Here is a 144,179-nt window from a genome sequence, read left to right as displayed (position 1 = left end):
AGTCCATCTATACTGACCTCCACCAGGTTGCACATTGAATATAATTTTTTTCTGCATCTAGCTCTGAAAAAATATTTGGGCTTCTAGCAGTGTGTGGGACTTGTTCTATTAGTCCATCTATACTGACCTCCATCAGGTTGCAAATTGAATATAATTTTTATCTGCATCTAGCTCTGAAAAAATATTTGGGCTTCTAGCAGTGTGTGGGACTTGTTCTATTAGTCCATCTATACTGACCTCCATCAGGTTGCAAATTGAATATAATTTTTTTCTGCATCTAACTCTGAAAAAATATTTGGGCTTCTAGCAGTGTGTGGGACTTGGTCTATTAGTCCATCTATACTGACCTCCATCAGGTTGCAAATTAAAAATAATTTTTATCTGCATCTAGCTCTGAAAAAATATTTGGGCTTCTAGCAGTGTGTGGTACTTGGTCTATTAGTCCATCTATACTGACCTCCATCAGGTTGCAAATTGAATATAATTTTTTTCTGCATCTAGCTCTGAAAAAATATATGGGCTTCTAGCAGTGTGTGGGACTTGGTCTATTAGTCCATCTATACTGACCTCCATCAGGTTGCAAATTAAAAATAATTTTTATCTGCATCTAGCTCTGAAAAAATATTTGGGCTTCTAACAGTGTGTGGGACTTGTTCTATTAGTCCATCTATACTGACCTCCACCAGGTTGCAAATTGAATATAATTTTTTTCTGCATCTAGCTCTGAAAAAATATTTGGGCTTCTAGCAGTGTGTGGGACTTGTTCTATTAGTCCATCTATACTGACCTCCATCAGGTTGCAAATTGAATAAAAAAATTTTTTGCATCTAGCTCTGAAAAAATATACGGGCTTCTAGCAGTGTGTGGGACTTGTTCTATTAGTCCATCTATACTGACCTCCATCAGATTGCAAATTAAAAATAAATTTTATCTGCATCTAGCTCTGAAAAAATATTTGGGCTTCTAGCAGTGTGTGGGACTTGTTCTATTAGTCCATCTATACTGACCTCCATCAGGTTGCAAATTGAATATAATTTTTTTCTGCATCTAGCTCTGAAAAATATTTGGGCTTCTAGCAGTGTGTGGGACTTGGTCTATTAGTCCATCTATACTGACCTCCATCAGGTTGCAAATTAAAAATAATTTTTATCTACATCTAGCTCTGAAAAAATATTTGGCCTTCTAGCAGTGTGTGGGACTTGGTCTATTAGTCCATCTATACTGACCTCCATCAGGTTGCAAATTGAATATAATTTTTTTCTGCATCTAACCCAGCCAATAGTTTTGGCCTAATACCACAGTTTGGCCACTCAGCTCTGCTCGGTTCCTATCCATTGTTTTTTTGTGCAAACAACTCCAGAGTTGTGAATTAGTTAACCACCAAAATGAGTGGAAAAAGGCCTGCTGCTGGTGGAAAGGGGAATAGGCCTGTTGGGAAGGGGAAAAAAGGTTGTGTCCGTGGGGTAGGTGTTAAAGCAACAGTAACATCTGCAGAAGAAAGACCATCTTCCAGCCAAACTAAAATGTCTACTTCTTTTAGCGGACAATGTGATAAGATCCCTTTCTTACGGCCACGCCAATCGCTACAAATTCCAGATGAGGCACAAAAACAGCAGGTGCTTCAACGGATATCAAGTGCTCCTTTAAGTGGGCTCTCCTCCACATCAACTTCAACATCACAAATACTCAAGTCCTCAGAGGTGTCACCCCAATCGCACTTGCTTCCTCACAGCTCCCAAATGTCCAGCTGCCCGTCTGAGTATGAGGTAGAACAGATGGTTGAGTCTGCAGAGCTGTTTCCTCATGCTATAGCCTGGGAATCAGAGGTCGGCTCCAGCGCTTCTGTGAATCCAGACGAGGAAATGATCTGCACTGATGCCCAGAATCTTTATGAGTCGGATCCAGGACCAGATGCAGAAGGTTCTGACCATAATGTAGACCCTCATTCCCAAACTGTAACTACTGTTGGTGGAGACAATGAGGAAGACGATGATGAAAATCAAATACCTGATTGGAGCGACAACTTTAGTTTTTTGTCAGGGCAGGAACAGGTTGGCTCTGAGGACGACGGGTGTGATAACACACAGGGTGATGATGATGAGGTTGGAGATCCCACTTACTGTCAACCCACAGTCAGCCAAGAGATGAGGTCAGCAGAGGAGGTGGAGGAGAATGCTAGTGACGACGAGGTCAGGTTGCGCCTTCCTGGACAGAGACGTAGTACTGGAAGCACGTCAACAACTGCATCCTCAAACACAACTCTGCCTCTCACCACAAGTCGTGGTGGCTCTTCAGGTCGCATGGGTGCTAAGCCTTGCATAGCCTGGGCATTTTTTCAGATCGATAAAGATGACCCAACTCGTGTTATCTGTAACATTTGTCAGCAAAAGCTAAGTAGAGGCCAAAAAATACATAGTTTGAGTACTTCATGCATGAACCGGCACATGGACATGAAGCATAAGTTGCAGTGGGAAGCTCACTGTGCAACAATGCGGCCTAGCCGGCCGGGCCAGCCACCGTCTGCCACATCTTGTGCATCCGCAGCCTCTTCATCCTCTGTGACTGGGGGGACAGTAGTCACACCTGTTTTGGGACGCAGACCTGCCACCTCTTTACCCGCAACAGCCAGCGTGATTGGCAGGTCATCATTTTCTTTGGAGGTGGTAACACCAGCTGGTGTTGAGCGCTGTCCGACTTCAATAGCACCACCTTTGGATCAAGGCAACCTAACATGTCCGCCTGCATCTTCCTCACAGACCGGCAGTTTGCGGGGGACACCCTTATCAACCCCGTCTAAGCACAACAGCCAGCCCTTGGTCCCTCAGATGTGGACAAGTAAAAGACCATTTCCTCCTAGCCATGAGAAAGCTAAGAGGTTGAATTTCACCATCTGCAAGCTCTTGGCTACAGAAATGCTGCCTTTCCGCCTGGTGGACACAGAGGATTTTCGAGACCTTATGTCCGTCGCAGTGCCCCAGTACCAGATGCCCAGTCGGCACTACTTCTCAAAGAAAGGTGTGCCTGCGCTCCACCAGCATGTCGCACACAACATCACCGCTTCTTTGAGAAACTCTGTGTGTGACAGGGTGCATTCCACCACAGACACTTGGATGAGTAGGCATGGACAGGGGCGTTATATGTCGCTGACTGGGCACTGGGTAACTATGGTGACAGCAGGACAAGGGGCTGCTGTCCAAGTCTTGCCGTCCCCACGAGTTGTGCGTCAATCCTCTTTATCTCAAAGTTCCTCCACTGCTTCTGCCTCATCAACCTCCTCTCGGTCCTCCACCTGCACCCAAAGCCTGTCTGGTCATGCCACAAGCTTTCTAACTGCGCAGAAGGGATCCTGCACACCTCCTTACTATGCTGGCAGTAGGGCTCAACGTCATCAGGCGGTTTTTACTTTGAAATGTCTGGGAAATGTGAGTCACACAGCTGAGGAGTTGTGGTCAGCTCTGGAGAACCAATTTCATGAATGGTTGTCTCCACTGGACCTGAAACCAGGGAAGGCCGTGTGCGACAATGCTGCAAACCTGGATGCGGCCCTTCGCCGGGGCAATGTCACACACGTGCCTTGTATGGCTCACGTGTTGAACCTGGTTGTCCAGCAATTTTTAGCCCACTATCCCGGACTAGATGGCCTTCTGCAGAGGGCACGGTCGCTGTGTGCTCACTTCCGCCTTTCGCATCCCGCAGCTCAGCGACTTACATCTCTACAGAAGTCGTTGGTTGGGCCTGCCACTTCACCGGCTAAAATGCGATGTGCCTACCCGGTGGAATTCAACTCTGCACATGTTGCAGCAACAGTGGCAGCACCAACAAGCCCTGGTGCAATACGTTCTGACGTATAGCCTGGGCCAACGAGATCCAGAGGTGGGGCAAATCACGCTGGAGGAGTGGTCTCAGATCAGGGACCTATGCACCCTTCTGCACAGTTTTGAAATGGCGACGAAGATGTTTAGTGCTGACGATGCCATAATCAGCATGACTATTCCGGTGATTTACATGCTGGAGCACATGTTAAACAGAATTTTGAGTCAGGTGGTGGCACAAGAGGAGGTGGAGGAAGTAGAGGAGGAGGAGTTGCATGCGGAAGGGCTAACATCTGCAAGGTCCAGACGGTCGGCAGCACCAAGGCGGCAGGCATGTGAGGGTGGGGGAGATGGTTTTACCAGGGCGCATGGTAGCAGCCAAACTAGTGAGGAAGGTGCAAAAGCCCAGGAAGAAGTGGAGGACGAACTGATGGAAGACTCATCAGATGAGGGAGACCTTGATCACATTTCTGTTGTGCGAGGTTGGGGGGAGAGGACAGAGGAAGGAAGCATGATTGTTACCTCGCCACCAACACAACAGGGACTTGGTGCTCCTGGATGTGCAAGACACATGAGTGCCTTCTTGCTGCATTACCTGCAACATGACCCTCGAATTGTGAGAATTAGAAATAATCCTGACTACTGGGTTGCCACACTGTTAGATCCCCGGTACAAAAGTAAATTTGCAGAAATTATTCCTGCCATAGAAAGGGATGCACGCATGCAGGAGTATCAGCAGAAACTGTTGCAGAATCTTACATGTCCTTTTCCACAAAACACCAGTGGTGCACGTAGTGAATCTCACAGTTCCAACTTGCCAACCGTGGGACCGTCGAGTGTTCAGCACTCAATCCGTAACAGAAACACAGTATCTGCTGGTAACATCAATTTTGCGGAATCATTTCACCACTTTTTTAGCCCATCCTTTGCAAGGCCACAGGAGACAAGAAGTCTGACACATAGTCAACGCCTAGAGACGATGGTACAGGAGTATCTCCAAGTAAACATTGAAGCCATGACTGTGTCACTGGACCCTTGCTCTTTTTGGGCTTCCAATCTGGATAAATGGCCGGAGCTAGCCACTTACGCCTTGGAGATCTTGTCATGCCCCGCAGCCAGCGTTCTGTCTGAACGTGTGTTCAGCGCTGCTGGTGGTGTGCTGACAGATAAGCGCACGCGGCTCTCCACTGATAATTTAGACAGACTCACGTTCATAAAGATGAACAAATCATGGATCCGAAATGACTTTTCTACCCCTGTGTCATCCTGGGGAGAGTAAAAGCTTGATGATTGGTTAAAATCACCTCACCAACCGTTTTAAGCTTTCAAATTACTAATCATGTTTATCTGTATCTTGGCTGGAAAATAATTTGGGCTTTGTAGCAGTGTGCAGTACTGATTCTATTAGGCCATCTATACTAAGCTCCACCACATTTAAAATTACTAATCATGTTTATCTGTATCTTGGCTGGAAAATAATTTGGGCTTTGTAGCAGTGTGCAGCACTGATTCTATTAGACCATCTATACTAAGCTCTACCAGATTTAAAATTACTAATAATGTTTATCTGTATCTTGGCTGGAAAATAATTTGGGCTTTGTAGCAGTGTGCAGTACTGATTCTATTAGGCCATCTATACTATGCTTCACCAGATTTAAAATTAATAATAATTTTTAGCTGCATCTAGCCTGGAAAATAATTTTGGGGCTCCGAGATGCGCAAGACACATAAGTGCCTTCTTGCTGCACTACGTGCAACATGACCCTCAGATTGTCAGAATTCGAAGTAATCCTGACTACTGGGTTGCCACACTCTTAGATCCCCCACACTCTTAGATCAACCTTTTCATTTTCATAAAGACCAAAAAAATGGTCATTTTTGAAATTATAAGCATTAGCAGGTTATTAGAAACTGAAATCAAACAGTTTTCAACTCAAAACTTTATTCTAGGTGATGTTACATTTGCACATAGGACCCCTTGTTCGAAAGGAGCTTCTGAACTCTCTCGTCCATTGAATTTGTCAGGTTTTGGATGGTTTCTGCTTCAATTGTTTTGCATGTGGACAGAATACCCTCCCAGAGCTGTTGCTTAGATGTGAACTGCCTCCCGCCATCATAGACACTCCTTTTGATGATGCTCCAGAGGTTCTGAATGGGGTAGAGGTCAGGGGAGCATGGGGGTCACACCATAAGTTTGTCCCCTTTTATGCCCATATCAGCCAGAGATGCAGATGTGTTATGTGCAGCATGAGACGGTGCATTATCATGCATGAAAATGATCTTGCTGTGGAATACACGGTTCTTCTTCTTGAACCATGGCAGGAAGTGCTGTTTGAGAAACTCCACATACATTATGGAGTTTATCTTTACCCCTTCAGGGATCCTAAAGGGGCCGACAATCTCTCTCCCCATGATTCCAGCCCAAAACATTACTCCACCTCCTCCTTGTTGGCGCTGTAGCCGTGTTTGCGTGGGGTGTCCATCAACCAGCCATCCTCCACTCCATCCATCTGGACCATCGAGCGTTGCACGGCACTCATCCGTGAACAAAACAGTTTTGAAATCAGTCTTCATGTATTGTTTGGCCCACTGGAGCCGTTTCTGCTTGTGTGCAGTGGATAGAGGAGGTCGACAGGATGGCGTACGCACAGCTGCAAACCTCTGAAGGACCCTGCATCTTGTTGTTCGGGGGACGTTGGAGGCACCAGCAGCTTCAAAAACTTGTCTGCTGCTATGACAAGGCTTTTTTGCCGCTGCTCTTTTAACCTGACGTAATTGCCTGTAGGAAAGAGTCCTCAATTTGCCCTTATCAGCACGCACACGTGTGTACTGTGAATCAGCTACATACTTCTTGATTGCCAAGACACTTCATCCTGATCATCGCACAATGTTGATTGTAGTCATGCCTTGACCTAAACACTCCACAATTTGTTGCTGCTCAGCAGCCGACACATCCTTTTTCTTTCCCATTTTGGCAGAAAATGTAGGCTGCTTAATAATGTGGGACAGCCTTCTTAAGTAGTCTTGCCTTTCATTGGACACACCTGCCAAACTAATTAGCACAGGTGTCTGCAATTGCTTACAGTGATATAAAGAGCCCTGACACGCATCACCATCAATGAGTTTAACTGACAAACAAACAAATTCTTCCCTTATCGCTCCTAAACACTTTTTGCATAATAATTTGGAACACAGTGTACATGTGCTTTTCCACAAAACACCAGTGGTTCACGTAGTGAATCTTACAGTTCTAACTTGCCAACCGTGGTCTGTATGGAGTTGTTCAATAAAGGGCCCAAAATTAAGATAACATAGACGGGAGAGGTCTCTATGAATAGGAATTCCTAAGTATTTGATACCCTGTGAGGGCCAGGCAAAGGGAAAGTTGGACTGGATGGAATCCTGTATGGATTTGGGGAGGGAGACATCGAGGGCCTCAGACTTCGCTGCATTGATTTTAAAATTTGACCATGTAACAAAGTGATCTATTTCAGCCATAACAGCAGGGATGGATATATGTGATTGAGTGATATATACTAGGACATCATCAGCAAATAGAGAGCACTTGTACTCGGTGCCTCCCACATCAATCCACCTAATATTGGGGTTATGGCGAATTGATGAGAGCAGGTGCTCCGTCACTAGGATGTATAAGAGAGGGGACAGAGGACATCCCTGCCTTGTCCCATTGGTGATTATGAAAGGTGATGAAAATGTTCTGACGCGCCCCCTGGGCCTTGGGACACCAGGAGCCGGACCCTTTTTGGTGGATGCTGGTGGTTGTAGTCTCCGTGGCGGCAACCCGGTTCCGTGGCTCAGGGCGGTCAAACCAGTGGCGGAACTATTTATGTGGTTTTGATGTTTAAACGTCCGACTACGCCACCCGTGGATTGCGGCCAGAGTGAACCGCCGCTGCAGGGCAGAACGCTGAGGCTGGTGTTGTGGGTGCAGCAGAGCGTAGCATAACTCCCCACGGGAGGAGTATAGCCTCAGGGCAGTGTATGCGGAGGATGGGGGTGATGGTGCAGGGCAGCAGCGGTAACGACACGGAGTCAGTGATGCAGTCCAGGGCCTTTACTCACAGTTCTTATTATCCAGACCACTTCTGCAGGTAACGGCTGCCCACGTCGTACTGTGCTCACCAGGTGAGGGGCTCAGACAACTCCCAGATAACTTTGGAGCGCTTCACAGGACCCTCTTTGTGTGTCCTTTGTCTGGCCTTTCTTACCAACCCTTCTGGCCGGCTGCCTCGGGCCTCCTCTTGGTAAGCTTGGTGCCAGTTTCCCTGACCCTATGTGGTGCCTTCCTAGCGGGTTTAGCGAGGGGCTGCGTCACATAAAATGTCACAGCCTCCGGTTTCTAGCTGACGGTCGTTTCCCGCCTCCACTAGTTTCGGGGACCGGTCTCCCCCTTTGGCCTGACCCCTCCATGCAGGTGGATTGGGGCGTGCGGTGGTGACTCGCCCGTCCGCATCCCTGGGATCCCTTCGTTCCTCGTTCCTGGAGCCTTCTCCGCTCCTCTTCCTTCCTTCTCCCTCTTCCAGGCCTGGGCCTCTGTTACTAGGCCCGGTTCCGGAGCAGAGCTCATGCAGAGCCCCTGCTCCCCTGTAACTTCTGCTCAGACTTCTCTGCACTGAACTAAGATGGTGCCCACCTTTTATACTCCCTTCTCAATGCACCCAGGAACTGCTTCCTCCCTGCTTCTGCACTACAGGGTTCCCCTTCCTCAGTGTTCCCTCCCCCCACTCCAGCCAGGGACAGGGACTGTCGTGCCCATCTCAGGGACATATTGGTCGCCCTGCCCCACGGCAATGTGGTGTAATGCATGCAGGTGTCGGGTCCTGATCCACACTCCATCCTTACCTGAGAGTGAGATATCACACCTCTGGGTGAGGTGCAATACCTCTGTAGCAACCGAGCCCTCAGGGTGCTACAGTTCCATTTATCTTCAGCCTAGGTGACGTATTGCGATACAGGGCCGTGATTTTGGCTATAAAAGGGTCCCCTAGACCCCTACCCCAAGCTTTTTAAGAGAATAATATATGGCGTGCCAGGAGACTCTATGGAATGCTTTCTCAGCATCCAACGAGAGTATCTAATTACAAATTTTTAACTGCATCTAGCGCAGGAAATACTTTGTGCCTAGTAGCAGTGTCTGCTAGTCAGCGGATTATCCCGGCTGTTAAGCAAGCTATACCACCTGTAGTTTGGACACTTAATTTTTTCAAAGGAAATGCTTCGGGACCACGGGATACTCAGTGAAGAGCATCAGGAGGCACCCCAAGGCATAGGGGCTGGGACTGGCGGTAGGATGCCTTGCGGTGGACAGCCGAGCTCAATCCTTATAAAAGCTTTTTAACTGCAGCAGCTTTAGTGGACGCTACTGGATCTGGAATTACGCGGCTGCTGGCATGAGACTTGCCCTCCAATAGATCCTTGTAAAAGGATTTAAAGTGTATTCATTCAAATTAGAGAGACAATTTAAATTAAAAAGCTTAGAGCTGCCTCCAGCACAGGGGGGCTCGCTCGACCCACCAGCAGACAGGCACCAGTATTGGGAGAGGGGGGCTGGCCGTCAGGGTCCACCGCGGCTCTGGCACAAACCCGGCGACACGGAGGTGGCACGGGCAGGAACGGACTGGCCGTGTCGGCTTCTCACTTTTTGGATTTTAGAAGGGCATGACATGCCTATATCTGTGTCTCCCCCTCCTTTTACTCCTCCACCTCTTTTCTTTTCGCATGACTATATGTACTTGTCACTTTTCCATGTGTTAGTTATGTCTTCTAAGCAGTTTGTCAGCTTTTGGACACCTTTGAAGGTGTTTTCTATGTGTTTCTATGTGTTTTTGTTTGCCTGCCATTGGTTTTAACGGTGTTCGAAGGTGTTCGACGAACAGTTCGACGAACAGTTCGGCGAACACACGGATGTTCGACGAACCGAACCGAACTCGAACACTACGGGGGTGGCTCAACACTAATTAAGAGTACCAAGGGCCCAGGGCAGTTTAGAAGGCGTGGCCCCCCCACACACACACAAACACACCTAATGTATCATGTGACATGTCACAACAATAACAGAAAATGTGCAATCTGCATTCAAACAAAATTTGACAGGTGCATAAGTATGGGCACCTCACCAGAAAAGTGACATTAATATTTAGTAGATCCTCCTTTTGCAAAAATAACAGCCTCTAGTCGCTTCCTGTAGCTTTTAATGAGTTCCTGGATCCTGGATGAAGGTATTTTTGACCATTCCTCTTTACAAAACATTTCCAGTTCAGTTAAATTTGATGGTCGCCGAGCATGGACAGCCCTCTTCAAATGATCCAACAGATGTTCAATGATATTCAGGTCTGGGGACTGGGATGGCCATCCCAGAACATTGTAATTGTTCCTCTGCAAGAATGCCTGAGTAGATTTGGAGTGGTGTTTTGGATCATTGTCTTGCTGAAAGATCCATCCCCTGCGTAACTTCAACTTTATCACTGATTCTTGAACATTATTGTCAAGAATCTGCTGATACTGAGTGGAATCCATGCGTCCCTCAACTTTAACAAGATTTCCGGTGCCGGCATTGGCCACACAGCCCCAAAGCATGATGGAACCTCCACCAAATTTTACTGTGGGTAGCAAGTGTTTTTCTTGGAATGTTGTGTTTTTTTTCCCGCCATGCATAACGCCTTTTTGTATGACCAAACAACTCAATCTTGGTTTCATCAGTCCACAGGACCTTCTTCCAAAAAGAAATTGGCTTCTCCAAATGTGCTTTTGCATACCTCAGCCGACTCTGTTTGTGGCGTGCTTGCAGAAACGGCTTCTTTCGCATCACTCTCCCATACAGCTTCTCCTTGTGCAAAGTGCATTGTATAGTTGACCGATGCACAGTGACACCATCTGCAGCAAGTTGATGCTGCAGCTCTCTGGAGGTGGTCTGATGATTGTCCTTGACTGATCTCACCATTCTTCTTCTCTGCCTTTCTGATGTTTTTCTTCGCCTAGCACTTTTGGCCTTAACAAGAACTGTCCCTGTGTTCTTCCATTTCCTTACTATGTTCCTCACAGTGGAAACTGACAGGTTAAATCTCTGAGACAGCTTTTTGTATCCTTCCCCTGAACAACTATGTTGAATAATCTTTGTTTTCAGATCATTTGACAGTTGTTTTGAGGAGCCCATGATGCCACTCTTCAGAGGAGATTCAAACAGGAGAACAACTTGCAAGTGGCCACTTTAAGTAGCTTTTCTCATGATTGCATACACCTGGCTATGAAGTTCAAAGCTCAATGAGGTTACAAAACCAAAAAAGTGCTTTAGTAAGTCAGTAAATACTTATGCACCTGTCAAATTTTGTTTGAATGCAGATTGCACATTTTCTGTTAGTACAATAAACCTCATTTCAAGGCAGAAACATTACTGTGTCCAACAGTTATTACATATATCAAACTGAAATAGCTGTTGCAAAAACACCAATTTTAAGAAAACATTAAGCTTAAGATTAATAGGGGTGCCCAAACTTTTTCATATAACTGTATTATAATTATTTTGTTACAATAATTGAATGACTTAATATTGAGCACAATTAAGTATGCTGACATCCCCTATATACAGTATGAGACCCTACACACAATATGAGCTGCCACATAATCCTCCTATACACAGCAGGAGGCCGCACATAGCCATCTCTACACAGCGGGAGGCCACACGTAGCCATCTATACACAGCGGGAGGCCGCACGTAGCCATCTATACACAGCGGGAGGCCGCACGGTGCCATCTATACACAGCAGGGGGTCCCACGGTGCCATCTATACACAGCAGGAGACCGAACGTAGCCATCTATACACAGCGGGAGGCTGCACGTAGCCATCTATACACAGCAGGGGGCCGCACGGAGCCATCTATACACAGCGGGATGAAGCACGTACCCATCTATACACAGCAGGAGGCCGCACGTAGCCATCTATACATAGCAGGAGGCCGCACGTAGCCATCTATACATAGCAGGAGGCCGCACGTAGCCATCTATACACAGCGGGAGGCCGCACGTAGCCTCCTATACACAGCAGGAGGCTGCACATAGCCTCCTATACACAACAGGAGACCGCATGTAGCCATCTATACACAGCGGGAGGCCGCACGTAGCCATCTATACACAGCAGGAGGCCGCACGTAGCCATCAATACACAGCGGGAGGCCACATGTAGCCATCTATACACAGCGGGAGGCCGCACGTTGCCATCTATACACAGCGGGAGGCCGCACGTAGCCATGTATACACAGCATGAGGCCGCACATAGCCATCTATGCACAGTGGGAGGCCGCACATAGCCAACTATACACAGCGGGAGGCCGCATGTAGCCATCTATACACAGCAGGAGGCCGAACGGCGCCATCTATACACAGCAGGAGGAGGCCGCACGGCACTCCCCAGATACAGTGGGAGGAGGCCGCACGGCGCCCCCCAGGTACAGCGGGAGGAGGCCGCACGGCACCCCCCAGATACAGCGGGAGGATGCCGCACGGCACCCCCTAGATGTAGCGGCAGGAGGCCGCACGGCGCCCCCCAGATGCAGCGGGAAGAGGCCGCACGCAGTCACGCACACACACACAAACATATGCAGACATATACATACACGCATAAACACATTTGAAACACAAAAATGCATATAAACAGACATCACACAATGATATCTGCACAGACAGACACACTGTGACACGCGCACACAGACACACACATCACTCACCATCCCCTGGCTCGGCTCCAGTCGTCCAGCTCCTCTCCGGTGCAACAGTTCAGGGCGCACACTGTGTGACGTCACACTAGCAGACACGGCCGCGTACAGGGCCGTGTCTCCTAGCTGTGACGGGGCCGGGCCAGCACAAGCACACAGGGAAGTTATCAGGTGCAGTGCTGGCCTGGTCGAAGAAGAAGCAGCGGCCCTGCGCCGCTGCTGGGGGAACGGTCCGGGGCCCCCCCCGCCTCTGCCTGCCGGTGTCTGCCGCATTGGCACCGCCGCGCCGCACATATTATAATGAGGGCAATCTGGCCAAGGTTCCCCTGGAGCCCCTGGCCCCGGGCGGTAGCCCAGATTGCCCTCATTATGATCCGCCTATGGTCACAACTGCTGCCAATGACTGGCCGCAGTGGTCACATGCATAAATGGAAGCGAAACCATGAAGACCGATGGGGAAGCAGAGCACCATTAGAAGAAGAGCAATGGTACCAGTAATCTGAGCATGCTTTTTTTTCTCAGAGCTGGCTATGTTGCCTTTTTTAAATATAGTTCAGGTCTGGAAACCCCTCTTATGGTGTTCATATATATGGTCTGAACCCACTGATTCCATTAGAATTGGCCAAGTATCTAATGTGCATGAAAATCTCCCTATTCCTCTGATGGCATAGGTTTGAATAAAGAAGGATCAGGCATCGGATGTCAACATGCTTGAACCTATGGTACCATGAGAAATTAACTGCAACCAAACAGGCCTGGAAGTGGGTTAATTACCCCATCCAACTGAAAAAAAATGCCAAAGATCACAAAGTCATAATTAAGTTTTCAGAACTCATTGATTAATACAAAGAGCAACTTATGGTAACTTTTTCTACAGTTAGGTCCATATATATTTGGACAGAGACAACATTTTTCTAATTTTGGTTCTAGACATTACCACAATGAATTTTAAACAAAACAATTCAGATGCAGTTGAAGTTCAGACTTTCAGCTTTCATTTGAGGGTATCCACATTAAAATTGGATGAACGGTTTAGGAGTTTCAGCTTCTTAACATGTGCCACCCTGTTTTTAAAGGGACCAAAAGTAATTGGACAATTGACTCCAAGGCTGTTTCATGGACAGGTGTGGGCAATTCCTTCGTTATGTCATTCTCAATTAAGCAGATAAAAGGCCTGGAGTTGATTTGAGGTGTGGTGCTTGCATTTGGAAGGTTTTGCTGTGAAGTAAACATGCGGTCAAAGGAGCTCTCCATGCAGGTGAAACAAGCCATCCTTAAGCTGCAAAAACAGAAAAAACATATCTGAGAAATTGCTACAATATTAGGAGTGGCAAAATCTACAGTTTGGTACATCCTGAGAAAGAAAGAAAGCACTGGTGAACTCATCAATGCAAAAAGACTTGGGCACCCACGGAAGACAACAGTGGTGGATGATGGCAGAATAATCTCCATGGTGAAGAGAAACCCCTTCACAACAGCCAACCAAGTGAACAACACTCTCCAGGAGGTAGGCGTATCAATATCCAAATCTACCATAAAGAGAAGACTGCATGAAAGTAAATACAGAGGGTTCACTGCACGGTGCAAGCCACTCATAAGCATCAAGAAGAAAAAGGCTAGACTGGACTTTGCTAAAAAAAAATCTAAAAAAGCCAGCACAGTTCTTTGGACAGATGAAACCAAGATCAACCTCTACCAGAATGATGGAAAGAGAAAAGTATGGTGAAGGCGTGGTACAGCTCATGATCCAAAGCATACCACATCATCTGTAAAACACGGCGGAGGCAGTGTGATGGCTTGGGCATGCATGGCTGCCAGTGGCACTGGGTCACTAGTGTTTATTGATGATGTGACACAGGACAGAAGCAGCCGAATGAATTCTGATGTATTCAGAGCCATACTGTGTGCTCAGATCCAGCCAAATGCAGCCAAACTGATTGGTCGTCGTTTCATACTACAGATGGACAATGACCCAAAACATAAAGCCAAAGTAACCCAGGAGTTATTAAAGCAAATAAGTGGAATATTCTTGAATGGCCAAGTCAGTCACCTGATCTCAACCCAATTGAGCATGCATTTCACTTGTTAAAGACTAAACTTCAGACAGAAAGGCCCACAAACAAACAGCAACTGAAAACCACTGCAGTGAAGGCCTGGCAGAGCATCAAAAAGGAGGAAACACAGCGTCTGGTGATGTCCATGAGTTCAAGACTTCAGGCAGTCATTGCCAACAAAGGGTTTTCAACCAAGTACTAGAAATGAACATTTTATTTACAATTATTTAATCTGTCCAATTACTTTTGGTCCCTTTAAAAACAGGGTGGCACATGTTAAGGAGCTGAAACTCCTAAACCCTTCATTCAATTTTAATGTGGATACACTCAAATGAAAGGACTGCAATACTGAGACAGGTTATTAAACTTATGGTTATTCAGTTTGGAAAAGCAAAGGCTTAGGGGCGATCTTATTACAATGTATACATACATGAGGGGGCAGTACAGAGATCATTCTAATGATCTTTTTACACCTAGGCCTGTGATGGGGACAAGGGGGCATCCTTTTCGTATGGAGGACGTGAGGATTGAAGGTTTAATCATAATCACAGACGCGGATTCTTTACTGTAAGAGCAGTGAGACTATGGAACTCTACCACATGATGTTGTAATGAGTGATTCATTACTAAAATTCAAGAAGGGACTGGATGTCTTTCTTGAAAAATATAATACTACAGGTTATGTACACTAGATTTTGATCCAGGGAACTAGTCGGATTGCCGGAAAGGAATTTTTCCCCTAATATGGAGCAATTAGTGTCTGCCTCTTTGGGTTTTTGCCTTCCTCTGGATCAAAATGTTAGGCTATAGGTTGAACTTGATGGACTTAAAGAGGTATTTTTTCATCTCTAAGATCCTATCCCAATATGTAGTAGGTTTAGTAATAATAATATTAGCAAATACCTCCAATTAGAAATTTAGAATAGTTTTAATATTCGCTGTGTCGCTTACCCCATGTGCAGGGTATTGCAGTAACTTAGGTATCCATGGTTTTATTCATTTATGTTGCTTCATGTATTTCCACCGATATATCACCAATAGATGCAGGTCTCACCATTGTCAAAAACAGAGCCCCAACTCACTCTCTCCATTCATTTCTTTTTGATCACCAAAAACTTTCAAGAGAACAGCTTTTAGGAGCAGTTTGGTGGTGAACTATGCTTTTTCCAGCATGATGGAGCACAATGTCACAAGGCAAAAGTGATAATTAAGTGACTCGGTGAACAAAACATTGAAAGTTTGTGTCCATGGCCAGAACTCCGCAGATCTCAATCCCATTGAGAACCTGTGGATAATCTTCAAAAAACAGATGTGATAAACTCCAAGCACTGATTAGACAAGAATGGATTGTCATCAGTGGATTGGCCCAGAAGCCGATATCCAGTATGTCAGAGTAAATTGCAGAAATCTTGTAAAATAATGGTCAACTCTGTAAGGCTATGTGCCCACGATGCAGAAATGCTCCGGATTTTTTCCTGAGCGTTTCTGCATCTCCCTGGCAGAAAAAACGCATGCGGATTGTACATGCGGATTGTACATGCGTTTTTCTGCCAGGGACAAGCGTATGTCCCGCGTTTTTCACATGCGATTTCTGCATGCGCGTTGTCAAGTGCTTTTCCAAGCGATTTTAGCATCACTTGATAAAGTGCTTGACAACTTGGTCACACTATATAAATTCATGCAACCGTCATGGATTTATATAGTGTGACCAAGTTAATAGTTAAAAAGAATGGTAAAAAATAAACATTATACTCACCTTCTGATGGTCCCCGGTCTCCTTCTCCGGTGCATCCAGTGTGTTGGGCGGCTCGCGGTGGTCTAAAAGGACCTTCCATGACGTCATATAGTCATGTGACAGGTCAGACCCATGCCGTATTAGTACGCACATTTGCTATCCCCCCGTTCAGTGAGGGCTGCTGCACTGAGCCCGCACTGAACCGAGCACATGTCAGCTGATTCTTACAGCTGACATGTGCCCGCAACAGCCCTGGGTGGAATCGCGATCCACCCGCGGCTGTTAACATGTTAAAAGCCGCTGTCAATCTCCGACTGCGGCATTTAACGCGCGCTTCCGGGTAGCGCATCATAAGCCCCGCCCATCGGCGACCCCGTCACGTGATCGCGGGTCACCAATGGGAGGGCATGACAACCCAGGGTCTGCAGCAGACGCCTGTGGTTGTCATGATCTGGTCACTATGAGCGCCACCTAGTGGTCGGTGCTCATAGCACAGGACCATTTCTGCTGCATGCAGGGGATCTGCTCGTCCCCTGTATGTAGCAGAGCCGATCAAACAAGTGCTGCTTCTAGTCTCCTATGGAGACTATTGAAGCAAGCAAAAAGTGAAGAAAAAAAGTTTTTAAAAATATAAAAAAAATTTAAAAAATATAAAAGTTTAAATCACCCCCCTTTCGCCCCATTCAAAATAAAATATATATATATAAAAAAAAAACCTACATAGACATATTTGGTATTGCCGCGTTCAGAATCGCCCGATCTATCAATATAAAAAATAATTAATCCGATCGGTAAACGGCGTAACAAGAAAAAAATTCTAAACGCCAGAATTACGTTTTTTGGTCGCCGCAAAATTGCAATAAAATGCAATAACGGGCGATCAAAACATCGGATCTACCCCAAAATGTTATCAATAAAAACGTCAGCCCGGCGCGGAAAAAATAAGCCCTCACCCAGCCCCAGATCACGAAAAATGGAGACGCTACACGTCTCGGAAAATGGCGCTATTTTTATTTTTTTACCAAATTTTGGATTTTTTTTTCACCACTTAAATATAAAAGAACCTATACATGTTTGGTGTCTATGAACTCGTAATGACCTGTAGAATAAGAATGGCAGGTCAGTTTTAGCATTCAGTGAACGTGGTAAAAAAAACAAAACAAAAAACAACTGTGGTATTGCACTTTTTTTGCAATTTTACCGCACTTGGAATTTTTTTCCCGTTTTCCCGTACATGATATGGTAAAACTAGTAATGGCGTTGAAAAGTACAACTCGTCCCGCAAAAAATAAGCCCTCACATGGCCATATTGACCAAAAAATAAAAACGCTATGGCTCTGGGAACAAGGGGAGCAAAAAACGAAAAAGCAAAAACGGAAAAAGCTCTGGTCCTTAAGGGGTTAATATCCGCATGTGCACATGTAGTGATGCGGATATTATGCAATTCAATGCAAGTTGCAAGTCAATGGCGGCAAAAATGCTGCGATTATGCAAAATTAATGGTAGTGCTGCGGATTTTTCCGCAATGATAATCCGCAGCGGAAATTTCCGTCCGCAGCATGTGCACAGCACATGCGGATTATCATTGGGGAACATTGCAGACCTTCTACCATGTGTTTTTAAGCGTTTCTGCAGCGGAATTGCCGCTGCGGAAACACTTAAAAAAAACGCATCGTGGGCACACAGCCTAAATATTAAGACTTTGTAAAAACTTGATATCTGTCAATAAAAGAATAAAAGCTTATGAAATGCTATAATTGCACTTCAGTAATCTGACTAAAAGATCTAAAAACACTGAAGTAGCAAACTTTGTGAAAACCAAAATTTGGGCCACGACTGTATATTGACAAAGGTATTGGGACACTAATGTGGGATAATCTTTTATGATATCTCATTTTAAATTCATAGTGTCTGGCAGCTGTTAATAGAGGGAGCCTCTCCATTTACCAGATCCCAGGGATTGCCCTCACCTTCACCCTTTAACCAATGTACAGGGATCTGGACTTACACGGGGCCCCTGGATTGGTGACACAGAGTCATCTGCTGATCAGTGGAGCAAGCTGAAGGCAAGAAGGGTCATCACATGGGGTCAATGGCAAGAGGTCACAACAGGGACCAAATCAGAAAGCAAGCTAGTGGTCAAAATACAAGCTGAGGTCAGAAAACAAGAGAAATCAGGAAGATAACACAAGAGCAAGGACTGACAGTGCAAGTCCGATACCCAGGGGCTTATATAGCAGACAGCCGCGCCCAGGGCTAATAGAAAGGAGTAATCAAAATCATACAATTGACCCCATAACTCCCTGATCTAGCGGCACCAAAAGTCCAAGGAATAAAATAGGACTGTAGCAGTCACGTGTTATCAGCAAAAAAAGGTCGGAAGCAGGAACAGAGGGGACAGGAACCATCATAGATGTTACGCATAGGCATTAATATAGAGTTGATCCCCAATTTTCTGCTATAACAGATTCCACTCTTCTGAGAAGACTTTCTACAATATTTTGGAGTGTCTCTGGAAATTTTGGCACTTTACAGATGGAAGAATACAGTCAGGCAGGTAACATTCTCTTGGAATTTGCTAAACCTGGACTCATCTATCTGACTGCCACATAGAGAAATTTGATTCATTGCTGTACAAAACAAACAATTCCACTGCTCTAAAGTTCAGTTATAGTGTGCAGTACACAACTCCCTTGGCATTGTGCTTTGTAATGTAAGGCATGCATGCAGCTGCCATGGAAATCTATGCCATGAAGCTCCTGGCACACAATTTTTGTATTGATGTTAAAGGGGTTGTCTGGTCTTAAACTACAAGTCTGCAGTCTCTCTATGTGACTGCAGACTTGTGAATATTCATATCACGTGCACTGTGCGCTATGAGGATTCTACGGTGTCAGCGCAAGGAACGGCGGTCATGTGACTGCAAATATGTGATATGCATACTCCCAGCCACATTCCAACTAGATGGCCACGGCATCGCTCAATGCAGGTGTATTTAGCGAGGCTGGAAACAATCTAGTCATATTCTGGCCAGGAGTATGCATATCGCACTGCAGACTTGTAGTTTAAGACCAGACAACCCTTTAATACTAGAGGAGGTTTGGACTCTGCAGTTATTGAGTCAGCAGAGCCGTGGTCACTAGTGATGAGCAAGCATGCTCGTTACTCGAGATTTACGAGCATGCTCGGGTGTTTTCCAAGTATCTTCAGCGTGCTCGGGTGTTATGTTTGAGTCACTCCGTGCGCATGATTTGCGACTGTTTGACAGATTTAATACATGTGAGGAATGTCTGTTTCTTAGGCATTCCTCACATGTATTAAAGCTGTCAAACAGTCACAAATCATGCACATGGAGTGACTCAAACATAACACCCGAGCACGCTGAAGATACTCGTCGAGCACCCAAGCAAGCTCACCGAAAGGGTTAACAGAACACACTCGCTCATCACTAGTGGTCACCTTTATACACTATGTGCCTCAGCACTTGGTGATCACATTCTGTAACTTTACATGATCTGCTACTTAGTAGCTGACTTAGCGTTGATAGTGGAATATTTAGAGGAGAAGACATTAAATGAACTGACTTAGTACAAGGGTGGCGTCCTATTACAGGACCACAGTCAAGTTAAATGAGCTCTTTAGAATGACTCCTTGTTTTACAAAGGTTAGTATAAGCAGATTGCATGGTGAGGGGCTGGATTTTATAGCCAGGCGCAAGATTTCGTACGGCAATGTGGATGACGTGAAGCGTCATCCACGTCAATTGAAGAAAGAGGACAGCAAGCAGCAGCAGGGGGGAGGGATGGAGAGGCATAAAACCATGCCCATCGGACCGGACAGAACCGATTTCCATACAGCGCCGGAGAACTTAAAAAGGTTTTTGGGGGGTATACAGTGGGATACAGGGGGTTATATAAGCATTTATGGAATGCAGCACTGGCGCTGAATAAGGTCATAGTTTTAGTTGTTATATGACAAAACTGGTGACTGGTTCCCTTTAAGCACACACTACAGGATTCACTATTACCAGTTACTTCATTGTCAAGTATGGTTGACGTCATACTGTGAATAACTACTGTATATGCATATTTAATTAGATTTGATTTATGTTGGATCATGTATGAATTTACAATTGTACAGGCGTGCCACATTTACAAAGACTCTGGATGCCATTTTTTACAGGTTACCGTCATGGCTGACATATTTTCATATTAGGGCCTAATATATGCAAATAAGACAGCTAGAAGGTAAAGACATGGCACATACATACAAGTTTTGGCACCCTTGAAATTGTTCCAAAAAATTAAGTATTTCTCCAATAAAATTATTACAATTATACATGTTTTGTTAAACACATGTTTATTTCCTTTGTGTACATTGGAACAACACAAAAAAAATTGTTGGCACACTCAACTTAATATTTGGTTGCACACCCTTTGGAATAAATACAATAACTGCAATCAATCGCTTCCTATAACCATCAACAAGCTTCCTACCCCTCTCAGCTGGAATTTTAGACCACTCTGCTTTTGCAAACTGCTCCAGGTTTCTCATATTTGAAGGGTGCCTTCCACCCAGGGCTGCCACCAGGAATTTCAGGGCCCTATACTGGCAAAATTTTCGGGCCCACTTGAGACTTCACCCAGGCTCCACCCCAACTCCGCCTCCACCTCAGCTCCGCCTCCACACTTAGAAACTTGCACAGTCCCACCCCTCACTCTTGGAAAAACTCAACTTCTGCACCACGTTCTCACAAATCACACATTAACAGTTCCCATCGAACAGCATATCACACACATAGCCAGCAACTTTTGTTTTGGCTAAAAGATTTTTTAAGCCGTCACCACGACAAGGAAACTCCCCCGACCAGGCCCTACTCTAACCTATTAAACATTTCTTAAAATACCCAATACTCTTTTTAGGTATATTTTTATTTATTTTTCTTTAAGGGAATGTGTCACGCACATTTTTTTAAATGACCAATAATATCACATACAAGAGAGAAATACCATCACACCATGGCCGGACCACATATTACCACCACATAGTGACCAAATAATACCACATACAAGGAACAAATACCACCACACCATGTCCAGATCACATATTACCACCACATAGCAACTAAATAATACCACGTATGTTACGGATCCGGGTGGTGGAACCTCTGTGCTGCGGTGCAAGGAGGGACCATAGGGGCGTGACTAAGTATCTACTCGGCCTGACCAAGGTCGCACGGCGGCTCAATCGACTCCGTGAACCAGGGAGGGACTGAGCAGGGGGACCAGGTGCCACTCTGGGACCAACCTTGTTTGACAGCAGGTGACTCCCACGGGTCAGATGGCAGGAACTGACCAGTACAGCGAATGAGCACGGCAGGCAGGCTGACGGGTGATCCGGGTAGACAAGCAGGCTGATTCAGCTGATAGCCAGACGGGTGTTCCGGGTAGGCAGGCTGGCGAGCACAACGGGTAACTGGCAGGTGCTTCCAGGTAAGCAGGCTGGTGGGCACGGCAGGTAACAGACAGGTGCTTCCTGGTAAGCAGGCTGGCGGGCACGGCAGGTAACAGGCAGGTGTTTCCAGGTAGGCAGGCTGGCGGGCACGGCAGGTAACAGGCAGGTGCTTCCAGGTAAGCAGGCGGGCAGAGCTCATAGACAGACTGGCGGACTGGAATATAGACAGACTGTCGGGCTGGATAGTAATCAAACTGGCGGGCTGAACTGAAGAACAGACTGGCGGACAGGACTGACTTGCAGAGGGACCTGAGGGCTGAAGCAACAGTAAGAATCACAGAGCAACAACCTTGCACGGGCACCTCCATATTGGAGGAGGTGCTTTAAATAGGGAAAGTCCTCCGGCCATTGGCCGGGGACTTTTTAGGACGGCGTGCGCAGCCACTTCAAGAGGCAGGGAGCGCGCGCGCGCCCTAAGCACAGTACCCGGGAAGCTGCATGCAGCAGCAGCAGCAGAGGGGCCGGAAGACGCCAGAGCTGGAGCGCGGCGGTAAGGAGGACGGTGTCTCTGCCTGACAGGGGGCAGAGACGCCGATGTTACAACGTACAAGGAAAAAATACAGCCACACCATGATCAGATCACATATTACCACCACATAGTAACCAAATAATACCACATACAACAAATACTCCCACACCATCATCGGACCACATATTAACACCACATAGTGACCGAATATTACAATACTGATCATTAATAGAAAAACACAATACTAATATTACCATAAGTGCCATTAAACACGGGAGCTTTGTATATTGTGTCAGTGTACAGGTAATACAGGTAATACAGGTGTAGCGCCCCGAGGTTTCGGTTGCTACAGGGGTATTGCACCTCAACCAGAGATGTGATATTCCACTCCCAGGTAAGGATGGAGTGTGGACCAGGGCTCAGTTAGCTGCATACATACACTTACACACACCCCATTTCCGGTGGACAGCTCGACGGTGCTCCCATATAATTGCAGGCACAACTGACCATGTCCCTGGCTGGAGGGGGGAGGGGGGAGAGAACCCAGTGATGTAGGAGCAGAAGGGGACGGTTTCTGGAGCATAGGAAGGAGCTCATTGGGTGCAGGTCACCTGAGCTCAGACACAGAGAAGCATATAAAAGGTGGGGGCCATCTTAGGAGGGAGTTCAGTCAGTTCAGAGAGAGAAGTAGTTCAGTCAGAGAGGGCTGACAGGGAGCAGGGGCTCTGTAGGAGCTCTGCTCAGAAGGCAGGCCTAGAGAAAAGGCCGGGGCCAGAGAGGAGAAGGAGAAGGAAGGAAAGAGGAGAGACAGAGGAGTAGAAAGGCTCCAGAAACAAGAAGGCAGAAGGGACCCTAAGAGAGCAGAACGGACAATAACCGTTGCAAGCCCGCGTGATATCGGGAGAAGGGTCAGGCCGCAGAAGGGTACCGGATTCCCAAGTTGGTGGAGGTAAATTATCCCTCAGCCAAAGACCGGAGGTTGTGATCATCTATTGGTGCGACCCCCTGCTACACCCACTAGGAAGGCACCACATAGGGTCAGGGAAACTGGCGCCAAGTTTCACCAGAGAAGGCCCGAGGCAGCTGGACAGAAGTGTGGTCACTGGTGGGGCACGAGAGGCCAGAGAAAGGACAGAAGGGAGTCCTGTGCCATACTCCTGAATTGCCTGGGGGTTGACCGAGCCCCTCACCTGGTGGACGCAGCATGGCTTGGGCAGTCATTGCTGACAGAAGTGACATGGATAACAACTGTGAGTAAAAACCCTGGACTGCATCATTGGACTCTGTGTGATTTCTGCTGCACCTGTACCACCACCCCCAGCATCCTCTTACACTGCCCTGAGGCTATACTCTTCCCGTAGGGAGTTATCCTATCCCTGTGCTGCACACTAACACCAGCCTCAGTGGTCTGCCTTGCAGCGGCGGTCATCCTTGACCGCAATCCACGGGTGGCGTAGTCGGACATTCCATAACTCTACAAATAGACTGCTACAGTATTTGGTCTGACCACCCTGAGCCACGGGATCGGGTTGCCACTACTACTCCCAGCATCGCACTGAAGTCCGGTTCCGGGTGCCCAACGGCCCAGGGGACGAGTCAGCTTTGGCGTAGTTGGCAGGATTGTGACCAACCCGCCACAAACGGGTATTGCATGCCTGAAAAGAGACTGTTTTACTGTATTGAAAATGGCGGACCACCCCCAACAGGGGCGGAAAGAGAAGAAAACTGAGGGGCAGGGTGTGGTTTGGATCAGTCTCGCCAGATCACACCCGGAGATGGAGAGGAGCGTCAACTCCAGCACCCTGGCAAGTGGCCTGCTGCAGGCCGAGGAGTCCCCGTACAGCCTCACAGAGCTGATGGCTCAGCTCCCCGCAGAAGACCCTGAGTTCCTGCGGACTGCGCTGGAGGAGCTGGACCGGAGGATGGTCCGAGCGCAGAGGGACGTCATCGCCGGGTGGAGAGAGGAGATGGCCCGGCGGGTCGCGACCCGGCCGCGCGAGACACTGCCAGCAACCGGCAGCGCGCCTGCCCCCGAGGACGGAGAGAGGAGACCGGAGGCCGAGGACGACACTGCAGAGGAAGCAAGTAAGGCGGACGCCCCTGCCCCGGGTCCTGACGCCGTAGCCTTACCCCTAGATCCCGCCGCGGAGCCAGAAGTCCCGGGAGCCGCTGCAGCTTCCACGCTCCCGCCGCCGGTACGTAGGCCCCAAGCCGCGAACACCACCTCTGAACCACGCCCCACGTCGTGCCCCCTGACCCCGGGTGCGGTCGGAAGCGGCCCGCTCCAGGCCCGGTCGCAAGGCCTGACCACCCCAGGCGCCTCCGAACCACGTGCGCCCCCAGTTCCGAAGCCACCACCCTTAGGGGCCGACCTGTACAGCCAGCTTACCGGGCCCGATGGGGAGCCGGTCCCTGTGCCAGAGGGATGGGTTCACCCCAGTCTGCGGAAAAACCTGCCCGCAAAGGCCGAGGCCCCGCTCGCTCCGCTCTTGCCCTTACCACCGCCAGTCGCCGTCTCTCAGCTCCCGGAGGAAGAGGTCCAGGTAAGATGGGACCAAACCGGGGAGGATGTGATGGGGTTTGCCGAGGAGACACGGACGGCCGCAGTCCGCAGGCGGGAGACCTGTGAGCAGCTGGCGAAGGAGGAGCGAGCACGGCGCCGGAAGAGGGAGCAGCTGCAGGCCCGAAGCGCGGAGGAGAAGACGTGCACCCGCCGAAACCCCCATGCAGCACGCGGTCCTAAAACAGCTGGGACCGTGGTGAAGTTCCACCAGGCGAAAGGGTGGGGGTTCATTCGGGACTCTGCCACCGCCACAGACATCCATGTTGACAGGAGGGATTTGGAGGGTCACCTGCCAGTGGGTCACCCGAAGCGGGAGTTGTTCTCGGGAGATCGGGTAATATACGCCCGGCATCGAGGCCTAAAAGGGTGGTATGCCCTCAACATCCAGAGGGTGGAGGAGGAGCAGCACCCCGAACCAGAACCCGAATATCAAGAGGACCCGGACGGGTCTGAAGATCAGTACGAGGAGGAAGGAGGAGCATCAGGAGGATACCGTTACTAATGAGCAAGTGTGTACAAGGAACTGTTTTTGTTGCCACGTTGGGACTGTTGCCCGTTCAAAATTAACCCCCAAATCACCTGGCTGAGGACTGAGAGCAGCCAACCCTCTTCCCCACCTGGCTGAGGACTGAGAGCAGCCATTCCCCTTTCCCATCCGGCCGAGGACTGGGAGCGGCCAATCCCTGTAAATAGTTGCGCTTCTTAAAGTGCCCCCTACTGGTTTTATAAAAGTACTGCAACGTCTACCTCTGGACAAAGCGTCCCTCATGTTTGAAAGTTTGCTGAAGTTTTGCACCTTATTGGAAAAAATGGACACCTGGTCGCAAGTTGCACAGTGGCCAGTGAAGAAGAGAATTTACTAAAATGTTTTATATGAAAAGTTTTATATGCTGCTAAAAGAGTTACATAGTATTGAAAATGTTTTATATGATATATGACAAAAGAGTTTGGGTATTATTAAAAATGCCTTACAATGTCATAGTAAAGAAAAGTGTTGGAAAAGAGAAGAGTTGCCTCCCATAAAGGGATGAATAATAATGGTTTATGGTTTTGTATATGAATACATAAAATTGCATGTTCTTGAATTGTCTTTTGCTTTGTTCCAGCCCGAGGACGTGCTGTGGTTTACCAGGGGGGAATGTAGCGCCCCGAGGGTTCGGTTGCTACAGGGGTATTGCACCTCAACCAGAGGTGTGATATTCCACTCCCAGGTAAGGATGGAGTGTGGACCAGGGCTCAGTTAGCTGCATACATACACTTACACACACCCCATTTCCGGGGGACAGCTCGACGGTGCTCCCATATAATTGCAGGCACAACTGACCATGTCCCTGGCTGGAGTGGGGAGGGGGGAGAGAACCCAGTGATGTAGGAGCAGAAGGGGACGGTTTCTGGAGCATAGGAAGGAGCTCATTGGGTGCAGGTCACCTGAGCTCAGACACAGAGAAGCATATAAAAGGTGGGGGCTATCTTAGGAGGGAGTTCAGTCAGTTCAGAGAGAGAAGTAGTTCAGCCAGAGAGGGCTGACAGGGAGCAGGGGCTCTGTAGGAGCTCTGCTCAGACGGCAGGCCTAGAGAAAAGGCCGGGGCCAGAGAGGAGAAGGAGAAGGAAGGAAAGAGGAGAGACAGAGGAGTAGAAAGGCTCCAAAAACAAGAAGGCAGAAGGGACCCTAAGAGAGCAGAACGGACAATAACCGTTGCAAGCCCGCGTGTTATCGGGAGAAGGGTCAGGCCGCAGAAGGGTACCGGATTCCCAAGTTGGTGGAGGTAAATTATCCCTCAGCCAAAGACCGGAGGTCGTGATCATCTATTGGTGCGACCCCCTGCTACACCCACTAGGAAGGCATCACATAGGGTCAGGGAAACTGGCGCCAAGTTTCACCAGAGAAGGCCCGAGGCAGCTGGACAGAAGTGTGGTCACTGGTGGGGCACGAGAGGCCAGAGAAAGGACAGAAGGGAGTCCTGTGCCATACTCCTGAATTGCCTTGGGATTGACCGAGCCTCTCACCTGGTGGACGCAGCATGGCTTGGGCAGTCATTGCTGACAGAAGTGACATGGATAACAACTGTGAGTAAAAACCCTGGACTGCATCATTGGACTCTGAGGCTATACTCTTCCCGTGCGGAGTTATCCTATCCCTGTGCTGCACACTAACACCAGCCTGAGCGGTCTGCCTTGCAACGGCGGTCATCCTTGACCGCAATCCACGGGTGGCGTAGTCGGACATTCCATAACTCTACAAATAGACTGCCACAGTATTTGGTCTGACCACCCTGAGCCACGAGATCGGGTTGCCACTACTCCCAGCATCGCACTGAAGCCCGGTTCTGGGTGCCCCACGGCCCAGGGGGCGAGTCACAGGGATCACCAGTGAGATTATACACAGGAGCTCTGTATATAGTGTCAGTGTACAGCTAATACAGAGATCACCAGTGACATTATACACAGGAGCTCTATATATAGTGTATAGTTTACATGTAACACACTGACTCACCAGTGACGTCTCTAGTTGAAGTCCTTCATCTTTGCTTTTCTTTTTCATCAAGCACAGACCGCCATCACTTCTTCCAGCCAGGTCTCATCTCTGTATAAAATAACACAGTTATCTATAGCAGCTTACAGAGCACATTCCCCACTTTTTCTCTTTCTACTCAACTGAATACAGACACGTACCCATCATCATTATATCATTAGTTATTATGCAACCCACCACTCCAGCCCCCTCCCCTCACTCCATTACTTGCAGCCCCCCTCACTCCATCACTTGCAGCCCCCCTCACTCCATCACTTGCAGCCCCCTCACTCCATTTGCAACCCCCTCACTCCATTTCCAGTCCCCCTCACTCCATTTGTAGACCCCCTCACTCCATTTGCAGCCCCCTCTCACTCCATTTGCAGCCCCCTTCACTCACTCCATCGCTTGCAGGCCCCCTTCACTCCATCACTTGCAGTCCCCCCCACTTCATCACATGCAGCCCCCCTCACTCCATAATTTACAGCCCCCCCTCACTCCATTATTTGCAGCCCTCTCACTCCATTACTTGTAGCCCCACCTCCCTACATCACTTGCAGCCCCCCCTCACTACATCATTTACAGCCCTCCTCATTCCATCATTTGCAGCCCCTTCACTCCATTTGCAGCCCCCCTCACTCCATTTGCAGCCCCCTCACTCCATTTGAAGCCTCCTCACTCCATTTGAAGCCCCCTTCTCTCTATTTGCAGCCCCCTTCACTCTATTATTTGCAGCCCCCTTCACTCTATTATTTTCAGCCCCCTTTACTCTATTATTTGCAGCCCCCTCCCCTCACTCCATCACTTGCAGTACCCTCACTCCATCACTTGCAGCCCCCCCTCACTCCAAATTTAAAGCCCCCCCCCCTTAACTCCATCACTTGCAGCCACCCTCCCCTCAACTATTTAATTCATTTTGGAAAGAAAAAGGGGGGAAAAAAAAGTTTGATCATACTTACCATCACCTGCAGCTCGGCTTCAGGTGTCCTGGCAACGGCGCTGGGTGCTTTCCCGGAGCTCTGAAGCTGCTCAGCTCCTGCTCCCTCATACTTCTCCGGACTTCTGGTCAGGTCATCGGGTACGCGCCATCACATGACCAAAAGTCCTGGAGAACTTAGTATGAGGAAGTTGGATCTGCGCGGCTGTGGAGCTCCGGGAACGCACCCAGCACCGAGGTGTGCGGCACTTTGTTACAGCATGGGGTCCGATGAGCAGAAGCACAAGACCTAGGAAGCAAACTCAGCTTTCTGACACTGGGCACTGTATTCCAACCCAAAATCCTTTGGTAATCTTCAAATTTCATGATGCCTTGCACACTGTCAAGGCACCCAGTGCCAGAGGCAGCAAAACAACCCCAAAACATCTTTGAACCTCCATCATATTTGACTGTAGGTACTGTGCTCTTTTCTTTGTAGGCTTCATTCCGTTTTTGATAAACAGTAGAATGATGTTCTTTACCTAAAAGCTCTATCTTAGTCTCATCTGTCCACAAGATGCTTTCCCAGAAGGATTTTGGCTTGGGCTAAGTCCCCACGATGCAGAAATGCTGCAGATTTTTTCCGCATCTCCCTGGCAGGAAAAATGCAAGCGGATTTTACATGCGTTTTTCCTGCCAGGTAGAAGTGTTTGTCAAGCGTTTTTGCATGCATTTCTGCATGCGGGTTATCAAGCGCTTTTCCAAGCGATTTTAGCATCACTTGGAAAAGTGCTTGACAACTTGGTCACACTATATAAATCCATGTAACCGGCATGGATTTATATAGTGTGACCAAGTTAATAGTTAAAGAAAAGAATAAAAATGGTAAAAAATAAAAAATAAAGATTATACTTACCTTCTGATGGCCCCCGGTCTTTTCTCCACTGCATCCGGTCTGTTGTACGGCTCACGGTGGTGTGAAAGGACCTTTCATGATGTCATTTAGTCATGTGACAGGTCACGTGACCGCCGACGTCAGCGGGCACACCAGTTACTGCACGGTGTGAACACTGCCGCCTTGCCTTGCGGGCATTGTGACTGAGGCATACCTCACCGGCAGCTGCATGACCACAATCCGGATGGCCACCTTTCAGCCCAACCCCGTGGACAAAATGGAGGAGCTGTTAAGGCAATTGGTCCTCACGCAGCGGCAGCAGCAGGCGCAGTTCAAGCAGCAGCAGGAGTAGCTCAAGCAGCAAGAGCACACCAATGACCTGATCATGCAGCAGCTCACAGCCCTGCGGGAGACGCCGATTGCACCAGCCCCGGAACGTAGAAAGGCTCGGGACAAGGTTCGCTCAGAATTGATGAAGATGGGACCGGAGGACGACGTGGAAGCCTTCCTTACCATCTATGAACGCACGGCAGAGCGGGAAAACCTACCAGCTGGCCAGTGGGCAGAAGTGGTGGCTCCGTATTTGGTAGTCCTCTGGTCCCATCTTCCTCAACGCTGAGTGAACCTTGTCCCGGGCCTCTCGACGTTTCGGTGCTGGTGCCGTCGGCATCTCCCGCAGGGCTGTGTGCTGCTGCATAATCAGGTCATTGGTGTGCTGCTGCTTGAGCAGCTCTTGCTGCTGCTTGAACTCTTCCTGCTGCTGCCACTGCGTTAGGACCAATTGCCTTAACAGCTCCTCCATTTTGTCCACGGAGTTGGGCTGAAAGGTGGCCATCCGGATTGTGGTCATGCAGCTGCCGGTGGGGTATGCCTCAGTCACAATGCCCGCATTGTCCACCAAGCTGTAAGGCAGCGGTGTTCACACCGTGCAGTAATTGAGGCAGAGACCCAAGTAAGTCCAACATAAGCAGCTTTTATTCAGCAAAACTTACAGGTAAACAGAAAGTCCTCCGGTATGCAGACGGGTTAACACAAGTCCATAACAACGGTTGCCAGGGGCAATGGCCGCGCCGGGCTGCTCAGAGCCTGACGGGTGCAGAGCCTTCCCAGGTGTGGGTTCAGCTGCTCACAGGCCCGCCGAGCTTTCCTGCTATGCTCCTTGCAGGTCCCAACACTGAACAACACTCACCCTTAATGCAGGGTTTTTAAAGGACCTGTGGCAAGAGCTACTGGAAAACCCGGGTTGGAGGGAGGAGGCCGCCCCACTACCTTCCTGTAGCCTCCCCCAGGAAATGAAGGCCCTGCCGGGTTTTACTTAATCTGCCTTAGCCATATAGCCTGACCAGGTCAATGCTCACCTTCATTCCTGCATTGCAGCCGCAGCTGTGTCTGTGACTGCAATGCACTCCAATGGATTTAATAGATCTCTGTACACATTCTGTGGGATATATAACGTCCCTCGTATACGATCCCAGACACTGCCTCACACAGTACACACAAAGGAAATAAACATGTGTATAACAAAACATAGTAACATAGTAACATAGTTCCAAGAAAAAAGGGGATTGTATGGGAAAAGTATCAACAAACCAGATGGTAAATACCCAATCCCAAGAAAAGACAGCCAGAGAAAAAAGCCATTGAATAATTATACAATTTATTGAATCTTAAATAGAACAAATATCAAAGTATAAAATTGCTACTAGTAAAAATTGGTTTCCGTGAGAAGCACAACTAGATAAGGCAGATGAAAAAAAGCAAAGGAAGGAGCCAATAACCCTATAAGCCGCCCCAAGCAACAACCGTATATGTATAAGGCATGTGCATTTAAACTGACTAAGATCAAATGATACAAATATCATACAACTCTAGTTCAAAAAATGGTCAATGCTGTAAAAGTCAGAACAGTAGTATCAAATGAGGCTGAAGTGAGACTCTAATGCCATCAATGGTAGCATCAAGTCACCTGGCATATATACACCACAAGTCAGTGGTATATACCAGAGCTCCTTGATATAGTTAGACAGCCAGAAGACTGATAACCCTTAAAGTAACACTATGTACATATGTAAGTGTCTTAAGGGCTATAGAAGATACAAGGTATTGGTACAAGCAACATTACCTAGAGACATGTTGAATGTGCGGTGTGCGGGCACAGCTGGCAGGGGACTGATAGCGCGCCTCGACGCGCGTTTCGCCCTGATGGCTTCGTCAGGAGGCGTGGCTTAGTGATGTGTAGGTGGGTCTATATATATGACTCAGCGTGAGAACCGACCAATGGACGTAAGGTAAGCCCCGATGCCACGCCTCCTCCGGCAGCCGGGCGGGCCCCGAGTACGCCGCACAATGCAGGGCGGAAGTAACAACAACCGGCTCGCTGCCACGGCAACCCAGGCCCGTCCCAGATGCCGGGGGTGCGCGGGATCGGATGCATCCAGAGGAGGGATTGAATACCGACCGTTGTGGCAATCAGGGGCATACAACCGGACAACAGGTGGGTGGCCAGTCCAGAGGCGCCTGGGACGCCCCTGAGTCACAAAAGCCAGCATCAGAAAAGAAAGTATCAGTGTATATGTGAAAAAGCCTGCTAGTGAATAATTATATATCCCTGTGATAATCTAGGGTATGCCCGGCTGGTATAAGATGGAATCATATAAATATAAATAACTAATACTGTTCATATGGATGAGTGACAAGTAAAGTTAACAGTAATAATAATAAGAGGAGTCAGTTAACCATATGAAGACATACTAGATAAAGAATAGAGGTGCTCAGTCACCAATATATATATATACACCTATAATCCTCAAGACAGTGTATACATGATATAATAATAATATACAAAGCATTTATGCACTAAATATATCACATCAGTTATACATAAATATCGACCGTGTACATAAATACACATACACATGCGTATAAATATTAACATACATATATGTACATATACACATACAGACATGGTATAGGTACTCAGTATATCACATAATACCACTGTTACAGTTCTTAATAGGAAATGTTATTTTCTTCATCCGGGATATTTTCTTAGGGCCAGAAAAATAAGGTCCAAATCAATAGATATAAGATGTAAGGTATAACGAATGAAGTCCATATTGGTTATTATGGAAATTAGGCGTGACATTCCACCATCGGTCAGTAAAAACAACATCACGTGAGTCATATACCTAAGACAAGGCAGACAAAACAGTTAAAAAGTGAACAGCTGTTAAAATATAAGCACTCAGCCTATCTAAGCCAGGAAGGACTTGAAGCTAACATATTCATTAAGACCCTTGGGAGCAAGTGTATCTAACACTGTGATCCAACGTGTTTCTCTTTGCAGCAGTTTCTGTTGCACATTGCCACCTCTGATACCGAGCGAAATGTGGTCAATACCGCAGACTACCGTGCCCTTGGGATTGCATTGGTGGGCTTCATAATAATGCTTAGGGATGGTTTTAAGTGACCCGGGTTCTTGACATGTAATCGCATTTTTGATATCGCGAATGTGTTCTTGAATGCGGGTTTTAAATAATCTTGTAGTCATACCCACGTAAATCAATCCACAGGGGCAAGTAAGGTGGTAAACCACTGCTACGGTATCGCATGATATATGATGTACGATTTTAAAAATCTTATCATGACTAGAGTTCTCAAATTCTAAGGTTTTTGGGATATATTTACAAATGGAACATCTGCTGCAAGGAAAACTACCCCATGGTGGACCTCTGCTGCCAAAAATGAAACGATTGCCTGGAGGTATATAATGACTCTTTGATAATAAATCTCCCAATGTTTGTGATCTGCGCCAGGTAATGAGTGGCTGAGATGTCAAATTGTTACATAAATCCCTATCTGTCAAGAGAATAGGCCAGTGTTTACATAGGATATCCTTGACTCCTCTCCAGTTTGCATTGAACGTTGAGATAAATCTCGGACTCACGTTAGATTGGTCAGATCTCTGTTTCTTGTAGGGTCTTTAAGATGCACTTAGAAGAGTATGTCTGGTAGTGTTCGTTGCTCTAGACAGTCCCCTATGAATATCGTACTGTCTGTAGCCTCTGTTATGAAATCTCCTAGTCAATTCATTAGCTTGTTTTATGAACCTGTCTTCACTCGAACAGATCCTTCGTGCCCTTAAGAACTGACCAATAGGTATGGAGCTCTTAAGCTTAGGATGGTGAGATGAGGAGAAGTGAAGTAACGAGTTGGTTGATGTGGTCTTACGAAAGATGTCTGTGCCTAGCGTACTGTCTGAATTTTTGGAAATAAGCAAGTCCAAAAAGTCGACTTGTTGTTGACTATATTTCCAAGTCAATTTGATATTGCATTCGTTATTATTAAGGCTATTAAGAAACATCTCCAACCGCGACGTGGAGCCCTGCCAAATAAATAGCAACATAGTAACATAGTTTTTAAGGTTGAAGGAAGACTAAGTCCATCTAATTCAACCCATAGCCTAACATGTTGATCCAGAGGAAGGCAAAAAAAACCCATGTGGCAACACTAAGCTCCACATTGGGAAAAAAATTCCTTCCTGACTGCAGGTACGGCAATCAGACTAGCTCCCTGGATGAATGCCCTATCAAGGAATCTAGTATATATAACCTGTAATATTATACTTTTCAAGAAAGGCATTCATGCGGCAGAGAGCTCCATAGTCTCACTGCTCTTACAGTAAAGAATCCGCATCTGTGATTATGATTAAACCTTCTTTCCTCCAGACATAGAAGATGCCCCCTTGTCGCCGTCTCAGGCCTCAGAGTAAAAAGATCAGTAGAAAGGTCATTGTACTGTCCCCTCATATACTTGTACATAGTAATAAGATCACCCCTAAGCCTTCTTTTTTCCAAACTAAATAACCCCAATTGTAATAACCTGTCTTGGTATTGCAGACCCCCCATTCCTCTAATAACCTTGGTCGTTCTTCTCTGCACCGTCTCTAGTTCAGCTATGTCTTTCTTATACACCGGAGACCAGAACTGTACACAGTATTCTAAGTGTGGTCACACTAGTGACTTGTATAGAGGTAAAATTATGTTCTCCTCATGAGCATCCATCCCTCTTTTAATGCATCCCATTGTTTTATTTGCCTTTGCAACAGCTGCCTGACACTGGCCACCAAAAGTGAGCTTGTCGTCCACCAATACACCCAGGTCTTTTACAGTTACAGTTTTGCCCAGTGTTTTACAATTAAGCATATAATTATACATTTTATTTCCTCTGCCCAAGTGCATTACCTTACATTTATCCCCATTAAAGCTCATTTGCCATTTATTAGCCCAAGCTTCTAGTTTACATAGATCCTCCTGTAATATAAAATTGTCCTCCTTTGTATTGATTACCCTGCAGAGTTTAGTGTCATCTGCAAATATTGAAATACTACTCTGTATGCCCCCTACAAGGTCATTAATAAATGTGTTAAAAAGAAGCGGGCCCAATACTAACCCCTGTGGTACCCCACTGTTAACTGTGACCCAGTCTAAGTGTTTTCCATTAATAACCACCCTTTGTTTCCTATCACTGAGCCAGTTCTTAACCCAATTACATATATTTTCCCCTATCCCCATTGTTCTCATTTTATGTATCAACTTTTTGTGTGGAACTGTATCAAAAGCTTTTGAAAAGTCCATATACACAACATCCACTGCATTTCCTTGGTCCAGTCCAGAACTTGCCTCCTCATAAAAACTGATCAGATTAGTTTGACAGGAACGGTCCCTCGTAAACCCATGTTGATATTGGTCATGAGGTTATTCTTCTTCAGATACTCTAGTATAGCATCTCTTAGGAAACCCTCCAGGATTTTACCCACAGTAGAGGTTAAGCTTACTGGCCTATAATTTCCAAGTTTGGTTTTTGTCCTCTTTTTGAATATTGGCACCACATTTGCTATATGCCAGTCCTGTAGTACAGACCCTGTTGTTATGTAATCTATGAAGGCTAAAAATAATGGTCTATCTATGACGTTACTTAATTCCTGCAGTACTCGCGGGTGTATCTCATCCGGGCCCCGGGGATTTGTCAACTTTAGTGATTTTTAGATGCCGCTTTACTTCCTGCTGGGTTAAGCAAGTGACATTTAATGGAGAATTTTTGTTATCACTAATCATGTTTTCTGTCATGCGATTTTCTTGTGTAAATACTGTTGAAAAAAAATGATTTAGCATATTGGCTTTTTCCTCATTCTCATCCACTATTTCACCCAGACTATTTTTAAGGGGACCAACACTATCATTTTTTAGTTTATTACTATTTATGTTAGCTAAAGAATATTTTGGGATTATTTTTACTTTCTCTGGCAATGAGTCTCTTTGTCTCAATCTTTGCTGCTGTACCATCGGCGCCTCTGCCTCCTGCCGGGCAGAGAAGCCGCTCCCCTCACCACCGCGGTACCGGTCCGGCGTCTTCCTGCTCCCCTCCTGCTGCTGCTGTGGCGCGCACCGACTGTGCTCAGGGCACGTGCGCGCGCTCCCTCCCTGTCAAAGGGGCCGTCCGCACCGTCCTAAAGAGTCCCCGACCAATGGCAGGAGGACTTCCCCTTCATAAGGCACCTCCTCCAAAATGGAGGTGCCTGTGCAAGGTTGTTGTTTTGTGTGCTAACACTTCCTTAAGCCCTCAGGTCCCGCTGCCTGTCAGTCCTGCCCGCCAGTCTGTCTAACAGTCCTGCACGCCAGTCTGTCTAACAGTCCTGCCCACCAGCCTGCTTACATGAAGCACCTGCCAGTTACCTGCCGTGCCCGCCAGCTTGCTTACCTGGAGCACCTGCCAGTTACCAGCCGTGTCCGCCAGCCTGCCTACCCGGAGCACCTGCTAGTTACCTGCCGTGCCCGCCAGCCTGCCTACACAGAGCACCTGACAGTTACCTGCCGTGTCTGCCAGCTTGCCTACCCGGAGCACCTGTCTGGCTATCAGCCGTACCTGCCTGCTTATCTACCCGGATCACCTGCCTTCCTGCCGTGCTCATCCGCTGTACCGGTCAGCTCCTGTTATCTGACCCATGGGAGTCACCTGCTCTCACACAAGGTCGGTCCCAGAGTGGCACCTGGTTCAACTGCCCGGTCCCTTCCTGGTTCATGGGTCGACTAAGCCGCCGTGTGACCTGGGTCAGTTCGAGTAGGCACTTAGTTACGCCCCTCTGGTCCCTCCTTGCACCAAAGCACAGAGGTTCTACCACCCGGACCTGTAACAGCTGCCTTGATTTGGTTTTTACAGAATTTATATAATTTTCTGTATTTATTTAATGCCTCATCACTACCTACTTGCTTTAGTTCTCTAAATGCTTTCTTTTTGTCACTTATTGCGCTCCTTACAGCTCTATTTAGCCATAGTGGTTTCCTCCTATTTCTAGCATGTTTATTCCCATAGGGTATATATTGTGCACAGGTCTTATTCAGGATGGTAATAAGTGTCTCCCATTTGCTTTGTGTAGTTTTGTCTCAGGAAATCGTCCCAGTTTATTGCACTAAGATCATCTCTCAACCGTTGGAAATTTGCCTTCCTGAAGTTTAGTGTCCTTGTAACCCCTCTACTACACATCTTATTAAAGGATACATGAAAGCTTATTATTTTGTGATCACTATTACCCAACTGACCCCCAACTCGTATATTTGATATGCGGTCTGGCCTGTTGGTTAATATTAGGTCTAGCAGTGTTCCCCTTCTTGTTGGGTCCTGAACCAGTTGTGAAAGGTAATTGTCTCTCATAGTTGTCAAAAACCTATTACCTTTGCTGGAACTACAGGTTTCTGTTCCCCAATGTATTTCAGGGTAGTTGAAGTCCCCCATAATAATGACTTCTCCTTGAGTCGCTTCTTCATCTATTTGCTTTATGAGGATATTCTCCGAATATGTGTAATTGCAATAAGTTTCTGGGAGAAATACTTCATTTTATGGAAAAAATTCAAGGGTGCCAACACTTTCAGCCATGACTGTATACCAGAAAATTGTATGTGACAGTCTTTAGAGATTTGTCCTATTATATTTGCTAAAAATACATTCTGGAAAAAGCTCTTATTTGTTAGTGTGCATTAGTCATGGGAACACCGTAGATTCAATGTTTTCCTATCTTGGTTCTCATCTATGCATAATCCAAACATCTGTTATTAAAATGCTAATTTTCTTGAACAATTTTATTCTATTCGCAAATGTAAAAGTTAAAGGATTAGCCCTGCTGATGGGGGTTGTGTTGATAGGTAATCACGTTTACTCTATTCTAGCTTTTTAAGAAGATTCACTTTGCGAATTTTGCACCAATAATAATGAGGTAGTAATTAGAGCGAAAAATATTGGCTAATATAAATAAAAAGAGAAAGCTTTGGAAACCTGGCACCTAGGTATCAGGATGAGCTCTCATTAAAATTCTCCCTACATTCAATGGTCAATATGCTTTAGCAGGTTTCTAGACAAGAGTGTCAAGTTTAAAATTCTTTTGCCCCAAATTTATGTATGAGTTGGCTATTTGGTAATAACTTGAAACACGTCATAAATGATGCTACTTTTCTTTCAAGAAGTGGCGCAGTATAATATTAAAAATTAACTTTTATTTGTCTATTTAAAAAGTTCAGTGAATGTATAGAATTAATATAAAAACGAGCGATAGCAAGTATTTCAAACGGTACTTAGCAGCCTTTAAAAATAGGTATATCTGTGGAACTGGTAGCACACCTGGTATAGTTCCTACTGACTAGGGAACTTAATGGACCACAGGTATATAGCACTGTAGACCACCACCTCAATTTTAACTAGGTGGTCTGGGTCTATACCCAAGGAAATCCTGTCATGCAATCAATGTTTTCTCTATATGTAAATTAGAGCATATTGAACACACAGGTATACATCAAAAATCTCCCATGTCCATAGTTTCAATTCAGGAATGGGTGGGGAAAAGAAAAAGATAGACCAACTGCAATGTAGAGTCTAGATGTGACATAAAATACCTGGTGAAAAATAATTAAGGTATGGAACAATCTCACCGTTAAAGTGTCAATATCATCTCTGTTGACTCGTATCTGTGCAGTTCTGTGCAGTTCTAAAGAGGACCCTTTGGAAGTGGCATTATCCAGTAGAGTGCAGGACTCATTTCTTCTGGAAGGACCCAGACCAACAGAGTGATAGGTGCCCTCCCGACGCGTTTCCTCATGCTAGTGATTCATCAGGGGAGAGAGCAGCTATGCGGGTAGGTCTATTGGCCAGCAATGAAAATGGCACGGCTCCAGTTTGTAATAACCTGCTAATGCTTATAATTTCAAAAATGACCATTTTTTTGTTCTTTATTAAAATGAAAAGGTTGAAAACTCTGCTGTGCATAATAATTTGGAAAATGCATTTTGAGTGCAGTTTGAGTGTTTTATTTTTTTAAAAATATACTGTTATCATAGGCAGTTTGTACAAAAACCTTTCAATTGTACTCTAATAGTTATTTGACTGGAAAATTACAATGACTGCAATTCATATAGGTAATTTGGGAAAATCTGAGAAAATATTATTTGCATAATAATTTGGAACACAATGTACATGACCCAGTGACCAGTTTTAGTCCCTTGTAAAGATTTATAATGGGCATGTGACACTTACAGAGGGATGCAGACAATGACAGAGACAGTCAAGCATAAAGCCAAGCATATTGTAATGTTTTAGGTGCACAGAGAAAAAAGTCAATAAAGCTGTTTAATAATGCACAATTTCCTACGCTATAACACGCAATACTGTAGGTGGCTATATTAGATGTTCTTGTATTCTGCTGCCATAGTCCGATCAGTGCAGTGCTGATATTTTAAGTTTCCAGCGTTACTTCACATCTGTCGTGTAAAAGTCGATAATTCAATAAATGCAAGTCTTGCTAGACTATTGACATTCATCTCATTTTTGGTGCCTGCCTATTTTCTGTTCTAGTACATAAATACTTACAAAATAAAATATAAATATGAATGTTGGCTTTTTATCTGTTTATTCTCCGCTCACCTAAAATTCTGCAGTTGATAAATTGTACAGTGATTCTGATATACTTAAATGGAAATTGTCACCTCCTAAAATGCTATTTACTTGCAGATATACATGCTTGGCTGCCTTACCGATAAAGCAGCTGCAGGGAGAAAATGAAGTTTTATTCTCTCTGCAGCCCTCACTTCCAATCATTGGGGCAGTGCAGGGGCTGTTTTAGTCACCGCTCACTACCCAGTGAAAGCGCTATAATCACTCCTCTGCACATTGATTGACAGCCTGCACTGCTACTTATGTGTGCAGCATGTATGTGCACAGCAGGCAGTCTTTTTCTCTCTCTAGCCATTGCTCCAGTAAGCTGGCTATACAGGATTTGCTATTTACCTGCAGATTACTATTATATCCACTATAGTAAATGGTTCTGGACACATAATTAAAACGCAAAGCATTCCATACACATTCAACTCATACATACATATGTAATGTTGTGCCAAATTCAGCTACCAAGTTGGCCAACTGACTCTCGTTCCCTCTGCCAGTCATAGATCTTGGCACTATGAAACTGCTTGCATGCCTCATTTTTCCACGTGCTAAAATAACATTAGATGAGTGTTTGGGTGAAACTTACAAAAAAGTTCATCCTGATCATTCTGGTTCTTAAAGGGAACCTGACAGCTTCATCATATTGCACAATCCAGCACCATATCTTTATCGCACTCTTTACTGCTTCCAACAAGCCCAATTATTTTGCTTTCTGTGTAATAAATTTCTGTAAAATTGTATTTTTAAATTAGCCAGAGCAATGCAAATTAGTGGGCGTCTGGTCGTGGGGGCGTCTTCTTCCCCCAGACTCATCATCTCACTAATCATTATCACGCCCTTGTGGGCGTAACATGATTTGAAAGACTGGCGTTAGTTACTGTAATGGCATCCATGCACTTGGGTAGAAGACTAAAGGTCCCATACACATTAAGCTGCTTTCAACAGGAAACGCCAACCTAACTTAATGCATGTAGATTTCATATAACTGATGCTTATTGCTCTGACATACACTACCATTCAAAAGTTTGGGGTCATTTAGAAATTTCATTATTTTTGAAAGAAAAGCACATTTTTTTTCAATGAAGCGAACACTAAATGAATCAGAAATACACTCTATACGTTGTTAATGTGGTAAATGACTATTCTAGCTGGAAACGTCTTGTTTTTATTGCAATATCTACATAGGTGTATAGTGGCCCATTTCCAACAACCACCACTCCAGTGTTTTAATGGCACATTGTGTTTGCTAACTGTGTAAGAAGCCTCATGGATGTTTAGAAAACCCTAGAAAACCCTTGCACAAGTATGTTAGCTCAGCTGAAAACGGTTTGGCTGATTTGAGAAGCTATAAAATTGACCTTCCTTTGAGCTAGTTGAGAATCTGGAGCATTACATTTGTTTGTTCTATGAAACTCTCAAAATGGCCAGAAATAGAGAATTTTCATGTGAAACTCGACAGTCTATTCTTGTTCTTAGAAATGAAGGCTATTCCATGCGAGAAATTGCCAAGAAACTGAAGATTTCCTACAACGGTGTGTACTACTCCCTGCAGAGGAGAGCACAAACAGGCTCTAACCAGAGTAGAAAGAGAAGTGGGAGGCCCCGCTGCACAACTGAGCAACAAGACAAGTACATTAGAGTCTCTAGTTTGAGAAATCGACGCCTCACAGCTCTTCAACTGGCAGCTTCATTAAATAGTACATGCAAAACGCCAGTGTCAACGTCTACAGTGAAGAGGCGACTCCGGGATGCTGGCCTTCAGGGCAAAGTGGCAAAGAAAAAGCTATATCTGAGACTGGCTAATAAAAGGAAAAGATTAATATGGGCAAAAGAAGACAGACATTGGACAGAGGAAGATTGGAAAAAAGTTTTATGGACAGACGAATCAAAGTTTGAGGTATTTGGATCACACAGAAGAACATTTGTGAGATGCAGAACAACTGAAAAGATGCTGGAAGAGTGCATGACGCCGTCTGTCATGCATGGAGGAGGTAATGTGATGGTCTGGGGTTGCTTTGGTGCTGGTAAAGTGGGATATTTGTACAAGGTAAATGGAATTTTGAATAAGGAAGGCTATCACTCCATTTTGCAACGCCATGCCATACCCTGTGGACAGCGCTTGATTGGAGCCAATTTCATCCTACAACGGGACAATGACCCAAAGCACACCTCCAAATTATGCATGAACTATTTAGGGAAGAAGCAGGCAGCTGGTATTCTATCTGTAATGGAGTGACCAGTGCAGTCACCAGATCTCAACCCCATTGAGCTGTTGTGGGAGCAGCTTGATCGTATGGAACGTAAAAAGTGCCCATCAAGCCAATCCAACTTGTGGGAGGGACTTCAGGAAGCATGGGGTGAAATTTCTCAAGATTACCTCAGCAAATTAACAGCTAGTATGCCAAAGGTCTGCAATGCTGTAATTGCTGGAAAGGGAGCATTCTTTGACGAAAGCAAAGTTTGAAGGAGAAAATTATTTCAAATAAAAATCATTATTTCTAACCTTGTCAATGTCTGGACTATATTTTCTATTCATTTTGCAACTCATTTGATAAATAAAAGTATGAGTTTTCATGGAAAGCACAAAATTATCTGGGTGACCCCAAACTTTTGAACGGTAGTGTAGGTGCTGGCAGGTACTTATTTCCATGCGACTGTAACAACATGCATGATTGGCCAATCTGAGCCAGTAGGACAGCTATTAAAAGTGTATGCCCAGCATAAGATGACTCAAAAACAGCTGAAAGAAGTATTAATAGACAAAGACAACTACTCAATACAGATTTATGCTTAATAAACAATCAACATACTTAGAAACAATACTATAAATTACATATTTTGTAGAGCCCTACTTCTGACCCCAGTCAGTCCTTTATATATACTTATTGTAGGGATTCACGCTCAGCAGTAGGTGCATATATTTATATAAACACAAATATATATGTACAGTACAGACCAAAAGTTTGGACACACATTCTCATTTAAAGATTTTTCTGTATTTTCTTGACTATGAAAATTGTACATTCACACTGAAGGCATCAAAACTATGAATTAACACATGTGGAAATATATACTTAACAAAAAAGTGTGAAACAACTGAAAATATGTCGTATATTCTAGGTTCTTCAACGTAGGCACCTTTTGCTTTGATGACTGCTTTGCACACTCTTGGCATTCTCTTGATGAGCTTCAAGAGGTAGTCACCGGAAATGGTCTCCCAACAATCTTGAAGGAGTTCCCAGAGATGCTTAGCACTTGTTGGCCCTTTTGCCTTCACTCTGCGGTCCAGCTCACCCCAAACCATCTCGATTGGGTTCAGGTCTGGTGACTATGGAGGCCAGGTCATCTGGCGTAGCACCCCATCACTCTCCTTCTTCGTCAAATAGCCCTTACACAGCCTGGAGGTGTGTTTGGCGTCATTGTCCTGTTGAAAAATAAATGATGGTCCAACTAAACACAAACCGGATGGAATAGCATGCCGCTGCAAGATGCTGTGGTAGCCATGCTGGTTCAGTATGCCTTCAATTTTGAATAAATCCCCAACAGTGTCACCAGCAAAGCACCCCACACCATCACACCTCCTCCTCCATGCTTCATGGTGGGAACCAGGCATGTAGAGTCCATCCGTTCACCTTTTTTGCGTCGTACAAAGACACGGTGGTTGGAACCAAAGATCTCAAATTTGGACTCATCAGACCAAAGCACAGATTTCCACTGGTCTAGTGTCCATTCCTTGTGTTCTTTAGCCCAAACAAGTCTCTTCTGCTTGTTGCTTGTCCTTAGCAGTGGTTTCCTAGCAGCTATTTTACCATGAAGGCCTGCTGCACAAAGTCACCTCTTAACAGTTGTTGAAGAGATGTGTCTGCTGCTAGAACTCTGTGTGGCATTGACCTGGTCTCTAATCTGAGCTGCTGTTAACCTGCGATTTCTGAGGCTGGTGACTGGGATAAACTTATCCTCAGAAGCAGAGGTGACTCTTGGTCTTCCTTTCCTGGGGCTGTCCTCATGTGAGCCAGTTTCTTTGTAGCGCTTGATGGTTTTTGCAACTGCACTTCGGGACACTTTCAAAGTTTTCTCAATTTTTCGCACTGACTGACCTTCATTTCTTAAAGTAATGATGGCCACTCGTTTTCCTTTACTTAGCTGCTTTTTTCTCGCCATAATACAAATTCTAACAGTCTGTTCAGTAGGACTATCAGCTGTGTATCCACCAGACTTCTGCACAACACAACCCCATTTATAAGGCAAGAAATCCCACTTATTAAACCTGGCAGGGTACACCTGTGAAGTGAAAACCAAACAGACCAAAAGTTTGGACACACCTTCTCATTTAAAGATTTTTCTGTATTTCTGTATTTTCATGACTATGAAAATTGTACATTCACACTGAAGGCATCAAAACTATGAATTATATAGTTAACAAAAAAGTGTGAAACAACTGAGAATATGTCTTATATTCTAGGTTCTTCAAAGTAGCCACCTTTTGCTTTGATGACTGCTTTGCACACTCTTGGCAATCTCTTGATGAGCTTCAAGAGGTGGTCACCAGAAATGGTCTTCCAATAATCTTGAAGGAGTTCCCAGAGATGCTTAGCACTCGTTGGCCCTTTTGCCTTCACTCTGCGGTCCAGCTCACCTCAGTGAAGCTCATATATTATATAGAGTCATTACAAACAGTGATCTATTTCAAGTGTTTATTTCTGTTAATGTTGATAATTATGGCTTACAGCCAATGAAAACACAAAAGTCATTATCTCAGTAAATTAGAATACTTTATAACAACAGCTTGAAAAATGTTTTTAAAATCCGAAATGTTGGCCTACTGTAATGTATGTTCAGTAAATGCACTCAATACTTGGTCGGGGCCCCTTTTGCATCAATTACTGCATCAATGCGGCGTGGCATGGAGGCGATCAGCCTGTGGCACTGCTGAGGTGTTATGGAAGCCCAGGTTGCTTTGATAGCAGCCTTCAGCTTGTCTGCATTGTTGGGTCTGGTGTCTCTCATCTTCCACTTGACAATTCCCAATAGATTCTCTGTGGGGTTAAGGTCAGGCGAGTTTGCTGGCCAATCAAGCACAGTGATACTGTTGTTTTTAAACCAGGTATTGGTACTTTTGGCAGTGTGGACAGGTGCCAAGTCCTGCTGTAGAATGAAATTTCCATCTCCATAAAGCTTGCCGGCAGAGGGAAGCATGAAGTGCTCTAAAATTTCCTGGTAGACGGCTGTGCTGACTTTGGTCTTGATAAAACACAGTGGACCTACACCAGCAGATGACAACGGCTCCTCAAACCATCACTGATTGTGGAAACTTCACACTAGACCTCAAGCAGCTTGGATTGTGTGCCTCTTCACTCTTCCTCCAGACTCTGGGACCTTGATTTTCAAATGAAATGTAAAATTTACTTTGCATTTACTTAGTGTCAACAACTGCCTTCTGGACATCTGTCAAGTCAGCAGTCTTCCCCATGATTGTGGAGCCTACTGAAACAGACTAAGGGACCTTTCTAAATGCTTAGGAAGCCTTTGCAGGTGTTTTTTGTTAATTATTCTGGTTTATTGAGATAATGACTTTTGTGTTTTCATTGGCTGTAAGCCATAATCATCAATATTAACAGAAATAAACACTTGAAATAGATCACTCTGTTTGTAATGACTCTATATAATATAGGAGTTTCACTTTTTGTATTGAAGAACTGAAATAAATTAACTTTTTGATGATATTTTAATTTTCTGAGATGCACCTGTATATATTTATATATAACTTTTTTCTAAACAGTAATTAGGAAATGCACAAAGTAGCAGCTAATACCGCTATGCTACAGAAGAAAGCTGTTCTTTATGGCACAGCGGGAGCACGCATGTCATTTCCAGCAATAGCGATGTGTAGGACGTGCTCTTCGTCAGGCACCACTGTGTACAGCGGCAGCCCCTTGGCTGCTTGTAACAATGTGCATACAAAGAGGCCCTGTCACCTTTCAATGGCCAATAGGGATACAGCCTTTCATTACTGTGCAGCCCTGTGTGAAAAGCCCAACCCTCACACAATGCTCTCCACACAAGCAGTCTGTCAACAGACAGCGCTATATATACAAACAGTCCTACACCATAGAAAGCCATTCACACAGCCCACTCTAATTATGCAAAAGTGTGCACATCATGTTACATGCCATGAAAATAGGCTTGGCCATAGTATTACTCTGCACAAAATATATAACCCTACAGGGAGGTGATGGCAGAGCAATGCTGACTAATGGCAGCGTTAATTATTTACAATGTATACAATAGCAGTCATTGTTAGATGAAATCTGTTCTTTTTGTCAGATGAGATTATATTCAAAGTGCTCTCATAATCACAATGTATCAAGTAGTCACAATGTTGACATAGCAACATCACCTTCTACCTGATCATTAGCTTGCACACGAGTCTTTTTATCCTCTATGACACTGTGTCTTAGTTGTATACATTCCAGGGTTTATGCACTGTGTGCCCACGATGCGTTTTTTAAGCGTTTCCGCAGCGGCAAAAAAGCGCAGAAACGCTTAGAAAAGGCATGGTAGAAGGTCTGCCATGTTCCCCAATGATAATCCGCATGTGCTGTTCACATGCTGCAGAAATTTCCGCTGCGGATTATCATTGCGGAAAAAAACGCAGCACTACCAATTATTTTGCGGAAGTGCTGCGTTTTCGCCGCCATTGACTTGCATTAGAACGCGCCAATTCCGCAAGACAGCATCTGTACTTGCGTAATTGGCGCGTTCTAATGTGCGGATGGTACCTGGGTGTGGAGGAGAGGAGAGTCTCATCCACACCTAGGTACCATTAAAAAAGCCGTAAAAAAAGAATAAAATAAAAAATAAATATATATTTACCTTCCGGCGGCCCGCGCTGCGCTCCTCCTCGCATGCCGGCAATTCGCGATGGACTGAAGGACCTGCGCTGACGTCAGAGTCATGTGACGGGTCACGCGATGCTGACGTCGGCAGGTCCTTCAGTTACCGCTGCCGGCAAGGGAGAACGGAGTGAAGCAGGACACCGGGGGGCCATCGGAGGGTAAGTATACATTTATTTTTTTATTTTTTGACATTCTCTCGGGTCACACTATATAAATCCATGCTGTTTGCACGGATTTATATAGTGTGACCAAGTTGTCAAGCACTTTCCAAGTGATGCTAAAATCGCCTGGAAAGCGCTTGTCAACCCACATGCGGAAATGCATGTGAAGAACGCTTCATTTCCGGATGTCCTTGGCAGGAAAAACGCATGTACAATCCGCATGTACAATCCACATGTACAATCCACATGCGTTTTTTTCTGCCAGGGAGATGCAGAAACGCTCAGGAAAAAATCCGGAGCATTCCTGCATCGTTGGCACACATTACACATCTTCTGAAACTCCATTGTGACATGTCAGATGTCATTAAGGGGCATTTAGGCTCAAGGACCTCAAAGGTAACATTTACTGACACGACTCCATGATATGTGCAAACCTGCTCTTACCCTTTACTATCAACACTTCACTTTGCTACTTTTGTGGCTACTGATGGTGGTATCTAAATCCAGTAGATGTTGAAAGAACCACATATAATTGCAGATGATGACCCATCTAAGCTAGAGCTGGTTTTGTAAATAGTCATTTTGAGACGATCCCTGTTAAAGTGAGAAGGTTATACCCAATTTTTAACTATCCATTTGACGAGCACCAATCTATGAAAGTAGGCAACTTTTTATGCCAAAGATTGACAGCATATTAGTATAAGGCTTCATACAGTTTAGATAGCAGTGTAAAGAGAAAAGCTTATCCAGCACTCGTCAGGAAATCCACATAAAAACATTCGTTTATTCAAAAAGATAAAAGTATTCCACCAGTGCTTATTCAAAAAACAAAAAAATATGTGAGGTTACGTGTTTCAAATACCTACTCCTGGGTTCTTAATCATAATTAGTGGTTCGATCCAGATATTGTGATATCGGGCAAGATGAGCTGAACCACCACATTTTTATACTGTTTTTTACATATAAGTCTACACAGCAGTGTATATAGGTGCATGACCCCCAGGCTCTTTTAGATGCTACATTTGGAGTCTGATGAAGCATAAATTGTTATTTTTATAGTCATATTCATGTGTCAACTTTGAAACTCAAACTGAGCCATATAAGAAAGCCGTCTTCTGGCTCAGCCGATAGCTATCATCCTCTAATCTGTCATAAGAATACTCCAAAGGCGTTCTTAGGGTTTTAATAGATCAAAGGCCCAAGCCACAGGGGATATGCCTCTCCACAAGCACTCTCCACATTTTATACATATATAGTTGCCATATAATACGTTGCTGCTATACCAGGACTAAATATTACATAAATGCTGTTTCAACCAAAGCACTCTATATAAATACCATTATTACCAATAATACCACTCCACTAAGCTGACATACCACCTCAACATGACCAGTAGTATTACCACAGAATTAAAAAACACCAAGATTACCGCCATACAGTGACCATTTAGTAGATCCCAGTCCTGCAGAACATTTAAATTATTACAGTACAGTTTATATATATACACAGTGTATAGTGACTTACAACTGATGTGCTTTCTGATTGGAATCTTTTACTTTTCCTATCTTTCCCATCTGGCCCAGGCCATCACGGCCACGTCTTGATGACTTTTGTCAGCAGCATTTGTAACTCAGACACATTCACAAATTTCCAACACTGTCCCCACCTATTCCCAATATACACAAACCCGACGTACGCCTGCGCTAATTCTGTGGCTGAAGAGATAAAGTTTCCTGAGTGACCCTTCAAGCAAAAATGTGTCCAGTATGCGTTTTAAAACCAAATTTGATCTGATCCGATGCAGTGATGTCATTGTGACGCTTGACATCTTGTAGGCTGCAGGCCTACAACAGCCTGTACTGATGCAACTGGGGTTAGACTACTTACTGCACTTTTACTGCAAATAGGGCTACAACCCATTAAGAAACAAATGATGTCTCACTGTAGACCGATATCTTCCTAGGAGGAGCACCTGGTACTGAAGCTCAGCTCCATTCAAGTAAATACCTGATACAACCTGAAAGCCTTGCTTTCATCTCTTACAACTTTTTATACATTTTCTTAAGCTAAGTTTTAGCTAAGGCAATAAATGGATAATGTGAACGTACAGCTACAAATCACTTTGCTACTACATTATTTAATTGTATAAATGATATAATATTTTGGACGAGTGACTGGAACTCTTTTACTTATGCCTCATTCAGGCGTTTGTGGTGCATGTACATGTCGTATCCGTTTTTTTTCACGGATACAGGTCGCACCCATTATAATCTATGCTGCTGTTCACATGTCTGTGTTTTATCACAGACCGTGTGTCCATGCAAAACACACGGAGACATTGTCTGTTTTTTTCCGGCAGCACGGATGAAAGGAGCCCAATACTATTCTATGGGTCCGTGAAAAGCACGCACAGCCCACAGATAGCATCCATGTGCCTTCCATGTGCTGTCTGTGTTTAACATTGCAGAGTATAGGAGAAGCTTTGTAATTTACATATTTCTTTATCCATCCATAAAAAACATGGGTGACACCCTGATGGTAAAAATGGACACATGAATGACACATGGATCCAAAACACTGATGACACATGGTACAATTGTTTCACATATATGTTTAAACACGAATGTGTGAATGAGGCTACTGTTTTCTTCCCCATTCCGGTAGAATGTAAGCATGCAAGAGCAGGGTCCTCTTCCCACTGTATCAGTCTATCATTCTTAGTTTTGTTTACTAAAAGTGATATCTGTATTTGGTATATAACCCTTTCTTATGTACAGCACCATGGAATCAATGGCGCTATGTAAATAAATAATAATAATAATAATATATAGAGCTTAGTTGCACCTTAGTCATAAACATAAAATGAGACTTGTGTATAGCTCTTTAAGTTATTAGTAACATAGTAACATAGTTTTTAAGGTTGAAGGAAGACTAAGTCCATCTAGTTCAACCCATAGCCTAACATGTTGATCCAGAGGAAGGCAAAAAAAAAACATGTGGCAAACACTAAGCTCAACATTGGGGAAAAAAATTCCTTCCTGACTCCATACGACAATCAGACTAGTTCCCTGGATCAACGCCCTATCAAGGAATCTAGTATTTATAACCTGTAATATTATACTTTTCAAGAAAGGCATCCATGCCCTTCTTAAATTTTAGTAGTGAATCACTCATTACAACATCATGCGGCAGAGAGTTCCATAGTCTCACTGCTCTTACAGTAAAGAATCCCCGTCTGTGATTATGATTAAACCTTCTTTCCTCCAGACGTAGAAGATGCCCCCTTGTCCCCGTCTCTGGCCTCAGAGTAAAAAGATAAGTAGAAAGGTCTTTGTACTGTCCCCTCATATACTTGTACATAGTAATAAGATCACCCCTAAGCTTTCGTTTCTCCAAACTATATAACCCCAAGTGTAATAACCTGTCTTGGTATTGCGGCTATGTCTTTCTTATACACCGGAGACCAGAACTGTACACAGTATTCTAAGTGTGGTCGCACTAATGACTTGTATAGAGGTAAAATTATGTTCTCTTCATCAGCATCTATGCCTCTTTTAATGCATTATTTTATTTGCCTTTGCAGCGGCTGCCTGACACTGGCCACCAAACGTGAGCTTGTCGTCCACCAATACACCCAGGTCTTTTTCAGTGACAGTTTTGCCCAGTGTTTTACAATTAAGCATATAATTATACATTTTATTTCCTCTGCCCAAGTGCATTACCTTACATTTATCCCCATTAAAGCTCATTTGCCATTTATCAGCCCAAGCTTCTAGTTTACATAGATCCTCCTGTAATATAAAATTGTCCTCCTCTGTATTGATTACCCTGCAGAGTTTAGTGTCATCTGCAAATATTGAAATACTACTCTGTATGCCCCCTACAAGGTCATTAATAAATATGTTAAAAAGAAGGGGGCCCAATACTGACCCCTGTGGTACCCCACTGTAAACTGAGATCCAGTCTGAGTGTGTTCCATTAATAACCACCCTTTGTTTCCTATCACTGAGCCAGTTCTTAACCCACATACATATATTTTCCCCTATCCCCATTGTTCTCATTTTATGTATCAACCTTTTGTGTGGAACCGTATCAAAAGCTTTTGAAAAGTCCATATACACAACATCCACTGCATTTCCTTGGTCCAGTCCGGAACTTGCCTCCTCATAAAAACTGATCAGATTAGTTTGACAGGAATGGTCCCTCGTAAACCCATGCTGATATTGGTCATGAGGTTATTCTTCTTCAGATACTCTAGTATAGCATCTCTTAGGAAACCCTCCAGGATTTTACCCACAGTAGAGGTTAAGCTTACTGGCCTATAACTTCCTTCAAGTTCAGTTTTTGTCCCCTTTTTGAATATTGGCACCACATTTGCTATACGCCAGTCCTGTGGTACAGACCCTGTTATTATGGAATCTTTAAAGATTAAAAATAATGGTCTATCTATGACGTTACTTAATTCCTGCAGTACTCGTGGGTATATCCCATCCGGGCCCGGGGATTTGTCAACTTTAGTGATTTTTAGACGCCGCCGTACTTCCTGCTGGGTTAAGCAAGTGACATTTAATGGAGAATTTTTGTTATCACTAATCATGTTTTCTGTCATGTGATTTTCTTGTGTAAATACTGTTGAAAAAAAATCATTTAGCATATTGGCTTTTTCCTCATCCTCATCCACCATTTCACCCAGACTATGGGTCAGAACACAAGAGTCGCCGGCATGTTCAGTATTGGTTGTGTACTACCCTATGTACTAATTGCACACGGTGCTTTCTTAGATACTGTATGTCTGGTGCTAGCCGTGTATGGACAGACAGCTGTTCAGATATTCTTTGAGAAGTTGAATAATGAAAATGTCCTAATGACACCATAAAAACAGTATCTTGAAATCTCTCAGCATTCTTACCTAGCTAAATATCTACTCTTGCCCTTTTTGTTGTGATTTACATTATGCTCGGATATAGGAGACATTATACAGTAACATGAAAAACTACAGCTGACCTTCAATAGTGGTGGGAGATAGCTATTCCTCCCATCTCCTCAATACACATGCACACTCAGTAAGGCCCCCTTCACATGTCAGTGTGTCCGGTACGTGTGGTGACAGTTTCCGCACGTACTGGAGACACTGACACATGTAGACCCATTCAAATCTATGGGTCTACGCACATGTTAGTGTGTCTGTATGCAAAACACAAACACGCCGACAAGTCTGTTTTTTGCCGGCAGCATGGTCCGCAATATGTCCCGCACACGTGCACACTGATGACATCCGTGTGACACATATTGGCACCTGGAAAAAAACCAGTACGCTTATCGCTGTTCCCAGGCACGGGGTCCTGAATCAAACTGTCATCATTGTCGCCTGATCGCAGGGAGACCAGGCGACAATGATGAGAGTTGGAGTCAGCACCCGGTGTCTGGGAACAGCTTTTTCCCAGGCTTCAGTACGTGTCACACAGATGTTGCACACGGACACATACTGGAAATATCAAGACATGTGAAAGAGGCCTTAGGCTGATAGCTATCCCCGGACCTCCGTATACTGATGCACGAGCATGCGATAGGAAGAACAATGAATTGGGCATGTTAATATTCAACATGCATAACCCCACTCTGACGTGTACACCCCCATAAGCATAGACGCCCAGTTCTGGTGACTTTGATCTTATGTGTATGGTTACCCTAAAGAGAATACTGATCATTTATATAGATTTTTTAATGGTAGGCACTACTTCAAATATTTTGTAGACTGGTAGCGGTCCGGGTCCTGAGACTCTCACCGATCGCTCAAAAAAGCCGCCATGAAAAACTCAGCTGCGCACGCTTCAAGCAGTGTACGTGCTCTATAGAGACTGATTCCTACACGTTCCGACAGAAGCGCTCAGGTGCTCGTTTCAGAGTGGCTTGTTAAGCGATTGGTGGGGTCTCAGGATCAGGACCCCCATGATCTGCAGGACATGTTGGTGTTTTTTATTCTGAAGTGTCTTTTTGTAGCAGCTTTTAGTCATTTTTAATGTTTTTGGCCACCGCTAGTCTTTTTGAGTGTTTTTTCAGCATTTTTGGATTATCTTTTTAATACAGTTTTCAGGTTGTTTTATTTTTTTCTCCATTTAACAAAGAAGAAACCGCTAGTGAAAACACTGGCAAAATGGTCCAAAAATTATTTTGAACCTTCCCATTTATTATAATCCCATTTACATGTATGATAAAGTATAGAGTGTCTTCAGAGCGGAAAACACCTGAGGAATGGTCAGCTCATCTCTTTAAATCGATCGGCGTCTTTTGAAACCTCAAGACGTTGAAAGGTGTGCAAAAGACGGAAAGTATGAACAGAAAGTCACAGAGACATATATGTTCATTCAGCCATGTTCACACGTTCAGTATTTGGTCAGTATTTTCCATCAGTATTGGTAAGCTAAAACCAGGAGTGGTGATAAATACAGAAGTGGTGACGTGTTTCTATTATACTTTTCCTCTGATTGTTCCTCTCCTGGTTTTGGCTTACAGATACTGATGTAAAATACTGACCGTGTGCATGTGGCCTTCTTTTGAGAGCTTAGTGTGGACGCGACTGAAAAGACGTCATATGGACATAACATAAGGGCATGTTCACACCTTGTGCATTTGCAGCCTCTTTTTTTCTGCATCAAAAACCAATGTGGTGGCAGGAAAACCGTTGTGTACAATATCCACATTTTTAGGTGAATTTTTAATTGCATCTTTCACCTATTTACTTGAATGGATGAAAAGCGCAGTAAAGAATTAACATGTTGCGTCTCGGCAAAAACGCAGCGGGGCTCAAAATATGTGAGGAAAAAAAAAGCAGCGTGTGCATGAGACTTCAGGGATGTCATTGATTATGTCGGTACCAAATACAGTGCTGAAACTATGCAGTATGACCCACATGTGAACTGTCCCAAAGCACAATAGTTCCGACAAACTCATGACAATATTGCTGTTTCCAATGGCAACCAGCAGAATTGTGAGTACAGCTCTGAGGTCTGTAACAGGTTAGGCTCAGTGTATGATCACACAAGCCACCAATACTGAGCAGCTGACATACAGTGGCCATGTTTGACCTTCCATGCTCATGGCTGGGGACTGACAGGAGCACACATGTGACATGAAGGACACCAGGAGGCAGACACTGTATAGCTCCCCTCCCCCATGACACATGTCACTCCCAGGCTGACAGCAGCCGCCGCCATGTGCTCGCCGCCCCTTCCCTCCCCCGTCAGGTGATGCACACACTCCTCTCATCCCCGGCCGGCACCAGTGCGGGCTGCACGTTTTCCCGGATCATGCAATCCACGGCCGAGCGGGATCACAGAGCCGTGCGGAGCGGATCCAGCAGTGTGCTCGGGGGCGCCGCCTGCCGCTCCACAGCCTCATCTTCACGCCAGCTGCCGCCGCTGTTATAAGGGAGCGTCTGTGCAGCCGCTGGGAAGCGCACGTCTCCTCTGCCGCCGCCCCCTGCCCGGCACTCCTGCACGTCAGCCCGGGGATCGGTGCTTGCTGCTGTCGGTAACCTGGTGCGGAGGAAAACGGGGGCAGCAATCTGCTCTCCGGGATTACAAAGAGAGGGTGGTGTTTCCCTGAGTGTCCTCCCCCTCCAGCTGGCTCTCTGGGGGGCCGCGGGGTGCCGCGACATGAACTCGTCCTGTCCGGGGGTTGTGCTGCTGCTACTGCTGGCTACATGCTGGGTCCATGGTGAGTGCTGCCTCCGGCCATTGCTCTGCTCTCAGGTGGGCATGCTGCTCATTGCTGCAGAGAGAGGGGGCACTGGTCCAGCTGCAGGAAGTCAGGGGTTAATGGAGCTGCCGGCTTGGTGATGCAGGGGTTAAGGCTCCCATGCATTGTGCCTGCTGTGTATTGTGCCATGTGTTCTCTGGTGTCTGGGTATATACTGTGCCCCTGTAGCCACCCTGTGGGGGTCCTCATTCATCATTAATAAGCCCCCAATCCCAGGAGCAGGCCCCAGTGGCCTGTTGGCTTATGGGTAAAAAGTAAGGGGCATCTGTGCTCAGTGGCACTACCATTCATTCTGCCAGTCATGGTGCTGGCTGTACTTCCATTATTCCTGTGGGTGACCCTCATCCTCTCGACCCCAATAACTAAGGAGTGCAAGGGTTTAAAGGCCTGATCCCAGAGCATTGGTGGGTGCTAGGAAGACCCCCTCCATAACCCTGATTCTTGTGGACTGTACACAAAGTTCTAGCAGTGGGTTAACACTCTGCCTCTTGGTTGGTCCCCAGCCACCTCCTTCCTTTGTGTCTTTAGTCTGCCACTGTGTGGAGAGGCGATACATGGACATGATTCCTCTTCCTTAATAGATCATTTGGCTAACAGGATTCCTCAATGAGCCGATCTCACTTAATCCGGTAGCCTTGGGTCAGGTGGCATCTTACATGCTCAGTTGCTCACTAATACTCCTGCCATCCCATTTTGTGGTGATGAGCTGCCATATGGAATCCCCTTACTCTTATTTCCAGCCTCTGGGCCTAACATTAAGCCACTATTGGTACAGGCTTAAAGGGGCTGTCTGGTTTAGAAAACCAATTCTCTAATACAGTATTAAGAACTACAAATTATGGTCACTTCACCCTTCTAAAGTCTCTTGTTCTGTCACATTCCATCCATGCATTGTGATCAACCCAATCATTTAACTGGCGACTAACCAGTTCCAAGCCAATGTAATGTGGTTGGATAATTTAACTCGTATGCTTGTATACCTGAAAAGTCCAAAGTAACGTACAGAATGGTGACTGGCCTAAATAAGGAAGAAATGGTTGCACGTCTTGCTCCCATTATGCCAGATCTAAGGCCACTCTTATGGATATGGATGTGATGCCATCAGGGACAAGGTTAGAAGCTAAATTAGAGATATTGTCCTGTCTTTAGGTTAGTTTCACAAGCAGAATCTGAAACAAGGTATTGAAATCGGGGATAAGTCAAGGAAGGTATGGTTAAGTGTCTGGTGTGGGGAGCAGCTGGTGGAGGGTGAGCCTTGGCTGTAGACTGCTAGCCACGTGTGGTAATTTATCTGAGATTCCATACATCTGAATGGTCTATGGCATGCACACTTCTGCAAACCCCACTTTGATATGAAACTGACCCAGAATTTCTGCAACTTGTGTGGACAGATCCTCTTGTTTTTTTTTTCAAGGCCGGAAGGTAAAGTGTAGCCTTAGGTGCCAGTAGAAGTTCTTGTAGTCTGTACAGTTTTTTTTCCTTGGCTATCTTAGGAGTGCATGATCAAATAAGGGGCTGTTCACACTGCATTTGTCAACACATTAATGATTTGATGAGTTCTTTCAATCCCCCCCCTGAAAATTCACAAGCCTCAGTCTGAGTTGAATGAGGCAAGATGGGTGTAAAGTATGAAACCTTGGATTCTCTTGGCCTCTTCTGACAGTGGGATGATGGACATGGCAAGAAAGGAGGACAAATGGTGTCCAAAGTTTCATACACTACTCTGTTTTCTTGTACAATAACTGGTTGCCAGGAACTTCAGTTTCCAGAAAGACCAGAGTCACAAATGTCAAATGCAGAGTGAGTGGCAAACAATGAGCCTAGAGGTAATTCTACACTAGTCAAAGATTTAGTCTATTTTTTTTTTTTTTTTTTTTTTTATAAAATCTACACTTTGCAGCCATATCTTCATTATGGCTAAGGTGCATTTATTAAAAAAAGTTAGGTTTAGGCTGCCGCCACATATAAATTATTGCTATAAGCACTTCTGGTTGAGCTGTGGCAGGGCATGCCCATTGTCATCCATCAGGGTGGTGGTTACATACTTGTAACCCCAAGGGCTCTCTCCTCATGGGAGTCCCTACTCCTATTTCTACCTATAAGAGCAGGGTAAAAAATTCTATTATAGGCTTGAAATCTGTCAGCTGGGATGACAAATCTCCAAGTACTCCAGGATTTCTGTTTGGGAAAGTTGCCATGTAGTCAGGTGGTGATGTGCTACTCGGGAGCACTTCCAGCCCTGTCCTTTACCAGAGTAAACACCCAGTGTCTGCAAAAAAGCAAAGCTGTGCCTTTCTGTCACTGACATATTTGAATATCATACATGCCAATAAATCCCTTTTTGGTAACTCAAAATGCATATTTTCTTAGACAACTGCTGTAAACATGAAGTGTAGCGGTGAAGGTCACCATAAAGCACTTCCCCCTCTGCAACAAGGACACTCAGTGCTATCACTCTTCATTGTTTTGATGTCATTCATATGGGGATACAGAACTTTAAAGTTGTCTGAGTGACGTGGTATAGTAAATGGACAGCTGACCTGTTCTGCAGAATGACTATAGCCTTTCATACCCAGGGTAAACTAAATGGTTGAAAAACATAGACACTGATGTAAATTGTGTACTAAAGGTTGTCTGCCCCACGAGGAAGTGTATAGATGTAGCTGCTCTGCACTTGTAGCTCCTGTCAATTACCATCAATCGTTGTCCTAGTTCAAGAAGCTGCTTGCTAGAGTTCTAGTGGAACACCATGAAATGTCTCAGAACTTTGACTATTGGTGGTCTTATGCCAGTTCCACCAGTGGTGCAACTGGGCAGTGGCAAAGCCCACCCAACATATTCACCATTTATACCACTAGTGGCTTAAATTTCAGCAGTGATGTAGGCCAGCCTGAGGCTGGAGTAACTCTTGTGGTGGATGCACATGCTGCTTATGCCAGCACTTGCTTCATTAAAGCACTCCACCAGCTTCCAGAGGCTTATCTTGTTTTGTGCTCCTATATATTGTCTGGCAGTGCTTGATATTTCTAGAATAACACCCAAATTAATAGTCAAATGCTTCTCCACTTTCCCAGTGACAAAAGGCTGAAGGATTAATTCATCTGAAAATGATCCACTTCTCTGTATACCCCTTTGGTACAGCCTTCTTGGAGTTGGATAAAGTACTAGCTGTTTTAGACTTGTTTGTAGGCGAAACTTTTTATCAAGTAGCTGCTTGACTGTCACTTATTCTGCTGACTGACATGTGCTAAATGTATCCTACAATTCACTAGAACTTGGCTGTAAACTCAGGGGAGGTTACGTAAAGCATGGGCTACTATACAGCACAATGCAGACAATTGTCCCTCCAAGAATAGCTGTAGTAGGATTAACATGCATTAATTTAACTGGTGACTGATGAGATTAGACCTATTTGCTGATTTACAGTGAGAGGGGGCTCTCCATATTGTGCTTCATGTTAAACCTCTAAGGGAGAATTCACATGCTGCAGAAGTTTCTGTAACTGAAAACCCGTTCCATCATCTGAAAGGTGTTTTGGATGACTTGCAGCACATTGCACTGGCCAATGATCCTTCAGATTCTAACCAACGACCAATCATTCACTATAATCGTGTAATGTGAATGGGTTGAGCGACTGTCCAAAAAAAATGCTCATTGTGTGCGAAATGCAAGCAAAAATTATTAATTCACACTTTTGCTAATCTCATTGAAAGATTAAGTCCTAAATGGGGTAGGTCTTCAGTGACTGGTTGTGTTCAATAGCAGTTGGAGCATTGGAACGAGACACTTAAGCTTTATGATTATTGCGAATGCTACTGTTAATAGTAATGTTTTAGCTTCATTATTTATGAATTTCTTTGTAGAGTAACAACTAATGTTTGTACAACACTATTTATTTTGAGTTAAAGTATCACTTATGGGATATGACCATTACATAAATTGAAAAAAGACCTGGGTCCATCAAGTGATCACACCTACACTTTAGATTATAATCTGTGTGAACACTGAACAATGTTCACTGTAACGATCACTATTCACCCTTTTAATTCACAATTCTTTCTATATAAAAACTTGTCTGACAGTTTGCTAGTCATAAATTATGATCACATCGTTCATCTGCTCATGTAACCAAATTCTTAAAGTTGCAGAATGGTGCCAACCCTACCCAAGTTAGAGGGCAAGAAATGCAGTGAATGTGCCTCTAGACCTTGTTCACACTGTCTGATTACCAGGTAAAAGGAGGGGGGGGGGGGGGCTGCAGCATTTGAGTTGAACATACCCAGCTGAGATCATACAGCCAGTGTCTGATGCATGCTGCCCAGTCCATAGGCAGCATGTATCAGCTGTCAGGCTCACTTTAAAGGGAGTCGGTCATCAGATTTTTTTACTATGTAATCCGAGAGCAGCATGCTGTAGTGGCTTCAACCCTGATGTCAGCAATGTGTCACTTACTGGGCTGCTTGGTGCTGTTTTGCTAGAATCAGTTTTCTGTGTATAACCTCACCCACACCCCTGCATAGTGTCGGCCAACTGCCTGTCAGTAGTGGGGATGGGGTTACATGTTTATGGCAGACCAGCTAGTCAGGTGGTTGTCTCCTTCTGATACAACACAGCCTAATAAGTGGCACATCCCTTGAATCAAGCTGTCTTGCCCTATATTATGCTGATCTCAGATTAAATGGCATAAGGCTGCTGACTCTCTAAAGGGTTAGTTTCCTAGGTTACCGCCATCAATGCAGTGGCCAAATGGGGAATACAGGCACTACTCTAAAGCTGAGCAGTATCACTGGAGAGCTGCTGAGGTCCAATCCCAGCCAGCTTCAATGCTCCTGCACTTTAGATGCTGCCTCATTAGATAGGTATTGGGAAACCATGCAGCTAGTCTGAACTGTCAACCAAGCAGGAACCCACCTCCCAGCAGTCTGGATGCAAGCATGCACTTCATAGAAGAGGAGCAACCCTCTTAATGTATAGAACTACAGTGACTGACTTGAGAAATGTGCTCTAAAGAATATAAACTGTAGAAATGATCCCTGAAAGTATAGTAGTCTTCAGCTCCTGGTTGCATACAGGAACATACTGGAGCTACACCTTACTACAGAGGAAAGGGCAGACCTTTTTTTCTGGACTTATTGGCTCCAATTAATCAAAGCTTTCTTGTATATAAAAGGTGTAAGTTTGCTGTAACTGAGCCAAAAATGTCTTGACTTGGTGTTTTTACCAGACCAGTTCCTCCCAGCTCTGCCAGAAGGGTGGAGTGTGGCACCACACATCATGTAATGCATGACAAGCTGCAGTGTCTTGTATGGCAGAAATATCACTGGAGTAAGACTTCTGGTGTGGGACACACCACTTGTCACACTCCAGATTCAGAGGTGTGCACCTCTATGAATCAGGATCCTCTCCACTATTCCTTCCCTCATGAAGACCTGCAATGCTTGTCTTGCTGAATCAGGGTAATGGTCTCTATGGTATTCTGAGCCCTCAAACACGGCTTCCAGGTACCAAAATGTGACCTTCAACTACACTGTAAAGGTGGCTATTAGGGCTCATGCAGATGTCCGATCAGAGGCCACAATGCATGGAGTGGCTACAGGTCTCCCAACTGGGCCATAGAAACAGTGACAGCCTCAGGAGACTGAGACCCACTAACTGTCTGTGATCGGACCAAGATCCATGGACCTCTGCATGAGCCTTTGGGGTTTTACATTAGTCACTACACTTAACATGTTACAGGTAAGGCTTTAGGTGTAATTGGGAGGAGGAGGTCAAACCCACACTGATAAATGGTGGCTTCTCCATATTCTGCTCTGTTGGCCAAAAACTTGGCAAAGCTGGGACAGGGTTATAAGTCACTGATCATACTACCATGAAGTCCAACTTCATTGAATGTAGGGATGCTAATACACCAGTTTAATTAGACACCCCCCCCCCCCCAACTAATCAGATCTAAGTGGGGTAAGTGATGTTTTACTTTCTTTCCTGCACGTTCTGTATTGGAAAACAAATTATTTAGGTGGAAACCTGCAGATTAGTTGTGTAGGCTAGATCTCCAGCTGTATAAACTGCAAAACCATGGCAGAAATCCAAATGCCAGCCTGAGATTCTAATGCAAATACACATGTTTCCTACATAGTCTGCCATGTAAAGGTACCTTGGTGTCCAACTTGCAGATTCTTTGCACCAGAGAAGGCTTATCTGGTAGCTGCTCTTTCCATCATCACACTAAAATTACCATAGGGTAAAGTCCATGTGTGTCAGTCATTTAACAGCCCTTTTAGGCTGATCAGTTGTCAGGCCGTCTAACACTGTACCGGTAGAATGTCATAGGCACTCTTGTGCTCCTGATTAGTTTTACACCAGCTTGATTACACACAACGGACAAGTGTACTTTGCTAGGTTCTTGAGAGCAGACTTATAATGACTAATAGAATTGACAGTAAAAGCATCATGCTTCTCATCAGTTTGTAACAGTGCATTGGTAGACGGCTATTCCAACGAACATCCCTATACCTTTCTGAACTGGGGTCTCCAACCCACCTGGAGATCAGGCAGTACATTATTGGAGAGGGGCTGCCCATGTGTTTCTTCAGAAGGAGATGCTGAGCAACTTGGCTGCAATATCCCTTAAGAGCCCTTGTACAATAAATGAGCAAGCCTTGTAATGGGTTTGCTGATCATGGCACGAGTCGGAACTTATTTTTCAAGAGTCAGTAAATTTGCATTTTCCTTATCACAAACCAATTGTCCATATAAAACTAATAAATATGCTCCAGGAGTTTCACTCCTTGCAGAGTAGGGGTGTATATTATTCTAAAGGGGTTTCCAGGCCTTCTGTGTCAAATAGAAAATCTCCACATTCCTGATGGGGGGGGGGGGGGTTAGTAACTCTTGGGTAGGGCACAGGAAGTGATCTATAGAGGGGATGCTCTGATAACTTGCCCAAAAATGTACAGCAGTAGGGGGATATACAGTCATGGCCAAAAGTATTGAGAATGACACCAAAATTATATTTTCACATGATCTGCTGGCCTCTGGTTTTTATTAGGGTTTGTCTGATGTTTATATCACATACAGAAATATAATTGCAATCATATTATGAGTACCAATAGGTTATATTGACAGTTAGAATGAGTTAATGCAGCAAGTCAATATTTGCAGTGTTGCCCCTTCTTCTTCAAGACCTCTGTAATTCTCCCTGGCATGCTCTCAATCAACTTTTGGACCAAATCCTGACTGATAGCAGTCCATTCTTGCATAATCAATGCTTGCATTTTGCCAGAATTTGTTGGTTTTTGTTTGTCCACCCGTCTCTTGATGATTGACCACAAGTTCTCAATGGGATTAAGATCTGGGGAGTTTCCAGGCCATGGACCCAAAATCTCTATGTTTTGTTCCTTGAGCCATTTAGTTATCACCTTTGCTTTATGGCAAGGTGCTCCATCATGCTGGAAAAGGCATTGTTGGGCGCCAAACTGCTCTTGGACGGTTGGGAGAAGTTGCTCTTGGAGGACATTCTGGTACCATTCTTTATTCATGGCTGTGTTTTTAGGCAAGACTGTGAGTGAGCCGATTCCCTTGGCTGAGAAGCAACCCCACACATGAATGGTTTCAGGATACTTTACAGTTGGCATGAGACAAGACTGGTGGTAGCGCTCACCTCTTCTTCTCCAAATAAGCTGTTTTCCAGATGTCCCAAACAATCGAAAAGGGGATTCATCAGAGAAAATGACTTTGCCCCAGTCCTCAGCAGTCCACTCCCTGTACCTTTTGCAGAATATCAGTCGGTCCCTGATGTTTTTTCTGGAGAGAAGTGGCTTCTTTGCTGCCCTCCTTGAAACCAGCCCTTGCTCAAAGAGTCTCCGCCTCACAGTGCGTGCAGAAGCACTCACACCAGCCTGCTGCCATTCCTGAGCAAGCTCGGCACTGCTGGTAGTCCGATTCCGCAGCTGAAACAGTTTTAAGATACGGTCCTGGCGCTTGCTCGTCTTTCTTGGGCGCCCTGGAGCCTTTTTGACAACAATGGAAGCTCTCTCCTTGAAGTTCTTGATGATGCGATAGATTGTTGACTGAGGTGCAATCTTTGTAGCTGCGATACTCTTCCCTGTTAGGCCATTTTTGTGCAGTGCAATGATGGCTGCACGTGTTTCTTTAGAGATAACCATGGTTAACTGAAGAGAAACAATGATACCAAGAACCAGCCTCCTTTTAAAGTGTCCAGTGATGTCATTCTTACTTAATCATGACTGATTGATGGCCAGCCCTGTCCTCATCAACACCCACACCTGTGTTAATGGATCAATCACTAAAACGATGTTAGCTGCTCCTTTTAAGGCAGGACTGCAATGATGTTGAAATGTGTTTTGGGGGTTAAAGTTCATTTTCTGGGCAAATATTGACTTTGCAAGTACAGTAATTGCTGTTAAGCTGATCACTCTTTGACATTCTGGAGTATATGCAAATTGCCATTACAAAAAATGAAGCAGTAAACTTTGGAAAAATTACTATTTGTCTCATTCTCAATACTTTTGGCCATGACTGTAGATAGATCTTAGTCACATACAACTGCAAACCTATCCAATCGATCTAATGGGTGCTATTAAGGTACCAGTGTAATCAGTCACTAGAGATCATGCTTTAAAAAATGTTGCATGATGCAGGTATTGGTTTGACAGTTCTGTCTACAAGTAGCCATTCTCATGTGACACTAATACTTGCCCATACAGTGCTGTTCCAAGAATGTAAAGCATCTGCTCTCCTGACTTAAGAGTTAGGAACTAGCTGGTTATTTGCTCCAGTGTTTCATAGATTGGGTAGCATGCTGCACTCACTATGCAGTTTGCTCTACAGTTCATTTAATTTTCCTTATCCTATAAAACTTGACTGAACATAAAGTCTATTTCAAAGCATCCTGACCTACCACAAGCAGCATAAAGGTACTTAAAGGGAACCTGTCAGGTTTTGCTTCTGCATCTCAGCAGCATAATGTATGGGCAGAGACCCTGATTCCCACAATGGATTACTTTAATGTGCTATGTACTATTATAAAATAACTACCACTCTTCTGAATGCAGAACTGTGTATAATCACATCCTATCACTGGCAGCTTTCTGCCCATGTAGTGTCCTCAGAGCTGCCAATCAGTGGTGGGGGTTATTCAGAGCTCATGAATGTACTTCACTACCTGGCAGCAGGTTTACTAGTCCTCTAATCTGCTGACAAGTGATTTTTATCAAAACTACACAAAGCAGCCCAGTAAGTGACCCATCACTGGGATCAGGGTCTCACTACATTATGCTGCTCTTGGATTAGGTGGTAAAAACCTGGTGACCCTCCCTTTTAAACAGTTCTGCTGTTGGCTTTTGTAGACTGGGATTGGTGCACACTACAGGAAACTCAGATTTTGTCTTGCATTGAAGGGTAGCAGTGTTTTTAATGATGCATGTTCACTACCTGTTCTGCAGGTAATGCCTAAAATTGCATGTGGCTGTAGATAACCTGTAACGTGGGGGGTTGACTTGGTGGTTTGGAAGGTGTATATCTTAATTTTTCATGTTATGCAAAATGTCCAGAAGGCTTGCTTATCTTTCACAGCCAGAAGATAAAAGGAGCACAAGGTCATACAGTGCAGGCTCGCGTATGCAAGGCACTAGAACTTTAGTAAGGTGTTTGTGGTTTTTGAGGATCCATAAAGGGTTAAATGCTATAGTTAAGGTTTGGCATAGCAGTGTGCCACAAGTCTTGTGTGTTCAATAGCTTCTTTGAGCCCACTACAAAAAATATTTTGGCCTTGACACACTGAAAAGAACAATGTGGCAGTTTAATGAGCAACTTTCTGTAGATGCTGTTGTAGTTGGATCTAGAACGCCCCTAGGGGCAGCATTAAAGCTTTGACAAGTCTTACATCAGCAAATCTAGGCAGCTGTTATAAGAAGGTAATGTGGTGGTTTCAGCACTTGGTGAGCGTCATCTGTGCTTCAGAACTCATCTTATGTTTATGGCACAATGAAAGGCAATTGCTATGTCTTTGCTTTTATAGGTGCATGAGGTTGCTGCTCTAAAGATCTTATTTTTTGCCATCAAAAGAATTGCCAAGACATGTAATTGACTCAGCTGTCATACTTAAAATAAGCTTGCTTTACTTTAGGCTGACAATATTCTGGAGTATCTTTTGGGAAAATTTATCAATAGAATTTTGACACTTTTAGTATAAGCTAAAGAAATATTTAGACTGTATCAAAATGAGTGAAGTACTCTACAGAATTGTATCTTTAAATTGTTCTCCAATTTAGTGTGCCTCCAGTCAAAATATGAAGCTGAAGTATCCATGGTTGTCTTCTGTATTCTAAGGATGAATGGGAAATGTTGCATACCCTGTGTGGGCTTAAACTACAGTGACAATTTTCCCATAAACTGCCCGTGTAATTGTTCCTTATCTGCCTGTAGTAAATATTACATGAGACTTCATATTAGGGGAAGGTAGAAATGCTAGAAAATCTTTATCAGGGCTTCTACCACTACAAACTAGAAGTGTATGTGCCCACAATTTGGAGCCGCTGCAGGTTTGACTCTGTGGACTTATGCAGCGTCAAACCCGCAGCGGACAGATATTACAGCATATTGGATGGATTTGTAGAAAATCCCATGTCCACTATGCGTCTGTGAATCACCTGTGGACACTGACATGCGCCACGGCTTTCCAGACCGCACCACGTCAGTTTCTCTTGCAGATCTGCATAGGGGGCTTTCCCCCTAGACCTAACCTCTATGAGGAAATGCTACCGCTCACTTGCACAAAATGAGCAGGAGCTGCAGCATCTGTGCTGCAGACTTATCGTGGTCACTCACCCTAATGAATCCATGGTCTTGTTTGGCACAATCACCTGCAGATCGGCACAGGTTGCTCTGGAACCTGTCTGCCCCATTCTAAAGTTCTAAGGTGCCTGCAGTAGGGCTAGATGTCTACCCAGATCAGACAGACATTTCCAATGTACTCTACTATGGAAGGGAGTTGCTTGGTTAAAAATCGTGCAGCCTGAACTGTACAAAGATGCAGGACATGTCCATATGTTGTCACATTGGACAGTATATATCTTGTTTAATTGTTACTGTGGATGCTGCCAATGGCTTGTTTAAGACATATGCCCTAATACAGACCTTGTTTAAAGTCAAGTGATTCCAGCTCAGGTGTTGGACTAGGTAAGCTGTTGCCTCCTAATACATGGTTATTGTACAAGTTTCTAGATGGAGATTTATGTAGTATATAATTTATATATATTTTCAGGGGCCAAGACACTCTGTGAAGAGTCTCAGTTTCAGTGTGGAAATGGACGCTGTATTACTTCATTGTGGAAGTGTGATGGGGATGAAGACTGTTCAGATGGGAGTGACGAAAGTTCATGTGGTAAGTCTTTGTAAACAACTCATTTGGCAAAAGTTGTATTTTTCATTCATTTTTGGCCTAGGGGAATGTTCAACTTTTAAAATTAAAAATTTCTTGCAAGAATACTCACTGTTCCCTTGAGTCCTTTTTGAAAATCCATTCAATAATGTTGCCCTTGTTTAATTACAACCTTTGAGGGCAATCCTATTGTGCTGCTGTTAAAGGAACCAAATCCGTTGACTATTTGATTCAGTTCTGCCTCTGACCTCTTTGTAACATGGTTAACGCCACATGAGCTGTGACGTGTGCACCATGGAGGAAATATGTTCTTACATAAGCTTTCTCTGGCAAACTATTTTTATTAAAGCTGAGGAGTACTGTATAAACTAATATAAAACATTGTGTGTATATAAAGGCTTTTTTTTTTTTAATTGACAGTAAAGAAAACTTGTGCAGAGGCAGATTTTGTATGTGCCAATGGTCAGTGTGTCCCAGAGCGGTGGCAGTGTGATGGAGACCCAGATTGCGAGGATGGCTCTGATGAAACAGCAGAGCGGTGTCGTAAGTTGCTCCTGCAAATGAATCGTTAACACCAGAAGTCGCTATAGAACATCTAAAAATACTGGACAAATTACAACTTGTAAATGGAGAAATGTTCTGTCCAGATGCCTAGATCTGTCTAAACTGTTCTGATCGGTAACATTGCATGTTGCACCATCTTGTAAGATGGTGCAACGGTTTCTGGCACCAACATGACGAATGCAGTTTCCACCTCCCTCCCCTATTAGAGGTGTCAATGGCCTTTAATGTATTTGGTAAGATTATCTGACTAGTAAACATACTAACTTCTTGGAGACGCTCTTAATTTACAGATATTCTAAAACTGTTACAAGCACTTCTCTGTATATAATGCAACAATTCTAAAACTGTAGTCTATGGTCATGTATATTATATAGCACTTTTTTTTTCTGTGGTATTGTAGATATGAGAACATGCAGAGAGACTGAAATTAGTTGTGGGGCCCGCTCCATGCAATGTATCCCCATCTCCTGGCTCTGTGATGGTGAACCAGATTGTGACACTGCAGAGGATGAAGAGAACTGTCGTAAGTGTGCAATTCCCATAGCTGCTCTCTGCGCTTACAGGGGCGTTAAAGCAACATTTCCCCTCTGCCCAAACCTTTAAAATGCTGTGCAGCATGCACATAACTTAATTATAGATCTTATTTTTGGTGTATTAGTGTGTAGGTTTTTTTTTTTTTTCTTCCAGGCAGGCTACAAATGAGCATTTTAACAGGACATCATTTATTTAGCTTTCTTCAGTGCCAGTGGGTCACAGCATGGCAGTGGAGTGGAAAACTATTCTGCTGACATGGCTCTGAAGTTGTCTTGGACTCCTCAGCTGACTTGGCGACAACATGAAATGTGTAGCTGGGGATAAAATTGGGACACTTAAATACAAGACATGCAGCAAGAGATCGATTCACTAAACATTTCCTGTCTTGTGCTATTAAACTTCTATGACCTCTTAAGTAGCTTATCCCTACAAATATTTGCTCACTATAGAACTTCAAGGTATATTTGTTTAATACTGCAATTTTAAAGTCTAAAGATGTCAATTTCTCTTGGGGTGAATATGCATTTTATTTGCAGATTTTTCCCATGGACTTCAATTAAATCAACCAGTTGGGTCTTGGATTATTTTATTTTTTTTTCCCCCAAGGCTATAACTGATAAAGTATCCAAAGCAAACATAAATGCCAAAAGAAAATTGCAATCTAATTAGTATGGTCTGCAACATTAAATACTCCTCGTGGGAATTTGCTATAGCCTTAGTTGTGGTTTGCTTTCGACTTCATGCCATGCAACTCTAGTAAATATATTTGTACATGACAGTTAACTTGCTTGTGACATGGAGGGGGATTTGACTAAATTCAGCTTGTAAGCATGCAGGGTGCCAGAGGCCTCTAGATCCCTGAAGTCTGCATAACTTGCTAATTAAGTGTCAGGTTTTTCCTTTTTTTTTTTTTTTTCCCTCCCACCAGGGAATGTGACCTGTAGTCCAGCTGAGTTCACTTGCTCCAATGGTCGCTGTATTTCGAGTAGCTTTTACTGCAATGGTCACAAAGACTGCAGTGATGGTAGTGATGAAGTGAACTGTGTCCCTCCCACATGTGGCTCTCATGAATTCCAGTGTAAGAACTACACCTGCATACCCCTCAGCTGGGTGTGCGACGACGATGCTGACTGTGCCGACCACTCCGATGAATCTCTTGAACAATGTGGCCGCCAACCAGTCTCTCCTCAGAGGTGCTCTCCTAGTGAGATCCCATGTGGTTCTGGGGAGTGTATTCACAAGAAATGGCGCTGTGATGGTGATGCAGACTGCAAAGACAAAAGTGATGAGATGAACTGTCGTAAGTTTCTTTTCTCTACTTCCCACGATCTAATTTAAAGAGGTCATAAGCTACCCATTCCTTGACAACCCATCTACAGGATAAATAATTGCAGATAAGTAGGGATCTGACACCCTGGTGACCCCACTCAACATTCAGCATCAAACCTTTTGGCGCTGCTCTTGGTGTTCCATTCAAAGCTTTAACTGTAGCACCATATCAATTGAACTTGTGTCTTTGTGTTCTTAACCATAAAGAAGCACTCCTCCCATGAATTTGTAATCTAATAAGGAAAAAATCATCACATTGTATAGCACTGTGTACTTAAAATTGCTCATTTTGCCTTTCTACCCAGTAAATGCTTCTGTTTTCCATTAGGTCTGACATCACATGATTAAAAACTGGCTAGCTGAATCCTTCAAAGGTCGATGTAGAAACAGGAAGTCAAATTTCACTGCAAAAGTCCCTGGCTGGAGGAGGAGGGAGTTAAAGCGGGGAATGATTTCTGCAGGGACAACAAACTTCCTGTTCCTACATAGAGAAGAATTTACTGGGTAGAAAGGCAAAATAAGCTATTATAAGTATACAGTACTATAATTGGAAAGGATACCTTGATGGGAGTGCTTCTTTAAAATAACTCCTGTTTCTTCTGAATAAAAGCTGTACTGCAGCAGCTCCAGAGCAAAAGCTGAACAGTAGGGTGTCAGACCCCCTCTTACAGCTATTCATTTTTCTGTTTCCTGTTTTAAAATGTTCTGTATGTAATCAGAATTTCTGTAGCACATACCATTTCCAAGATATTTTCATCTTACAATTATAAACCCTTTCGCACCAGAGCCAGTTTTCACCACCTTGACCGGGCCAATTTTTTTTTCAATTCTGACCACTGTCACTTTATGAGGTAATTACTCTGGAACACCTCAACGGATCCCGCTGATTATGAGTTGTTGTGTGTTTTTTTTTTTTTGTTTTTTTTTTTACGTCTTGTACTTCATGATTGTGGTAAAATTTCTTCGCTATCACTTGCGTTTATTTGTGAAAACAGAAATTTGGTTAATTTTGCAGTTTTCAAACTTTGAATTTTCATGTCCTTAAATCAGATATGTCACATGTTAACCCCTTAATAACATTTGACGTACTAATACGCGTCTGTGCCCTGGGACTTAAGAGCCAGACCCGTATTAGTACGTCATGGCGATTGCGCGCGCACACACAGGCTGTGCGGGCACGATCGCCGCCGGGTGTCAGCTGATGGTACCGGGTGTCAGCTGTGACAATGTGCAGGGAGCAGTCCTGCACCGCTCCCAGCACATTAACCCCTGCTATGCTGCGATCGAAGTCGATCGCGGGGGCAAGGGGAGGTGATCGGCGATACTCGCCTCCTCTTCCAGCTTCCCGGGTGTTGCCATGACGACCTGATGTCGTCATGACAACATCCGGGTCACCAGAGAGCAGGAAGATTGCTTGGACATGCGCAGTGCATCTCCAAGCAATCTTAACACTGTGCACTTCTGACAGCCTGCATGGCATAGGGATGGTGCTCCATTCCTATGCCATGCAGGCGATCAGAAAAAAAAAGTGAAAGTCCCAGAGTGGGACAAAGTAATAAGGTGTACAAACTGTCTGAAAGTGGGGGGAAAAAAAAAAAAATGTGCAAAAATATTATAAAAAAATAATACACCAAAAATAAAAATATAATGTACCCATCAATAAATATTATAAAAAAAATAAAAAAAAAACAATAAAAGTACACATATTTGGTATCACCGCGTCCGGAACAGCCTGACCTATAAAACTGTCCCACTAGTTAACCCCTTCAGTGAACACGGTAAAAAAAAAAAAAACGCAGCAAAAAACAATGCTTTATCACCATACCGCCAAACAAAAAGTGGAATAACACGCGATCAAAAAGACGCATATAAATAAAAATGATACCGCTGAAAACGTCATCTCGTCCCACAAAAAACAAGCCGCCATACAGCTCCATCAGCCGAAAAATAAAAAAGTTTCAGCTCTCAGAATAAAGCGATGCTAAAAAATATTTTTTTCTATAAAATAGCTTTTATTGTGTATAAGCGCCAAAACATAGAAAAATTATACAAATGTGGTACCGCTGTAAACGTACTGACCCGAAGAATAAAGCTACCTCATCAATTTTACCACACGCGGAACAGAATAAAAAAACAATTCCTGAATTGGTTTTTGTTTGTTCTGCCTCCCAAAAATCGGAATAGAAAGCGATCAAAAAATGTCACGTGCCTGAAAATGGCACCAATAACAACGTCAAGTCATCCCGCAAAAAAACGAGCCGTCACATGACTGTTTGCCAAAATCTGGAAAAATTATAGCTCTCAAAATATGGCGATGCAAAAACTAGATTTTACAAAAAATGCGTCTTTTAGTGTGTGACAGCTGTCAGTCATAAAAACCCCATATGATTCTGGCATTGCTGTAATCACACCGACCCGAAGAATAAAGTCGTCTAATCACTTATACCGCACAAGGAACGGCGTCAAAAATAAACTCTTGGGCTAGGGTTAGGGCTGGGTTTGGGGCTGGGGTTAGGGCTGGGGCTGGGGTTGGGCTGGGGCTGGGGTTGGGATTTTTTTCAAAAGTAAGAAAAAAAATGACGATATGGTGACTAGTGTTGAGAGCAAGTGCTCGCTACTTGAGTTTGCATCGGGTGCTCTGGTATGCATTGAGTATCGTGGGTATTTGAGTGACATGCTCAAGTCTCTGCCCCATATGCTTCGCGGCCAAAAAACTTTACGGGGATTGCCTGCCATGCATGAGCGATTTCCCCCGCATGTTTTTTTTTGGGTGCCTAATAACCGTGAAACATGCGGAGCAGGGACTCGAGCATGTCACTCAAGCACACGCTGTACATGGTGCATACTTGAGTACCCGATGCAAACTCAAGTAGCGAGCACTTGCGCTCAAGAATAATGACAACTTATTCAATATGATGACCTAATGTAAACAAATTCTGTGCCGTACCTCTGGGTTCAAAATGTTCACTATACACCTTAATAAAATCCTTGAGGGGTATAGTTTCCAAAATGGGGACACTTGTGGGGGAGCTCCACTGTTTAGGCACATCACGGGCTCTCCAAACGCGACATGGTGTCCGCTAACAAATGGAATGGAAAATCGGCTCAAATTGTTAGCGGACGCCATGTTGCGTTTGGAGAGCCCCTGTGAGCACTTGGAACCCCTAGGTGCTTCACAAATTGATTTGTAAAAATGAAAAAGTGTTTTTTTTTTTTTTTTTCATTATTACGAAAATTATCAATTTGTGAAGCACCTGGGGGTTCCAAGTACTCACTATGCATCTAGAAAGGTGCCTTGGGGGGTCTAGTTTCCAAAATGGGGTCACTTGTGGGGGAGCTCCAATGTTTGGGCACACAGGGGCTCTCCAAACAGAACATGGTGTCCGCTAATTATTCAAGCAAATTTTACAATCAAAAAGTCAAATGGCGCTCCTTCCCTTCCGAGCCCTGCCGTGCACCCAAACGGTGTTTTTTTCCCCACATATTGGGTATCTGCGTACCCAGGGGAAATTGCACAACAAATTTTGGGGTCCATTTTTTTTCTTGTTACCCCTGTGAAAATAAAAAAAAAATTGGGTCTAAAGTAACATTTTTGTGAAAAAAGTTAAATGTTCATTTTTTTTCTTCCACATTCAAAAATTCCTGTGAAGCACCTGAAGGGTTAATAAAGTTCTTGAATGTGGTTTTGAGCACCTTGAGGGGTGCAGTTTTTAGAATGGTGTCACTTTTGGGTATTTTCTGTCATAAAGACCTCTCAAAGTGACTTCAAATGTGATGTGGTCCCTAAAAAAAAAAATGGTTTTATAAATTTTGTTGGAAAAATGAGAAATCGCTGGTCAACTTTTAACCCTTATAGCTCCCTAACAAAAAAAAAATTTTGGTTCCAAAATTGTGCTGATGTAAAGTAGACATGTGGGAAATGTTATTTATTAACTCTTTTGTGACATATCGCTCTGATTTCAGGGCTTAAAAATTCAAATTTTGAAAATCTCAAAATTTTCGCCAAATATCCGTTTTTTTTCACAAATAAACGCAAGTGATATCGAAGAAATTTTTCCACAATCATGAAGTACAATATGTCACTGTGATGAAAGCCGGCCGGTGGGTGCAGCTCTCTGGCGCCCCCTTACCTCTCAGGTCAGTCAAGGTACTGCACCTAGAGAAAGTAGTGCCAGGAAGCTGCAACCAGCGCAGGGAACACGGTAGTGTGTTATCCCTTCAACGTCACTAAACCGTAACGTCACTACACAGCACAACTCGCTAGCGCCCTCTTAGCCTCAGGTCAGTCAAGGAACTGCACCTAGGATAAGCGGTCGCCAGGGAGACTGTCCTGTAACCTACTGGGTATCGGGGCCCTCTGTAGTGAGGGCGGTATATATATCTTCCTTGGCCGCGCCAGGAATATATATATCTGAACCTCCGACCGTCACTACCAGCCTTCCCCAATCCCCAGTTGGTATGCTGCCACCAGTCCCTATTTTAGATATACGCCCAGTCCGTGAATGGGCCTATATCGGGTCAGGAACCAACCCTGGGTAGCGTTTTTGGCTTGAGCCGAGCTCACACGGACGTGCGTTCGTTATGCAGAATAAAAGGCAGGCCCACAATTACTTGAGGTAATTGATTATAATAATACACTAGATACACGATATACAACTAAATATACACAGGTATAAGGTCAGGCTAAACTATACAACAATGGAATACAACACACAGAATCACCACAGCATATCAGTTACCGGTTTCTTGATTTTCTTGTGACGCAGGGAGAGGATTCTGCGGTCGCAGGCACGGTTCTTTGTTACAGGCTGAGGCCTACCACCGCATGGTCAAACTGCTCCTCCCCTTGGTGGCCTCAGCTGGTGCTCAGATGTTCAGCACACCACTCTTGGGTCAAAAACTGACTTGTCTCTTGTCTGTCCTGCTATCTTACCTGCCCCGTCCCGCCCACTGCTGGTGAGGTCAGCTGGCTCAGTCTCCACCCTCAGGTCTAACTTCGATCAGAAGCCCAAATTCTATGGAACCCAATAACTTCTTCTGGGATGGTCTCATGATACCCCCAGGGGTTCCCATGGATTCGGGCCGCCGTAACCGACCTTTTGATATCAATTATGATACCATACGGTCCTCAGGAATGGCTCCGCGCTATATCTTGGCTTCCAGAGCACGTACAAACGTCTACCGCGGAGGCTTGTGTGCGCAATGGCTCCGGGACGCCGTGATATTTTTTTATTGGCCCATCCCACGCAACATGCGTGTACTATTCATGTTTCTATATCTTATGCCTCCATGCTTGTGACAGACAAAGAAACTAGTCCTATGGGACAAATGGTCAGGTACAGATAGACGAAGCACCCCCCCCTGCTGGCTGTGTTTCCTCCCGAAGTCTTTGAAGCTCCTAGCATTCAAGTGTTAAGTAGGCTTCTTATCTTACAGGAGCCTGGATGGGGGGAAACTATCTAGTTGACGTTTTAACAGAAGGTCCCAAGGGTGGGGGCTGCTGAAGTGTGGCCATCCCTGGATATGATTTATCATTACCAAGATGGCGGCTACAGGTTCATCACACCTCCCCCTATACGAGGGCGCGAGGGGGTAGCACATTCCTGTGTTCCCCCGTGCGTCCTTCTGCACCCTCCCCTTGCCGGGATAACCCGTCAGCGTTACCGTGGTCACGGCCTCTTCTGTGGCGAATGGAGAAGTGGTACTGCTGGAGAGCGAGGCTCCAGCGTAGCAACCTGCCATTCGACCCAGAGACCGTGTGTAACCAGCTGAGGGGGTTGTGGTCCGTCTCCACGGTGAAATGGCTCCCGTACAAGTAGGGCTGCAGACGCTGCAGGGCCCATACAATTGCCAGGCATTCTTTTTCCACCGTGGAGTAAGCCACCTCCCGGGGCAGTAGCTTCCTGCTCAGGTACAAGACAGGATGTTCCTGGCCTGTCGTGTTGACCTGACTTAGCACAGCACCGAGGCCAAAGTCACTGGCGTCGGTCTGTACCACAAACGGCCGGTCGAAGTCGGCAGCTTGCAGTACAGGGGAGCTACTTAGGGCGGCCTTGAGTGCCCCGAAAGCTGTCTCGCAGGCGACTGTCCAGTCGACTGCGACGGGCAGCTTCTTCTTGGTGAGGTCCGTCAGGGGCTTGGCCAGGGTGCTATAGTGTGGGACGAACCTCCTATAGTACCCGGCGGTCCCCAAGAAGGACATCACCTGCTTTTTGGTCCTAGGAGTGGGCCAGGATGCGATGGCATCCACTTTCCCCGGTTCTGGCTTCAGAACCCCCCCGCCTACCCGGTGACCCAGGTAGAGGACCTCACTCATGCCCAGCTGGCACTTTTCCGGCTTGATGGTCAAGCCTGCCCGGTGGATCCGACCGAGCACCTGCCGCAGGTGCTCTAGGTGATCCTCCCAAGTGGGACTGAAGACTGCAATATCGTCCAAGTACGCAGCCGCGTACCCTTCAAGTCCCTCAAGCAGCGTATTGACCATCCGCTGAAAAGTGGCAGGGGCATTCTTCATGCCGAATGGCATCACTGTGGACTCGTACAGTCCAAAAGGGGTGATAAAGGCAGAGCGTTCCCTTGCCGCGGGGGTCAGAGGAATCTGCCAGTACCCCCGGCTCAGATCCATGATGGTCAGGTACTTAGCCCCGGCCATCCGATCGAGCAGGTCATCGATGCGTGGTATGGGGAACGCATCGGTGGCCGTTACAGCGTTGAGCCCCCGGTAGTCCACGCAGAACCGTGTAGTTCGGTCCTTCTTTGGTACGAGGACTACAGGCGAGGCCCACGCGCTGCTGGATGCCTGGATCACCCCCAGCTTCAGCATCTCGTCTATCTCTTGGCGCATGTTTCCCTGCACCTCGAAAGAGACCCGATATGCTGAACGCCGGATCGGCGGGTGATCGCCAGTGTCCACGTCGTGGACAGCCATCTCAGTCCTTCCGGGCAGGCTGCTGAACAGCCCCCGGAAGGGGTGCAGGGTGGTCCCCAGCTGGGACCGTTGGTCCTCCGTGAGCTGGTGGCCAACCCCCACATCCTCGATGGACCCACCCGCCTTGGCTTGGGTGAGCAGATCCAGGAGGGTTTCTACCTCTCCTTCCTCGGGAAGGTTGCACACTGGGTGGGCAGTCGCTTCCCGCTCATGATGAGCCTTCATCATGTTCACGTGGAAGGCCTTCCTCCTTCCACGGGCGTGATCCAGGGTGACCAGATAGGTGACGGCATTGAGTTTCTGGTGCACGAAGTAGGGACCTTCCCAGGCTGCCTGAAGCTTGTTCTGTGGTACGGGGACCAGTACCCACACCTTTTGACCCACCTGGTAGGTCCTCTCACAAGCATTCTGGTCGTACCACCGCTTCTGGTCGGCCTGGGCCTGGGCCATATTGTCCTGCACCAGCTTTGCCAAGGCCATCATCCTGTCCCGGTGGCGCACGACATACTCGATGACCGACACCTCGGGGGTGGCCAAATCCCCTTCCCATGCTTCCTTCACCAGAGCCAGGGGGCCCCGTACCCGTCGCCCGTACAGGAGCTCAAAGGGGGAGAACCCCGTTGAGGCCTGCGGAACCTCCCGGTAAGCAAATAGGAGGTGTGGGAGGTAACGCTCCCAGTCTCTCCCGTGGGAGTCGACCAACATCTTAAGCATCTGCTTTAAGGTGCCATTGAACCGCTCACACAGGCCATTAGTCTGTGGGTGATACGGGCTGGCCACCAGATGTTGCACCTGCATTTGCTTACAGAGGGACTCCATCAGCCGCGACATGAACTGGGTCCCTCGGTCGGTGAGCATTTCTTGGGGGAAACCCACTCTGGAGAAGATCTCCAGTAAGGCGGTAGCCACCTTGTCGGCCCGAATGGACGACAAAGCTACCGCTTCCGGGTACCGGGTGGCATAGTCCACTACCGTGAGTATGAAGCATTTCCCGGAGTGGCTGGGAGTGGACAGAGGTCCAATAAGATCCACAGCAACCCTCGAGAAAGGCTCTTCGATGATTGGCAGAGTTACCAGTGGGGCTTTGGGGCGCGGCCCCGCCTTCCCCACCCTCTGACAGGTGTCACACGAACGGCAGTAGGCACCCACCGCGGCTCCCATCCCAGGCCAGTAGAAATGCTGAGCTATCCTGGCCTTGGTTTTAGCGATCCCTAGGTGTCCGGCCATCGGAATCTCGTGTGCGATCCGCAACAATTCCGCCCTGAACGGATAGGGTACCACTAACTGTCGGTCCCTGGGCCACGCCTCCGGTGAACCCTGCTGGACCGTTACCCGGTACAGCCGTCCCTGGTCCCAGACCACCCGCTCGCAGTCTGACTCCATGGGAGGCTGTGCCGCCTGTTCCTTGAGAGCTTTCAGGCTGTCGTCTGCTTCCAACGCAGCCTGAAATTCCTGACTTGATGTGGCCAGAATCGACGAAACTGCCACATCCTCTGTCAGCCCCTCCGGGCATGTCACCTGGCCGCTGTCTGACCCGGCAGACACTTGGTCAGAAGTGGGGAAGCCGTCGGACCTCTGCAAGGCTCCTTGGGCTCCGGCGCTCCCACTCCTGGTGACAGCGGCTATGACCGCTGTGACCGTGGGTAGTGCCTGCTTCCCCTCTGTTTCTGACCAAGCCGCCCGATCAGGCAGGCTTCCTAGGCCTTTGGACATCTCGGATGTGGGGAACTCCTGCCCTGGGGTCTTACCTGGCGGCTCCTCTCTTGGGACACCCCCACCTCCCATGGCCTGTTCCTCCCCCTGCAGTGGGCCTATACTCAGCAGCCTGGATACCCCTGGGAGCCCTACACTGCCGGTAGCTGCCCCCCTCTCCATCCCTGAGCTTCCCTCTACAGAATCCTGCCCGCCCCCTCCCTCACCGGAGGACAAGAGGTCACGGCACGCCGGCTGAGCACCTCTGCGGGCATCCCCACACTCCCCACCTGCTTTCACTAACCCTGTTTGTGTTGTGTCTGTGCAGGTGTTACCCTCAGGTTTCACTCCCTCCTCCTCAGCAGGACACACACTACATACAACATGGTTGGCATTAGCAGCAGACAAATCAATACACTCTTGGGGGGCCGAACTTGGGGGTTCAGAGGGTACATACTGCGATACTAGACGCCCCAAGTCGGTCCCTAATAAAACATTTGCGGGAATATTTGGCGTTACTCCCACCTCCCGCATCCCCCTTCCGGCACCCCAGTCCAAATACACCATGGCAACGGGAAGTGCCGGCTCCACGCCTCCAACCCCGGAGACGGAAAGAGTCTTTCCTGGTACCAAGTCCTGGGGGGACACCACCTCAGGCCGTACCAGTGTTCGTTCAGCGCCCGTGTCCCGCAGTCCCATGACCGCAGAACGGCCTATGGTGACGGGTTGGATGTTGTCCAGGGACCTACCACCACCCCCTCCCACACACAAAACATTGGGCGCTCTCTGGGACTGGGATGGGGTCTTTTGGCGCTGGGGACACTCAGCCCTAAAGTGTCCTGGTTTGTTGCATAGATGACAACGTCTTACGTCTGGTCCTTGCCTGGAGAGGGCAACAGGGGGATACACCCCTTGTGTTCTAGGGGCCGGGGAAACAGGGGCATGACTGGGCTTACCCCCTCTCCAGGTGCTGCTGGCAGACTTCTTCAGCTCAGGCGCCCTGTTATTGGCATACTCGTCTGCCAGGGCGGCTGTAGCAGAAGCCCCTGTTGGTTTTCGGTCACGGAGGAACTGTCGGAGGTCCTCTGGGCAGTTCCACAAAAACTGCTCCGTGACGAACAGTTCCTGGACCTCCTGGCGGGTAGTAAGCGCTAGACCCGAGGTCCAGTGCTCTGCGGCTCTCAACAGCGCCCGCATATGATCGGTCCAGGTGTCCTTGGGGCCACGCAGCAGGCTCCGGAACTTCTGGCGGTACGACTCGGGAGTGAGGTTGTACTGCCGGATCAGGGCCCGCTTGATGCAGTCGTAGTTCTGTACCTCCCCGGCAGGTAAGTCCCCCAAGGCATCCAGGGACTTACCCCTCAAACGGGGGGTCAGGTATCTGGCCCACTGATCCCGGGCCAGATGGTGCTGAAGACAGGTCCGTTCAAATGCCACCAGAAAGGAGTCCAGGTCCCCATCCTTCTCCAGTAGAGGGAAGTCCTCAGCTCGGACTTTGGACGACTTGGTCTCCTGATGGGTTGGTTGCTCTAGCGGAAGCCCCCGCTGGGCCAGGTCCAGTTGGTGCTGGCGCTCCGCAGCTCGCTCTGCACGCTCCGCAGCCTCCCGGCGCTCTGCAGCTTCACGCTCCGCAGCCTCCCGGCGCTCCGCAGCTTCGCGCTCCTCCTCCGCTGCCTTCTCTGATGCTGCCAGGAGGGTTTTGTAGACGGCATCGCCATGAGACTGGAGACTTGCCATAGCCGCTTGTAAAAGGGCTTGTGATCTGGACAGGCTGGGCTGGGTAGGTGGTGGGCAGCCCACTGCGGGACCGTATACTGGGGACTGGCTCCCTGAGGTGCCCGGGCTGGACTCCTCCTCGCCATGAGTAACAATGTCCTCCCCTCCTGCCACACGGACCGTAGCATTAGCCTCCTGCAGGGTCTTGCTCCTGGTGCCGTCTGCCATCTTGGTAACCGACACCGCTGCAACCCTGAGTTTGCACACACCTTGTTATACTTTTAGCCTGACCGTCTAACGTTGGGCTGACCTTAAGACTCCAGCAGTGGAAGTTACCACTGGCAGTCTTTAGTGCCTGGGAGTAGGGGTCCCACAACACTATTATTCTGCAATCCCACCGCTCTGCCACCAATGTGATGAAAGCCGGCCGGTGGGTGCAGCTCTCTGGCGCCCCCTTACCTCTCAGGTCAGTCAAGGTACTGCACCTAGAGAAAGTAGTGCCAGGAAGCTGCAACCAGCGCAGGGAACACGGTAGTGTGTTATCCCTTCAACGTCACTAAACCGTAACGTCACTACACAGCACAACTCGCTAGCGCCCTCTTAGCCTCAGGTCAGTCAAGGAACTGCACCTAGGATAAGCGGTCGCCAGGGAGACTGTCCTGTAACCTACTGGGTATCGGGGCCCTCTGTAGTGAGGGCGGTATATATATCTTCCTTGGCCGCGCCAGGAATATATATATCTGAACCTCCGACCGTCACTACCAGCCTTCCCCAATCCCCAGTTGGTATGCTGCCACCAGTCCCTATTTTAGATATACGCCCAGTCCGTGAATGGGCCTATATCGGGTCAGGAACCAACCCTGGGTAGCGTTTTTGGCTTGAGCCGAGCTCACACGGACGTGCGTTCGTTATGCAGAATAAAAGGCAGGCCCACAATTACTTGAGGTAATTGATTATAATAATACACTAGATACACGATATACAACTAAATATACACAGGTATAAGGTCAGGCTAAACTATACAACAATGGAATACAACACACAGAATCACCACAGCATATCAGTTACCGGTTTCTTGATTTTCTTGTGACGCAGGGAGAGGATTCTGCGGTCGCAGGCACGGTTCTTTGTTACAGGCTGAGGCCTACCACCGCATGGTCAAACTGCTCCTCCCCTTGGTGGCCTCAGCTGGTGCTCAGATGTTCAGCACACCACTCTTGGGTCAAAAACTGACTTGTCTCTTGTCTGTCCTGCTATCTTACCTGCCCCGTCCCGCCCACTGCTGGTGAGGTCAGCTGGCTCAGTCTCCACCCTCAGGTCTAACTTCGATCAGAAGCCCAAATTCTATGGAATCCAATAACTTCTTCTGGGATGGTCTCATGATACCCCCAGGGGTTCCCATGGATTCGGGCCGCCGTAACCGACCTTTTGATATCAATTATGATACCATACGGTCCTCAGGAATGGCTCCGCGCTATATCTTGGCTTCCAGAGCACGTACAAACGTCTACCGCGGAGGCTTGTGTGCGCAATGGCTCCGGGACGCCGTGATATTTTTTTATTGGCCCATCCCACGCAACATGCGTGTACTATTCATGTTTCTATATCTTATGCCTCCATGCTTGTGACAGACAAAGAAACTAGTCCTATGGGACAAATGGTCAGGTACAGATAGACGAAGCACCCCCCCCTGCTGGCTGTGTTTCCTCTCGAAGTCTTTGAAGCTCCTAGCATTCAAGTGTTAAGTAGGCTTCTTATCTTACAGGAGCCTGGATGGGGGGAAACTATCTAGTTGACGTTTTAACAGAAGGTCCCAAGGGTGGGGGCTGCTGAAGTGTGGCCATCCCTGGATATGATTTATCATTACCAAGATGGCGGCTACAGGTTCATCACAGTCACGAAAAAACAATCTCAGAATCAGGGGGATCCGTTGAAGCGTTCCAGAGTAATTACCTCATAAAGTGACAGTGGTCAGAATTGTAAAAATTGGCCCGGTCATTAACGTGCAAACCACCCGCAGGGCTTAAGGGGTTAATAAACAACATTTCCCACATGTCTACTTTAAATCGGCCCAATTTTGGAACAAAAACTTGTTAGGAAGTTCTAAGGGTTAAAAGTTGACCATCAACTTCTCATTTTTCCAACAAAATTTACAAAACTTTTTTTTTTTTTTTTTGAAGTGACTTTGAGGGGCTTTTATGACAGATGCACAAGTGACACCATTCTAGACTGTACCCCTCAAGGTGCTCAAAACCACATGCAAGACATTTAACCCTTTAGGTGCTTCATGGAAATTTTTGGAATGTGGAAGAAAACAATGAACATTTAACTTTTTGTCACAAGTTACTTTAGACCCAATTTTGTTATTTTCACAAGGGTAACAGGAAAAAATAGACTGTGTAATTTCTCCTGAGCACACTGATGCCCCATATGTGAGGGGAAAACCACTGTTTGGGTGCACAGCTCGGAAGGGAAGGAGCGCCATTTGACTTTTTGAATGTAAAATTTGTTTGAATAATTAGCAGATGCCATGTTGCATTTGGGGAGCCCCTGATGTGCCTAAACAGTGGAAACCCCCCACAAGTGACACCAATTTGGAAACTAGACCCCTTGAGGAACTTGTCTAGGTGTGGTGAGCACCTTTAACCCCCAGATGCTTTACAAATTTATAATTGAGCCATAATTCAATTTTCACATGTTTTTCATCCCCTAATTTTGCATTATCATAAGGGTAACAGGAGAAATTGCACCATGAAATTTGTTTTGCTAATTCTCCGGAGTACACGGATACCCCATATGTGGGGGAAAACCACTGCTTTGGTGTACGGCAGGGTTCGGAAGAGAAAGGAGCACTATGTTGGCTGGGACAGGTTGCAGACACCATGTCACATTTGAGGAGTTGCTGACATGCAGAAACCCCCCCCCCCACCCACAAGTGACCCCATTTTGTAAACTACACCTCTCAAGGAATTCATCTAGGGGAAGTAGTGAATATTTTTTTAATTTACACCATTGGGCAGTGAAGAAAACATGATTATATTACCACAAAAAAAAGCTTTACAGGGCAATGGTGTGAAAGTGTCACTTTCTTCTAAACGTGGCAATACCCCATATGTGGCTGTACCGCTTAGCCATACGGCGAGGGACTGAGTGCTATTTGACTCTTGGCGAACGAATTATTGTAGAATAGTTTGCAGACTCAATATACACAGTCCCTAAGTGCTAGAGCAGATTCCTCCCCCCCCCCCTCCCCCCACAAGTGGCCCCATTTTGGAAATTATACCCCTTTAGGAATTTACCTACAGGTGTAGTGACTCGTTTCCAGAAACAAGCAGCAGTGGATGTTGCGGAGTGAAAATTTCAAACTGCCATTGAAGTGACCAGTACATTGTGCCCAGATCATGCTTCTGGAGACATGCGCCTGTAAATTAGGCAGGCTCTCATCACTACAGGAATGCCAAACATTTGGACCCTAAAGGTAGTTTAGGCACAGGTCCCAATGTCCCCTGTCACTGCTACTGATCTTCACTGCACTTGCTGGACCCTGGGGGTCCTGAGCACTGCAGGACCATCAACTGTTTATAAACGTCAGCGCTGCTGAGCCCAGGCAGCGCCGGCCTTATATATTGTGGGCGGTTAAAGGATGTACATAGTGCATAATTGGCACTTGTATAAAACTTTTTTAGAAGTGTAATTTTTGGTAGAAATAACCAATGAAATTCATAATATCAACTTTTATAATCTACAGCACTTAAGCCCTGTCCAATCATGCATTGCCTTAGTTGTGCACTCTCAGGCATGCCCAGACACAACTGTCAGACTTTGGTCTAATTCCAAGTAGCATTATAGAATAGCAGCAGTAACGACACTGTAGTCTTGTTTGTTCTGTTTTGCAGAACTTCATAAGGAGCAAAACTGTTTAATGAGTTGCAGAATGTTGCTTTAATGTCATATAGCAGTGACCTCTTTTATATATGTGGAGATTATACCCCTAAAGCCCAGAAAAGGAGTATGACTGCAGTTAAGGCATCGGAGTTATATTTTGGATTCAAAATTGACTAAGACAGAGCATGGGCTCCTCATATGCTGCTCATCTTGTGCTACAAGTTTGAGGTCTTGACTGAAGGGTGTGCGACCATTGATGCCGTTTGCCATTCCAATTATCTGGAGAGAGCAGAAGGACCATATAACCAATTGTTACAATTGTCATGCAGAAGTATCTGGTTTTTCTTCTAAGAAATGGAGGTCTAATATCTCAACCTTGCTTCTGCAATTAGACCAGTGGCGCACAATGAAAGTCTACCAGTTCCAAAATCGCCACTGGTGTGGAGAATAGAAGATGACTATGAAATGACAGTTGATTTATTAGAGATGGAAGCCCCTGCTGATACAGATTTCAAACCATCAATATCAACTGCTCCTTGTTTAATATCTCAAGCAAGACTGAACGATTTGGGTTTCAGTCAGAACTTCTTGGATCAAGGTTGCAAGGGTGGAAACTGTTGCAGCCAGGTACAGCAATTTCAGTATTTTGCAGTCATGAAGACTTGACCAAATGGTTCAGTCAAGCTGACAGTCTCACTTCTTGCAGTGATATTACTGGATTGTTTTCTGACCTTGGAGTTGACAATGACCCAAGGGAATGGCAACTGTTCATTGATTCATCAGTCATAAGTTTGAAGGCTATCTTGCTACACAATGGCAATGTCTACCCTTCGATACCGATCGAAGAATAGGCTGACAGTCGTCTTCAGGCTTACAAGTCATAAGTGCAACTTGTCACTTAAAATACACTTCCTTCATTCACATTGACTTTTTCCCACCAAACCTCAGAGTTGTAAGTGATTAACATGGTGAGGTTTCATCAAGACATTTCCTAGATGGGGAAATGGTACCGGGGAGGTGGAGTCCCTCAATGCTGGATGACTATTGTTGGGATCTTGCCCGTGAATCATCACAGTGATTATAAATGACAAAACATTTCTAAACTTGATCGCTGTTGCTGACTTTTGCATTCGGAATATCGCGTGCCACTACGAATTTGACAGTATTCAATGCATACATTATAATCGCATTTTTCTCAAGTATCACATGATGGAGCAATTCTGAAGTTATTTCTGAACTCAGCATGACCATTCCAATAGGATTCACTCAATTGCATGCAGAAAACAAACCTTGTTGAACAGTGTGACCTATCCTGTGAGCATCTCGTAACTTATGCCCAGTCAACACTTTATTGGAAAAGTCAGTTCTTAGAAATATTTACAGGGTGTGATGCTTCAGTGGATGATACTGGCTGTATTGTAAATGTTATATGTAAACTGAATGCTATCCACTTTCTAAACAGCCATGTGAAACTCAGGGCCGAGGGTTATGCCTGACTAGTTTTACCAGTCCATGAACCTCTAGTACTGCTTGAAATGTTCTAGTTGGTATAGACCCTATTAGGCTAAACATCTTTATTACATAAAGATACGCAGGAATGAAATGTGGTCCCTGACTTCCCCCTGCTGAACAAGATGGCAGGGGTCACAGCATAACTACAAGCCTTTAGAAGACCATCAAATCTGACCACACACTTAAGCAATCTTTCTGATCTCCACTTTTGGCCCTCAGTTGAGATATGGTGGAGCATAAAATTTAATTGTCTCAAGGGCAAAGTAGTTTTGGGTGGGTAGGAAACAAATCTCCTTTGACAGCAAGACTTGAAAGGTGGCATAGTGGCTGGGTACCTGAGACGTGTAAGATTTGGCATTGTTGGGGTTTTTAAGAGGCAGGTGTATCCATTTTTAGAATTTTTTTTAAATTGGAATGTACTTTTGATCATGTATTTTATGACCAGTCCAACATGAGTAACAAATTATTTTTTTTCCTCTCCTTTAACCAACCTCTAAATTTAGCATCTCGTACCTGCCAGCCAGATCAATTCAAATGTGAGGATGGGAACTGCATTCATGGTACCAGGCAATGCGATGGTGTGAGAGACTGCCTTGATGGCACTGATGAAATTCACTGTAAAAATGGTGGGTGTATAAAAATTGCTTTATTTTCAGTGTCATGACTGCCCTGAAAAAGCAAGAAGTTCCTGTCTTATGGCTCTTCCTCATTTACCTTGTACGGTCTGCCATCTTTAGTAAATCAGTGTTCGGGATCTGGAAAATTCAAGTGCAAATCTGGAGAATGCATCGATATACAAAAGGTGTGCAACAAGAAAAAAGACTGCAAAGACTGGAGCGATGAACCAGAAAAGGAGTGCAGTAAGCTTCTTCCCTTACCTCCTCTGTAAAGATGCACAGATTTGATCAATTTTATTGTAATAGAAATGGCAGTTTAACCACAAAGTCCAGCAATCTGAGCACCATGCTAATTTATAGTTAAACTGCCCTTCTCAAAACAAATGCCATGCTACACCCCACTTATACATGGCAATTGCCATGACTTGTTGCTCTACTAACAGGTACCTTGGCAGATTTGGCCTCAAGGCACCAGAACCCTGGCACAGTATGTGCTAAACTTGTAAAATTGAATGTTACAAATGCTGTACACAATTGTCTAGGGCACAAAAATGAGCCAAGAACATGAAGTGGTGCACATTGAACTAGCACTTCAGCCTGGTCTACCATTTAAAAGGTGTTTAACTTGAGCAAATCTTAATCTGTTTTCAACATACTATATTTTAAAAAAAGAAGCCTTTTTTGACTGGAGACACAAGTGCTCAGTATTCGTGTTTGCCTAGGATGCTTGGGTACATAGAGTATCGTGGGTGCTCTGACATGTTCACATCCCCACATGTCTCAAGGCTGTTGGGACAGCCACAACATGCAGGGATTGCCTGACATACACAGGCAATCCCTGCATGTTTTGTGGCTAACATGTCTCTCGAGTACCTGCAATACTCCGTGCATACCTGAGCACTCTAGGCAGACTCGTGTAACAAGCACTTGCTCTCATCACTAGAGATGGCTTTAAAGCTATCGGTTAGACAGGATTACAGCAAGTTATAAAGCTATTCACAGCATTCTCTGGATCCATTGAGTACACAAATTTTTTAGGGGTCCTAAGTTGTACTGGTCAGTGGAGCCATAGACTAATGGCCAGGGGTAGTTCAACTATACTTGCGCCCCATCAACTAAGTCAGGTAATGGGTTTAGATTTTATGTAACTTTATATAAAATGTTCAACGTTGCTCTAATCTTCACTCTAAGATTAATCTATAAAGATGGTCTCCAAAATAAGTGACTTTCTGATTGTTGGGATCCAACAAGGTTGACAATACCCTAGCTACATGAAGCCATGAATACAGAACACTTTGCTTTTCCTAGAAATCTCTTACAGAATGGCTGCATGTTGTGCACTTCAGAGCTATGTCCTCTGGATAGTTGCCCCTTTTCAAAAACTATCAAGGTTCAAATAACTGACACTGTAGAATTGATTAGTGTTCTCAGCTTCATTAATCTCTTCACTTCAAAGATTTGTAGCGGTGCCGGCTTCATGGTCAGAATAACTTAATTGCCTAATTTTTGTGGGCTTAAAGGTTGTCCTCCCAAAAAAACAACAATTTCAAGGTCACCTAAAATTTAGTTTCTCAGTTCCCTATTCTAATATCTCCTAGATCGGGACGAGTGTATGGTGAATAATGGGGGCTGCTCCCACTTGTGCCATGACTTGGTGGTTGGCTATGAATGTGACTGCCCAGCTGGCTTTGAACTGATTGACCGAAAAACATGTGGAGGTAAGGGCCTTGTGATAACCTATCATTTTTGACACAAGTCACATTGATTTAAAGTTAAAATCCTCCCCAGTATGCAACAAATCCAAAGCACCCATTACAAGTGGTTTAAAGTATCTTGGATTTTTGTGACCATGCAGACCTTCTAACCCTCTGCATTGACAGCTGACTAATATTTACTTATTGGTTATTAATGGAAACTGTAAGATTTATGGTGTGCTCTAGGGACTAAACTGTTGATCAGTGGGATCTCCACTAACTTTTTCTAATACTTGGATTTACCTCTTAAGATATTGATGAGTGTCAAAATCCTGGAATCTGCAGTCAGATATGTGTTAACCTGAAAGGAGGATACAAGTGTGAATGCAGCAAAGGCTATCAAATGGATCTGACCACTGGTGTTTGCAAGGCAGTAGGTAAGTCTAAAGGATGATAAATTGCACTAGCTAGTGATGGTGCATACTGTACATGCCTTACACAGCAAAGAATAAACTTTTTTTTTTTATATATCCAGAATTGTTTTTAACAAAGCTCACTATTCTTGTAGGAAGAGAACCTTGCCTGATATTCACAAATCGCAGGGATATCCGGAAGATTGGACTTGAAAGGAAGGAATATATCCAACTAGTAGAGCAACTGCGGAACACTGTGGCACTTGATGCAGATATCTCAGGGCAAAGTCTTTTCTGGGCTGACACCATTCAAAAGTCAATATTTCAGTATGTCAGTTTCTTGTGATTGGCACTTTAACTTTATCTAGATCAGTGGTACACATGCACACACTCTTCTGACCGAAGGGGGTCGTGAGCCACATCTTGCTTCTGATTCCCTCTTCACAAACAGAGCCCCCATTACTGGTATGATGGCCAAAGCTTTTTCACAGAAATCACAACATGGCAGTATACCAAGATCCAGAGGTTCCCACAGTGCCTTCATTCATTGCTTCCAGCTTCAACACCTGACAGTTGTCGTCATCTTGTGTCCAGCGTACCATAATTAAATGATCTTCAAACCCCCACAGCCAGAATGTGCACAAAAGCAGATGTGAATGTGCATGGCTACTCACAAAATTTACCATCTGGAGACCTCCTCTTCATAGTCTGCTAAACCGGGTGCTAATGCACCAAACTGGCAGGCAGCAGTGAGCCACAAATTATGGGCCTGCAAGCCACATGCGGCTCCTGAGCCACAAGTTGGGGGACCCCTGAACTAGATAAAGATCTTTTGGCTGTCTTGGTGACTGTTACAAATGCATATCAAAGTAAAATGAACTGAAGAAAGAGTTCTGCAGCACTTTCCAATGATGCAATTGGGAGAAACTTCATTTCACAGTATTTAAATGGGTTCTCTGGAAATATTAAAGGAAAAAAAAATGTCTTAAATGTTAGCAAATCACTGGTTTCATGTAGGGAGGTAATCTCTAGCATTAGTGGCTTCCAGTTGTTACACTGACAGTTTAAAAGGGCTGTCCAATCGCAAGATATTGACAATATTCTTGTGAAAAGTGCTGTCGAACCATTGCACCACTTGACAGTGTTTTGAGCCTCCTGGACCTAGTTTAAAACTCTAAAAAAAAAAAAAAAAAAAAAAAAAAAACCCCACCTTTCAATTGAAATCTAAAGTGGGTCTAATATAAGTGTTCACAAGACACTGTCAAATAGATCTTCAAATGGAATAAATGCCTTCACCCTTACCAGGTCTAACACTTCAAAGCAACGACACCATTCTTTCCCATCTTACTGCAGCTGCTAAGATGTCACTACTTGGTACAAGATGCTGTTGTCAGTAAGGGTGAGCCAAGAATGAATGCACCTGGCCTCATGAGCAAACTTTAGCTGAACTTCAATAATGCTCGCTGTTCAACTTTTAATGCTTGTGGGTTTTTTACACAACCTCATTACATTTGTGATGTAGTTCATGACATCTGACAGATCCATCTCTAATGATGCAATTAGCTTTTAATACAGTACTGAAGAGGGTCTCCATCCATAGATTTGTCTCTGGGCATGGGTCCTAATACAACAGTTCAGGAGCAAAAGTTGTTTTCAGCTGTTTCTTTATCTTGTAGGGCATCTGTGGATAGTCGTGATGGTATAGGAAGACATGTAAAGGTCATAGATGGGCTCTATAGTCCTGCTGCCATTGCTGTTGACTGGGTCTACAAGAACATTTATTGGACAGATACTGGATTAAAGACAATATCTGTGTCAAACTTTGATGGGTCAAAGCGGAAAGTCTTGTTCAACACCGGTTTAAAGGATCCATCTTCTGTTGCTGTTGATCCAATTTCTGGGTGAGTACAGCAACTTTACTGGCAAGATACAGAGTTGGTGTTGCCCTTATGGGGTGCCTGATTAGGATAACATAATTTTTGCTAGAATGGTTCTAAGATGCCATAAAGCCCTGCTGCTGGGACACTTCAACTTATTTAAGGGGTGGTCTTAAGTCCAATTTAGATCTCATTCTAAATCCCTATCTAGTGCTGTTTTCTAATACCTCTATTAAAAGTTCTGGAACTGCAATTCTTTCCTGTGACTGTCTGAGACTCCCAGTGCATGCTGGGATACTCTGCCCCTTGCTATAACTCTTCATTTGAGGCTGCAGTTACTGCACCGGTCAGTCTTGTTTCAGGGGCTGTGCTCATCCCTGACTTTCTGGAAATGACCACTGCCTCAGCCCCATGATCTGACTGGTTGCACTGGGATTCTCAAAGCATCACACATAATATATATTTACTATTTACACAGTAACAGTTGGTGTACTTGGGGAACAGTAGGGAACTTAATACAAGTATATTAAATTGCTTAGATTGCAGCACTAAATGGTCAGGGACTTGGAATGAAATTTAGTTTGACTTCAGATCACACCTTTAATACTTGCTGCCAGATGAAGTCCCTGCAGCTCATTAGTGCAGAAATGCAAATGCTTCCTGATCTGACTTGTGCACAATTCCACTACTCTGCATAAAGTCTGAATTGATAAATTTGGAAACTAAGATCTGTCAGGAGATCTTGCTGGGGTGGGGTTCCATAAAATAAAAAATATTTTGATTACTAGAAAATAACTACCACTTATTTTGTATCTATTCTTTACAACCTTTTAAAAGGGAAGGAGGCTTACATTTTCTTTAATATCAGTAAATGTAGCATGAATGTGTCTTAAGCAGTGTTTAACACCATATCCAGAATACTATAGATGTTTACCAACAGATTAATGGGGTACAACGTTATAGTAACACGTTTTGGTGATTCACCATTTTGTTAACCACTGGACACCAACTTTCTGGCTTCACCAAAATGTGACAACTCAAATCCCTCCCACCATAATAAAGTTAAGACTCCTAATGTACCCATTGTTTAGTGGTCTATGTAAATGTAGAGTTTAATACACTGGGTTTCCTGACCTGAGCCTGATGGATTCATGTATTTCTGAGGCTGTTGCCATCAGGTCAAGAGACCCACAGCCTGTCCATGCATTGTGGTCCTTACACTTAATGGTATGGTGTAGTTCCCTGCCCTCTATATAAATCTACTATCAAGTGTGTGTGTGTGTTCTCTAGAGTATTAAAAAAAGATATTGTAGTATATTTTAACTAAACATGCCAGTTGTGTACTGCTCTAAATATCATGGACTATGTCCCGTAATCTTGGTTCCCAGTATTGATTGCTATAACTGATCTGTCCACTTGTCTCCAGGTTTATTTATTGGTCAGATTGGGGAGAGCCTGCAAAGATTGAAAAAGCTGGAATGAATGGAATAGACAGACAGCAACTGGTGACAAGTGACATCCAGCGACCAAGTGGCATTGTATTGGGTAAATATTGCTGAACTAACACTTCTCTGCATTAATGTTAAATCTTTAAACCTATATTTAAAATATAATTTAATTTTTAGATTTGGTTAAGAGTCGCCTGTACTGGCTTGATTTGAAACTGCATCAACTCTGTAGCGTGGACCTTAATGGACAGGATCGCCGGATAATCCTGAAGTCTTATGAATTTTTAGCTCATCCACTTGCGCTTACAATATTTGAGGTGAAGCCAACAGTAATTCTGCAAAAACCTCTTTAGCAGCTTACCAGCTGTCTTCATAAACTTTATTATGTTTCTAGGATAGGGTCTATTGGATTGATGGGGAGAATGAAGCAATTTATGGTGCCAACAAGTTTACTGGCCAAGAATTGGAAACATTGGTTAACAACTTAAATGATGCCCAAGATATCATTGTCTATCATGACCTTATCCAGCCTCCAGGTAGTATGATTATGTAGTGTTCAGAAAATACTCAGAATACTAGATGTGGAATGAGTCAAACGTAAAGTCCTTTATCAATAGGAAAAAACTGGTGTAACGAGATACTTCACAATGGCGGATGTGATTACCTGTGCTTGCCAGCTCCACAGATAAATGAACGCTCTCCAAAATATACTTGTGTGTGCCCTGCTGGCTTACAACTTTATGATGACCGAAAATGTAAAAAAGGTATGTGCACATATTAAACACTACTGCCTTCTGACACTTTGTGGTATAAAACTTACAAATGTAGTTTTTTTTTTTTTCTATAGAAAGTTATTTAAAATCTGCTTGTCACCCCTCCCCCCAGGAGTATTAAATCATTATTCACATTGTACATTTACCCACTTGTCCTGGAGTCTCAATGTATTGACTGTTTTTAGTCACATTCCACTAGTGGCATGATCAATGTGTAGTCATATATCACCAAGGATTTCCATGGTCCTGTAATTGTTAGGCTACATGGTGTGTTAAGATTTTCATTTAAAAAATACACTTCTGTCTTAAGGTAGGAGAGAAGATTCTATTACCATCCCTACAGGATTACATCCTGAAAAAGCACTTCCAGGGGGTAAGTGCTTAATATGACTAAGTACAGTATGGGTAAAGCTATTTGGGTTTCCTTAGGTGTCAGTTTCTAAGCAGTAATCATAGATGTGTACATTAGACTTGGCACAGTGAACTTCAGCCAAGAATGGTCCGAGTATTGTACTTCTGTTCTATAAGCAGTTCTAGGTTCTTTTTTTTCTGACTGCCATAGTAATTGTTGGGGCTCATACAGATGGCCATATTTTCAGCCATTGTGTTCAAGGGACAGGCACTATAATCCATAAACCAGTGTGCTTGTGTACAGATTTTTCCATACATGCCAATGGTGGCTAGTTTATGGACCAGAGTAGCTCATGTCAATAACGGGCAACTGATTTCTGCTTAGAAAGGAGCCCATCACTTGCAGAACTTGAAGGGACTGGCCTGAGCTTTAGTACAGCAGACTGATAAGACTTTAAATCCAGCGTTACTATGAGCATACAGTACAGACCAAAAGTTTGGACACGCCTTCTCATTTAAAGATTTTTCTGTATTTTCATGACTTTGAAAATTGTACATTCACACTGAAGGCATCAAAACTATGAATTAACACATGTGGAATTATATACTTAACAAAAAAGTGTGAAACAACTGAAAATGTCTTATATTCTAGGTTCTTCAAAGTAGCCACCTTTTGCTTTGACTGCTTTGCACACTCTGGCATTCTCTTGATGGGCTTCAAGAGGTAGTCACCGGAAATGGTCTTCCAACAATCTTGAAGGAGTTCCCAGAGATGCTTTGCACTTGTTGGCCCTCTTGCCTTCAATCTGCAGTCCAGCTCACCCCAAACCATCTCAATTGGGTTCAGGTCTGGTGACTGGAGGCCAGGTCATCTGGCGTAGCACCCCATCACTCTCCTTCTTGGCCAAATAGCCCTTACACAGCCTGGAGGTGTGTTTGGGGTCATTGTCCTGTTGAAAAATAAATGATGGTCCAACTAAACGCAAACCAGATGGAATAGCATGCCACTGCAAGATGCTGTGGTAGCCATGCTGGTTCAGTATGCCTTCAATTTTGAATAAATCCCCAACAGTGTCGCCAGCAAAGCACCCCCACACCATCACACCTCCTCCATGAAGAGATGTGTCTGCTGCTAGAACTCTGTGTGGCATTGACCTGGTCTCTAATCTGAGCTGCTGTTAACCTGCGATTTCTGTGGCTGGTGACTCGGATAAACTTATCCTCAGAAGCCGAGGTGACTCTTGGTCTTCCTTTCCTGGGGCGGTCCTCATGTGAGCCAGTTTCTTTGTAGCTCTTGATGGTTTTTGCAACAGCACTTGGGGACACATTCAAAGTTTGCCCAATTTTTCAGACTGACTGACCTTCATTTCTTAAAGTAATGATGACCACTCATTTTTTTTCTTTACTTAGCTGCTTTTTTTCTTGCCATAATACAAATTCTAACAGTCTATTCAGTAGGACTATCAGCTGTGTATCCACCAGACTTCTGCACAACACAACTGATGGTCCCAACCCCATTTACAAGGCAAGAAATCCCACTTATTAAACCTGACAGGGCACACCTGTGAAGTGAAAACAATTTCCGGTGGCTACCTCTTGAAGCTCATCAAGAGAATGCCAAGAGTGTGCAAAGCAGTCATCAAAGCAAAAGGTGGCTACTTTGAAGAACCTAGAATATAAGACATATTTTCAGTTTCACACTTTTTATTAAATATATAATGCCACATGTGTTAATTCATAGTTTTGATGCCTTCAGTGTGAATGTACAATTTTCAAAGGCATGAAAATACAGAAAAATCTTTAAATGAGAAGGTGTCCAAACTTTTGGTCTGTACTGTATATAAAGCAGAGTAAGACTATTCTACAATTCTTAAATTGTCACACCCATTCAAAGTACAAGTTTTTTTCTTTAAGGAAATTTTATGAATTCAGCTTTAAGACAATAGCAATGTATACTTTAACAAGTTTTTTTAAGGCATAACTTTGCACATGTCAGGCCATTATGTAAAGTCATTTGTGTTTTCACATGTTACTGGTTCTTTAACATCCACAACGTACAGACATTCTCTCCCCAAGCCAAATACCATCTCACTCAGATTTCAAGGTTGTGTTGTGACAGTTTTACTCCCTAGCAGTCTATCAATGTAGAACTTTAAGATTGGAGGCTTCAGTAATCAATCTTGGATTGCCTGTGTTTTCCTGCCCTATAAATTGAAATTATTTTTTTTTTCTTAGAATTCAATAGTAACACATCTGTTTATGAGGGAAGTAACACCAAGGATGCATCTGCGGCCTGGGCCATTCTTCCTATCTGTAAGTGGTCGTGGAAATGTAAACTAAACAGCTAAGTCTTGGTTATTTTCCTTGATACTGGAGTTGGGTTTTTCTCGGCACATTCAAGTAAAGGCTTGATGTGTTTTGTTTCTTGTATATATTGTGGTAACGCTTGCATATCTTGTCTTCTAGTGTTACTAGTTATGGTAGCAACCGGTGCATACCTTATGTGGCGTAACTGGCAGAGGAAGAACATGAAAAGCATGAATTTTGATAATCCTGTGTACTTAAAAACCACAGAAGAGGACCTCACTATCGATATTGGAAGGCATGGGGGCAACATAGGACACACGTATCCAGCAGTAAGTTCTTTGCACTTTATCAGGTTTGTAGGCTAGAAATGTGACTTGCCAGAGGTTCCCTTCAAACATCAGAATAACGTTCCTTGAGTCCCTAAACTTTGTACAGGAGAGAACCCATTTATTTCAATCTTGTAATCTATACAACATGTATTGTAACAGTTACAAGATCAGCCAAGTGAAGTCAAACTGCTGCAGATAAAAAAAACTAAGTCTGAGCCCTCAACTTTTACTTAATGAGAAATTAATTTTAATCAATGGATCTTGGAAGAACTTCCACTATTGGATGTGTTTTATCTCGGCACAGGAACATTTTAATCCTATAAATGTGCCCCTACTGTGTAATGGCAGTGTCTGACTGTACAGGAACATGGTCTGATCATATCACATCTCCTGGTCAGGGAGGGGAAGCCAAAAATGATTGTAGATTCCACCCCCACCCAAGAGATGTGGTATGATCAGACCATGTTCCTGTACAGTCAGACACAGCCATTACACAGCACGGGCACATTTGAGATTCTCCACACAAACACTATATTTACACGCATCCAATTGTGGAACTTAATTTTAACCAATAGAACTTGTTCATGCAAAAACCCCTTTAACTTGGTACCTGGTAGAACACCAAAAAAAGCCTTGTCAAGCAAGCTCATTGCTTCAGAATTGCATGGTCCCAGGGTTTGTCGTCTTTCAAAAGCCACCTAGATTTTGGGGGCATGTCCCCTTGATTTACTTTATGAAGACACTAAAATTAAGTTAATGGCTCCCTAGTGATCGCCCCCCTCCACCCTTGTGTGACGCAGATGCTAAAACCTATTCCTTGTAACAAAATATAGGGTACCTGCCCATGTACAGTAATCACTGCAGTTAGTCAAACTTTAACTAGTAAGCTACAAGTAGTTCTCAAACTTGACCGTTGCTGCCCCCCACCTGTCACTTCAAGGTTTTTTTCTTGAAACTAGATTTCAAGTAAATGACTTGGCTCTACACTAAAATGTACAATTGCAGCACTGTGTCCTTCAAATTTACACAAATATTGATATTGAACTGCAACAGGTAATTAAAGAGGAATATCATAGTTGGCTTTCATAATTGAATACACATGACTAACTTTAATTTACAGAAATCTGCTTTTTTTTCCTCCTGAACTGATTCATTCTCAATTCACAGGTAAAACGGTGTTCAGCAAGTACAGAATTCTCAATCATTGAGGAGATGGTGTTATAGGGGACTATGAGCACCAACTGTAGTTTCAGGAGAACTTGTAGAATTCTTGTCTCCTAGCTTTTCCCAGCCACCTCCCCCTATAGTTCATGCTTTTAAAATTCTCATCTTCCTTCACTGAAAACAGAATTTATTCATGAATTGAGTGATCAGTCCAGGAGAAGCAGATTTGTTAAGATATTAGAGTTGCTTATTCTAAAGTGTAGCATTGACTCCCAAAATAAAGCATAGGTTCACTAAAGTGGTGGCTTTCTCTAAAGGTGCAAAATCTACTGTACAGAATTGTATAGGACCAAAATGAACAAGGCTGACTATAGGATTTTAAGATTTTATTTCTATAACAGTCTAAACGCTCAAATTTCTTTTCTGCAGATATCTGTTGTAAACACAGAAGACGACATGTCATGAGCCCGGCTATACATGGTTGGCATTCACCATCCTCCTTCAGTCTACACTGCTTCAACAGGATATTTTGGTTCCAGATGGTAGCCAGTCCAGAAGCTGAACGCATCCTGCCCCTTATTATGGAAGTGACTATTTTGTATGTGTGACACCGCCGTTATGAATGGAACCTGCAATGGAAACCTTATGTATATATTTCTTAATAAGCTTGTTCAGCTTTTGAAAAGGTTACCATTTCATCCATAGCCCCTCATACCTTTATTTATTTTTCAGTATTAGCAACTCTTCACTCCCACATAGGCCAAGTACTGTATAAAGCACTTTCCATAAAAGCCATATCCCAGCAATGAAATCTTGTGCTATATATAGTGAATTCACCTGTACATACCTGTATAGGCAGTTGTACATATCTCTGAAGACACAATCACTATTCTGAAGCACTTTGAAGTCTTTTTGATTGTAAATATCTTTCTGTACACTGGAATTTTTTTTTTTTTTTTGACTGGATGGGGCAATGGCAATAGACTAAAACAAAACGGGTTATTCATATAAAATTGCCAAATAACTTCTTAACCTTTAAACAATTTTGTATGTGTGAATGCAGCTGTAAATGTGTATTGACTGTGACCTTTTTTCTAGAGGTATACAGAGGGTGAATTTCCTATCCAAACCACTGGAGATTCTTTTTGAGAATAAAAGAAAAATGATTTACTATATATTGTGTACCACCTTTGTGAATGGCATATAAATACTGCTGTTGGCAAGCAGAAATGGGTGCTGCATATGACACAATATTCCACTTAGTAATCAAGTGTCTTTATTACTGAAGTCTCATTCATTGTGCAAGAAAGGACAAAGGCTGCAATGAAGGCAAGTGGAATGGATTTCTTCTTGACAGGGAAAGTGTAACAAATTGATCTGAGCCACATGATATTCTCAGCTCCCAATGTCCCTTAAGTCATTAAAATGATTCATTTTGGAAAAAATACTTGGGATAAAAACATTTTAGGTTTTGTTACCATGGACCACTATGTGTAAATGAGCAAGTTGATTGTAGTGTAGTCTAAGAAAATTGCTGGATAAACTATAACCCCACCTCCTATTCCAAAAGCTGAGGCACTGTAAAATGTGAAGGTAAGAATACAATCACTTGAATCTTGACCATGGTGTATTCACAATAGAAAACATCAGAAGTTGAAAGTTGGACATTTCCCTTTTTTATTTGCAGGGGGAAACCTAAATTTGCAGCAAATTTCAAGTTGGGTTAGTTAACACAAGGCTGGAAAAGTAACACGAGTTAAAAATTAACCCTCTAGCTGTTAAGTCCCATGACTGTATAAAAGCAGTCTCAGCAAATGCAGTATATCACAAGGGAGTACCTCTCATTTTTATAAAGGTTTTATATTTTCATGGGGGCAATACTGAAGATATGACACTTTGTTACAAGCTGTACACGGACTACTTTACATTGTATAACAGTGTAAATTTGGTGTGCCCTCTAACTCGACGCAGACATTAATGTCTAAACCACTGGCAACTTGTGAGTTCACCCCTAAGTGAAGATGGCCACACAAAATATTGACACTTTGGCTACCATTATTTTCAAGCATTATTTTATTGACCTTGTAGGGGCATACAGAGTAATATTTCAATATTTGCAGATGACACTAAACTCTGCAGGGTAATCAATACAGAGGAGGACAATTTTATATTACAGGAGGATCTATGTAAACTAGAAGCTTGGGCTGATAAATGGCAAATGAGCTTTAATGGGGATAAATGTAAGGTAATGCACTTGGGCAGAGGAAATAAAATGTATAATTATATGCTTAATTGTAAAACACTGGGCAAAACTGTAACTGAAAGACCTGGGTGTATTGGTGGACGACAAGCTCACGTTTAGTGGCCAGTGTCAGGCTGCTGCTGCAAAGGCAAATAAAATAATGGGATGCATTAAAAGGCATAGATGCTCATGAGGAGAACATAATTTTACCTCTATAAAAGTCATTAGTGCGACCACACTTAAAATACTGTGTACAGTTCTGGTCTCCGGTGTATAAGAAAGACATAGCTGAACTAGAGCGGGTGCAGAGAAGAGCGACCAAGGTTATTAGAGGACTGGGGGGTCTGCAATACCAAGACAGGTTATTACACTTGGGGTTATTTACTGTGGAAAAACGAAGGCTTAGGGGTGATCTTTTTACTATGTACAAGTATATGAGGGGACAGTACAAAGACCTTTCTAATCTTTTTACTCTGAGGCCTGAGATGGGGACAAGGGGGCATGTTCTACATCTGGAGGAAAGAAGGTTTAATCCTAATCAGACGGGGATTCTTTACTGTAAGAGCAGTGAGACTATGGAACTCTCTGCCGCATAATGTTGTAATGAGTGATTCACTGTTAATTTAAGAAGGGCATGGATGCCTTTCTTGAAAAGTATAATATTACAGGTTATAAAAACTAGATTCCATGATAGGGTGTTGATCCAGGGAACTAGTCTGATTGTCGTATTGAGTCGGGAAGGAATTTTTTTTTTCCCTAATGTGGAGCGAAGTGTTTGCCACATGGGTTTTTTTTTTTTTTGCCTTCCTCTGGATCAACATGTTAGGCTATGGGTTGAACTAGATGGACTTAGTCTTCCTTCAACCTTAAACTGTTACTATGCCTTAACTTTCTTGGCCATGGTGTTCACTAGAGCTTTACAGGCAGCCACTAAAATCCTCTTCCACTCCATGACGTTACAGTGCTGGTGGATGTTGGCAAACTTGTGCTCTTCCACCATCCATTTGAGGATGCCCCACAGATGCTCAGCAAGGTTTAGGTCTGGAGACATGCTTGGCCTGTCCAGCACCTTTACCCTCAGTTTCTTTAGCAATGGTCATCTTTAGGTGTCTTTGGAGTTGTTGGTGGTGAGTGTACTATATTGAGCATCAGGGTGCTCTGGTACAATTTGTTACACCAATCGAGTATTGTGGGTACTCTAACGTCTTGCTGTTAGATCATGGGTACCACTGCAGCTGTTAGACAGCCAAACAGTGATTACTTGCCATACACAGTAATGCTGTAGAGATGTTGGCTGCTGGCATTACACTGGCTTGCTGCATCTAGTCTTGTAGAAGACCAGATGACGCAATGCAGCTGGCCAATCAAAGTAATGCTAGTAGCCAGTACAGCATTACCATGTATGGCAAGAAATCCTCCATGGTTTTTGGCTAACAGCCACAATGGCACTCAAGCACCCACAATACTCAATTGAGTGGTGAGCACTCGCTTAAAACTAGTTGGAATACTGCCCTGTGGCCCAGTTTCCAAAGGTAGGGGGATCACTCTGCTTTAGCATGTTCGTATTCATGGTTGCCTCAATGAACAATTGCTCCTCACAGCTGGCAGCACTCATGCAGCCCCAAACCGTGACAATCCCACCATGCTTGACTGACACCGAGACAAGTGTCTTGCCTACAAGCGTGTATGGCAGCAACCATGTGAGGAGTACAATCGGAACTAAAGTGTCTTGGTCTTGTCAGACCACAGTTCCAGTAATCCATGTCCTTGTCTTCATGTCTACAGGTTTTTTGTGCGTTCTCTTTAGAGGATTCCTTCTGGAATGGCAGACCAATTTGAAGCACAAGAGGTTAAAAGCCCTCCCACCCCCAACCTCCTCAGTGGTTTTCCTACACAGGACAGGGAGTACAGGAGGAGCGCTGGTGCAGGAGCACTGGTGTGAAGACAAATACATCGGGGGGGCCACGGCTCTCTCCTTCCCGCCGCCAAGCGGGTCCTGGGCCGACACTCCCTGTCAGGAGTCCCTCAGCCCTCCGGTGTGCTGGAGCCTCCGGGTGCCGCTTCCCCATCGCTGGGGCTCTGTGTCCTGCTTCTCCTGGCTCCGGAAACCGCCCGGCGTTGAAACCGGAAGTTCGGGATGACTACTTCCGGTGGCGGTCGCGCGGGAAATTCAAACCGTGGTTAAGACCAGATGCCAGGGAGCAGGGAAAATGACTGGGCGACCAGGTAAGGCAGAGGAAGGGGGGCTGGGGAGCACAAAGGCTTACAGCTTGGGCACCCCTGACAGCAAAATGGCAGATGTCTCACCACCCTCCCTGGATCGCCCCACAGTCATGTGAGTGTACCATTACCTCCTTTTATATGGTTAATGGAGCTTACTCTTACCAGGCCCTCCATATTTTTTAGAGGATCTATCTGGGCAGTTACCACCTCCTTCTAAGAAATCGAAGGATACAGAGGAAAAAAGGCCACAGTAAAATCCAAGAGGTGCCTGGATTGTAACATCAGACTTCCCGACTCATAAACAGTCTATGTGCTGAGTGTAGAGCCTCCATGCTAAAGGAGGAGCACGGGGCTTTAATAAACGAGAGCAGTAACATTCAGGATGAGATGTTGGATGGTCTTAGAACCCAGAGATCCATGGTTTTTCCTGTTAATGCCCATGTGAAGGACATGATACTGGAGGAATGGGAGGATGTGGAGAAGAGACTCTCTATACCACAAGACTTCCACCTGACTATCTTTTGACCCAGAGGACACCAATGTGTGGGACACTATTCCTAAAATTGATGTCCTGGTGGTCAAGAAAACCTCTATCCCCTTTGAAGACTCATCAGGACTTAAAGATCCTATGGATAGGAAGGCGGATGGACTTTTGAAAAAAGCCTGGGAGGCTTCAGTAGCAATTATTAAATCTAATATCGCTGCTACATCTATCCATGAGAGTCTGGCTAGAAGAGCTAGTCACCTACGAGATGGCACCCCAAGGGAATCTCTCCTTCAATCATTGCCCCTATTAAAAATGGCAACAAATTTTATGGCCGATGCTTCAGCGGAATCGGTCAGATTTGCGGCCAGAAATAATGCGCTTTCCAACTCGGCCCGTAGAGCTGTTTGGTTAAAAACATGGTCTGGAAATACAGCTTCTAAGAACAAACTGTGCTCCATTCCATTTTCAGGGCTTGGAGTATTCGGACCTGTACTAGATGACATTCTAGAAAAAGCGTCCGATAAAAAGAAGGGCTTCCCTGAGGAGGAAAAGAAGGAGCAGCCCTTTCGTAAACCGTTCCCCCTCCCGTAAATGAAGTTTTTCGGAAACAGTTGGCATCGGGTAACTCAAAATCCCTGAATACTAACAACTATAGTGCAGTGCAGGGTTACAGGATAGAATTTTCTCAAAATTCCGCCTGACGAGAGGTTCCCCTACCTCTCTTTCCCGTCTGCAGGCAGACCTAGAGAAGCTGCTGCATCAGAGGGTTATTGTACCAGTTCCAGAACACAAATAACATCAGGGCCATTACTCCTCCCTGTTTTCAATAAAGAAACCGTCGGGGGAGTTCCGTACGATTATCAACCTGAAACCCCTAAACGGGTGGGTCCGCTACAAGATATTCTGCAGGGAATCAGTAAGATCAGCCATCCCTCTAATAAACATGGATGCGGTAATGTGCACCTTGGAACTTAGGGATGCATACTACCACCTGCTAATACATTCCTCAAGTCAGCAATATCTGAGGTTTGCACTACCATCAGGCAGTCAGATTCTACACTACCAGTTCCGATGTCTTCCTTTTGGCCTGTCATCTGCTCCCAGAATCTTTACAAAGATCATGGCAGAGGTGGTGGCCTGTATCCGACTCAGATATTACCATCATTCCGTACTTGGACGACTTCCTGTTGGTAGCAGGATCTCCTCTAGATATGACGCAACATCTGGAACTTGTCCTACGGACAGTAACCAACCTGGGTTTGATTGTGAACAAAGAAAAATCCAGTTTTGTCCCAAGTACATCACACATCTTCCTGGGAGTCCATCTCGACTCCCGAATACGAATATCTTATCTCCCGGAAGACAAGATGCTCTTAATTCCACAAAGGATTCGTTCTTTTGCAAGAGAGAAGAAACATTCAATCCGGAAGGCAGCGAGTATTTTGGGAATCATGATGTCATGCATCTCCTGCGTCATATGGAGCCAGTTCCATTCCAGGCCTCTACAGAAATGCATCCTGGAAGTGACAGACGGACATCAGAATTTCCTAGACAGGAAGATGTCTTTGTCCAGAGACGCCCAGGACTCTCTACACTGGTGGCTTGACCAGAAGAATCTACGGAAGGAAGTGCAGTGAATTCTGGAACCTTGCCTTTTAGTGACCACGGACACAAGTCTCTCAGGATGGGGAACTCGAGTGGGAGATTCTTATCTCCAAGGAACATGGTCCACGGAGATTCAGACCCGATCATCGAATTTTCGGTAACTACAGGCAATCTGGGAAGCCCTACAGAGAAGCCGGGCGGTCTTAAAAGACAAACATGTAAAAATTTTATCGGACAACATCACGGCAGTCTCTTTCATCAGACATCAGGGCGGACCAGGACATCCACTTCTCCAGTCCCTGACCAACAGGATATTCTTAGGTATAGAGAAGATCGTGAGCTCCGTTTCAGCAGTTCACCTTCGGGGATCCAACAATCAGGAGGCAGATTACCTCAGAAGGCTTCAGAATGGGAACTGAAGGAAGAGGTGTTCCAGCAATTAACCCGCAGATGGGGTCAGCCGCACCTAGACCTTTTTGCATCCAGAACAAATGCAAAGACAACATCTTTCTTCTCTCTCGACCCAGGAGATCATCCTCTGGCAGTGGACGCACTCTCACAATATTGGGGAGAGGGCCTAACATATGCCTTCCCACCTGCTCCTCTAATTCCGAGAATGCTGCTGAAAATTCAGGAAGATCGGGCGACTGTCCCGTTCTGTCCAAGGAGAAGTTGGTTCTCCCTTGTACGTCATCTAGCGTTGGAAGACCCAATCATTTTTCCCTTTTCAGGAAGATCTTCTGACGCAAGGTCCACTGTTTCATCAGAATCTTCAACAGCTCCAGTTCTCAGCTTGGCTTCTGAAGGGGAGATCCTGAAGAACAAGGGCTTATCCGCCAGAGTGATTCAGACTATGCAGGCTAGTAGAAAACCTGTAACCCAGGCTATATATAAAAAAAAGTCTGGAGGACCTTTTGTCATTTCCACAGGACCGTAGACACCTCTCAGCCAGACATCCCTGCGATTCTTGATTTCTTGCAGGCAGGATTGACGCAGGTTTTAGACCAAGTACCTTGAAGATGCAGATTGCGGCACTAGGTGCTTTCTTCGACACATCATTGTCCTCGCATCCCTGGATAATCAGGTTAGTCAAGGCAATGCAGAGACTTGGGCCTACACAGAATTTCTTCCCCTCTGTGGGATCTGAATCTTGTCCTGAGAGTCCTTTGCAAACCTGCCTTCGGCCCAGTTAATGATTTGGGAATAAAGAACTTGACTCTGAAAACAGTCTTCTTGGTGGCAATCACCACAGCTAAACGGTTGGGTGAAATCCAGGCTCTATCTGTCGTCAAGCCTTGTATGCAGATTCGGGATGATTGCATCATTCTGAAACTGGATCCAATTTTCTCTCCGAAGGTGGTGTCATCAATGACCTTAAACCAACAAGTCTTTCTTCCATCATTCTGCGAAAACACTAAGAATCAGAGGGAGGAAGAGTTCCACCATCTCGATGTCCACAGAGCAGTGTTGGCCTATTTGGAGGCCACTGGGAACTGGAGATTAGACTCTAACCTTTTTATACAGTTTGGGGGAAAAAATAGAGGCAGGAAGGCTTCAAGACCATCCTTAGCTAGATGGGTCACATCCATGATTAATCTAGCATATCTTTCAGAAGGACAGCCTCCCCCTGAAATTATCAAAGCCCATTCCACCAGAGCAATTTCCACCTCATGGGCAACTAGAGCAGGGGCTACCATTGAACAAATATGTACCACAGCCACATGGTCAGGACATACTACTTTCTGCAAACACTACAAGCTAGATATTCTCTCACAACAGAGATCTGCGTTTGGTAGGAAGGTACTTCAGGCAGTTATCACACCCTAAGCTATGAGTTCTTGGGTATACTCCTACGGTGCTGTCATGGGGACGTACTGGAAAACCGGAATTAGTCTTACCGGTAATGATGTTTCCAGGAGTCCACATGACAGCACCCTTATTTCCCTCCCTATATTGCTACTGTATGTGACTCTAACATATGTCTAAGCAGTCTAAAATAAAATTTTGTTGTACCCAGCCAATGTGGTTCTTGGAAAATCACTGAGGAGGTTGGGGGTGGGAGGGCTTTTAACATCTTGTGCTTCCTGTCCCTACGCAGGATATGGGATTACTCCTCCTTCGGAGCTGTCATGTGGACTCCTGGAAACATCATTACCGGTAAGACTAATTCCGTTTTTTTTGCTTCGTTTAACATACCACTGAACAAAAACTGTAATAACGCGATCAAAAAGACATATAGTAAATAGAAATGGCACCACTGAATGTCATCTTGTCCCACAAAAAAACAAGCCGCCATACAGCTCCATCAGCTGAAAAATGAGTTATAGCTCTCAGAATAAAGCGATGCAAAATTCTTTATAAATTTGTGTAACAACACCAAAACACAATATAAATGTAGTATCACTGTAAACGTACTGACCCAAAGAATAAACCTGCCTTATCAATTTTACCACACAAGGAACAGCATAACTCCTGAATTTTTTTTTTATTCTGCCTCCCAAAAAATTGGACTCCGGACACATGGCATTTTTTTTTATCGCTTTCTATTCTGGAGTAACTCTGCTGCCTCATTAGTGAATTGATCCCTCGGGTTGGGATTTTTTCAAAAGTAAAGAAATGCTGACTACAACAAGTGTTTCACGCAAGTGCTCACTACTTGAGTTTGCATCGGGTATGCACGGAGTATCGCAGGTGTTCGAGGCCGTGCCCCACATTTTTCGCAGCTGTTATACAGCCAAAAACCATGCAGGGATTACCTGCCATACACGAGCGATTCTTTCATGTATTTTTGGATGTGAAACATGCGGGGCGAGGACTCGAGCATGTCACTCGAGCACCCGTGATGCTTGGTGCATACCTGAGTACCCGATGCAAACTCAAGTAGCGAGCACTTGCACTCAAGACTAATGACAACTTATTCAATATGATGACCTAATGTTATCAATTTCTGTGTCGTACCTCGGGGTTCAAAATGTTCACTATACTCCTTGATAAAATCCTTGAGTGGTGTAGTTTCCAAAATGGTGTCACTTGTGGGGGGGTTTCGGCGCATCAGGGGCTCTCCAAATGCAACATGGCGTCTGCTCTCTATTCCAGACAGTTTTGTGTTCAAAAAGTTAGTGGACGCACGGCAGGGATCAGAAGGGAAGAAGCAAACAGTGTTTTTTGCCCATGTGGTATCAGCGTACTCGGGAGAAATTGCACAACAATTTTTGGCTGTCCATTTTCTCCTTACCTTTTGTGAAAATTTGGGGCTAAAAGTTGTTTTTATTTTCACGGCTCTACGTTATAAACTTCAGTGAAGCACCTGGGGGTTCAAGGTGCTCACCACACATCTAGATAAGTTCCATGAGGGGTCTAGTTTCCAAAATGGGGTCAATTGTGGGGGGTTTCCACTGTTTAAGCACATCAGGGGCTCCCCAAACGCAACATGGAGTCCGCTAATTATTCAAGCAAATCTTACATTCAAAATGTTAAATGGCGCTCCTTCCCTTCCGAGCCCTGTGGTTTTCCCCCACATATGGGGTATCGGCATACTCAGGAGAAATTGCACAACAAATTGGGTCCATTTTTTTCCTGTTACCCTTGTGAAAGTATAACATTTTTGTGAAAAGAAGGTTAAATGTTCATTGTGTTCTTCCACATTCCAAAAATTCCTGTGAAGCACCTGAAGGGTTAATAAACTTCTTGAATGTGGTTTTGAGCACCTTGAGGGGTGCCGTTTTTAGAATAGTCACTTTTGGGTATTTTCTGTCATATAGACACCCCCAAAGTCACTTCAAATGTGATGTGGTTCCTAAAAAGAAAATGGTTTTGTAAATTTTGTTGTAAAAAATGAGAAATCGCTGGTCATCTTTTAACCCTTATAGCTCCCTAACAAAAAAAAATTTCAAATTGTACTGATGTAAAGTAAACATCTTACTGGATCCCAAGAGTTTTTTTTAATTTTATTGCTTGGCTTCTCTCTGTGGCTGGGTCAAACTTTAGCTTCACGCAATATATTGAATAAAGCCTAAGTTTGGCGTACCTTTCTTTTTTCGGGGTGGAGGGGATATTTTGCAGAAAATAAACACTTTTATAAATTTAATTCAGCTGGATAAAAACTTCTACTGATGTAGGAGAATGTGGCAGTTTTGCTACAAATGAGTGGTTACAACAATGGCAGGACATGCCCTGATGGAACATGCTTTTAACCCCTTCATGGCCCTTTTCTGTTTTTGCGCTTTTGTTTTTTGCTCCTCCTCTTCCCAGAGTCATAACTTTTTTATTTTTCAGTCAATATGGCCATGTAAGGGCTTGATTTTTGCGAGACGACTTGTACTTTTGAATGACATCATTTGGTTTTAACATATCATGTACTGGAAAACGGGAAAAAATCCAACTGTGGTGAAATTGCAAAAAAAAAGTACAATTCCACAGTTGTTTGCTTTGTGTTTTTTTTTTTTTTTTTTTTACCATGTTCACTAAATGCGAAAACTGACTTCATTATGATTCTCCAGGTCATTACGAGTTTGTAGATACCAAACATTATAGTTTTTATTTATTTTAGTGGTGAAAAAAAAAAATCCAAGTTTATTAAAAAAAAAAGTAGCCATTTTCCAAGACCTGTAGCGTCTCCATTTTTCGAGATCTGGGGCTCGCTGCGCTGACATTTTTATTGATACAATTTTGGGGTAGCTACGATGTTTTGATCGCCCGTTATTAAATTTTATTGCAATGTTGCTGCGACCAAAACACCATAATTCTGGCATTTAGATTTTTTTTTTCTTGTTATGCTGTTTACCAATTGGATTAATTCTTTTTATATATTTATAGATCGAATGATGATATATCTGAATGCTGCGATACCTAATATGTGTATTTTAAAAATATATATATTTTTTTACTTTTGACATTTCAATAGTCTCTATGGGAGAGTAGAAGCTGTGATCATCAGATTGCCTGTGTGTAGCAAAAATGCTCACTTGTTATGAGCGCTGAAAGCTGGGCGGTGCTCATAGCATCCCGGCAATGACATCCGCAGGGGTCTCCTGCAGACCCCGAGTTATCATGCCAACCCATTGGTGACCCGCGGTCATGTGACACAGGCGCCGATGGGCGGGACTAGTGACGTGCTTACAACGCGGCCATGTTAAATGCCGCTGTTGGAGATTAACAGTAGCATTTAACATGTTAACAGCCACGGGTGGATCGCGATTCCACCCGTAGCTGTTAGGGGCACATGAAAGCTGATCAGTTCACCTGTCATGTGCCGGGAAAGATGCGGACTCCACGCCGGAGCCCACACCAAAGGGAGAGAGACACCATGCATAGTACATGTATGGCGCATGTCGTGAAAGGATTAATTCTGTGAACATCACTCTTGTGGGTTGATATTTATTCATATCTATCAATACAGTTATGCCTCTTTTGGTTTAACCTTTAGCCATAAAACTGCCTACTATGTTAAAATATATAAAGCTAGTTAACTTCCAAATTCTAAAATAAATTTGAGAGAAGAGGCCGACTAAAATTATTCGATTAGACTCTGTTCATGTTCCTATGATGCTTATTTTGGATTTCCTTGAGTAAGGGTTGGAGAGGGAACAAGGTACTAGTGCGCTTTTTTTAAAATAAAAGTACAGGTTTTGGCCCTCAGCTACTCATTTCAGTCTATAATTTCCAACAACCCTTGGATGGTTAGATTCTTTTGAACTGTCACAGGTCCCTACCAGTTGCTAGTCCAAAGTGTCCTCCATGAGATCTAAATGTAGCTTTTAAATGTTTTTACTAAGCCACCATTTTAGCCTAATGACAGTATACCAATTAAGCTTCTTACACTTAAATATATTTTCTTGATTGCTATTTCCCCTAGAACAGGGGTGGGGAACCTCAGGCCTGCAGGTTGTCTACGGCCCTCGACCTCTTATCTGGCCCCTGGGCAGATTCCTGGGGACCGCAGTGCTGTATTTTGACGGCTGCCGGCCCATTAATTTCTTGCTCTGTGAGCGTGTGCACGTAGTGTTCACTACTGAATCCTGAGGCACGAGCAGTGAAAGATTACGTCCTTACACCAGTGCCAGCGTCAGGACGTACTTTGTGGGCGGAGTTAGCACGCAATTTGTATGGCCCAAAGGGTGATATAAACATCCAAATGGCCCTTGTCAGAAAAAAGATTCCTCACCCTTGCCCTAGAAGGATAGGGGAGTTACAGGTTATTAACCCTCCCTATACTTTATTCTGGAAGACTGATCATTATTAAACCTGATCTTTCCTTCCTTCCTAAGATATTGTCAAATTTTCATAGATCTAAAGTGATTGTTCTTCCTTCCTTCTGCAATAAACCTAGGTCTGACCTGGTTAAACAGTTTAATTTCTGCATGTTAGAAAATGAGTTGTGGAATAATTGTCTGCCTCCACAGAGTTCGGAATACATCTGTTTGTCTAGTTTGAAGGTCCAAATAAAAGTAGATTGTCTAGTAAACTGTCCTTAGACGGCTTAGAACTGCAATTACTGTGTTTTTGAGTCGAGTTCTTCTCCAGTACTGTGAGATCTTAAAAGACTCATTTTGCTAGAGCAAACGACACCATAAAATTAATTTGCAAAGCTGCAACTTGTTCCACTTTTTAACCTTTTTCCAACAAAATCGTCTGGACCTATCCTCTTACTCTGATCTTTCCTTTGGGTGTAAAGTCTTGCAGGCAGTAGTACCAACCTTAGAAAGATTCCTCTGAAATCTCTTGTGCTGTAATTGTCTCCAGACAATTACTGATTAGTGTAATTTATCATTTTTTCTCGAGACCACGACGGCACCCTGCCTATTCCCTCCCTTTTTAGTATCATTCTGGGTTTAAGTATTTGACCACAGATGTACAGAAATTAAAAGAGCGATTATTTTTTATTTTGTGATGGAGTTTTGCATGATAAACCTGTCTACTAACTACATAAAAGGGCCTCTTATCTCAGTAATACCCTGAGGGGAAAATGGCAGGCTCTGCCTTTATACATACAGGTTTCCTAGGAGGTGGTGGAAAATATCAGACTGCCAGTTGGTGTAATCCTTTTTTTTTATTCTCTTCCTCTTACCTTTTAGTGGGTCAAGGACTCTACTCCAAAACTAAAGATAAGTAACCTGCATACAAATGTGACACTTGCAACAAAAATCTCCACCCTTCTCATAAAAAACCCCGATGTACCAGTCATATTTGGAGAAGAAAGCTAAATCATTGGATGAGATTAAAGTCTTAGTACAAGAAGAGATTCAAGGTTTGCTTACCTTTATCTCCCAGCTTTACACATTTGCATCCTCCGGCCCTCTGTCCAAAAAGAGGAAAGTTTTGTTAGAGAGGAAGCACTATATCCTGAATTAATTTGAGTTATCGGGCTTCCATCTCTGATGACCACATTACGTACTCCTGTTTCTTCCCATAGAGGAAAATATTAAATATTAATGTGGCTTGTGAAATCTACCTCACAACCTGGAATTTCACTGTTTTTTTTTTTTGAGGATTTGCATCAGTTCATGTAAAGAACATGCCTACAACTGTGAACATTTTGGTTTTCTTTTTATTATGATGCAAACAAATAGGACAAAATAACTGAAAACTTCAGTAAGCCTACCTATTCATCCCTCTAAAGTTCTTTGTAGAGCCTCCTTTTGTGGCAAATAAATGTGTAAGTCGCTTTGGATAAGTCTCTATGAACTTTCAATATCTTGTCACTGGGATTTTTGTCCATTCCTCAAGGCAAAACTGCTCCAGCGTCTTCAAGTTAGATGGTTTTCCCTGGTGAACAGCAATCTTCAAGTCTGACCACAGTTTCTCAATTGGACAGACTGAAACAGGTTTTGCTCAAGAATATCCCTGTATTTTGCACCATCCATCTTCCCATCTTCGACTCAGACCAGTCAGTCCCTGATGTCGAAAAACATACCCACAGCATGATGCTGCCACCACCATGTTTCACTGTGGGAATGGTGTTCTTGGGGTGATGAACTGTGTTTTGTTTTGGTGCAAGATATAGCGTTTATCTTGGTGGCCAAAAAGTTAAATTTTGGTCTCATCTGATCACAGCACCTTCCTCCATACATTTGCGAAGTCTCCCACATGTATTTTGGCAAACTCAAAACAAGCCTTACAATTTTGTGTGTAATAAAGGCTTTTTTTCTGCCCACTCTTCCATAAAGGCCACCTCTATGGAGTGGTATGGCTTATTGTGGTCGTACGGACAGATATTCCAGTCTCTGCTTGGACACTCTGCAGCTCCTTCAGGGTTACTTTTGGTCTTTGTGCTGTCTCTCTGATTAATGCCCTCCTTGTCTAGGCTGAGAGTTTTGGTGGTGTCCTCTCTTGGCAGGTTTGTTGTGGTACCATGTTCTTTCCATTTGATGATAATGGATTTGATGGTGCTCCAGGGGATCATCAGAGATTGGGATATTTTTTTATATCCCAACCCTGACTTGTATTTCTCAAGAACTTTGTCCCTGACTTGTTTGGAGACCTCCTTGGTCTTCATGGTGTTGTTTGGTTAGTGGTGCATCTTGCTTAATGGTGTTGCAGACTCTGTGACCTTTCAGAAAAGATATGTATATACTGACAGACCATGTGACACTTAGATTGCACACAGGTGGACTTCCTTTCACCAATCATGTGACTTATGAAGGTAATTGCTTACACCAGAAATCTTTAGGGCCTTCATAGCAAAAGGGGTGAATATATATGCACATGCCAATTTTTAGTTATTTGATCCCATAAATTAAATTTATGCCTATATTTTTCTCACTTCACTTCACTTCCCCAACTTAGACTATTTAGTGCTGATGCATTACACACGAATTGGATTACAAAAATAGTTAAACACAGGTTGTAATGTAACAAAATCGGTAAAAAGTCAAGGGGGTGAATACTTTGGCAAGCCACTGTACTTCTCTGAATTTACAGATGAGCTGGTGAGTGATGTAAAAAGCACCATGGTATAGCAGAAGTTAAAGTGACCCATACAGTACAAGATGAAATGTTTGGTTCCATATCTTTAGAGTGTATAGCTTTCAACTTGAGTCACAGATCATACACCTAAAAACATAGTTTATTAGTATTATTTAAAATGAACAAATAGAAAACCTTACCTCAAAACAGTCAATAACCAAAACAAGTAAAAAAAAACAACGCAGGGTAAAACATGCCAACAAGGGGCGAGCCACAATTTCTGGAGTTTATTGTTAAAGAGATCTGGTTGGGAACCACATTACAAGCTCTAGTGAGAGGTGATTACAGCACTATCAGTCTGATGTGAACTGTCTAACAGATAAGACAGTGAAGGGGATCTTTAGGATATCATTTAGACCTTTCACGTGTATATCTTTGATATGACTTAGTCCTTTTGTGTCTTGATGTGCTGACTATTATGAATTGTCCAGACTCAGAGGCTGGTTAACCTGCATTTGCCCCCTCACTTCTGTGTATAATCCCCATCACCTTTCATTTGGTGAGGGCCTAACAGGGACAGTTGGGGCATCGAGGAGCGGGGGCGCCATTTGCGTTCAAGAGGGTGCCAACCTCCGCTGATAGGTAGGGAACAGACTAGGGGCCAGTGTAGGGAATTGTGCTTCCCCCCTGTTGGCATGTATTACTCTGCGTTGTTTTTTTTTTTCTTTTTTTACTGGTTTTGGTTATTGACTGTTTTGAGGGAAGGTTTTCTATTTGTTTCATTATAAATAATAGTAATAAACTATGTTTTAGGTGTATGATCTGTGACTCTACCTGTTTTAACAGATTCATGTTTTGCTGGATTGATCAATTACAGAATCACCTTAGAAAAAGCACATCTAGATAAGAAATTCTCTCATCCCTTTCTTTTTCTCCAAAGAGCTTAGAGATTCAGTGCAGATGCATCTGCAGTGTTGGTTAGAGTGGTGGCAAGAGGCTCAAGTATTATCTAAACTTCAAGAAGGGCCTTATGATTCAAAATGTGGTCGGGAGACTCCATCCCAAAGTCCAAACTCTACTCTATCCCTTTCTTTGGGGAATATGTTTTAGGCCAGTTCATGACACACTCCTTGTAAGGTTCAGACAAAAAAAAACACTTCCATTACCCAAAATACGTAAAACAAAGCTTCCTGCATCCCCATCAGTGCCAGTAGAAGCAATTAAAATGAAAGACGAAAACGGGTGGATGGAGCCACCCCAAAGGAGGTAAAGGAAGAAATATTCTACTCAACCATGGCAGACATAAGACAAAAAATGCTGTGTCCTAACAAATGATAGAAGGTTTCAAAAAGCTCTTTAGCTAAATCGATCAAAAAGGTCATCTGTGAAGCATACCAGCTACAAGGTCTATCTCCTTGGGGAGAAACTCAGGGCATATTCCACCAGAGCCATGTCTGTCTCCTGGGCTGAGAAGGCAAGTACATTCATCTAGCAGATCTGCCGAGCTGCCACATGGTCCTCAGTCCATACGTTTTCTAAACATTACATATTATACCTTCTATCTGCGAAAGATCTATCCTTTTGGGAAGAGAGTCTTCCAGGCTATTGTCCCTCCCTAAATTGTCTTTATCTGACTTTTTTCCTGTGGTGCTGTCATAGAGGTTGACTAGAGTAAATACAATTATTCTTACCGGTAATTCGGTTTCTAGGAAACCCTCCATGTTTACCTCCCTATCTTGTATTCTTGGATTTAAATAAAAAAATTAAAGTGTCTATGCTGGTCCAGTTGTTTGGAAATAAAGTGAGCGTAGAGATAGGCAGGAGCTATTTAATCTAAATGTGTTTACTGTCTCTATTAGGTCATGGAGTCAACCTCCTGTGATGTTGTTATGGAGGTTTTCCTAGAAACTGAATTACCGGTGAAGAGTAATTCTGTTTTTTCCATTGACATACTCACATACTCACATATGGGTTTGTAATTCAAAACTATAACTCATCTCGCAAAAAATAGCACTATTGTCCTCAAGCAGAAAAAATTATTTCAAGTGCAGTGAAATTGCAAAAAAAACGCAACTCTGGTATTGTTTTTAGGGCTTTGTTTTTACAGCATTCATTGTGTTGTAAAAATGACTGGGCAATATAATTCTTTGGGTCAGTAAAATTCTGGTGATACCAAATTTTAGTGCAGAAAAATTCTGAAATTTTGAAAGTATAATATTTGGTTTGTGCCTCCATTTTGTGTGACCTGTAACTTTTTAACTATTTTTTTCCCTGTTGATGGAGCTGTGTGAGGACTTTTTTAATTACATCATTCTTGGAAAAAGTGGGTGGCGACTGGCTAAGCAATTCTAGCAATTTTTTTTTCTGTGTTTATTATATAAGTTAAATTTAGTATTTTGATCGAACCCTTATAGGTATGACAATATTGAATATTTTTTATATATTTTTTCTTATTTTAATAGGGGGGAAAGAGGGAGACTTTTTTTGTCACTCTTGGAAATTTAAATTTGTGTTGAGTATATGACTAAAATCGCTGCCCTCTATGCAGCCCAGCTTTACCAATAGGGCAGCCATGGGTGCTTTAATTATAGGCCTTTAGAGTACCCATACATTTTACCACTATGCTGCATCTCACAACTTGAAATCACAGGAACTACAAGGACAGCACAGAAATAAGCTATGCTTCAGCTTGGCTTATTCCGTGTATGGGCATTCATTGCCTTTGTGAAGAAAGCAAGGTTGTGCAGAGCAAACTGAACCCTATGTATCAGTATAAAATGTAGCATTTCTTCTGGAGCAGGGAACTTGGTAATATGACATCCATTGGCACATGCCACTGCTATTTTTTTTTAAATTCTCCTGGGAGAGGTATAGTAAGGCTCTTAAAAATCTATATGTGCCTTGTTATGACTATGCATTAGGCCATTTCATGATGGAAGCTGCTTGCTATAAAAGGTCTGAGTTGGGCAGGTGTAGCAACCCTGAAGGCCTTAAAAACTTGGTGTAAAATAAGATACCTGCAGGCCTAAACTTTACATGTCTCCAAATTCAATAAATGAATACTGGGGTAGCACAGTGGCTTTGCAATGCTGGGGTCCTTGGTTCAAATCCCACATAGTCTATCGATCCTGTGATTTCTATATTTATATGACTTTTCCTTCTTAATTTCACCGTTGAGGAGTGTATTTCAGCTGCTGCCTAGTGGAGGAACTTTTTTTTTTTTTTTTTTTTACATCAGATGTTTTTTATTGATTTTTATAAAGATTTACACAAAGGAAAAAAAAGGAAAAAACAACAACAACCAGACAAACATTGGAGAAACACAGTTCTCTACCCCCCCAACCTTAAGGCTGTGTGCCCACGATGCATTTTTTAAGCGTTTCCACAGCGGCAAAAGCGCTGCAGAAACGCTTAAAAAACGCATGGTAGAAGGCCTGCCATGGTCCCCAATGATAATCCGCATGTGCTGTGCACATGCTGCGGAAATTTCCGCTGCGGATTATCACTGCGGAAAAAACGCAGCACTACCAATTATTTTGCGGAAGTGCTGCTTTTTCGCCACCATTGACTTGCATTGGAACGCATGGATTCCGCATCACTGTATATGTAGATGCGCATTCCATGCATTCCAATGTGCGGATGGTACCCGGGTCTGGGGGACAGGAGACTCTCTTCCGGACCTGGGTACCATAGACCCTGTAAAAAAAAAATAAAAAAAAATAAATGTTATACTTACCTTCTGATGGCCCGCGGTGCGCTCATCCTCCCATGCCGGCAGCTAGCGATGGACTGAAGGACCTGCACTGACGTCATAGTCATGTGACGGGTCACGCGATGCTGACGTTGGCAGGTCCTTCAGTGTACCGCAATCTGCCGGTAGCCAGGACGCAGCGAAGCAAGACTGCGGGGGCCATCGGAAGGTAAGTATAGATTTATTTTTAACCATTCTTTAGGTCACACTATATAAATCCATGCCGTTTGCATGGATTTATATACACTGTGTGCAGAATTATTAGGCAAATGAGTATTTTGCTCACATTATACTTTTTATACATGTTGTCCTACTCCAAGCTGCATAGGCTTGAGAGCCAACTACCAATTAAGTAAATCTGGTGATGTGCATCTCTGTAATGAGGAGGGGTGTTGACTAATGACATCAACACCCTATATAAGGTGTGCTTAATTATTAGGCAACTTCCTTTCCTTTGGCAAAATGGGTCAGAAGAGAGATTTGACGGGCTCTGAAAAGTCCAAAATTGTGAGATGTCTTGCAGAGGGATGCAGCAGTCTTGAAATTTCCAAACTTTTGAAGCGTGACCACCGAACAATCATGCGTTTCATGGCAAATAGCCAACAGGGTCGCAAGAAGCGTGTTGGCCAAAAAAGGCGCAAAATAACTGCCCATGAATTGAGGAAAATCAAGCGTGAAGCTGCCAAAATGCCATTCGCCACCAGTTTTGCCATATTTCAGAGCTGCAACGTTACTGGAGTATCAAAAAGCACAAGGTGTGCGATACTCAAGGACATGGCCAAGGTAAGGAAGGCTGAAAAACGACCACCTTTGAACAAGAAACATAAGAGAAAACATCAAGAATAGGCCAAGAAATATCTTAAGACTGATTTTTCAAAGGTTTTATGGACTGATGAAATGAGAGTGACTCTTGTTGGGCCAGATGGATGGGCCAGAGGCTGGATCAGTAAAGGGCAGAGAGCTCCACTCCGACTCAGACGCCAGCAAGATGGAGGTGGGGTACTGGTATGGGCTGGTATCATCAAAGATGAACTTGTGGGACCTTTTCGGGTTGAGGATGGAGTGAAGCTCAACTCCCAGACCTACTGCCAGTTTCTGGAAGACAACTTCCTCAAGCAGTGGTACAGGAAGAAGTCGATATCGTTCAAGAAAAACATGATTTTCATGCAGGACAATGCTCCATCACATGCATCCAACTACTCCACAGCGTTGCTGGCCACTAAAGGTCTAAAAGAAGAAAAAATAATGACATGGCCCCCTTGTTCACCTGATCTGAACTCCATAGAGAACCTGTGGTCCATCATAAAATGTGAGATCTACAGGGAGGGAAAACAGTACACCTCTCGGAACAGTGTCTGGGAGGCTGTGGTGGCTGCTGCACGCAATGTTGATCGAAAACAGATCAAGCAACTGACAGAATCTATGGATGGAAGGCTGTTGAGTGTCATCATAAAGAAAGGTGTCTATATTGATCACTAATTTTTTTGTTTTTGCATGTCAGAAATGTTTATTTCTAAATTTTGTGCACTGATATTGGTTTACCTGGTGAAAATAAACAAGTGAGATGGGATTATATTTGGTTTTTATTAAGTTGCCTAATAATTCTGTACAGTAATAGTTACCTGCACAAACAGATATCCTCCTAAGATAGCCAAATCTAAAAAAAAAAACACTCCAACTTCCAAAAATATTAAGCTTGGATATTTATGAGTCTTTTGGGTTGATTGAGAACATAGTTGTTGATCAATAATAAAAATAATCCTCTAAAATACAACTTGCCTAATAATTCTGCACACAGTGTAGTGTGACCAAGTTGTCAAGCACTTTCCAAGTGATGCTAAAATCGCTTGGAATGCGCTTGACAACCCGCATATGGAAATGCAAGTGAAGAACGCTTCACTTCCGCATGTCCCTGGCAGGAAAAACGCTTGTACAATCTGCATGTACAATCTGCATGTACAATCTGCATGTACAATCTGCATGTACAATCTGCATGTACAATCTGCATGTACAATCTGCATGTACAATCCGCATGTACAATCCGAATGCATTTTTTCTGCCAGGGGAGATGCAGAAACGCTCAGGAAAAATCCGGAGCATTTCTGCATCGTGGGCACTTAGCCTAAGAAGCATTAGACATGAGTTAGTTCTACATCTTGGCTCTGCAAAACCAGCATAATTAGATGAATAAATATTTGAACATAGTAACAATAGTCCTAGTGGAGGAACTTTAGAATGGCAGAGTACAGGTCAGTAACAATTTTTGGGAGGTATAAAGCTTCATGTCACTAGCTTATGTGAGCTCCTACATCAGTGTGTGTGGGTTTGTTTATTTATTTTTAATAAATCTTATGCTGATTATCACATAACCTAGGTATCCGTGCAGACCTCTTTGCCATGTGCAGGGCTGCCACCAGAAATTTCAGGGCCTCATACTGGCAAAATTTTCGGGCCCCCTTGAGACTCCACCTAGGCTCCACCTCAGCTCTGCCTCCACCCCAGTTCCGCTTCCACCCCTCAAACCATCCACAGTCCCACCAACTCCACTTCTGCACCACGTCTTCACCAATAACACATTAACAGATCCCATCAAAAACCATATCACTTACATAGCCATCAGATTTTGTTTTGGCCAAAAGATTTTTTTAAGCCGCCACCACGACAAGGAGACTCTTCTGACAGGGCCGTACTCTACTCTAACCTATTAAACATTTCTTAAAATATCCAATATTCTTTTTAGGTATATTTTTATTTATTTTTCTTTAACCCACTTTACCCCCAAGGGTGGTTTGCACGTTAATGACCAGGCCAATTTTTACAATTCTGACCACTGTCACTTTATGAGGTAATAATGTGTAACGCTTCAACGGATCCCCCTGATTCTGTTTTTTTTGGGACATATTGTACTTCATGATAGCAGTAAAATTTCTTCGATATGACCTTATTTGTGAAAAAAATGGAAATTTGATGAAAATTTAGCAATTTTCAAAATATTAATTTTCATGCCCTTTAGTGCTGAGCGAGTATGTTCTATTAACCCTTTCGCCGAGTATGCTCGGGCCGAGCTCCGAGTATTTACAGCTGCTCGGTGATATGTTTGAATCGCTCCGTGTGCATGATTTGCGACTGTTTGACAGTTTTACTACATGTGAGGAATGTCTATTTCTTATACATTCCTCACATGTAATAAAACTGTCAAACAGTCACAAATCATGCAGACGGGAGTGATTCAACCATATCACCGAGCAGCTATAAATACTCGGAGCTCGGGCCGAGCATACTCGGAACAGAACATACTCGCTCAACACTAATGCCCTTAAATCAGAGAGATATAGAACATAGTTAATATATAACATTTCCCACATGTCTACTTTACATCAGCACAATTTTGGAACAAACATTTTTTTTTTGTTAGGAAGTTATAAGAGTTAAAAGTTGACCAGCGATTTCTCATTTTTCCAACAAAATTTACAAAAAATTTTTTAGGGACCACATCACAGTTGAAGTGACTTGGAGGAGCCTTTATTACAGAAAATACCCAAAAGTGACACCATTCTAAAAAACTGCACCCCTCAAGGTGCTCAAAACCACATTTAAGAAGTTTATTAACCTTTCAGGTTCTTCACAGGAATTTTTGGAATATGGAAGAAAAAAATGAACATTTAACTTTTTTCACAAAAATGTTACTTTAGACCCAAATTTTGTTATTTTCGCAAAGGTAACAGGAAAAAATGGACCCCAAAATTTGTTGTGCAGTTTCTCCTGAGCACGCCAATACCCCATATCTGGAGAAAACCACTATTTGGGCAGACGGCAGGGTTCAGAAGGGAAGGAGCGGCGTTTGACTTTTTGAATGTGAAATTTGCTTGAATAATTAGTGGACGCCATGTCGTGTTTGGGGAGCCCCTGATGTGCCTAAACAGTGGAAACCTCTCACAAGTGACACCATTTTGGAAACTAGACCCCTCAAGGAATTTATCTAGATGTGTGGTGAGCACATTGAACCCCCAGGTGCTTCACAGAAGTTTATAACATAGAGCCGTGAAAATAAAAAAAATCTTTAGCCCCAAATTTTTCTATTTTCACAAGGGTAAGAGGAGAAAATGGATTTTTCCTGAGTACGCCGATACCCCATATGTGGGCAAAATACACTGTTTGGGCGCACGCCAGGGTTCAGAAGGGAAGGAGCACTGTAGAAACTCGACATGGCCTCTGGAATCGAGAGTGGAGGCCATGTCGCTTTTGGGGAGCCCCTGATGTGCCTAGTTTAGAACATTGAGCCGTAAAAATAAAATTTTCACATTTTTCCCACAAAAATGTTTTTCAGCCCCCAATTTTGCATTTTCATAAGGGTAACAGGAGAAATTGCACCATGCAGTTTGTTGTGCAATTTCTCCTGAGTAAGCAGATACCCTATATTTGGGGGAAAACCACTGTTTGGGCGCACGGCAGGGTTCGGAAGGGAAGGAGCGCCATTTGACTTTTTGAATGTAAAATTTGCTTGAATAATTAGCGGATGTGCCCCTGATGTGCCTAAACAGTGGAAACACCCCTCAAGTGACCACATTTTGGAAACTAGACCCCTCAAGGATTTTATCAAGGGGTATAGTGAACATTTTGAACCCATATGTACGACACAGAATTTGTCTAGGTTCTTCAAAGTAGCCACCTTTTGCTTTGATGACTGCTTTGCACACTCTTGGCATTCTCTTGATGAGCTCACCCCAAGCTCACACCTAACCATCTCGCTTGGGTTCAGGTCTGGTGACTGTGGAGGCCAGGTCATCTGGCGTAGCGCCCCATCACTCTCCTTCTTGGTCAATAGCCCTTACACAGCCTGGAGGTGTGTTTGGGGTCATTGTCCTGTTGAAAAATAGATGATGGTCCAACTAAACACAAACCGGATGGAATAGCATGCCGCTGCAAGATGCTGTGGTAGCCATGCTGGTTCAGTATGCCTTCAATTTTGAATAAATCCCCAACAGTGTCACCAGCAAAGCACCCCCACACCATCACACCTCCTCCTCCATGCTTCACGGTGGGAACCAGGCATGTAGAGTCCATCCGTTCACCTTTTCTGCATCGCACAAAGACACTGTGGTTGGAACCAAAGATCTAAAATTTGGACTCATCAGACCAAAGCACAGATTTCCACTGGTCTAATGTCCATTCCTTGTGTTCTTTAGCCCAAACAAGTCTCTTCTGCTTGTTGCCTGTCCTTAGCAGTGGTTTCCTAGCAGGTATTTTACCATGAAGGCCTGCTGCACAAAGTCTCCTCTTAACAGTTGTTGAAGAGATGTGTCTGCTGTTAGAACTCTGTGTGGCATTGATCTAGTCTTTAATCTGAGTTGCTGTTAACCTGCGATTTCTGAGGCTGGTGACTCGGATAAACTTATCCTCAGAAGCAGAGGTGACTCTTGGTCTTCCTTTCCTGGGGCGGTCCTCATGTTAGCCAGTTTCTTTGTAGCGCTTGATGGTTTTTGCAACTGCACTTGGGGAAACATTCAAAGTTTGCCCAATTTTTCGGACTGACTGCCCTTCATTTCTCGAAGTAATGATGGGCACTCGTTTTTCTTTACTTAGCTGCTTTTTTCTTGCCATAATACAAATTCTAACAGTCTATTCAGTAGGACTATCAGCTGTGTATCCACCTGACTTCTGCACAACACAACTGATGGTCCCAACCCCATTTATAAGGCAAGAAATCCCAATTATTAAACCTGACAGGGCACACCTGTGAAGTGAAAACCATTTCCGGTGACTACCTCTTGAAGCTGATCAAGAGAATGCCAAGAGTGTGCAAATCAGTCATCAAAGCAAAAGGTGGCTACTTTGAAGAACCTAGAATATAAGACATATTTTCAGTTGTTTCACACTTTTTTGTTAAGTATATAATTCCACATGTGTTAATTCATAGTTTTGATTCCTTCAGTGTGTACAGGTAATACAGTGATCACCAGTGACATTATACACAGGAGCTCTGTATATAGTGTATAGTGTACAAGTAATACAGTGATCACTGGTGACATTATACACAGGAGCTCTGTATATAATATACAGCGTATAGTGTCAGTGTACAGGTAACACACTGACTCACCAGTGACGTCTCTAGTTAAAGTCCTTCATCTTCGCTTTTCTTCTTCATCTGGCACAGACCGCCATCACTTTTTCCAGCCAGGACTTGTCTCTGCATGAAATAACACAGTTATCTAGAGCACCGCTTCCAGGGCACATTCCCCAACTTCTACACTACACAGCTGAATACAGATACGCACCCACCATTAATATATAATTAGTTATTATGCAACCCACTATTCCAAATATAAATTGTAATCCACCACTGTGCCCCCACTAACTGTAAAAAGCCACTTTTCCCACCAAATAAATATATAAATGAATTAGCGCTTGTACTCTTTCCCCCAATTCATTACAAGTCACACTCCTGTATCCTCAATGCCCCCTAGTCTATACTTGCCGCTCCCCCGATTCATATTTACATGCCCCCCCTCCGCCCCAATTCATTGTCGTGTCCTCTCTCCCACTCCCACTTCATCATCAATTACTCTCCCCATCCCCAATTCATCATCATTTGTTGCACCCACCCTCAATTCATCATTTGCTCTCCCCACCCCCACTTCATCATTTGCTCCCCCCACTCCCAATTCATTATTTGCTCTCCTCCCCACTCCCAGTTCATCATCTGTGGCACCCCCTACTTCCAAATCATCATTTTCTCTGACCCCCCTCTCCCAATTTGTCATCTGTCCCTCCCCCACTCCCAATTCATCATTTGCTTTCCCCCCATTCTCAATTCATCATTTGCTCCCCCCACTCCCAATTCATCATTTGCTCTCCCCCCACTCCCAATTCGTCATTTGCGGCACCCCCCACTCCCAATTTATCCTTAGCGGCACTCCCCCACTCCCAATTCATCATTTGCGGCACCACCCCCACTCCCAATTCATCATTTGCCCCCCCCCCACTCCCATTTCATCATTTTCTCCCCCCCACTCCTAATTCATCATTTGTTCTCCCCACTCCTAATTGGTCATTTGCTCTCCCCCCACTCCCAATTCATCATTTGCTCTGCCCCCACTCCCAATTCATCATTTGCTCTGCTCCCACTCCCAATTCATGATTTGCCCCCCACTGCCAATTCATCATTTGCTCTCTCCCCCACTCCAAATTTGTCATTTGCTCTCCCCCACTCACAATTCATCATTTGCTTCCCCCCCACTCCCAATTCATCATTTGCTCCCCCCACTCCCAATTCATCATTTGTCCCACCCCACTCCCAATTCGTCATTTGCCCCCCCACTCCCAATTCGTCATTTGCCCCCCCACTCCCAATTCATCATTTGCTCTCCCCCCACTTCCATTTCATCATTTGCCTCCCCACTCCCAAGTCATCATTTGCTCCCCCACTCCTAATTCGTCATTTTCTCTCCCCCACTCCTAATTTGTCTTTTGCTCTCCCCCCACTCCCAATTCATCATTTGCTCCCCCCCACTGCCAATTCATCATTTGCTCTCTCCCCCACTCCAAATTCGTCATTTGCTCTCCCCCTGCCCCCAATTCATTATTTGCTCCCCTCCACTCCCAATTCATTATTTGCTCCCCTCCACTCCCAATTCATCATTTGGGACACCCCCACTCCCAATTCATCATTTGTCGTCCCCCCCACTCCCAATTCATCATTTGCTCTCCTGCCCACTCCCAATTCATCATTTCCCCCCCCCCACTCCCAATTCATCATTTGCCCCCCCCCACTCCCAATTCATCATTTGCCCCCCCCCACTCCCAATTCATCATTTGCCCCCCCACTCTCAATTCAACATTTGCTCTCCTCCCCACTCTCAATTCATCATTTGCTTTCCCCCCACTCCCAATTCATCATTTGCTCTCCCCCCACTCCCAATTCATCATTTGCTCTCCCTCCACTCCCAATTCATCATTTGCTCTCCCTCCACTCCCAATTCATCATTTTCTCTCTCCCCCACTCCAAATTCATCATTTGCTCTCTCCCCCCCACTGCCTATTCATCATTTGCTCTCTCCCCACTGCCAATTCATCATTTGCTCTCTCCCCACTGCCAATTCATCATTTGCTCTCTCCCCACTCCCAATTCATCATTTGCTCTCTCCCCACTCCCAATTCATCATTTGCACTCCCTCCCACTCCCAATTCATCACTTGCTCTCCCTCTACTTCCTTATCATTTGCGACACCCCCTACTCCCAATTCATTATTTGCTTTCCCCCCTCTCCCAATTCATCATTTGCTTTCTCCCCCACTCCCAATTTGTCATTTTCTCTCCTCCCCACTCCCAATTCATCATTTACTCTTTCCCCCACTTCCAGTTCATCATTTTCTCTCCCCCCACTCTCAATTCGTCTTTTGCTCTCCCCCCACTCCCAATTCATCATTTGCTCCCCCCAACTGCCAATTCATCATTTGCTCTCTCCCCCACTCCAAATTCGTCATTTGCTCTCCCCCCGTTCCCAATTCATTACTTGCTCCCCTCCACTCCCAATTCATCATTTGGGACACCCCCACTCCCAATTCATCATTTGTCCCCCCCCACTCCCAATTCATCATTTGCTTCCCCCCTACTCCCAATTCATCATTTGCTCCCCCCCACTCCCAATTCATCATTTGCTCTCCCCCCACTCCCAATTCATCATTTGCCCCCCCTCCTCCCCCTCCCCTCTACGGCCCTCCAAAGAAATGCCACAGAACACCAGGATTGGCAAAGTCGCCACTGGCGCCCTGTGCTCTTCACAGATGAAAGCAGGTTCACACTGAGCACATGTGACAGACGTGACTGAGTCTGGAGATGCCGTGAAGAGTGATCTGCTGCCTGCAACATCCTTCAGCATGACCGGTTTGGCAGTGGGTCAGTAATGGTGTGGGGTGGCATTTCTTTGGAGGGCCGCACAGCCCTCCATGTGCTCGCCAGAGGTAGCCTGACTGCCATTAGGTACCGAGATGAGATCCTCAGACCCCTTGTGAGACCATATGCTAGCGCGGTGGGCCCTGGGTTCCTCCTAATGCAGGACAATGCCAGACCTCATGTGGCTGGAGTGTGTCAGCAGTTCCTGCAAGATGAAGGCATTGAAGCTATGGACTGGCCCGCCCGATCCCCAGTCCTGAATCCGATTGAGCACATCTGGGACATCATGTCTTGCTCCATCCACCGTCACGTTGCACCACAGATTGTCCAGGAGTTGGTGGATGCTTTAGTCCAGGTCTGGGAGGAGATCCCACAGGAGACCATCCGCAACCTCATCAGGAGCATGCCCAGGCATTGTAGGGAGGTCATACAGGCATGTGGAGGCCACACACAATACTGAGCCTCATTTTGACTTGTTTTAAGGACATTACATCAAAGTTGGATCAGCCTGTAGTGTGTTTTTCCACTTTAATTTTGGGGGTGACTCCAAATCCAGGCCTTTATTGGTTAATAAATTTGATTTCCATTGATGATTTTTGTGTGATTTTGTTGTCAGCACATTCAACTTTGTACAGAACAAAGTATTCAATGAGAATATTTCATTTATTCAGATCTAGGATGTGTTATTTGAGTGTTCCCTTTATTTTTTTGAGCAGTGTATTTACCTCTCATATGATCCCCTGCAGCTCCACTTCTGGATGTCATCCCATACGCGCCTTCACTAGTGTGTCACAGAAGAGGCAGAGAGACTCCCTTGGAGCTGCACAGCCATTCAGTTTTTGACGGCCGTGAGAGCTCCAAGGCTCCCTGCATGTAGGAAATGTACGCCGCCGGCGGCACTCTGGTACAAGAGACCCCAGGGCCCGGTGAGCAGTAGCATAAGAGGTGGGGGCCCGCACTGGGTCTGGGCCCCTCCTTTTTACTTCTGTTCACCGGGCCCCATACATCAGTAAGGGCAGTAATGCCTTGATGGCGGCCCTGGCCATGTATATGAGCCATACACTTTCTTATCATTCCTAAAAGGAAGGCGGGTGCAAGTAACAACCCGCAACTAGATACCAACAAATGTATTAATTATTTTATGCAGTCACTGTGAATTTTTCTCTCGTTTCATACTGGAGGCCTTAATGGCAGTCAATTAACTGTAAATAAGATAAGGGTTATATCTCTGAGAATAGGTCAATATCCTTAAACTAAACAGATTGAATCTGATGCAGTAAATCTTATTGCACCATGAATACACTTCTACAGACATATATTATTTAGTGTATTGAGCTACTAAAAAGTATACTAAGGGTTTGCTGAAGGTAGAACACATAATCAGGATTCTTGGGGCTATTCTACAGCAGCAAGCTAAATACATAGGATATTTAACTTATTAAAGGCGTGAAAACATTTCTCCAATAAACTATTAATTCACTGTCTAATCCAATTAAAATATAAAAATATAACAATATAATATATAACCCCTTTACCACCTTGGGTTTTTCCGTTTTTGTTTTTTTGCTCCCCTTCTTCCCAGACCCATACGTTTTTTATTTTTTTGTCAATAAGCCCATGTGAGGGCTTATTTTTTGCAGGACAAGTTGTACTTTTGATCGACACCATTGGTTTTACCATATCTTATACTGGAAAACGGGAAAAAATTTCCAGAGCGGTGAAATTGCAAAAAAAGTGCAATTCCACAATTGTTTTTTGGGTCTTTTTTTACCATGTTCACTAAATGCTAAAACTGACCTGCCATTATGATTCTCAAGGTCATTACAAGTTCATAGATACCAAACATGTATAGGTTTTTTTTTATTGAAGTGGTGAAAAAAAAATCCAAAGTTTGTTTAAAAAAAAAATGATGCTATTTTCCAAGATCCGTACCGTCTCCATTTTTCATGATCTGGGGTTTGGTGAGGACTTATTTTTTGTGCACTGGGCTGAAGTTTTGATTGATACCATTTTGGGATTGATACAATGTTTCAATCGCCCGTTATTACATTTTAATACAATGTTGCAGCAACCAAAAAAATGTAATTCTGGCGGTTAGATTTTTTTTCGCATTATGCCATTTGCCGATTGGATTAATTCTTTTTTTATATTGATAGATCGGGCGATTCTGAATACGGCAATACCAAACGTGTATTTTTGATTGATTTTTAATTGCTTAGGCAGTGGCCTTATAGATATGATGTTGGTCAGTGACCTAGTGTGAATAGGTTTGAACCACACACAACTAGCAGACTTTAAATGGAGTGTAATATTTGGCACGCTCCCAAAAATGTCAGGATTATTACCGCAGTAATATCGGATCACCTTAGATGATGGACAAGTTTCTCTGCTTCCACAATACTGCAATGCTATTAAAATCAAACAAATCTAGCTGTATGCTGCTAACAAGCAAATGGAGCAGTAAGATGGTGTGGTGTTCGACCGCCACAGGGATGCTGCACCTCTTTAATGGAGTGTGGTGTTCCTCCTCTGAGGTAAGAACGGTGCAATGGTCAGGACCCCAACTCCACATCCAACACCACACTTCTCCCACCAGAGGGGGCTAGTAGGCACTAGAGTGCTGCCCCTACTGGAAATTGGGAGACTGGGGAACCAAGAGATAGGGGGAACCAATTAGTGGGTGAGGGTGGAGGACTCACATTTACTGGCACTTAATATTTCATATTTAATAAACAGCCATCTTGGCTCATGGTTCTTTGATTGTGATCTCCCTCCCTGAACGTGGCTTCTGGGAGAACCTGCAGCGGATTGGGAAACGGCCCTCATACCCTGGCCTTGGGTCGAGGGGCATGTTGCAGATAACGTATGTCTCAACCCGGTCAAGGACCATGACCAAGAAGGCCCGGAGCTTAAGAGTGTAGCTCCACCACAAAAGGACCCCAGGGGGATGCAGACGGCACCTGTCCTCGCTATTCTGGCCTAGCCAGGGGGATTCCGGCTGCAAGAGGGGTACCGGCCCCCGACACCTGACCTTGCTACTCTACGTCCTGGTCAGGGAAGCCCCGTAGGCCCAAAGGATCCCACCGGGTAACGGAAGGAGCAGAGCTGCCACCCGTACCCTTTTTCTGAGCGAAGTCCAGAGGGAGACCCGGCCTGTCTACACACACACAGACAGGAAAGGACCTGGTCTGAAGTCTAGGAACACTATGGCGCGGGGTCCTGATTAAGCACTTGCATCACTCGGAGGTTGTCGGACCCCTGTTCCTGGTGACCGCAGAACTCCGAGAAGGAGCAGGGAGAAGCCTTGCAGCTGTACTCTCCACCGTGAGTAAAAACCCTGGAAGTCGACCCCTATGGCCTCCGGACTCTTTATTCGGCACTGCACGGCACCACTTAGCACCGGACCTCCTACACTACAACCCCCTCCATCCCTGTCGCTGCCCTGAGGCCCTGCTCCGCCTGTGGTGAGTAGTATCAACTTTGGCTGCCACAACATCCCGCCTCAGAGGGCTGCTGCAGCGCTGGTGGCCTTCACCAGGTACCACAGGTGGCATAGTCGATAGCAACCACTCAACCCTGATAAGCCAGTACCACCTTTTTTTAATGTGACGGCCCTGGGCACGGGACGGGTCCAGGCCACGGCTGCACCCCACCGACAACAGAGGACCCGGCTCCGAGTCCCCCATCTCCCAGGGTAGGGCTGCGAGCGTCACACACCTGCCTAACTCCTGCTATCACCAGGATTGATATGCATCTGGATTAGTCCTTAGAAGGACTGTTAGTTGAGATGTATATTGCTCTGGAATACCTGACTAAATAAACCGTCAAATCTCCCCCTGACTCAGCAGCAGCTCTCCCTACTCTGCCTGTCTGAAGGGTAGATTGTGACGAGCATAGCGTCACCGGGTCTTATATAGACCCGATGACACTATGCGGCCAGCCAATCACTGTATTGCCACAACCAACATGGCTACGGCATTACAGTGAGTGGCAGGCAATCCCCGCATGTTTATTCGCTGTCTAAACAGCGCTAAATATGCAGGGAGGGGACCCGAGCTCCCGCCCGAGCATCCAGGAAGTACTCGCCGAGCATCTCGAGTAGTGAGATGCTTGGGCAAGTACAGAGCAGTTGCGAGCTCGCTCGCTCATCACTAATGAAGACCCACTTTCAAACACAGTTTTTAGACTGGCAGAAATTTTGAAGATGGAATATTTCTCTGCAATGATCCAAACTGTCCTGTATAGGCCTGTTTTTCATTTTTTTTCGTAAAGGGTTGATTTCAAGACCCTCATGCATTCATTTTAAAAATTATTCAATCAAAATTGTGTACTGTAAAAAGACATCAGTTTTGCTGCTGTTGGGATTCACACTGGAGCTGGAGCGCTGAAATCAAATTAGTGAAAATAAATTTGTGCTATCACATATGCTGATAACAAGCGCCAAGGGAGGCCTAAGACAGTACACTGGAGGCATCAAAGAGTAACACTTCCTGCTTTGAAAATATTATTGTAACTGTTTAAAATAATTGATTTCATGGTTTTCTAGGATTAAATGGAGCAAAAGAAGAAGAACCCAAAATGTTTTTATCTGTTGTTCATTATATAGCCTGTACACACAACACTAGCACTGTTCATGGTATTACACACAGGCTTACCATTACCATCAGGTTTCTGTCACTTTGACAGTAAGAATCTTGCCGCGTGTAACACTACTCATCCTGTCAAAATGGCAGAACCCTTCACTATAACTTTTTGGGATATAGAGGTTGCAGTCAAACCTGGACTCTTGAGAAAATGCAATCTTCATTCTAGTGTTCTGTGGGGCATTGGAATGGTATAACCACAGGCATTATATATTATATTGCTATGTTAGTCTATGTTGGTTGATTTTTCGCAGAAAAAAACTAGGTGATAACATATAACACAGAGAATGTCCTCTCTTAGCTATACATCTATAACCATTATGAGTTATGTTTTTTAAGCCTCATTCACATGTCCATGTTGTACGTACATGTTCTATCAGTGTTTTTCATGGATACAACACGTACCCATTATAGTCTGGTGGAAAACTACTGTTTGGACGCACGGGAAGGTTCAAAAGGGAAGGAGCACCAATTGATTTTTGGAATGCAAAATTAGCTGGAATTGATAGCAGATGCCATGTCGTGTTTGCAGAGCTCCTGATGTGCCTAAACAGTGTAAACCCCTTCGAAGTGACCCTATTTTGGAAACTACACCCCTCAAGGAACTTATCTTGAGGTGTGGTGTACGACTTGAACCCACATGTGCTTCACAAAATTTTATAATGTTGAGCCATGAAAATTAAAAAAATATACTTTTCCCACAAATATATTGTTTTTCCCCCCAAGTGTTTTTCATTGATACCTCATATGTGGTGGAAAACTACTGTTTGGGCACACGGCAGGGCTTGGAAGGGAAGCAGCACCAACTGAATTTTGGAGCTCAGTTTTGGTTGGAATAGATTGCAGATACCATGTCACATTTGAAGAGCCCCTGACAAGCTAAAACAGCAGTAATCGCCCCAAGTGACACCATTTGAAAACTATACTTCTTGAGGAATTAATCTGGGGTGTAGTGAGCATTTTTAACTTTCAGACGATTCACAGAGTTGTATAACATTAGGCTAAGTAAATGGAAAATTACCATTTTTCCACTAAAATGTTGCTTTGGTCCCAAGTTTTTAATTTCAAAAAGGGAGAATAGGAGAAAATGAATGGTAAAATTTTTTACGCAATTTTTCCTGAGTATGGCAATTCCCCATATGTGGTCAAATACTACTTTTGAGGCACAGTGCAAAGCTCAGAAGGGAAGAAGCGCAATATTGGAGTTCAGATTTTGCTGGAATGGTTTGAGGTGCCATGTCACATTGGCAGAGCCCCTGAGGTGCCAGAACAGCAGAATCCCTTCATAAGTCACCCCATTTTGCAAACTATACCACCCAACAAATTCATATAGGGGTGCAGTGAGCATATTGACACCACATGTGCCTCACAGAATTTTATACCATTGGGCGGTGAAGAAAGAATAATTACATTTTTACCACTAAAATGTTGTTTTAGCCTCAAGTTTTTAATTTTTATAAGGGCTGATAGGAAAAAATGGACCTTGCGGTTTGTTGTGCAATTTCTCCTGAGTTCACCAAGACCCTACATGTAATCGGGAAATACTTTTCAGGCACAGTGGAAAGCTCAGAAGGGAAGGAGCGCCATATTATAGTGCAGATTTTGTTATTATGGTTTAAGGGTGCCATGACTCACTGGAAGAACTCCTCATAAGTGACCTCATTTTACAAACTATACTTCTTCATGAATTCATCTAGGGGTGCAGTGATCCTATTGACACCAACAGTGCCTCACAGAATTTTATACCATTGGGCAATGAAGAAAAAGTAATTAAATTTTTACCTAAAAAATGTTGTTTTAGCCCCAAATTTTACATTTTCACACAGGGAATTGGCTAAAAATGGCACTAAAATTTGTCACACAATTTCTGCTGAGCGTGGCAATACCCTATATGTGACTGCACAGTACCACTTAGCCACACGGCGAGACTCGGAAGGGAAGGAGCACTATTTGACTCTTGGAGAAGAAATTATCGTAGAATTGTTTGTAGACTCCAAATATAAAGCCTTTAAGTGCTAAAACAGCAGGATCGCCTCTCAAGTGAATCCATTTTGGAAATTATACCCCTCTGGGAATTTATTTACAAGTGTAGTGACGATTTCCACTCCATGGGTTTTTTCCAGGAACAAGCAGCAGTGGCTGTTGCCGAGTGAAAAATGCCAATTTGCCAGTGTAGTGCCCAGTACATTGTAATGCCCATACATTATGTCCAGCTCGTGCTTCTGGAGACATGCACCCATAATGCACAGTGGCTTCTTCTTTATCCCGCACAGGAGTAGGCAGCTGATGTCAGGTCCCCTGCGCCGCAATACATTTATTTCAGCTGGATGTGTGTCCTCGGACGTACATCCAGTTGAGATAGTTGCTGGAGTCGGTGGGCACTCCTCCACCTCTGGTACAGTTGCACCAGCGATATGTCCATCCCTGTTGCCTTTATATAAAGAAATACAGTGTGAAGTGTATTTCTCCACTGTCCACCAGACAGACTGGCACAGGTGCAGCCAGTAGCTGACACAGAAAGGGGACCCTATGCAAGAACAATATATGGGCCCTTTGCAGTCCAATAACTCCCTTATCTCTTGGCCCTTGTACGTGTGACACAGGTACTTTAGATGCAGTGACACAGAAACACAGAGCAGCCAGTACAGGGTTAATAAACAGGGGGGGGATTTATTGTAACAGGGTCAATCTCCACGCAGGGAGTAACAGGGGAAATATGGGGACAACAAGGGGAGTAGCAGGTAAAAGGCTATAACCGACAATCCACAGTTTGGCTAGATGTAGCAGAGTCGAGATGGTTGTAATCGGTAGTTTTACACTTAACTGACTCTTGTTCCCCACAAGGCCGATGCCGGCTGATGCCGGTGTTGTTTTCTTCTGGCTTTCCCGCCTAAACAATGCTCCGTCTTCTGGCTGCAGCAGGCGGTCTCCGGTTTGACCCGCTGAGCCCCTAGTCCATAACACTGCACCTCACTTGCTCAGCTCCACGTCTTCTGGTGGCAGCGGGCGGTCTCCGGTTTGACCCGCTGAGCCCCTAGTCCATAACACTGCACCTCACTTGCTCGGCTCCACGGACCCTGCGTCTCTTCTCCCTCTAGTGGGGCTTGACCCCAACTGACAACTCATTGCTTTCCCGCTCAAACCTCCTTTTTTTTCCCTCTTCCTAGACACGCCCCCCAGCTCCCCGGTCACCTGACCCCTGAGCTCTGGCTCTGGACACGCCCCCAGCTTCCCAGTCACCTGACCCCTGTGCTAGCAGTCTGTCTTCCCCCTGCAACCAGAGGCATGGCCCCAGCAGTTCCGGATCCCTTGTTCTGAAAGTACTTACACCCCGGTCTTCCCCCTTACATGCGGCTGCACAGGTTGCACCAATGGTATGTTCATCCCTGTGCCTAAATCTGTCCTTCAGTGCTAGGACCCATATCTTGCTGCATCATTCTGCTTCCTAGAATTTTATAAGTATGATATTTAACTTGGCTCCAGTCAATCCTGAATTTTGGATTTTGCACAGAAGTGAATTAACCTAAGAAATATATAGTACCAGAAAATCCATGTGCTTCTAGAACAGAAACTTTTGTTTTTTTTTATCCTTCTGAAATAGTGAACATTCAAATAGGCAATACCAATACTATTCATTACATAATTCATAATTACACATTGGTAAATACTGTACTCCTAAACATTGAAATTGCAAAACCAAGAACGAAAAGTCATGGAATGATCGAAATCACAGGATCAATAGATGTGTTAATCATATATAAATCATATACAAATAATATATTACAAATAAATATATACAAGAAATCATATACAAATCATTATCATTTTCATATCAATAAAATGTCTATTGAATTGATCTGTGATTTTGCATCCACTCAAGTCACACATTTTTTTGCAAATATCATGTTACAGCTGCTTCTTGCTGCAAACTTGCAGGATACAACTTGACCCTATTCCATTATATAAAGCTGCAATGTAAGCAGTGTCATAGGGTAATTTAGCATAACATAAAATAGCATAAGACATAACATATGTATAGACCTGTCATTTGCCTAATAACAAGACAACTTAGGTTACCGGGTGGTATCACATTCAAATAAATTAAACATGAATTGTATTATCTGTATATATGAGGATGCTGAAACTGGACACTTGGGGGACACTTTATCAGTTTTCAACAGAATTCTGGTGTAAAACTGTTTGAACTGTCTTAATCTTTTTGTACCACTCAAAAAAAATAGTGATTTTTGACTTTTTACACCAATCTCGGCTCCATCAACTTTTTAAAAAGTTGAAGCAGCTTAACATGGAAATGGTGGGGCTAAGGGCGCCCAACGAATTTGGTCTATATTAAATTTCTTGCGGTGGAGCATGGCGGCTAAAAGATACACCAAATTAATTATGCAGCGCATCGCTCTTAATTAAATTGCCGCATCTTACTCCAGAACACTCTTCATCAAGATTGGTGTACGAAACTATCCCCGGGTAGTGGGCTGACAGCGCTGTCCCAGAGTAGTAGGGCTAAGAGCGATGTCCCTCAGTAGTAGAGTTAAGAGAGCTGTCCCTCGTTAGTAGGGCTAGGAGAGCCTATCCCTGGGTAGTAGGGCTAAGAGAGCTGTTCCTGGGTAGTAGTGCTAAGAGAACTGTTCCTGGGTAGTAGGTCTAAGAACACTGTCTCTGAGTAGTAGGGCTAAGTGTGCTATCCCTGGGTGATAGGTCTAAGAGTGCTGTTCCCTGGGTAGCAGGGCTAAGAACGCTGTTCCTTGGTAGTAGGGCTAAGAGAGCTGTTCTTGGGTAGTAGTGCTAAAGAACTGTTCCTGGGTAGTAGGGCTAAGAACACTGTCTCTGAGTAGTAGGGCTAAGTGAGCTATCCCTGGGTGATAGGTCTAAGAGTGCTGTTCCCTGGGTAGCAGGGCTAAGAACGCTGTTCCTTGGTAGTAGGGCTAAGAGAGCTGTTCCTGGGTAGTAGGGCTAGGAGAACTCTTCCTGGGTAGTAGGGCTAAGAGAGCTGTGCCATACTTCAGAGTCCAAGATGGACTGCTCCCTATGCTAAGTACTGGCTGTGTCTGCTCTGATTCAGAAATGTAACCACACAAAAGTGCTGGCTGACTGTGTTCTTTGTGTTCGCTTTTTGTGCTGGCTGACTGCTTTCACTGAATTCGCTTTTTGTGCTGGCTGACTGTGTTCACTGTTTGTGCTGGTTGACTGCATTCACAGTTTGTGCTGGTTGACTGCATTCACAGTTTGTGCTGGTTGACTACGCTCACTCTGCTGGCTGACTGTGTTCTGTTTTTGTGCTGACTGGCTGTGTTCACTTTTTGTGCTGTCTGGCTGCATTCTCTGCCTTCACTTTTTGTACTGCCTAACTGCGATCACTGCGTTCACTGCTTGTACAGGCTGACTTCGATCACTGCGTTTACTGCTTGTACAGGCTGACTTCGATCACTGAGTTCACTGTTTGTGCAAGCTGACTTCGATCACTGCGTTCACTGCTTGTACAGGCTGACTTCGATCACTGCGTTCACTGTTTGTGCAGGCTGACTGAGATAACTGCATTACCATTTGTGCAGGCTGACTTCGATCACTGCGTTCACTGCTTGTACAGGCTGACTTCGATCACTGCGTTCACTGCTTGTACAGGCTGACTTCGATCACTGCGTTCACTGCTTGTACAGGCTGACTTCGACCACTGCATTCACTGCTTGTACAGGCTGACTTCGATCACTGCGTTCACTGCTTGTACAGGCTGACTTCGATCACTGCGTTCACTGCTTGTACAGGCTGACTTCGATCACTGCGTTCACTGCTTGTACAGGCTGACTTCGATTACTGCGTTCACTGCTTGTACAGGCTGACTTCGATCACTGCGTTCACTGTTTGTGCAAGCTGACTTCGATCACTGCGTTCACTGTTTGTGCAAGCTGACTTCGATCACTGCGTTCACTGTGCAGGCTGACTGAGATAACTGCGTTACCATTTGTGCAGGCTGACTATGTTCACTGTTCACTCTGACAAAGATATGTACTGGCTCCTTGTACTGGCATCGCCCCCTCTCTTGGCTACATCTGCTCAGATTCGAAGATGACATCAGCTCCTTGTGCTGGCTCCGCCCCCCTCTTCTAAGCACTGACTGACTGTGTCAACATAGAACGCCGCCAGTACTTAGTAGAGGGGATGGCGCCAACAAAGGGGGCGGCTGCCATCTTAGATTTTGAGCTCCATGGCACACTTAAACACTGCTCCGACCGGCTCTCCACTTTTCCCGAGTTGACTTGTTTCCTGACCTCACGAGCCTCATAGAATGACATGGCAGGCCGTATTCAGCCTGTGAGCCTTCAGTTTGACACCTATGCCTACAGGAAAAAGTTTTACCTTTGTTGGAGCTTAGTCCAAGTACAGAAAGTTCCGCCTAGAGATATATTCTTAATTTTCTGCTGATTTATTCTTTTACCCGGGAATATACATTTGCTCTGAAAACTAGACACCTGCTCCAACATGAAACCGAATGCACCATGGTGCCTTTTTTTTCCTAGGTCCCAATACATATCACATTCGGAAGCATCAATGTAATTATCTGTAAAGGGTGATAACAAAGAACACCTGTCCTCATTTTAGACATGACTAACCCAAGAAAGCAAGAAAAGGATGCACATATGGGATGGCAGATGGTATAAGAATTTGCAGCCAAAATATACTCTGTCCATCAAATAGCCTAACAGAAGAATATCAGATTTTGATATTTTTACAGTGAATGGAGATAGACATTTTTACATCATTCATTGTTTTGTACATTCACTGAAAATACACAAAGTTAAAAGGGTTATCCACTACTTGGGCAACCACTTCTCAATTCCTATGTTTGCCCCAGTAAAATAATAATACTTATGCGATGAGCCATGGGGGAGGTGCCAGATGTTGCAGAGGAGCCAGCTGGGACATGTAGTTCCACTGGCAGCAGATTTTAATGTCACAGTGGCTGAAGTTGGTCACTGGACCCCTAAACACTTCACTCGTTTCCACAACAATTGTCAATAGCAGGAGATGGCACTTATGGAGATGGCATAGGACCCCCCCAGGGGCACTCCTGTAGGGGTGCTGTCTGGGTGCAGCTGTTGGAGCGCCCGTGATGTTCCTGCAATTTCAAGCAGCCAGATACACCTGTGAACTTGTAAATGTAACACTTTACTGGAGGAGAAAACAGGGTACAGTCTCACTGAAAGGGAAAGTGGCGTTAGTTCACAGCATAGGTCACTCTGCATATTGTGCGTATGAAAGAAGGTGCAAGTTTAGGGTCTCTCAGGGCGGCTGGAACACAGTTCTTTTCACTTGCTATTGAAGGAAATTTTATGCACAGTCCATGTAATGCTACACTGGTGGAGGGACCTTCACGGGTTGGCTCCCCGTGGCCACACACTAGTGGTATGGAGGTACCCATGGTTTTAGCCCTACCATTCCCTATTGCAGGGGGCAGGTTGGAAACGGTTTGTGGCGTGGCAAACACGATGGAACTGGTTCTGGCTAGAAGCACATAGGAAAAAGCAGTATGCAGGAGAACACTTGTTCAGCCTCATCTTTCCTGACTGTTTGAGGCTTCACTCCTTTGTGGAGGATGATGTCACAGCGTGGACTGGACTGGATTGGATTCAGGGAGCAGTGGAGCTTCCTTCCTCTCCCTTCACTAGACAGGACTAGACTGGTTTGTACCAGCTCACAGGACGTGTGTTAGGACTGAGCTCGGAGGCTCCTCTCAGCCGTTTCTATGGCAGCTTGTTGTGAGGAAATTAAACATCTAACTTTCATATACAGTTATATGAAAAAGTTTGGGCAGCCCTATTAATCTTAAGCTTAATGTTTTATAAAAATTGGTGTTTTTGCAACAGCTATTTCAGTTTGATATATGTAATAACTGTTGGACACAGTAATGTTTCTGCCTTGAAATGAGGTTTATTGTACTAACAGAAAATGTGCAATCTGCATTCAAACTAAATTTGACAGGTGCATAAGTATGGGCACCTCACCAGAAAAGTGACATTAATAGTTAGTAGATCCTCCTTTTGCAAAAATAACAGCCTCTAGTCGCTTCCTGTAGCTTTTAATGATTTCCTGGATCCTGGATGAAGGCATTTTTGACCATTCCTCTTTACAAAACAATTCCAGTTCAGTTAAGTTTGATGGTCGCCGAGCATGGACAGCCCTCTTCAAATGATCCCACAGATGTTCAGTGATATTCAGGTGTGGGGACTGGGATGGCCATTCCAGAACATTGTAATTGTTCCTCTGCATGAATGCCTGAGTAGATTTGGAGCGGTGTTTTGGATCATTGTCTTGTTGAAAGATCCATCCCCTGCGTAACTTCAACTTTGTCACTGATTCTTGAACATTATTGTCAAGAATCTGCTGATACTGAGTGGAATCCATGCGTCCCTCAACTTTAACAAGATTCCCGGTGCCGGCATTGGCCACACAGCCCCAAAGCATGATGGAACCTCCACCAAATTTTACTGTGGGTAGCAAGTGTTTTTCTTGGAATGCTGTGTTTTTTTGCCGCCATGCATAACGCCTTTTTGTATGACCAAACAACTCAATCATGGTTTCATCAGTCCACAGGACCTTCTTCCAAAAAGAAATAGGCTTCTCCAAATGTGCTTTTGCATACCTCAGCCGACTGTTTGTGGCGTGCTTGCAGAAACGGCTTCTTTCGCATCACTCTCCCATACAGCTTCTCCTTGTGCAAAGTGCGTTGTATAGTTGACCGATGCACAGTGACACCATCTGCAGCAAGTTGATCCTGCAGCTCTCTGGAGGTGGTCTGAGGATTGTCCTTGACTGATCTCACCATTCTTCTTCTCTGCCTTTCTGATGTTTTTCTTGGCCTGCCACTTCTGGCCTTAACAAGAACTGTCCCTGTGTTCTTCCATTTCCTTACTATGTTCCTCACAGTGGAAACTGACAGGTTAAATCTCTGAGACAGCTTTTTGTATCCTTCCCCTGAACAACTATGTTGAATAATCTTTGTTTTCAGATCATTTGACAGTTGTTTTGAGGAGCCCATGATGCCACTCTACAGAGGAGATTCAAACAGGAGAACAACTTGCAAGTGGCCACTTTAAATAGCTTTTCTCATGATTGCATACACCTGGCTATGAAGTTCAAAGCTCAATGAGGTTACAAAACCAAAAAAAGTGCTTTAGTAAGTCAGTAAAAAGTAGGTAGGAGTATTTAAAACAAGAAAATGATAAGGGTGCCCATACTTATGCACCTGTCAAATTTTGTTTGAATGCAGATTGCACATTTTCTGTTAGTACAATAAACCTCATTTCAAGGCAGAAACATTACTGTGTCCAACAGTTATTACAGATATCAAACTGAAATAGCTGTTGCAAAAACATCAATTTTTATAAAACATTAAGCTTAAGATTAATAGGGGTGCCCAAACTTTTTCATATAACTGTACATACATTGATCAGTAGATGGCAGCAATGTGCAAATTACAATGTACATTTATGAATCCTCAGTGTACGCACATGCAATGTATTACATCTCCTCACTCACAGTGCCCAAAGTAATTCTGGCACACTGGAACAAATCTACTGCCGTACAACAACCGTTTCACTCAGCAGCAGTAGAACGGGTACTGGGATACCACACTTAAACTCACCTCCAGTGTCGGCCTCATTGCAATGGTGTTGGCACTGGCTCTCCTAGGGATCGCGTGACATTGGTACAGTATGTCACTTGATTCCTGTGGCCAGTGAGCGCTGACTTCACTCTCTGTGTCGCATACATCTGGAGAAAGTAACTTCCTTAGAAACAATTCTGTACATCCAAAATAAATATTGGCATATACCCAGGTATGTCAGAAAGTTTGAATTACCTATTGCCTATTATACTACATAGTTGCATTAATAATTCACACTTTCTTACAACTCCCCAGCTTGCAACCAGACAACCCTCGTTGAACACTCACTTCCAGTAAGCCTTCATACTTTGTTCCTAGAAGTAGCACAAAGAAAAATATGAACTCTGGCTACTATAAGCAACCCTAAAGTAAGACACCGGTGCCTTATAACATGGCATGTAATGCGTCTCTGTCTTAAAGGCAACTCTAATGCACAACTATACAATGCTTCTTGAAGAAAATTGTGATAGTAGAAAAAAAATGTATGCCTGGTAGGTCACATTTCCCCTGGCTCATATCAAAACAGCTTTGACTTGTTTCTAGTAACAAGTTCTCAAAGACTATTTGTGCAAAAAGTTATGGGACCTTTTCTTGGAAAATGATGAGAAAATATCCCAGGTATAAGTATTTACTAGCCACAGCTTATAGACCCCCTTGACTGTGGTGCCTACCATTTTAATAGGAAACGCACTGCTTCACATTAAAAAGTATGGAATTTGTGACATACAGTGGGTATGGAAAGTATTCAGACCCCTTTGCTCAGACACTCATATTTAAGTCACATGCTGTACATTTCCTTGTGATCCTCCTTGAGATGGTTCTACTCCTTCATTGGAGTCCAGCTGTGTTTAATTAAACTGATAGGACTTGATTTGGAAAGGCACACACCTGTCTATATAATACTTCACAGCTCACAGTGCATGTCAGACCAAATGAGAATCATGAGCTCAAAGGAACTGCCCAAGGAGCTCAGAGACAGAATTGTGGCAAGGCACAGATCTGGCCAAGGTTACGAAAGAATTTCTGCATTACTCAAGGTTCCTAAGAGCACAGTGGCCTCCATAATCCTTAAATGGAAAAAGTTTGGGACCACCAGAAGTCTTCCTAGACCTGGCAGTCCAGCCAAACTGAGCAATTGTGGGAGAAGAGCCTTGGTGAGAGAGGTAAAGATGATCCCCAAGATCACTGTGGCTGAGCTCCAGAGATGCAGTAGGGAGATGGGAGAAAGTTACACAAAGTCAACTATCATTGCAGCCCTTCACCAGTCGGGCCTTTATGGCAGAGTGGCCCGACGGAAGCCTCTCCTCAGTGCAAGACATATGAAAGTCTGCGTAGAGTTTGCTCAAAAACACATGAAGGACTCCCAGACTATGAGAAATAAGATTCTCTGGTCTAATGAGACGAAGATAGAACTTTTTGGTGATAATTCTTAGCGGTATGTGTGGAGAAAACCAGGCACTGCTCATCACCTGTCCAATACAATCCTAACAGTGAAACATGGGGGTGGCAGAATCATGCCATGGGGGTGTTTTTCAGCTGCAGGGACAGGACGACTGGTTGCAATTGAAGGAAACATGAATGCGGCCAACTACAGAGATATCTTGGATGAAAACCTCTTCCAGAGTGCTCGGGACCTCAGACTTGGCCAAAGGTTCACCTTCCAACAAGACAATGACCCTAAGCACACAGCTAAAATAACAAAAGAGTGGCTTCAGAACAACTCTGTAACCATTCTTGACTGGTCCAGCCAGAGTCCTGACCTAAACCTAATTGAGCATCTCTGGAGAGACCTGAAAATGGCTGTCCATCAATGTTCACCATCCAACCTGACGGAACTGGAGAGGATCTGCAAGGAAGAATGGTAGAGGATCCCCAAATCCTGGTGTGAAAAACTTGTTGCATCATTCCCAAGAAGACTCATGGCTGTACTAGTTCAAAAGGGTGATTCTACTCAATACTGAGCAAAGGGTCTGAATACTTATGACCATGTGATATTTCAGTTTTTCTTTTTTAATAAATTTGCAAAAAATCTACATTTCTGTTTTTTTTTTCAGTCAAGATGGGGAGCAGAGTGTACTTTAATGGGAAAAAATGAACTTTTTAGAATTGACCAAATGGCTGCAATGAAACAAAGAGTGAAAAATTTAAAGGGGTCTGAATACTTTCCATACCCACTGTAAGTTCCTATTGGAGTCTCCAACGCACAAGTGAAAGGAGCCTAAGTGATCTGAAATACTAATAACCTACAAGAGCTCTTAGGTCGGTCTCAGGGGCATAAGCAGCTGTCAGACACCTGATGGACTGCTAGAGCACTTTCCTTTCTCTTGGTTCATTAAATACCAATGTATAGTTATTGATTGCAGGAGCGATAGTTTATGGTGTAATAAGTGGTGCAAATATTTGTGACGTTTGTCTCACTAATGAAAATTTCCAGTGAATTTGCCATCTGTTTTTACTCTTTGTTGTGCTTTATGAGTTGAATTGAATGCTGTAAGTTTCAGGCTGAATGGGATAATATCCTGAAAATCCCTTCTTAAGTATTCAGATCTTCTTTGTCAGCAAGACTTAAAACTGTCAGTGACACATTCAGCAGATAATGCTTTGCTATTGTTCCGTGCAATGACCATGGGATCAGCTTTCATACAACTCATATACTCTGTAACAGAAAGGCAACCAAAGCTTCTGTCCCTTCTGCATACATGACGAACCTTTTCCTACAAGGGACATATGCCTCCAGACAAGAAATGCTTCACTATAGGCAAAGGACAAGGGCTCCACCATTGTCATTCTTCAGAGATGGATCTGGAAGGCCTCGTGGAGATGAGGACAGATTTAGATTTAGTAGAGAATCCTCCAGTCATCAACTGAATTCTGAGAGCAATTATATTTACTACATTGAAGATGAAGATGATGATTTAGAGGAGCTAAAATGGGCAGAAAAAGAAGAGAAACGATTGGATGGATGGAGAAAGCAATTTATTTCAACACATGACCCTGGATGCTTTGAGGATGAAGACACCCACCTGTTTTCACCCTCTTTTATCAGAAAACCTCGAAACAATTTGCTGCACATCAACGTTGGGGGTACAAGATATTATATATCATACATAGTAGCGGCTAGTTATCCCAAAACTCGCATAGGTCGTTTGGCTACTTATACTGACCGACAGCGCAAACTAGACCTGTGCGATGATTACAATCCTATTGAAGATGTCTATTTCTTTGATCGTGACCCAGCTATATTCCATCACATCTATAACTTCTATCGTACTGGAGTGTTATGGGTAAGGAATGAGTTGTGTCCTCGCAGCTTCCTGGAAGAAATTAATTATTGGGGTGTAAGAGTAAAGAACACCCCCCGCTGCTGTCGCATATCTTTTGAAGAAAGGCAAGATGAGCTGAATGAACAGCTAAAGATCCAAAGAGAGCTCAGAGCCGAAATGGAAACAGAGGAGAATGAAGAGCTTTTTAGAGGCATGCTTTATGGCCCTTTGAGACGCCACATTTGGAATTTGATGGAGAAACCATTCTCTTCAGTTACCGCCAAGGCCATGGCAGTGGCATCTAGCTTCTTTGTTCTTATTTCTGTTGTTGCAATGACACTTAATACAGTTGAAGATATGCAATACAAGAATCCTATTGGGATTGCGAATGGTAGACCTTACTTGGAGCATGTGGAAACCTTGTGCATAGCATTCTTTACACTGGAGTATGTGCTTCGTATTATCTCAACACCAGATATACAGCGCTTTGTGCGCAGTGTTCTTAATGCCGTAGACCTGATAGCAATACTGCCACTGTACTTGCAATTACTCCTCGAGACGTTTTCAGATGAAGACCAAAATGGGAAAAAATCCAGCCATGAACATGAGATAGAGGCTGTAGGACGAGTTGGAAAAGTTGGACAAGTCCTTAGGATCATGAGGCTGATGCGCATATTCCGCATCTTAAAGTTGGCACGTCATTCAACAGGGCTTAGAGCTTTTGGGTTTACGCTTCGTCAATGCTACCAACAAGTGGGATGTCTAATGCTTTTCATTGCCATGGGGATTTTCTCATTTTCTGCCATGGTTTATACTGTCGAACATGATGTCTCGGGCACTAACTTCACCAGTATTCCTCATGCCTGGTGGTGGGCAGCAGTAAGTGTTGTACTTCATGTTATATGTTAGTTTTTAAAGCTTACAATTTTTTCTACAATTATTCAAACAAGTTTAAAATATATTTGACATATTTTTTTTAAATGCTTTTATAGAACAACGCATTTTTCTTTTTTAGCTATCACACTTTTTATAGAAATTGATTCTAAATGTGGGTGGTCACTAATCTCATAACTAGTGCTGTGTATTAAACAATTAATTCTCCATTAACATTTGGTTTTATTAATACATTTTACCTGTTAGATAATTTAATTGAACACTTTTTACAATTACTGTATCTTATTAATGTCAGGTGAGAAAATTTTATAAAATCTGTATTGTGAAATCTGGATGTCACCCAAATGCAGTCCGACATCCACGGACTCAGACAATGGAGAAGATGGAGAAATTACGTTCTCCATGTTCCCCGCACCTGTGATTCGATTCTCTTGAGGGAATCAGATCACACTAAGATAACAGTGGGCTCAAACTCAGATCAGAGTTTGATCCAAGTGACATTAACATAATCGGACAGATTCTCTCTCATGAGAGAATATACTGTACGTTGGTGTAAGCGTAACTGATGTGATCAGAGCTAGCTCTGCAGCTTACTCTCTTAAATATCACGGTCATGCATGAAAGCAGTATTTAAAAGGCATTTTACATGGCAGCTGTCAGTCTGGAGCCTCAGTGTCTGCCATGGTATTATTCCTATGAAGCCCAGTAGCTTCATAATATACTGCAATATAATAGTATTGCAGTGTATTGTATAGGTGATCAAGAGATTACTACTTCAAGTTGGCTAACCGGAGACAGCTAATTAAAAAAAATAATATAAAAGTTTAATTCACACCCCTTTTTCCCAAATGTAAATAGCAAAATTTAAGAAGTAAGAAAATTTACCATATTTGGTATTGGTACTTGCCTAATTATAATAAAATGTAAAATATGTTATCCTATATGACAGATGTCCCCAAACTTTGGCTTGGGAGCCAGGACCATGATGTGTGGCTCACATCTGTCTGCCAACTTGGTGTATTAGCACCAAGTGTAGAAACCAGTTATGATGGGCAGGTCTCCAGATGGTGAGTTTTGTGATAACCCCCACACACATACTGGCCTTGGGGGTTTAGAGATAAATTAAGTATAGTAAGCTGGACATAGAATGATACTGCCAGTCAGACGAAGTACATGAAGGTAAATGTGATAGCATGGTGGGAATGCTTGATATGAGAATACGGAATCGAGGTATGGTGGGAACCCCTGGGTATAAGTATGCTACCTCAGCTTGCTTTCCGTGGGAAAGCTTTGGCCGTCATTAAATTGGTAATGGGGGGCTTTGGGTATCGCTACATTGAGGGGGGCAGGAGCAGGATGTCACTACTCGGGGTTGGGGAGGGATTTGGCTCATGACCCTCTTTCAGAGCTGAATGTGACTTTCTGGGTAAGAAAGGTTGGGGGATCACTGCTATACAATGAACAACAAAATGAAAAAAAAAATAAATAAAAGTCTTGTTTTTTTGGTCTCAGCACTTCACCAAAAATTCAGTAATAAAGCGATCAAAATGTTACATGTTCCCCAACATGGTATTAGTAAAAACTTTAGCTCAGAGGACTAATAATCAAGCTTATACACAGCTACATTGATGGAAAAATAAATGACTGTAAGCCAGCGATTTCAGGGAGCTGCACTTTCAGTAAGGCGGCTGACCATAATTGTAACACTATTTACCTGCAGATTACCCCTATATCTGCAGGTATAAAGCGTTTTCCGAGGTGAATGGTTCCCTTTAAGCAGTTTAAATGTGTTTCTGGCAAAAATGAATAGATAAATGCATTTGTGTTATATCTGATTGTGAGGATGCTGTAACTGGACACTTGGTTTGATGTAGGAGAATATCAACGTCTAATATTTTAGTATTAGCTGCACATTTGGACTGGAGAATAGCGAACACCGTGGCAGTACCCAATCCACTGGTAATTCACATAACAATGTCAGAACCGAAAGGGCAGACAAGCCACTAAGTCATTACCTGTACTGTAGGACCTGCAGTTATTACATTTCTGCTGTTTTCTTGTCTCCAATCTCTTGTCCAGTGTTTTGGGACAGCACAGAACGTATTGCAGCAATCTGGAAAAAGCTAAAAGCCAATATACTATTGATTATCTTATAACATTAACAGTAGTGATGTCCACTGTAGCATTGCATATCACACAAAAATAAGACTTTTTTGTATATTTTTTACGTACTTACCTTATTTTTCGGACCATAAGACTCACTTTTTTTCCTCCAAATTTGGGAGGAAAATGGGGGGTGCGTCTTATGGTCCAAACGTAGATAGTTGTGTACCTGATAGTTGCGGTGGTGGTGGAACGGAATTGCAGGGCCCTCTGTTCCCTCCTTCCTTCAGGAAACCGCGGTGGTGGCGGCGGCAGCATCAGAAGAGGTGAGATGCTGCAGGCCGGTGTCTGGCTGGGAGTCGGTGAGCGGCACGGCTTTTCGATGTGAGCGGCCATCTTCCTGAAGCTGTAATCTACAGAAAAATGGCTTCACGAGCCGGCACATGAGTAGAATTGTAGGTCAGGCGGCCATTTTTCTGTAGTTCACAGCTTCAGGAAGATGGCTGCGCACACCGGAAAGCCGCGCACACAACTCTGCATTCCGCTCACCAGCCCTGGCCCGCAGCCAGACACCGGCCCCGGTCCCCAGCCAGGCCCCGGCATGCAGCCAGACACCGGCCCCCATCCAGACACCGGCTTCAGTCAGGCCCCGACATGCAGACAGACACCGGCCCCAGTCCCCATCCAGACACCAGCACCAGGCATCGGGCTTCAGCCAGACACCGGGCCTCAGCCAGGTTCCAGGCCCCCAGCCAGGCACCGGACCTCAGCCAGGCACCGGGCCTCAGCCATCTCACCTCTTCTGCTGCAGCTGCCAGGTTCCCGAGGGAGGGAATGGAGGGCCCTGCGGTCCTGCTCCACAACTACTGCAACTCCACGCTGCTGGAGCACCGTCTTCCTTAAGGACCGTGCCTCCTGTGACCCTCACTCCACCGCCTCCCAGGTAAGGTACCGTACCT

The 144,179-nt window shown here is 44.3% G+C and overlaps 2 protein-coding genes across 3 annotated transcripts in view; both read left to right on the top strand.

The window, feature by feature from the left end:
• The first annotated feature begins 53,456 nt into the window (after positions 1-53,456).
• On the top strand, positions 53,457-95,684 carry VLDLR (very low density lipoprotein receptor). 2 transcript variants are annotated; one of them, XM_073669255.1, is made up of 19 exons: positions 53,457-53,958; positions 65,285-65,404; positions 65,822-65,944; positions 66,366-66,488; positions 67,428-67,799; positions 84,065-84,187; positions 84,299-84,421; positions 85,777-85,896; positions 86,184-86,309; positions 86,441-86,612; positions 87,962-88,186; positions 89,589-89,707; positions 89,788-89,927; positions 90,005-90,146; positions 90,228-90,374; positions 90,694-90,756; positions 92,970-93,047; positions 93,201-93,370; positions 94,964-95,684. In XM_073669255.1, exons 1-19 carry the CDS (start codon positions 53,898-53,900, stop codon positions 94,997-94,999), a joined length of 2,583 nt encoding a protein of 860 aa, XP_073525356.1. In that variant the 5' UTR covers positions 53,457-53,897; the 3' UTR covers positions 95,000-95,684. The 2 variants fall into 2 exon arrangements, with proteins under 2 accessions (XP_073525356.1, XP_073525370.1); XM_073669269.1 differs by lacking the exon at positions 90,694-90,756.
• A 43,895-nt stretch (positions 95,685-139,579) lies between these two features.
• Positions 139,580-144,179, top strand: part of KCNV2 (potassium voltage-gated channel modifier subfamily V member 2) — a 7,159-nt gene continuing 2,559 nt past the window's right edge. Inside the window, exon 1 of the mRNA XM_073652498.1 lies at positions 139,580-141,102. Coding sequence (XP_073508599.1) covers positions 139,660-141,102 — 1,443 coding nt within the window. The 5' untranslated portion in view covers positions 139,580-139,659. The remainder of the gene's footprint in view (positions 141,103-144,179) is intronic.

Source organism: Phyllobates terribilis, unplaced genomic scaffold (assembly GCF_046119375.1).
Source record: "Phyllobates terribilis strain yellow unplaced genomic scaffold, ASM4611937v1 Scaffold_1__5_contigs__length_1240528914, whole genome shotgun sequence".
Lineage (NCBI taxonomy): Eukaryota > Metazoa > Chordata > Amphibia > Anura > Dendrobatidae > Phyllobates > Phyllobates terribilis.
Note: the sequence above shows the minus strand (reverse complement) of the source record. Positions and strands in the feature narration are given on the sequence as shown.

What these genes read in the sequence shown, in the direction of transcription:
- VLDLR (XM_073669255.1), top strand. Translation starts at nt 53,898, where the DNA reads ATGAACTCGTCCTGTCCGGGGGTTGTGCTGCTGCTACTGCTGGCTACA. An exon ending in GAGTGACGAAAGTTCATGTG is followed by an intron (nt 65,405 to 65,821) that starts GTAAGTCTTTGT and finishes TTTAATTGACAG; the next exon opens with TAAAGAAAACTTGTGCAGAG. An exon ending in TAGGACACACGTATCCAGCA is followed by an intron (nt 93,371 to 94,963) that starts GTAAGTTCTTTG and finishes TCTTTTCTGCAG; the next exon opens with ATATCTGTTGTAAACACAGA.